We start from the raw sequence: 144,179 nt of genomic DNA, 5'->3' as shown, positions 1-144,179 counted from the left end.
CGGTAGAGTTAAAGGAGGTCCACAAAAAATGAGCTAAGGTATGGCTCTACTCTGAAATGTGATAATCATTTTTTCCTAAATACAAAAAAATCCACCAATGTCTTTATTTCTAGTAGAAGATCGAAGACGTAAAAAAGAAGTAAAGAGAATTGAGTTGATAAAACTTTTATATAATGGCAGATCAGAATGAAGATAGAAAAGACAGATAGTTAACCCCCACCAACTATATATGTGTGTGTATATCAGTATATGTTCTTAGTGTTTTGGATTTTTGAGGTTGGAATTTTTGAACATTCAATTTGGCTTTATTGACATGCAATATTATGTAGTTGAAAAAAGTTATAATCTGAAATCTGAAAAGTTATTAAACATGAGATGTTTCTGCCATTATTTGAATTCATGATATGGAATTTTTGTGATTGAGAGATAGAAAAATATGTACGTAACTATTTGTTTAAGAGATGACTTGTTTGTGTAATTTATGAGTCAACTTTTTACACTGCTTGTACGGCTGCTCTAAGTTTGAGGAGTCAAAACTCTAATCAATACAAATTCTCTTAATAAATTAACAAAATCGCTAAATGTAGCCGATGTGGATGGGAATTGCCAAGATGTTTTATAAAGGTATTTGCGTATTGTTTTGATGATTTTTGGGACAGTCTCAACTCTCAAGTAGTAGTATGCGACAACTTCTTGCTTCGATTGCAATGCGTAGAATTTAGTATTTCCTCCGCTTTGTCACTTGCAACTAGCTTTAGTGATTTATAGATAAATAAAAGGGTCATAATGTAGTACGCATCTTGTTATTTTAGTGTTTGCCTTGAACTCTTGATATATACTCTTTCATTATTAAATTTTATAATAATATTATATGCATATTGATAATTAACGATATTAACGATTAAAGTAATGCATCGACAAGCGTGAAAGAAAAGTGTTGCGAGTAAAAAAAACAAATGAAGTATTGAGTAATTATTTAATCGATTACCTAATGAACCTTACTAATTAATTCTAGAATATTGTACTTTGTATATAGAAGATCAATGAAATCATCACAAGATTGTCTCTCATGTTAGTATCATAGTATTAGCCAAAGAGGAATAATTGGGGCATGACTTCATAAGACATTGTGACTCATGTTTTTTTTATATATATTATGTATTTATGTATAATTTATATTTCCATTATGTTATACTCCCACCGTCCCTAAATTACATTCCTCCTTTCTATTTTTTGTATTCCAAAATTACATTCCTCATTTCTATTTTTGGTAAGTTTTTTTTAGTAAATCAACTCTCTTTTTCTGTTTTATATTTAATATTTTCACTCATCCTTACCTAACCTCACTCATAATCCTTGTGCCAAATTACAATGAATATGATTGGTTAAAAATTTTCAATTAGGAGCATGTGATTGGTCCTTTTTTTTGCAAAGGATTGATGACATGTCATGAGTTATAACTAATCTATCTTTGTACTTCTCATTGCATTATCTAATTATTGTTATTTGTCTTATTCTTCCCTCCTTAATTCCCGTGTAAATTTTCAAAGAGGAATGTAATTTAGGGACGGAGGGAGTATTATTTATAAATTCTAAAAATAAATCTTATGCTTTACAAATATCCAAAGTACAACATACATACACCCACCATGCATGACCGCCGTTCCAAGTGATAACTCAAAACTCCAAAAGTACATACTAGCATGAAATTCATTAAATTACAAAATTATTAAAGACCTTATCTTTCAAAATAAATCCAAAACTCCTTATATTTTATACATCACCACTTCAATAAGTTATTTGACTAATAATATATATGTACATTGAACAACACTTCAAACTAGTGCAAATATCAATTAATTGAGGCTTGAGCCATAAAGTAGTCATTCTCATATATTTTTCTAGTTGATCAATTATTTAGGTGCACTAATTTAACTACTTTTGGCTACAAATCATTCCTAGATTCGTAATATCCAACTTCACAAATCACAATTTAGTGCATGTAATCATAACTTCATGATACATCAAAAGATCAAATGTTAAATCATTGACTGATCAATTATTTCAGCTTACCTAAAAAGGTATTTAATTTCATGCATCATATGCACAAAGTAAATGACAAATAATGATATTCAATCTAGATTAGAAGAACTAAATCTATGAAAAGATCATAATTTTTGAGGAGAATATATATATATATGATATATAATATATGCAAAACATTATAATTTATTTAGGATTTGGATATCACCTAACCAATAATAGAGCTTTAAGCACGCCAAGATATGAAAAGGACGGTTTATGTGTCTAACAAACTATACAACTATCAAATTTATTAAAGTGATGATATTAGAATTATTGGCTGATAAGTGACCAATTATGCACTGATCTTCTTTTGGCAGATTGCCAATGATGAAAAAATGATGATTAGTATTTTATTATACTTTTATCTCATTATACTCAACTTATATTCTAAAATTCTAATTAAAGTCACCGGCATATAGTAAAGGCATAAAAAAATCCTTATTTAATTTGCATGAAACATACAATTGATTTACAATATCTAATACGAAGTAGATCGATACTTTTGAAAGTTATACGACTTATATGTAAATTGATAAGTTTTTTATTAGTTTTATGATAGATATAAATTTGACCCACTAATAATTAAAGGTAGCGACTTTATTTCCTCTAAAAACAAAAAAGTCTTTTAATTAATTTGTTTATTACCTAAGCAATGAGAAATTCAAATGAGATTGAATTTATTACCGCCTTTCTAATTAGGGTTGTTTTTTATGTGCACTTCTTAATAATCAAATACAAATTGTAATATGACAACATTTTATATCAATCAACAAGATGAACAATATTAGCAATCCAATGAGTTACCTAATAATTGATCATTGCAATGATCCTCTATGACTAACTATAGTTAGACACTAGACCAGACTTTAGGAGGTGTCGGGAGCTGGTGTTGGAACTTAACGGAACACTACAGCATGAATCCCGGGATCATATAATATTGTGAGGACCTATATATGATCGTTAAACGGCAATATATAGGCCCCGTGAGAGCTTATAGCCAATACAAAACGCATGTACGAAAACAGATAAAATTTCCTTAAAAAGCGTGGATTATATCCTTTAATTTTGTAATTTTTTGACCTTTTTTCGCCCGAAAATAAAAATTTCCGATATGTTTTCCATGGTCCCTAATACTCTCCAAGAGTCCAATTTGGTCGGTTGAACCATCCAATATGCCCTTAAACGGTCATTTTACCCGTTCACAACTTGAAGTGATTTCGTAAAATCAAGCCTACCACGGACGTTTAAGACAACAAATAATGATCATATATGATTTCAAACGGCATTATTTTACCCCGAGATGTATCCCTTAGGGTCTCAAGGCTTTTCGCCACCGTACCCCGAAACCTCAAAATTTCCTCAAAAAGCGTGGATTATAACCTTCAATTTTTGTAATTTTTTGACTAATTTTCGCCCAGAAATAAAATTTGTCGAGATGTTTACCATGGTCCCTAATACCCTCCAAGAGTCCAATTGGGTCGGTGGAACCATCCAATATGCCCTTAAATGGTCATTTTACCCGTTCACGTCTTAAAGTAATTTCGTAAAATCAAGCCTACCACGGATGTTTAAGACAACATATAATGATCATATGTGATTTCAAAAGGAATTATATCACCCCGAGATGTATCCCTTAGAGTCTCAAGGTTTTTCGCCACAGGGCCCGAAACCTCAAAATTTCTTCAAAAAGCGTGGATTATATCCTTTAATTTTGTAATTTTTTGACCTTTTTCTGCCTGGAAATAAAAATTGACGAGATTTTTACCATGGTCCCTAATATTCTCCGGGAGTCAAATTGGGTCGGTGGAACCATCCAATTTGCCGTTAAACGGTCATTTTACCTGTTCACAACTTGAAGTGATTTCGTAAAATCAAGCCTACCACGGACGTTTAAGACAATATATAATGATCATATGTGGTTTCAAACGGAATTATATGACCCCGAGATGTATTCCTTAGGGTCTCGAGACTATTCGCCACTGGGCCCTGAAACCTCAAAAATTCCTCAAAAAGCGTGGATTATAGCTTTCGATTTTGTAATTTTTGACATTTTTTCGCCCGGAAATAAAAATTGCTCAGATTTTTACCATGGTCCCTAATATTCTCTAGGCCCCGTTCACAACTTGAAGTGATTTTGTAAAATCAACCTTACCACGGACGTTACACACAACATATAATGATCATATAGGGTTTCAAACGAAATTATATGACCCCGAGATGTATCCCTTACTGTCTCAAGGTTTTTCGCCATCGGACCCCGAAATCTCAAAATTTCCTCGAAAAGCGTGGATTATGGCCTTCAATTTTGTAATTTTTTGACCTTTTTATCCCAGAAATAAAAATTGCCGAGATGTTTACCATGGTCCCTTATATCCTCCGCGAATCCAATTGGGCCGGTGGAATCATCCGATATTTTATTAAACGTTCATTTTACCCGTTCACAACTTGAAGTGATTTCATAAACTCATATAATGATCATATATGGGTTTCAAACGACATTATATGACCCTGAGATGTACCCTTAGGATCTCAAGGCTTTTCACCACCGAGCCCCGAAACCTCAAAATTTCATCCAAAAGCGTGGATTATAGCCTTCAATTTTGTAATTTTTTGACCTTTTTTCGCCCGGAAATTAAAATTGTGAGGATGTTTACCATGGTCCTTAATATCCTCCGGGAGTCCAATTGGGTCAGTGGAACCATCCAATATGCCCTTAAACGGTCATTTTACTTGTTCACAACTTGTAGTGATTTTGTAAACTCAAGCCTACCACGGACGTTTATGTCAACATATAATGATCATATATGGTTTCAAATGGCATTATATGACACCGAGATATATCCCCTAGGGTCTCAACACTTTTCGCCACCGGACCCGAAACTTCAAAATTTCCTCAAAAAGCGTGGACTATAGCCTTCAATTTTGTAATTTTTTGACCTTTTTTCGCCCGAAAATAAAAATTGCCGAGATGTTTACCATGGTCCCTAATATCCTTCGGGAGTCCAATTGGGTCGGTGGAACCATCCAATATGCCCTTAAACGGCCATTTTACTTGTTCACAACTTGTAGTGATTTCGTAAACTCAAGCCTACCACGGACGTTTATGTCAACATATAATGATCATATATGGTTTCAAACGGCATTATATGACACCGAGATATATCCCCTAGAGTCTCAACACTTTTCGCCACCGGACCCGAAACCTCAAAATTTCCTCAAAAAGCGTTGTCGATTTTGTAATTTTTTGACTTTTTTTCGCCCGAAAATAAAAATTACCGAGATGTTTACCATGGTCCCTAATATCCTCCGGGAGTCCAATTGGGTCGGTGGAACCATCTAATATGCCCTTAAACGGCCATTTTATTTGTTCACAACTTATAGTGATTTCGTAAACTCAAGCCTACCACGGACGTTTATGTCAGCATATAATGATCATATATGGTTTCAAACGGCATTATATGACACCGAGATATATCCCCTAGGGTCTCAACACTTTTCGCCACCGGACCTGAAACCTCAAAATTTCCTCAAAAAGCGTGGTCGATTTTGTAATTTTTTGACCTTTTTTCGCCCGAAAATAAAATTGCCGAGATGTTTACCATTAGGGGTGTTCAAAAAAACCCGACCCGATTGTCCCGACCCGATTTCCCGATGACCCGGGAAATACCCGATGGGAAATTTGGGGGAAAAAATTGTTTTTTCGGGACGGGTACCCGACCCAGGAAAATTGTTTGTTATCCGGGTCGGGACATGGGTCGCATTATTTAATTAGCGGGTACCCGAATACCCGCTATCTTTTAAAAAAAAAAACACTCTCTCTCAAATTAAGCCCAGCCCATTTATAGTTTAACCCTAGTTAGGGTTTTTCCTCTCAAACTCTCACGCCTCTCCCAGACTCCTCTCTCTCTCTCTCTCTCTCTTCTTACATCTCTCTCATTCCCTACCTCCTTTCTCTCTCCTCATGCCAATACCACTCCCACCAAAGCCGCTGATCACAAAATCCAGGCCAAATACTCCGCCGCCGCCATCCTCCTCGACCCCGCCAACCACATCATCAAAGCACTCGCGCTCGAACTCCAAGGGTTCATCAAGACCTCCGCCCTTGCCGTGCTCTCCTTCCTCGTGGTTGCGTCGCTTGAACTTCCCGTCGATTACTCCGGCTTCATCGTTGTATGCGTCGTCGGCGGCTTCTATTTATAATTCTTTTTCTCCTGTTTATTTTCCAATTGTATTAAATTTTGTCATCCACTTTTATTTGTTTATTTTTTGCATCAAAGATTCAATCTTTAAGTTGTTAATTCCATGATTTTTTTTTTCTACATTTTTCCCAGAAATTGTAAATTTAATTTTATATTCAACATTGTGTTTTTGTTTTTTTGATGATGATATGCTTGTGAATTGGGAAATAAATGGTTATAATTTGTGTTTACCTAACAAAAACTTTAAATTACAGCAAGTATAAATACCTAAAATTAATACAAGTTTTTTTTTTTAAAAAAAAAAAGAAATCCGGGTACCCTATGTCCCGACCCGAATAATTCGGGTACCCGGGAGATATTCGGGTCGGGACATGGGACAGATTCACAACTACCCATAACTCCGGGTACCCGGGTTTTCGGGTACCCGAAAACCCGGGTACCCGGATTTGAACACCCCTATTTACCATGGTCCCTAATATCCTTCGGGAGTCCAATTGGGTCGGTGGAACCATCCAATATGCCTGGAACAGTCATTTTACCCGTTTGCAACTTGCATCAACTTCGTAATCTCAAGCCTATTACGGACATTTATGACAACATATAATTAATATATATGGTTTCTAACGGCATTATATGACTCCGAGATGTATCCCTTAGGGTCTCAAGGCTTTTCGGTACAGGGCCCAAAACCCCAAAATTTCCTCAAAAAGCTTGGATTGTAGCCTTCAATTTTGTAATTTTTTGACCTTTTTTCACCCTGAAATAAAAATTGCTGAGATGTTTACCATGGTCCCTAATACCCTCCGGGAATCCAATTGGGTCGGTGGAACCATCCAATATGCCCTTAAACGGTCATTTTACCCGTTCACAACTTGCATTGATTTCGTAAACTCAAGCCTACCACGTACGTTTATGACAACATATAATAATGATCATATATGGTTTCAAACGGCATTATATAACTCCGAGATATGTCCCTAGGGTCTTAACACTTTTTGCCACCGGGCCCCAAAACCTCAAAATTTCCTCAAAAATTGTGGATGATTTGTACTCGTGTAAAATTATATTACTATGATTCTATTTTATTTTATTTTAAAGTAAAATTATTATGCTCCTGAAAAAGATTCATATAAGTCAATAGGTAAGATCGTGAGAGTTATACCATATGCATGATCTAATACTTCAGCCAACCTAACGTTTAAAATTGAAATTGAGAATTCGCATACGATAGGTTACAAGTTCAAATTTCATACCCTCGTATATAAGTTCTTGTAATTCATTTACTGATTTACACCTGTGTAATGTTTAAAAATGTAGGAAATAGTATTGAAAAACAACCGACCAACTACCCACGTCTAGCAGGTAAGTTATAAAAGAGTTGTCGCCGCCTTAGAGATATTCATAGATATGGAGAATATTACGATTTTCTCTTTACATTTCATAGAAACAAATTGTTTTTATTTTATGCTTCTATTGCAACTTTATACCCTTTGACTCTCTTTAACTAGAAAACCCCGCAGAAAGTCGAGCTTATTCACCCAAATAAAATTAATTAAAAAAATCCTTCAAAATAAGTTTAATAAAAAAAATTAAAGTAGAAGACCTTTGAGTCAACTCTAGCTGGAATATTATCAACACAACAATATGTTTCATCCACTGATAATATGTTGTTGCTCCCTTTCAGACACCATATTCGAATTTTGCTAAATTCCTAAGACCTTAATTTCTGCTGCCCCATGTTCCATTTCATTTAAATTTGATTCCAAAGTATTTGTGCCTTTATTTTCAATCAATTCCTCACCTTATTCCTTAGATTCTCCATTCATTGCTTAAAAATAAATCTACGAGTGTAACAGTTTTATAGAATGTATTCATGTTATACAAGTACTCGAACTATTTTGGGATGTATAGAAAAATCATCATATAACCTAATTATGTAGTATATAATTATTATGACGATTTTTTGAACATGATTCCATTTAATTAGAGTAAGAAAAAAATATATGATGAATTCTTTATAAAATCGTGGTAAATTCTTAATGACGTGGAAGTGTGGAACATAATAAGATTACGGATTTACGGATATGCAATGTAAATACAAGGATAATACGTTAATATAATAGGTCCTCCAAAATCAGTGATTCAATTATATAGATTTCAAAATTTAACAAGCAAGACCATGAACAAGTACTTAGGATCTAGTGTAACAAGCAAGACCATGAACAAACACTAACTCGTTTATTTATGATTTTGTACTGGACCCATGTTTCAAGTATTTTCAGAACAAGTCCTATACAAAATTTACATTGTTTGAGCTTACACAAAGTTGGGCTACTTTGTCATAAACAGGCCCATAATTTAAAGCATTTCTGGGCTGTAAGGTCATATTAAAGAACTCTCACAATAAAATTTTAGCCTTGTTACAAACACAACTAGTCAAGTAGGGAGTTCAACAAAATCAACATAACAAAAACTCACAAGTTTAAATGTCGAAATTGTGAAACTGTATCATTTTCAATGTCTCTGATCAATCCAACTTCACTATCATATCTCTAGCTTAAACATACATAATAGGGCTTTTTTTTTTTTCCGTAGTATATGAGTATATGACATTCATTAGTGAAATTTCCAACTTTTCCAAAGAATACAAAATATTCAATATAGATAGTTTTCAAATGAATACAATAAAAAATACTTTATTCATATATTATTTTATATATGAAGCAATTATATATATAGTCGCAATGTCGCATGTGTTGTTTGAAAAGACTACGTTAGTGTTTGCCATCATTATTCATCAATCCGAATCTCAAAAACTCAATTCAATCAACACGTACATAACATCCAACTTTGAGACTAAAAAACCTTCAAGAATTCTCTGCCAAATCCCATATGATATGTGTAACACTATATTAAAACTTTAATACAAAAAATTCACAATTCACAACAGAAAAGCACCGTTACCCAACAAGATAGACACTCACTATCCTTTTTCATGCATGCAAACCCTCACACTCTCTCATCTCACCACGTGTCCACCATATTCCACACGTCACACCACCTCTTCCTAATATAACCCTAACTTCTCCCTCATTATTTTCTCTCTCATTCATCCAAAAAAAAAACTAAACATTATTCTCAAAAAAAAAAAAAAGAAAAAATGGCAGATCAATCTTATCGCCAAGATATTTATCTAAGAGGTAGTCAAAGTCAAGGTCAAGGTCAAGATCTTCAACAAAGAGGTCAAGAAGCAGTTCAAAGCTTCAAACATTTCTTACATGAAAAAGCCCCTTCATCATCAAATGTTATTGCATTTGCTACAATTTTACCATTAGGTGGTTTTCTTTTGGGCCTTTCTGGGCTGGCTTTTGTTGGTTCTCTTATCGGGCTCGCGCTTACGACACCGTTGTTTATTCTCTTTAGCCCGGTTATTGTACCGGCTGTTTTGACTATTGGGCTTGTTGTTTTGGGCTTTTTGGTTGCTGGTGGGTTTGGGATTACGGCCCTTTCGGCTTTTTCGTGGATTATTAATTATTTTAGAGGGTACGACATGGGTCATGCGGCGGGTATGGATATGGATCATGTTTCGAGGTGGGCTCATGACAAGGCTGGTGATATGGGCCATAGAGTGAAAGAAATGGGCCAGGGTATCAAAGATAGAGTCCGCGGGGAATGAAAGAAGGTTGTAATATGGGCCTATTGGGCCTTGTAGGCCCAAGCATACTTTAGAGTCAATGAGGGTAAAATGGTCCATGTGTTATTTGTGTGTGTTGCCTTTTATGGGGCATTTTTAACTTTCTTTTTTGATTGATGTTTTGCATCTAATAATGCCATAATTATGCAATTTAGAATTTTGATACAAGTTTTATGTGACTTCTTATGTAATGAGGGCAATTGTTTTCTCTAGAGAAATGGTGTTTTGTGATTGTGCTCTTAGATTAATTTCATGGTCTAAATAATGTGTTTTTTCACACAATTTTTACTTATTTATCTTGTTTGACTCAAAGCCAGGAAATTATTAAACCCAAACTAATCTTATTAAAATTTATCATCCCTAAACTTATTGTATTCAAATTTATTAAATTTTATGTGTAGCTAGCTCCACTATGTGGACGATTATGATGTGATAAAAATAATCCCAACAACACTGATCGAGTAACCCATATAGTGCCGATCGGATAACTTTTAAGACACTGATGAAGTAATCCCTGTAACATTAACCAAATAACTCCTGTAACGCTAATGAAGGAATCCCTAATGGTGTGGCTACAGTGTGTATCCAACTATATACTTCCTCCGTTTTTTTTATTATTGCACCATAGGGGTTGGGTACAAATATTTTGGTAGTGGAAGAAAGTAACAGAGAGAAAGGTAAAAATACAAAATTGCCCATGTGACCTAATGATAAACTAAAAAGTAAGTGTGAAAAGCAAGGGTAAGTTGGGTATTTATATTGTGAACACAAATAATCTATTAACTATTACTAAAATAGAAGTTGCTGACGCCATCATTGCACACGTGTCTCTCTCTCAATAAAAATTTTCCCTCCTAAATGCAATGATGATGTCATTTTCTTTTTTTTTTTCTTTTTTTTGCTATCATATTTTACATTTTTGAAATTTAAATATTAAAAGCTTCTACATGACAACTAAAACCTATCAGTATATTGTTGGAAATAAACAATTTTAAATAGCACACTAATATATGACCTCCTACATAGAACTCTGAATAAGACAACGTTGATTACTATATCATAATTTTGATGAAAATAAAAAAATTTAAAATTACAAAATGTACATAATTCTTATTTATATTCATGTACAATAGTGATTTATTTTTAAGATATACTTCCTCCGTTTTCTTTTACTTGCAACACTTCCCTAAAAAGGAAATGTCATAATACTTGCAACACTCTATATAAAGGAAAGTTACATTATGGAAAAACTGTACTATATCCCTTATTTAAAGCACATGGCCCACTAAATTACACTTCTAACAACCACTCATCCTATTTTAAAGTTTATTATATCATGTAAACCCCAACTTTCTTAATTACCGCGCTAAAGGGTGTGTTGCATCAAAAAGAAAACGGAGAAAGTACAAATTAAAGATAACTTTTATATAAACCGTGCATCGTACGGTTTTTAACCTAATTTTCCTAAAGAGAAAATGGTGTAATATTTGTGAAACTTCCTTAAAAGGCAAGTGGTGCAATAATAAAAGAACGGAGGAAATATAGAAATTTGTGTATAACGATTATCAAACCATCTTCAATAAAAAAATACAGTAAATAAATAAATGAAAAGAATATTATCGAGCCAATTTAACATTTGGATCTTGTTAGATATGTCTTATATTAATGAATTTTCATAAAAGAAAATCATTTTTAATAAGTTTGACCAAAAATCCAAAATTAGCTTAGTATACTGATTTAAAAATATCAAAAATTAATATAGTGATAATACTAGGTTAGATTTAGTGCCATGTACGGTGACCTATAGCTATATATAGTTGTATATTGTTGATTGAGAAATATTATAATTATAAATTAGTCGAAGAATAAAAAATTATTAATTTGGTATTTGCAATTTTTAATTGTAGCTTCTAATACACAGGTAAACAAAAGTAGGTAAAAAAATCCTGAGCAATATTTTTCTTATTGGAAAACAAGTCACATTATTTTAAAATTTTACAAAATTTATTTAGAAGATTTGTGAAATCTTTTTTAGTTTAAATATAATTATTACTATGTGTTAATATGGAATATGTATAAAATATAATATTATTTTTATAAATGATTTGATTCCTTAGTTTATATTCAATAATTGTATCCGAATTCCGGTATCTATTTACGACTCCCAAGTCACATCATTATAGTCAAGTCACATCACTTTAATATACATATATGACATCATTATAAATATATAACATCATTATAGTCAAGTCACATCAAATTATTACACTTATGTGACATCACTATATTTCATGAATTTCAAAATAGAGTCATAACTCATTCATGGTACTTAATGCATATCTTTATCAGTGTCTTATGGTTTTAAACCTCCTTATAAGACTCAGGACTCATTCAACACATTTAGTTCAAATTTTGAAAAAAAGTCAAAAATTGATCCGAAACAGTGTATTATAGCCTTCAATTTTGGACAATTTTCCACTTATTTTGACCCGGAAATAAAAATTGCCGAGATGCTTACCATGGACCCTAATACACCCCAGGAGTCTATTTGGGTGGGTGCAACCATCCAATATTCCTTTAAACGGTCGATTTACCCGTTCGCAACTTGCACCGATTTCGTGAACTCAAGTCTACCACGGACAGTTATGACAACATATAATGGTCATATATGGTTCCAAACGGCATTATATGACCCTGAGATGTATCCCCAAGAGTCTCAAGAGTTTTCGCCACCGGGCCCGTAACCTCCAAATTAAAATTCCTCAAAAAGCGTGGATAATAGCCTTCAATTTTGGAATTTTTGACCCTTTTTTGTTCGTAAATAAAAATTGCCGAGATGCTTACCATGGTCCCTAATACAACCCGGAGTCTAATTGGGTGGGTGCAACCATCCAATTTGCCTTAAACTGCCAATTTATCAGTTCGTAACTTGCACCAATTTCGTGAACTCAAGCCTACCCCGGGCATTTGTGACAACATATAATAGTCATATATGGTTCCAAACGGCATTATATGACCCTAAGATATATCCCCTATGTTCTCAACACTTTTCACTACCGGGCCCCGTAACCTCAAAAATTCCTCAAAAAGCGTGGATAATAGCCTTTAATTTTGGAGTTTTCTTACCTATTTTTGCCCGGAAATAAAAATTGCTGAAATGTTTACCATGGTCCTTAATACCCTCCAGGAGTCCAATTGGCTGGGTGGAACCATCCAATCTGCCTTAAAAATGATCAATTTACCAGTTCGTAACTTGCACCGATTTCGTGAATTCAAGCCTACCACGGGCATTTATGACAACATATGATGGTGATATATGGTTCCAAATGGCATTATATGACCATAAGATATATCCCCTAGGGTCTCAACACTTTTCACCACCGAGCCCTGTAACCTCAAAAATTCCTCAAAAAGCGTGGATAATAGCCTTCAATTTTGGAAATTTTTGACCTTTTTTTCACCCGGAAATAAAAATTGCCGAGATGTTTACCATGGTCCTTAATACCCTCTGGAAATCCAATTGGGTGGGTGGAACCATCCAATTTGCCTTAAAACGGTCAATTTATCCGTTTTCGTACACGCCTCTTATATTGGCTATAAGATTTCATGGGGCCTCTACGTAACCGAATAATGGTCATTTATGGGTCGAAACAATATTAAATGACCCCGGGATGCATCCCTTAATGTTCTGTGAAATTCTGACACCGGGTCCCGACACCCGGGTCAAGATGCTCCGATTTCGTGTATTATAGCCTTTATATTTGGCTTCCGTATATCATTTTTTCACCCGGCAAGATTATGCATCCAAGTACTTCCATGGGTCCCCAAAGGGCCTTGGGAGTCGTAAATAGTGCCCCCGGAACCATCTAATTCATCCTTAATCATTATGCCTTAAGGGCATTGGGAGTCGTAAATAGTGCTCGGGACCCCATATGCCTACTTGCATAGTATAAAAAATAATATTATTTTTATAAATGATTTGTTTTCCTAGTTTGTATTGAATTGATAGGTTGTTTTAGTTGTAATGTAAAAGCTTCCAATATTTAAATTTCAAAAATGTTAAATATGATAGCTTTTCGAAAAAATATAACAATTAAAAATAAAAAAAATGATATCATCATTGTATTTAGGCGGAAAAATATTTATTAAAAAAGCAACACGTGGTCAGTGATGATGTCAAATTCATTTGTTTAATGATGACTTGAGTAAAATTTTCAATAACGTGCCACATAAATAATGCACGTTTCCGTTAGAAGAAACTACGAAAGTGGGAGAGCACAGCATAATCAAACCCACACACCCTCTCCATCTATCTTGACTTTTGTAAATTTCTTTATTAAAATTAGTGGTTCGAATTTTGTGATCATATTCAATCGATCTATCATTCATCCATTTCATACATTATATTGTAGGAGAAAAAAAAAATTAAGCGAAAATGGCAGGCGCAGCATCAGCATTGTTCTTGTTAGATGTGAAGGGACGAGTTCTAATATGGCACGATTTTCGTGGTGATGTTTCTTCCGTTGAGGCTGAACGCTTCTTCACCACCCTTGTCCAAAAACAGGTTTTCTGTTCTTGTGTGTTTAGATTATGATTTTTGTAACATATTGATCGTTTCAAATTATTGCGTGGTCTAGAACCGCCAAATGATCAATATATGCCTTAATTGTTTTACATTATTGTGTAAGATGGCGTTGGTACGTGTGACAGTGTGTGTGAGTTTATTACTAGGTGTTCGTGTCATAGCAACATTTTCTAAAGGGGACATGGGGGTAGATTACTATTTGTTTCGTTCTTTCTTAGATGATAGATTACGCCACTAGATTACAAGACCATGTGCTCTCGAATGCACCTAATAATTTGTCAACATATTTGTTCCTTGTGGGTATTGTAGTGCATTAATTTGTGAGAATAGTTTTTGGTTTTTGTGATTTTGTGACATAAACTGATTACAATTAAAAACACTTGTTACATTTGCTTAAAGTACATCAAAATGTTTTGATTTTTTCATGGTAAAGTCAATTATAAGTGTAACACCATTCATAATTGTTATCATGAATGATAAATAATTTATGTAGAAGAATGAACAAGGAAAAAAACTAAAGAATTTTTTTGATCAATGAATATAGGATGATGTGATCTCCCAAGGTCCAGTGGTACATGAGAAAGGGGTAACATACATGTTTGTGCAGCACAAAAATCTTTATTTAATGGCTGCTTCTCGCCAGAATTGCAATTCTGCTAGTCTTCTTCTTTTCCTCCATCGCGTTGTTCAGGTAAATTTTAACTAATTAATGAGTCCTTGATACCCTATTCGTATTTTGAAGCCTTCAAAGCAAAATGTGTAGTTTGTATGTAGCACTTTGCTAACATATATTCATTTTGGTTTAAACCATTATAGTAGTGGGACTGCAGTTTACTAGTGAAGTTGCAGATGATTCTTACTGTACCTCTGGATAATACTGAAGTTGGTGTATCCCAATTTCAGTTCTTCATTGATGCTGTTATATATGATAATAGACAATATATGATTCTGGATACAAACGTACATATGTATGGAAATTTTGTGATACTCATGGCTTGAGGATAACTGTTTAGGCTGCCTGTTCTGTATGCAGGTATTCAATCATTATTTCGAAGAATTTGAAGAGGAATCGCTGAGGGACAACTTTGTTGTTGTGGTAGGTACTGACAGCAAACTTTAAAAAACAGGATATTACTAACATTAATCGATTGAGAAAAACTTTGATAGAATTAGCTAGCATAGTAGCATTTATGAAATTTATCCTTTACTTTTCACTTCAGTATGAGCTTCTCGATGAAATGATGGACTTTGGTTATCCTCAATACACTGAAGCCTTAATCCTCAGTGAGTTCATCAAAACAAATGCTTATAAGATGGAAGTTGTGCAGCGGCCACCCATGGCTGTGACAAATGCTGTTTCTTGGCGCAGTGAAGGGATTAAATACAAGAGAAATGAGGTATCTTTTCTTGTTCTGCTTCTTACATATAGAGGCTATGATAATGACTGTGAAGTATGATGCTTTACTCTTGGCCTTTGTTTTTCATAATTCAGGTCTTCTTGGATGTGGTAGAAAGTGTAAACATACTAGTTAACAGCAATGGGCAGCTAATCCGTTCAGAAGTTATTGGAGCATTGAAGATGAGAGCATACTTGAGGTGAAATTACATCCTCTCTTCTCATTGTCAAGTCAATGTTACCAAAGCATACGTGTAACCTCTGTATCGTACTCTTGTTCCTTTCCATGAGGGAGCTGACCTGTTTATGCAATTATCCATTGCCCTTGTGTCTGCTGTTTTTTATTTGGCCTCTCTTTTCTCATAATATATTATAGAGCATATATATATATATACTTGGTAAAAATACTCTTTTGGCGCTTAGGATGTTGAAATGTTGCTTAATGTGATGTGGTTTAGTTTCAAAGATTTGGGTTGCTTAACTATTCTTAATTTCCTATAGACTAGTATATTGATTCTTGAACATTTGATGCAGTGGTATGCCTGAATGTAAACTTGGCCTGAATGATAGACTTCTATTGGAGGCTCAAGGTCAAACGACAAAGGGAAAGGCAATTGATATGGAGGACATCAAATTTCATCAGTATGTGCTCATGGCGTATCCCATTTTTACAGGGGTTTATGTTTGATTTTTTTCTTATGAATTTTATCACAAATCATTTCACCCTTGTCAAATGTACCTCATCTTGTGACCATGCATCCATCGATTTTCTGAGTCACGTTATTATGAGCTTCTGACAGCTACATTCCTCTTTAGGTGTGTGCGTTTGGCACGATTTGAGAATGACAGAACAATATCCTTCATACCTCCTGATGGGTCCTTCGACTTGATGACATACCGACTAAGCACTCAGGTTTTTTTCTTGCTTTCTGCTATATAGGTGTTTATGACTCAATTCCATAAGTGCTCACTCTTAAGTTCTCTTGCATGAGATGCAGTCTTGGACTTTTTGGAACTTTAAAGTTCCTGTTTGTGGTTTCTGTTCTGTCTGACAATAAGTATAAATTCTAAGATAAAAGCATTTGTCGTCTATTAGGTGAAACCACTTATTTGGATTGAAGCTCAAGTGGAAAGGTATTCAAAAAGTCGTGTTGAGATCATGATCAAAGCGAAAAGTCAGTTCAAGGACCGAAGGTACACCTCTGGAAATGTATTTTGCCATTTCCTTATACTGATCTAAACATGCGTGGGAAGCATCAGGACATATAGTCTATCAGCTGTTCAGCACAAATTTTAAGCTTCTCTTAAAAATTAAATTCACCAGAGTGAAATAATAATTTCTAAATTTCTTGGCATGTGGTACTTATTTCTTTTGAGCTAGTACATTATCATTGTAACAATGAAACATTTTATTTACAGGTTAGAATGAATTCAGGACAATTCTATTTCTTATGTACTGCTAGACAGAACCATGTTAAAGTTACTATATCTAACTATTGGACTTCTTGTTGTGTAACCTGTCATCAGCTACGCAAATAATGTTGAGATCGATTTGCCTATTCCACCTGATGCTACAAATCCAAAAATTCGGACATCAATGGGAACTGCAACATATAAACCTGAGAATGATGCAATTCAATGGAAAATCAGATCTTTTCCTGGAAATAAGGTAAGACTTTTTCTCTATTGATCGCGCCAGCATATGTGGGAGTGCCATTAAGACTTATGTATTATGTTCAACTTTCATAGGAGTATCTCTTGAGGGCAGAATTCACACTTCCTAGTATAAGTTCTGATGATGGGCTTCCTGAGAGAAAAGCACCCGTACGTGTCAAGTTTGAGATACCTTATTTTACCATCTCAGGAATCCAGGTTCTTTGTTCTATCTTCACTTATCTATTTATTACCAGACTCGCTACATTTTGGTGTCATCAGCTTAGTAAGAGTTTATTTATACGAATGTGTGATTGTTGGTTTTTCCAGGTGAGGTATCTAAAGGTTATTGAAAAAAGTGGATACCAGAGTTTACCATGGGTAAGATACATAACAGCAGCAGGCGAATATGAGGTACGATTGTTCTAAAAGCTACTGCCACCATGTGAATAGAAGCTAGGCTATCCATTAACAGCAGAAGTAAGTATTGTCTTTCTTCCTCAATATATTATTTAACAATTTCGCTATGCTTGGTCTTCTGTCTGCAACCCTCACAGTTTCTATGTTTGTTGTATGAAGGATGGCCAATCGTTGCAAGATTGCATATTAACTTGGTGCATCAACAGTTATAGCAGATGTTGCCGGCACCAGCAGTCAAATTGGTGAATTAGCCAGCTTTGAAAAAAGACATTAGGCCGTAAACAAGTTTTGATTGGTGAAATATTATCTATAGGAAACAATTTTGCCTTAATTGACGCACAAATTTGCTGTCATGAATGAACTTATTTTGTTACTATACACAAATGAACCACAGTAACTTGGATTTGTTTCCGAAAGGTTAATAATCGTACTTCCAAACATCAGAACTCTAGCTTATTCTTGAGCTTATATACATGCTGTATGTTTTTAGAAATGTGTATTTGTGAAAGAAAATTGATTATTGATACATGCTCTAACTGTAAAACTTTTTTGCAGACCTGTTTTTTGATGCATGCTCCTAAAATTCTGAAGTATAAGTAAAGAGAAACAGGAATGTCTAATATCTTATACTTTCACCTGAGATGGTTGAGCTTTCTTTTTTTGGCAACGAAACTAGATTGAGCATCAACCGAAATCATTGAACAATATAAACCCAGTCAGGAAAGACAGAGAACATGAAACCTTATTAACTGCAATTAAAAACACCCAACTACGAACCCAATATACTACAGTCTTAGCAGACGGCAGACAACTATGCTGCAATTAGAAACACTGAAAAGGCGAAACAGTAGCATCAGATCATCCCCCATATCAATGTCCTTATGGCTCCAAACATTTATTTTGAGGTTACATTATTGCTCAAATCCAAGCAAAGACTAATATCAATCTTAGCACTTAACTAGTTAATTGTGACTGATGTGCAATTTTATTGTACAATATGCTCATTTTTATACTGTGTTGGCCTGCTAAACATATAAAAGATTTTTGAAACTCGAAGCAAGAGTGAGAGCAACTTCATATTCAAACAGCCTCTACTGCGCGAGAGATGTGCTTGTGTCATGCAATATATGCCGCCTTATCTATGGCATGCAAATTATTTGTGTATATTCATCCTGCAGATTTCTGTTTCCTGCAGTTCAAAGGGTATAAACTCACAACCCAATCCAGTACACTCCTACAACCTACATTTACTCTTATCCCATGTACCTAAATAAATCTCGCTAGGAATATTATAACTTTACTAGAAGCTATATGAGTTTCAAGGCTTAAGAGCCCTAAAACAGAGATACATGTTAGAAAGTGTTCTTGAAGGTCAATTTTTGCTAATATACAAGTCTGGAGATTCTTCTCTTCCTCTCCCTGGAAATCATTCCTCAGATTCATAAGCGCATTTCTGACAACCTCTTAATAAATAGATCAAAATTTGAGTCTCGGTCCAACATGCTTATTCTCACATATTTGAGGCTCATGCCGAAATGTTTTCCACTTCTTGTCAAAATTTTGTGGCTTCGGAGGAAGTCTTCACAGTTTTCAATCTCATCTTTGCACTTCAACCATGCAAAGGCTGAAAAACCATTAAAATGATGATCAGAAAGTGCCATGAGTTTTTAGCAGCAACGGTCAGAAATTTTAACAAAGAGGATGGATTTACCAGGCTGGGTACTAAACAATCGACCAGTGTAATTGCAGAAAGCAGCAGGTAACTCAGGAGTACTGAAAAGCCTGCTATCATCCACTGCCTTTCTCAACTGCTGCCATCTATGTGCTACATGATGATAGCTGGTCTCAAAAAAGTTCCGCCTATCACCAGCAGGCTCACAGCTATCCGAGACAGCCTGCAAAATTTTTGCTGCTCGAAGCTGTGAATCCTTGGAAACTCCTATGCTGTTTAACTCTATGAACTTGGTCATTCTTTTAGCCACTTCTTTATCCTTGACAATAGCCCAGCTGCAGCATACCATTTGCAGTTTCATGAGAAATTGATAACATCTTTTTTTGGCAAGGAAAACTCAAAGATAGGGATCTTATATGTATGTTTTACTATAGCTTGTAGACAAGAAGTCAAGAAGTGATACATCTCAGTAATCAGAGTAATTGTCCCATATCAAGTAAGGAGTAAGGAGTATGAGAAAATTGGAGTATAAATTAAAGGGAGAACAAATTTCTTTGTCAGTGTTATACTTCAAAACATAATAATATAGAGCCTGAAGGTCTTACACAAAGACAGACTTTAGCTTCTTGAAGGTGGAGGTATCACTCCCGGTATTAGACGAGAGATTGAATAATTGACACCAAAAATTTTGGGATATGCATATGCATGCTTTTATTTGTACAAAATTAGATTTATGCCTTATGCAACAGTTTCATTTTCCAATGATTAACAATTATACACTATTTTAAAATCTAACTCAGTGCAAGAACATTTGTCACTTAAATTAAGTATGCAAAATCAATGTTTAGGTGGAATCTCAGGAGTTTAAGACAGCTGCTTACCCAATACGCATTCCAGCGTGTCCAGTGGTTTTAGAGACAGTGAACAACATAATTTCATGATCAGCTGGTGAAGTGATAGGAGTGTACTGTGGCCAGTAATATGCAAAGTCATGAATCAACATCCCTCCACTTCTATTGACAATAGGTTGTCTAATAATACCATCTGGATTGTTAGGAGAAGTGATCAGCTCAATGTAAGGCTCATCTTTATCGAAAATGGCTGCATCACCAGCCCATGTGTAGAGCCCAGACTTCAGATACTCGACCACTTGGCGGTAAAACTGAAAGTTAAAGGGATTATCAGCATCTGATTTACAAAATTTTCCTTATTCACGGTAACATGAACTTGCTATCTATTCTTGTCAAGACTCCACTAAGCAGATCTATCTTTGGTAATACTCAGCTTTATTGCTTTTCTGTGGTCATTAAACTTCAAACATTATTCTTAAGTGTCAAATATAGGTCCATTTATATGGGATCTATCCTGCATTTGAAGGGTCAAGAACTAAGTATCCATGTCCACTGAGGTATCAGATGCACGTCTTACACGGGTAGGAGATCATAACCGAAGAATAATTGGGGTAGAAACACAATAGCATTTAGTTTGTCAAAATCAAACTTTTCTATCATCCACTAGGCCTAGAAGTTTAGATACAAGTAATGCAACTTTGTTAAGTCCAAAATTCTCATGTTGTTCAAGTTGAGACATTCATGACCACATACAAAGGAAACAAGAAGCTAGAAAGGAACTCCAGAATATAGGGCTCATGATTATATAATGTAAATGTCAATCCTAAGAAATACACATAATGAACAATGAAAAGAACGGAAAAGAAAGAGACATCAATTTTGTCTTATGCATAATTTCATTATTAGTATAGTAGACAAGAAAATTTACTTTACTAAGATTCTTAACATCATGATAATGTTTCATTAAAACAAAAGTTGACTTCCATTTCCTCCACCTCTTTTTGACTTTTTTAATCAAGAAGCAGAAACATCACTAAAAGATTGTTGGTCACTAAATCTTAGTGTCAAATGTATTTAAAACTAGCTTTAAACTCGTGCAATGCATGAGGTAAAAGATTGGTTAAACAAATATTTGCATGGCATCTTAATTGATGTTAAGGTTAGATAAAATTTGAAGTCTTACACAACTTGTATCTATTTATTTCCTAAACTCTGCTGCTAAATATATGTACCAGATTTCGCAAAATCTTATTTATATCTAGGGAGGCTCACCTCAGATATTATTAGCATTCTCATTTTAAAGGCCTAGAGAAAAAGCTATATTATAACTTAAACCTTGTCACCTTAACAATGGTGGCTACATTGAATTTTTTTTATTCTTTTTCAAAGAAGGCAGCTAACACCCCAACTCATAAATAAGGTGAAGAGAGCGCTACCTTAATTCCTACTCATAGGCCATGTACTGGCAACTTGGCAAGCATGCTACCAGTTCAACAAATAATTTGAAATTGAAGGGGTGTAAATCAATTCAATTCATGTTTGCAAGTTCTGAATTTTGTCTTATGATAAATATGTTTATCCGGAGTGTAAAGATGGAGCTGAATTAAGCAGAGTTTATGGTCATTATAAGATAATAAGAATAACAGCAGCCAAATCACAACTCATGATTCTAAGAGAAAAAAAAAAAAAAGAACATGTAGTGGTTAACTCACAGAGTAGTATGGTGTAGAAGAAACCACACTTATTGGCTTTGTCCCTCCAGGTGATGAGAGAGCATACAATGCAGCCTGGAACAGCTGTGTTGAGCCAGTGCCAACCACAATGTGCCGGTCCTTTGTGACAGCATTTCCTACAATATCATGCAATCGTATAACCTCCTTTGCGAACTGTGGTTCTAGAAACCAACAAAGGTTCTTGACATCAGAAAAATAACTCATAGAATGCCATCCCGAGATCAAAACTGATGTTCTGTCTCCCGCTTGTTGCCAATACCTTTCATACATTGTCGGATCACCACTGTTATGCAACCAGACAAAAAAAAGGTTAAAATAATCCATGTTCTTTGATGAGTGAAAAATTATATTTTTTCCTAATGACTCGTGAACCTAATTGAGTAACAAGCCATAATATCTACACGCCGCATTTAATGACACCATGTTCTTTGATTAATTACCTAACTTTGATTTGAATATTGCTCACAATACTAGAGGCCAAATTGTCAGCCATTAAAAAGATATGCCTTTTTTTAATTCGGAACTCGGAGGGTGTGGCTTTATTAATCTAGACACACAACAATCATCTGTTACAATGCCATCACCGCTTCTAGACACCCATCCATCATTCCACCCAAACTCGAGTATAAAGTAAAATCAAAGGGGGATTAGTGATCCAAAAGATGAGTGATCCTAGTACCTTCCCCTAGAACATGACTCCATAAACATAAACATAAACTAAACAAGGACTTTAAAACTAACAATCTTACCTAAAACATTAAGGAAAAAAAAAATTAGATTTCAGAAACAAAAGTGCTAAACTTTAGAGAGTCAATAACTTGAAGGAAATCACTCTCCACAATTATCCCTCTCTCCATGTTAGAATACTAGATCATATTACTGATATTAGACTTTTATATGTCAAGTTTTTATAAATACTAGCATAGAATTACTTTTAACTTGTAGCTTCATAGAACATGGCGCTCAAATTTAATTGTATTGACAAAGTTTAACAGAAAAAATCAGTATTAAATTTCGTTGTGGTGACTGGTTCATTACAATTTTGCATACAGTGCTCTAGATGCAACTCTGAAATTATGTTCATAAACTATTATGTTTGTAACTTTCATAAAAACACAAAGATTGATGAGTGTCTTGCTTATACATTTACCACATACCTAATCCAAATGAAAATAGTTGACAAATAAGTAACAACTTGCACAGCTTCATTTAGTCGCAATAAAGTGATAATGTTATCAATTATTTGTACTTCATTAAAATCAATTTCCTAAAGAATCCTATGAACATTTTTTTTTTGACACAAAAACCGGATAAGATTTTATCAGGGATCCTATGAACATCAGTACTGTGTAGTAGTGAATTAAATTTTGTTATCGTTTTTGTCTCCCTTGTAGGTGACTCTGAGCTAGAAACTATTGTCATGGCTGATTTGCTATTTATAAAAGTGAGGAGCAAAAGAGAGAATGAAAATGAAGGGAGGAAATATTTGCTATAGAGATGTACAGAAGTACATTTATTTTAGTTGTAAGTTCACAAATTCTCCAAAAATATGCATCAACTCTAACAAGCTTAACATCAACTTTAGGTAAGTTTATCCGGTTTACCTTTTCTCAAAAGTTAGGACTCACCGACTCACATCCTCTCTTTATGTTTTCTCCCTTTTGAATCTTCATAAACTAAAAGCTAAGCTGACTTACAACTGGGACGGAGGGAGTATAAATGTTTTTGAAGTTTAATATCAGCAATGAGAGAATCAAGGTCAAGTTATACATTTAGTAGTTCATATCTGTTGAGCTAATTAATGAGTTCCTACTTCCTAGTGTTGGTCGATCCCACCAATAAAAGAAAATAATTCAAAACCTTGAGTGCTAAAGCTCCCACAAGAAAAAAGCACACACATACTTCTTACCAGTTTACTTTATAGATACCATTTAGTGATCATATTCCATGCATGGAGGGGTATGGAAGCCCAACAACAGGTGGACCCAAAGTACTCCATCAATTCAATGATTGAATATGTGCAAAATAAAAAAGTATGGCCACATGTTTGTTTTAAATCACTAAGTGCACAAGGGGGAGCCATACAAATAGTATTAGAAAGTGACTGGAATTCCAATTAGAACGACGTTTCGTACTACAAAGATGACTTTTTCCAAATGCTAGCACTTTGTAATGCATACATGAATCAAGCAGAAACATCACAACTACCACGACCATATTCAAAGCAAATCAACAATGAAATGACAGAGATATCGTCCTCTATGATTGGATACCTTAGACAGGACCCAAAATGTTATGCCCCATATACACAAAGGGGCTTAAGCTCACACATGAGCAAAGATGGGGTTTCTTTTTAAGTGGTGGTTCACGAGCTTAAGGCGGCGCGCTTTAATCTTTAGATTTTCCCAAGAGGCCAAAAGACAACAAAAGAAAGTGTTATCGGGTGTAAAGTCCCAGAAAAGGCAAGTTCATGCATATACCAACTCAATACTCTATATAACTAGCTAATATTATTGTAGTAGAAAGAATACAGGTAGAAATAACAAAAGTTTGCCTTTATTGACCTTACCATATTTTTAAGAGGTTATTATACAATTATTGTAATATTAAGTGTATGTAACATTAAAATCATTAATCATCTAATGGAACTTTGAAGAGTTTGAGGTCCAATGCTGAGATACACATGACTGAGTCACTGACACAATCATTGTAGCTTGTGCGGGTCAAATAGGCCACCACCCCCATGGCCCAACCCCAATGCACAAAAATGGGAGCATGTTTTAGAGAGAGAAAGTAGAGAGAGAAAAAGAGCAAAGATCAAAGATTTTTCAGAGGAAGGAGGCAAGCTCTAAGCACAAAGAAGGCTGCCAAATTCTAACATGCACCATGGGGAATCTAAACCTCAAAGAAAGGACTTGTCTTTGTCTATGGCAGCACAAAAGGCACTTGGAAATCGTAATTCCAACATCATGCTTATGCTTGGAATTTGGAAATACTTCTCCTACAAAGGATTTCCCAATGCAATTTCCTTTCTTTTCTTGTTAATAACCTATGCCAAAAGGTGTTTCATTGAAAGGCACCTATCACTATAACTTTTAAGGAAAATAAATTAAGAATTTTAATGATTGAAACAAGAGGTAAGTCAATGAGGTGAGATTTGCAAAGCCTAAATAAAGTTTTTTTTTTTTTTGCTTAACTAGTTAGACAAGTAAGTGTGGTGAGGGAATGGAAAGTCCTAAATGTAGCCTTAATGAGTAAGTATTAGTGATGGCTTTGTTTGCTCCCTATTAGTTGCCTAACTGTTACATAATTAACAAGACTTAGAAAACTTCAAAAAAAAATCATGTTTTCGACAACCTCATGTTCACGAGTTTTTGACAACCTCAAATTCAGATTTCCAATGTTGTTTGGATTGAGACCTAGGGCCGCTAAATAATACATTTAAGGAATTTAACCAAAAATATGAAATTGAAACTAGTGCATAACTTTACATGTATAGTAGTATGGTACTACATGTCTACGTATGTCGGATGTGTAAGAATTTTTTTATGGGATTTCTACGTACCTAAATACAATCAACATCGAGATATGGTGGATATAATGTAAACTAATGTAAATTACACATATTTTCAAGTGGAGAAGCATTACTTTGGACATCCATATGGAACATTCCATAACAAGCTACCAAAGTACTCACAAAATTCATTACTATTTCCACAAATTACTAACTTACACCAAATGAATCATAAGAGCATATCAAATAGATATACTTTCATATCCAATCCTAAACCATTAAGTACGAGAACCATGATAGGAGTTTGTTCAATTTTGAATGAAGTTAACTTATACTTATATAGATGTGCATGTGTATTTCATTTTAATACACATTTAGAGGAAGATTTGAGGGTGAATATCTTCTAGAAACTCCATCTCTTTTCAATCCATATTGGATTTGAATGATGTGGTATCAGATAAGTAAAGCCCAAATCCGAAGCGAGGACATTTGATTACTTCTAGTCCTTTTTCATGGAATATTTAATTAAACGCAACTTAATTGATAAGTTTTGATTAAAAAAGTATGACAAAAACACGCGTCAATCAGCAAAAAACTATTTTAATGCATTTTAAAAAAATTTAAGTAATACAAATAGGTTTGTTCATTATAAATCAGTGTCAATCAGCAAAAATCAGTTTTGAGCAATAAACATCATGAGTTCACCTAAAAATTAGTTGAAGAGAACGGGGCCGGATTAAAAGGTTGTCCACATCCAAATTGATGAGATTCCAACTTTCAACCTTAATTCTAATCACTAATGGAAGCATCATAAGTCAAGACTAAAACCAATCCAAGGATTCCAAAGAAATAGAAAAGAGACCAATCAATGAATAAAAAAAACCATGCACTCATCAACTAGCACCTTAAAACTAAGAACATTCATCTAGAAACCCCAAATAACTATGTAAAAGTAGAAACAAGCTTAGGAACTCGTGTTACTTAGCTTAATATGGTTGGAATCCATGGATGGACTTGGGGGGACAACCAAGAAAAAGTTTTTTTTCCTGCTTTTCTAAGTGAAAAAATTAAAAATAAGCAAACTATTAACAAATTAGGAAGCAACTTCCTCCATGCATTAATGTTCATTAACACCCCAAGTTAAAAATTAATCCTAAGTTGATACACTTAGAGTCTTAGATACATAAATTAATCAAATCTTACATCAAATAGTAGTACTCTATTTCAACTTAATTAGGTTGAAAATGTCAAATATACCCTTTATTTAATAATAACACAATCTTCTAATGATGTGTATACCCCTTTTCCTCCAACAATGTGCCCCTCCCCTTGAACATAGTCAATCAATTAACAGTAATCCCACCATGCAAATCCCATAAAAAGAAGTTAATTAGAAAAACTCCAAAATTAGAAGATTTCCCAAATAGTGCAATCAAAAATCATACAACCTAGGGACAGGACAATACGATACGAAAGACTAGCAATCAAATCCCGTCTACATCATTGCCCAAGTACGACTAATACTCGTAATAATGCATAGAAAAAGAAAAAATGGAATGGAGAACTTACTGATCAAGGTTAATAACTCTTCCATCATCAACAGTAATAGTTTTCTTCTCTCCTGCAGCAACCGCTAATGAAGAAGATGAAGAAGAAGTAAAAGGAGCTTGTTTATGAAGCTTTTCATGTGCACAAAATCCATTAAAGATCCTTTCAGTAGCAAAATTGGTATTTCCATCATAATACGCTAACTTTAGCACTAACCATACATTCAAAGCTACTGACACCATTAATAAATGCATCACTGACCATCCTTCTAATCCCTTCCCCATTATTATATGTATTTATTTATTTTATTATTAAAAAAGATTGAATCTTTGAGAGTTTGGAGCAATACCCAGTTAAAATTTAAGATTTTTGGCAATACCCAGATATCAAATTGACTAATTTCTGATTAATTAGTAATACCCAGATGATGAAATACACAATTTATTGAAAATAAAAGGGAGTAGATTTTATTTTAAAGAAAATTAATTATGAAAATGAAAAAAACGTGTAAATTGGGGACTAATGCTCCCAAAAAAATCAGGTTTAACTCCTTAATTTATAAGTGGAAGAAAAAGAAAAAGATATTTTTTTTAAAAGAAACAAATGAAGATTTTAAAGGGAAAAAAAAGAATTGAAATGGGGTGTTTGTGTTTCTTGTTTAAAAGGGTTGTCGATTTATCTCACATTGGAAGGAAAAACAGAGAGACTAGTAATATGAAGTGAGATTATAGATTTATAGAGCATGGTTTGTTTTTCGAGAGAAGAAAAACCAAAATAATAAAAAAGTGAAGTAAAATTTTGAAGGTATTTATAGCAAAAACACATTGAATGAAAGTCCACTAATTTGAAAAATGGTAGGATTAAAGAGAGATTTGCTCACAATTTTAATAAATGTACGAATGATAATTACATGGCTAATTATGGGGTTATATAAAGAAGAGAGGTGTGATTCTTTCTCTTTAACTAACGCGGCGTACGTTTAGGATGATAAGAGGTGAAACTATAGGATTTGTAATTCTAAAATTGTACTAGTATTGTCGTTCTTTGTTTAGGAGAAATAGGGAATATTTTGAGATTTTATTGGAGATTAATCCTCCTATATTATATGACTAAGGGGCATTCCTTGTATAGTCGTTTTTAGTGATTAATTGATTATATGGTGGGATGTAAAAGTTAATGATTTATAAAAAACGATAAAGTTAGGCACGCTGTCTAATCCATTTTGCAGTGCCTACTTTAAATATTTTTTGTCTCACAAAGATATTTTATATGAGACTATCAAAAATCAAAGGGAATAACACTTAAATCTTGTTTTGTTTTTTAAATTTAATATATGGGAAAAAGATCGATATAGAGTATTAAGAGTTTATAATATACAGAATTTTTAAGAAAATAATCAATAAGTTGAATTTATTTAATTGAATCACATCTTTGATATAATTTTAATGTATGTTTTAGGAAATTATATGAGGTAATCCATTTAGAGTAGTATATGGCTTAAATAAATGGAAATTTTGACAATTACCACCTTCTGTTATGAACATTTTAGCAATTACCACCTTCTATTTTTTTTTTTTTTGAAAATTACCACCTTCTATTTTCAAAAACATCAAAAGTTACCACCTTCTTGCCCCTCAACTATCACGTGACATCATTTTGGGCCCATTTTTTCCCTTTCCTCCCTATTTCCCTCACATTTCTCATTCCTATTTGGATTCTCATCTCCCCTTTCACTTTTTTTCCCCCAGACCACCAATAAGTGTTCGTCAATTTTGATTTGGAGGAGTGAATTGAAGTGTTTTTGATTGTTTGGGGGAAAAGAAGTGAAAGGGGGGATGAGAATCGAGTTAGGAATGATTAATGGGAGGGAAATAGGGAGGAAAGGGAAAGAATGAGCCCAAAATGACGTCACGTGGTAGTTGAGGGGCAAGAAGGTGGTAACTTTTGATGTTTTTGAAAATAGAAGGTGATAATTTTCAAAAAAAAAATACAAGGTGGTAATTGCTAAAATGGACATAACAGAAGGTGGTAATTGTCAAATTTCCCTAAATAAATTGAAAATAAATGATAAAAATATACTTTACATACCCTAGCCTACTCTCTTCTCCTTTTTCATCAATAGGGGTATACATGAAATGGTTTTTGTGAAAACTTATCCAAGTTCATAGACCGATGATGGTTTGGTGGGTGATGATCAAACAACAAATACACGGTTAATATTTGCACTCATTATAGATAATAGGGCGGATGTAGAAATTAGGTTATCTTGCCCAACGCCATTACCACCCGACTCGCCTCTTCCCTATCTCATACTTGTCCGACGTGCCCACCTACAAGGCCATATTAAATATGGATATCTTTTCTACAGTACAACGTATACCATAAATTTTAATGATAATTGTGTCAATTCTCACATGTATTCCCACACTAGGGTTAAACACAATAAAGAATAAAACATATTATTCTATGTAGTTAGGTAATTAAGTGTATTTTGTTTCATATATCCATTTTTTATACACGGTTGCTAAATACAACCCCTATTTACTTAACACACCCCCTTGAAATCCCCAAAATACCCTTCTCCCTATGTTGTTGTTTCAACTGCTCACTAATCCTCCCCTTAATTTTTACACGACTCTTTTGCAGCAAAAACTCAAACAATTGAAAACGATTCCATGGTTGCAAAGTTGGTGTTCTTTCGACGAAAAAGGGGCAATTAAAATCGAATTTTCGTCAATATCCCATTGTTGTTAAGGTATAATCTCACAATTATCATAATTTTTGTTCCTCTAAGTTTTTAATTAATATTAGGGTTTATTTATTGTGTTTTCTTCAGTCGAATTTGATGCGATTATTGATTTCGTGGGTGTTATCTGTTTAATTGTGGTCGTTTTTTTGTTTTTTTTTTCAATTGAATTTCATGATTATTGGTATTTTTTGTACTATGTATATAATTGGGGTTAGATGCAAGTGTATAATTGGGGTTATTTTTTGTCAATCAAATTGATGATTATTGGTTTTGTTTAGTACTCTGTATTCAATCTTTGTTATTCAATTGATTAAAAAAAAATCTAATTGGGTCCTTTAAAAAAAACAAATTGGGTAAATTGTTGGTTAAGAGCAGTATTTCATATATTTTGTATAATTTAATATCATCTAATTTGAGTATCTTGTGTGAAATAGATTGAGTATTTCATATAGTTGGGCTAAAATAGATGGAGATATTTCATGTAGCTGGGATATAATAGATGACTAGGTTTCATATAAGTGGGTTGTAATAGAGGCATCTAATTCATGCCTTAGTAATGAAATTTAGGGTACTGTCTCATATGGCTTGTCCGAAATTGCTATTTCAGTGATTGCTATTTGAATTGAAGATTTTGAATAGTATACTAGTTCTTGTAGAGTAGAGTAGTAGTAGTATTGACTAATGACCAAAAATTGGTGACTAATGACCCAAAATTAGTGACTTATGACCCAAAATTGTTGTTGTTTTGGTGACGATGCAGTCTGGTGTTGTGGTGTTGTCATGTTGCTGCTGTGATATTTTTTTTTACTCAGAAAACGAAGTAATTATATTACAGGCTTAAAGCCTTTAAAACCAAATCATCCAAATCATGTAAAACCCAAACCATCTTGCTGGAAGGGAAAATAACAATATGCTTTAGGGAAAAGTGAAAATTAAAAGTCCAGCAAACATAAACTAAGCTAGAAATATTAAGGCAATAACCAAGATCAGAGGACATGAGAACAGAACATTGGTCCTGAAAGGACTGGATGATAACAACAGTTTTTTTTCTTCTGCTGTGATATAGTATGTGTAGGGAATATTTCAAGCATTATGACAACCCCAAACTTGAACCCCACTGTGATCATACACTAAAGTATGGTGGCGTTCCAAAGGGAAGGACAAAGAGCAAAAAGAGTCGCCAACAAGTTTTAAGAACTTGTAAACCCAAAAGACAATCCAAAAGGACCATCAACTACTCCATAAGGTCTTGAACCAAACAGGGTCCGGGGATGAGGGTACGAATCCAATCTACAAAAGAAAGGACCCGCCCTATAAAATAGGTCTCTACTTTGTTCTGCTCGTATTCATGTGCGCTTTTCGAATAACATGCAAACATCATATTAAACCTACCCTGTTTATCTATGTTGGTTGAATATTAATGCACAAATAAACTATTATTGGCGATCACTTGAGTTAAAATCACATTAGCCTAAACCAAATTAATAATTATCTTATTAAGCGTGATTTCAAGTACAAATTCCCTTTAACAATCATAAAAGGTGTGATCAAGCAATAACAATAAAACATAAGTCATATCAAGCAACATAATAAATAAATCAATAAACATGATAACGATGATAATAACATGATAAGGCATAATAAAGCTCAATAATAATAGCAAGATCCTAGGCATGATACTAACAAGATTAATAACAAACCCTAGCATGTCACTAAACAATAAAGATCAAAGCTTTAAACCTAACATGGTACTAACATGATAACATGATATTAGAAAAGATTAAAGGCACCCTAAACATGATACTAGAAAGCATAAAATAACATCCTAACATGATACTAGGAATCATAAAACAATAATAAGCATGCTTTCTACATTGAAAGAGAGTAATAAGATTACAAACTTTGAAGCCTCGTACCTCTTTCTAATAACAAAATACACAAGTTAGTAAACTTTAATGAAAATCAATAAAGAATAATTAAAGAAAGTAAATTGAAATCAAATTAAATAAAGTTTTGACTAGTTTTGGACCAAACCCTCAGAAATTATCAACCTTTCACGTCTAGGGCGAAGGCAACTTCGAACTTGGCTAAGAGATTCTAAGTCTTGCAAATGCGGAATATCGTTTGTAAAAAGGTTGGTTTAGAAATAGGGAGAAAGAAAAGAATATATTGCTCAAGAGAAAATAGAGAGAATTAAGAAATAATTGATGATTGTGTATTCATCCTTGAAAACAGGAATTCGGACCCTATTTATAAGAAAAATAGTCCGGAAAAACATAGAATTTGATAAGGAGTAAAACTACACGCTGTCGCCAGGAATCGACTCTGTCGCGAGGCGACAGGGTCTGTCGCGCGGCGATAGATTTGTCGTTTGGCGACAGCCTGTATTAGCGCGTTTTTCTTCACGCGGAATCCGATCTTTAATCAACTTGATCTACGGAATCCGTACAGAAGATAAAAAATATATATTTAAGAAAATAAAAAACTATTAAAGATAATTAATTATTAAATCTAATAATATTATAATTAAAAAGAACTTTCTAGAAACTTCTAGAAAACTATAATTAATCCTAATGATTTTAGGAATAATAATTAACATTGGGCCCTCCTCTAGATCATTGGGCCGTATTTAAAATAATTAACCAGGCCTAGTTTAGTATTTTGGCCACAACTTCCTCAATATTCATCGGAATTGATCTTATAATATATCGTTGGAAAGGTCTCTTCGAGCCCCATCCATCTACACTATTATTGGACCTTAATTATGGACCAAACTAAACTGGTTCGGCTATTTTAAAATAAATAAAGTCATTTTCAAAAACAGAGAGAAAAACATTTAATTAAAACTAAACCGCAACACTCGACTTTCAAACCACTTTCACCCAATTCGATAATAACACAACGTGAAAGGCATTCATCACTGGGTTTGGTTTTGGGGAGACACAATTTGGTGTCTACAGTATGTAATTAATATCTTTCTCCATGGCCATTAGCCGACAGTGGGGTCCACTATATGCCATTAGTAGAGCCGACAATACTTGCCTCTCTTTCTCTCTTTTCTCTAATTTTTCACTTAAACTCACAAAATAAAATTATCATCTTTCTATTTTTGGAAACCTTAACCTTTCTTCTCTCCCTTTTCTTCTTCTAACCTTAACATAAGCATCTTGGACAACTACATTATTCCATGTTATAAGCTTGCTTAGTATATTGATGACCTCGTTTTGTCTAGTGTATGGTGCCTAATGCAAATTTATGATTCTTTTTAAGACCTCATTAATTAGATTTTATCGAAGTGATTTCAAGATTACTTGATAACTAAATACATACTCCCTAGAAGTGTATATTATGTTATTTGCATAGTACTCCATATAATAAAGTAAGTAGTATGTGACCCCTTTTATAATTTCTTTCTTGAAATGTAATAAGACAATGGAGTGGTAACTTGGAAGAGTTGGCATTGTTAAATAGTTACTCCGTAATTTTGTCATTATCTAATTTTTACTTGGATGTAGATGGTCGATGGAAAGAAAAATCGGCTACATAATAAGCAAATTACAATTTCTGCTCGAGCAAAACGTGCATTAGTGAGGGCATCTCAAGATCCATTACTTGATAACATTACTCAAGAGATTCCGGAGGAAGCCCAAGAGGAGCCTAAGGAAGTTGGAGGAAAACGGGCATGGAACAAAAGACCTCGCACTTTTGATTGGAAACTAACAATTCCAGCGCCGGGTGGTCCGATTTATCTCAGTCTGTGTTGAACTGTTGATGGTGTTCTCAGTTCTATAACTTATTGGGTTTTAGTGGTTCTTTATATAAGATGCACCTGTATGTATTCCATGTGGAGCGGAACGTTTGTGCCTGAGCTTTGAGTTAAACTCTGTTGCATGTACTAAATATGATGCTTTAGTAGCTCAATTATGATGCATCTATACTGTCATACAATTGGAATTTGTAAAATTATACAGAGTACTTTGTACTTATAATTCTTGAAATAGTCAGGGGCTGCGGATTTGGACTTGTTTAATTTTTCAATAATAATTGCTATCTTTTCCCTCATAAAAAAAATTATAATCACTTAGCACTTAAAATTTAAATTCCTAAATAGTGCAAAACATAATACTAAATGAAATCAATAGAATATAATTCCTTAAATTAATCTCTAATGTTGTAGTTGAAACACAAAACAAACTTTTTCAAACAAGCTAAGCTACTGTTTAACGTCCTCGAACGTTTGCAATTTTGTGCCACTGATTAATTCTTGATTGCAAAGGTATGTCCCATCCATTGACACTAGCATGATGATGGCGCCAATATGGATATATGGGTGGAAGCGGAGAATCCTCTTTCATCTCAATCTGTTCAATTAATAAAGTTAATTAGATGCAAAGTAACATTGAATTAAATTAAATATACTACCAACAGTACACATACCATTATAAAGTGCTCAGATGACTTTAAAAACCCAAGTGTTATAATCCGTTCTAGAGAGTTTTTTCCTTCTTCTACAACTAAGGGTAGAAAGGTTAAAGACTGGTCCACTGCCCAACTAACAACCACAACATTATATTTAGTGGCAATGACGAAACCCATATCAATCATACTCATCCAGTAAAATTTTGGTGCTGGTCCCACGTAATGTTGAACGGATTGCAAAGTCCTGTTACAGTCACGTTCCCCTAATACATCAAAATACAAGGTAGATCTATATTCAATTTCAATAGCTAGTTCATGCCTCACGGTTGGCCATCGATGTTCATCCTCGTACATCCATCGAGCAATGGCTCTATACCCACAATTTCCATCTCCAATAACATTATGGATATACTGAACAAAAGGCAGAATGGGCAAAGGTAGATCATCAGCAAATGGAGCAACATTCAAAGACAGACCTTGGAAACTATTTGAGGATTTAACACTTTTATTAGAAGAGACATGTGTAGGAGACTTTCCACGACCACAAGAAGAAGACCTACCACGTCCTGGAACAGAGGCAGATGAAGAAGATCGTCCACGACCACGACCACGACCTGTGACTGTCGTTTTAGAATATTTAGAGCACATTTGTTCAGTGTACTCCCAATTGCATGGGTCTCTTTTTGTAGAATTATTCTTTGTTGATGGACGACCTCTGTTATTTTCATTACACTCTGGCTCTCTCAAACTTGTGAATTTAGGATAAATCATTTTTTCTAATTCAGTTGCCAATTTTTTCTTCCTATCTTCAGGTTGATTCAAAATCTCCATAAAATATGAATGTAATACTTTATCAATATCATGTTGACACTCAAATTCAAATTTATTTGATGGCATATCTTGTGAAGAGGCATCATCTATATTAAGCAATTTCCAAAAAGGATGAATATCTGAAAGTTGAATACTCCTACCTTCACGTTCCATTGCCATCATCTCATGCGCGCACGGAAGACCATGTATCTTTCTCAAATAACACCAACAAATACTATCATCCACACCAACAGATTCCATCCGTTTATACTCATTGTCAAGTAAGCGTAAAGCTTTATGAGTAATTTTGCCTCTTAAAAACATGAAGAGTCGTAATACAGTGACATGGGGATCTCTGTTTTGCGACCTTTGAAAAGTTGCCTTGATTTCGTGTGTTTGTGACTCTAAAAATGAGTGAATTTTAGGCCATATGGTATCCAAACTCCCAGTCGAGGTCTTCAACCAACATTTTAATGATGAATGCCCACTTTTCGCCCAAGATAGTAAGAGAAAAATTATTAATCTACTTATTTTCATAAAAATATATATATATAAAAATATATATATATATATATATATATATATATATAAATATATATATATATAGATTTCTTATAAAATTAATTAAGTACCTGTTACTTGTCCTGTTTCCAAAATGTAGAACATTCATCGTATAAGATCGAACAAATCTGTTTCTATATGGAATAATCCATGATTTATTCACATATTTGAGGATACCAGGCATTTTAGCAAAAGCGGTAGTCATTTCTTTGAACCTTTTCTCATACATAGCAATAGTGTTAGCTTCTACTACTCTTTGCCACCTTTTCACATAAGCATTCACAATAAGTCGATTTTTTGTCAACTTGCACACATAATTCTCCACATTTTTATGAATATGCCTAGTACATAAAAGATGAAAAGAATTGGGAAATACAATGGCAATAGCATTCATAATAGCCAATTCCCTATCAGTTACAATTGCACCTGGTAATTTATCTGGATCAAATAATTGTTTCACACAACTAAGAGCCCATTCATAACTCCCTCTTTGTTCATCTTTTAACCAAGCAAATCCAATAGCAAAATTTTTACCTGTGGGAACCATGCCAACTATTTCTAGAAAAGGCATTTTATATTTATTTGTCTTGTAGGTGCAATCAACTATCAAAACGTAGTGAAATAAACGCAGCATACTAATTACATTAGGATGTGCAAAAAATATATCCCTTACCACATCCGTGCCTACTTCTTCCCGATGCCACTGGATGTAGCCATTATCAACAATTAGTTTCATAAGTTGTTGCATCACAGATCGACCTCCTAGTGACTCTGTTTTAAACTTTTGACGGGCATTGTATATGTGCTTCACTGTAACCAGAGTCTTTTTATTCACTGTTTTCAAAATATTCATAATTTGAAGTGGTTGTACATGAGACTTTGAAAGCTCTTGTACTAATGATAGGTCATCTTTACTCAACTTGCCGATAATTGCACGACCCTCATTATAGTCTGGAAGTTTATGATTGTGTATACCATGGCGGACAAACACAATCCATCCACCACCAACATGCTCTTTTGCTTGAAGTCTGAAAGGACACATCATTTTTTTTGTTCCTGTAAATTTTTCCACATCCACGGGAATTCCAGATTTGCTGAGCCTATATTTACCGGCTCTCTCACAACTTAAGGTAGCTTTTGCCGTACCTAGTCCATGACCTTCTCCATATTGTGAACGAGCAATGATAATGACCATATTGTGCATTTTACCAACTTCTATGACCCAATCAAGCATGGCTTTTCTAGAAGGAAATATAGTTGTGGTTGTAAAATATTCACTATAGTCAATTGCATTCTCACATACTTTTTCAATGTATGCATCATCCTATCAAAGTTAAACAACATTAAAAAAAAAAAATCATATAACATATCAAAATTATATTTTTCAAGCCTCGTAAAAAGCATATAACAATACTTTTTCAAGCCTTTTATTATTCATGTATGATATCAAAATTAAAGCGTATCATTTCATTAAAAGCATATAACATGCCACAACAGATAATCATGCAACTTGTGTTAAAAGAGTACTCATATCAATTGTTCGTCCATAATCTTGATATTTTGTACTCGGAAAAAAAATATAAGAAATAGATAAATTTACATTAATTCCAAGATCTTCCAGATCAAAATTATCATCCATTGTAATCCCAATGAGTATTACATTTATTCAGATTCTTTATCAAGTTGAAAGAGGAGGAGAAAAGATAATTTATATATTTCTATTAGGGTTAAAAAATAAGGGGAAAAGGGTGAGGAGAAAAGATAACTTTTATATTTCTATTAGGGTTAAAAACTAAGGGAAAAAGGGTTACGTCAAGTAAACTTAGGTTGCGTTTAGCACACCCCTTTTTATAAGCTCATATGAAGATTTTCAAATGAGCAAAAGATGGTCGTTGGACGGTAAAGTGGGTATGAGGTGGGTTTGGGTACCCACACAAGTGGGGATGTTCTGCTTATTGTTTGTAGGGTCAAGGATGAATTTAAGTTTGATGTATAACTACCGCAATTTTGTAGTGAATCGGGTATTTGTATGAAATTTTTAGATGGGTAAGGATGTGGAGAAACTATCCTACATACCTCCCTTGGCTCATTAATATCCCTAAATAGGAGTATGTATTGACATATGCTTGGGAGTTATGGATATTCCTTGAAATTATAAGGGGTATAATGAAAAGAAAAGGATCAATCAAGAGTACGTATCATAATTTTTCTTTCAAATTCATAATTTTTCTTCTTTCTTAACAGAGAGGATTGTTTTGGGGAGGAAAGAGAGCCAAACAAGACTAGTTTATATTAAATCTCATTTAAAGATGAAGAGATTTCTTTGTAATTTTTGAACAAATAAATTTTTGTAGGGCAAGATCTAGAATTAGATATCAAATTTTTTAGTTTTAATTTGAAAACATAGTAACTTGTAATATATAGCATTAGTAGATCTTCCCCCTCTTAACCCGTCGATAAAATTGACACTCTTTCCGTTTTCAAATTATTCCTCTGTAACTTCTACTTGTTCCATTATCGTAATCAAAGCATTAATATCCCATTCTCATTATCTTTGAACATCCAATAAATGTATTGAAGACTTTGAAGATTTAAATATCCAACAATCCAGATTTGATCTTGCGATCTCAAGGTTACTAGTTAGGTGGATTTTCAACCAACTACATCAAATCTTATTAGTTTCTCGAATTATCGGTTATATATACCTAATTACAATATATTTGTAAATAAATTGCATTTAATTAATTGATCTATCTCCAAATTATCAAAAGGCTTAGCACCCTATATTATATTATACTATATAGATGCATATACACTTAGATCTTTATAAGATGGTGCAAGTGTCATAATTATTCATGTCCTAACATGGGTTTCTGATTTGGATTGGAACAACTTAAATTATTTTGATATTAGAATTGAAGTGGGACTTCCAACCCAATAAGAATGTTAAATTATGGGACGGCTTTAAACAAAAGGTTTAGGTAAGTCAACATTTTCCTTGGTACATGGAAGATTTAGTGTGCGCAAATGCGCAATTTCGCAATTACTTTGCTAAGCTAATCTTTAACTAGGCACTTAATTTGTGGCATGCTCTTTTTCTTACTAATTTTTTTAGCTATTTTATTCATAGCTAGGAAGTAAGACTTGAAAAGACATTTGCGATTAATCATGTATGAAATTAAAAAAATCATTAAAATAATGTATGAAATAATGTTTCGAAATAAGTTGAAGAATACATAGCCTTAATCATTAAAATAGTCCCATCATTGAGATAATAAACTTTTGACGACCAATATACTATGATTTTTAACAATCGTTGAGAAATTAAGATGGATTAAGGGCCTGTTCACATTTACTTAATTTCAGTTCAGTACAGTGCAGTTCAGTTCCAATCAATTCAGTTCAGTTCAGTTCAGCTCCAATCAGTTCAATTCAGTTCAGTCCAGCTCCTAATTTCCCTCCCATAAAATATTCATTTCAGCTCAATTCACTTCAGTTCAGTCCAGTTCAGCTCCAATCAGTTCAGTTCAGTTCAGCTTCAATCAGTTCAGTTCAGTTCAGTTTAGCTCAATTCAGTAAATGTGAACATGTCCTAAATCGTAATAATTATCATTGGTAAATAGTTTAACATCAACCCCTTAAAAGAACTAGTATGGTTGATTTGAATAGTATTCATACATAATACTTTGTACATCCAGCATTAGACATTCTCTTCAAATTTAATAAGAAAAAAAATTACAAGTCAAAGGACTTAAGACAAAAGACTTTTATTTAGAAGAAATTTAAAAATTAATTGACATAAAAAGCTAATTACGTGACCAAGCATGAGCAATTAGTAAAATACTTAAAGGATTGACTTTGGTTGGTGGGATGAAATACCCTTTATTCGCACTAGACCAGTAATTAATGAGTTGACATGTGAAACACACCACCCCACTTTAATTTTCAGCTTTCGGAAAGAGTTGACATTGCATATTTGCATTGTTTTCTCTTAACAATCTCTTATTATATGCTTAATAAAGTAATATTAAAGGAAATTGAAACGGAGTAGTAAGAAATAAAATAAAGAGCTAATAACAATAGTGTATATATATGCCTCTATCAAATTCATAGCGGAGAATATATAGATTAATGTATCTAACAGGATCTCACACGATAATAAATAGTCATTAAAGGTAGTCAAAGTACATATATAAGATATGTGAATTGTGTTAAAGTTAAAGTGTTGCAAGTAAAAGAAAAAAGAAGAATATCCTTTCATTAATTTATGTTGCCTAACAATAATATTCCTTTCATATCTATTTAAATGCATTACTTTAACAGTTTAACTGACATACATGCCAATATATAATTTTGACTACTTGAGACTAAAGTCTAGAATGCAATCTTGATCTATGCATGCCTAGTTAAAGAGCAAGTTGATGATATGTCTCATGCTAGTATGACTCATTCCAAATAACCATAATCGCCGACTATTAATTTAGTGTGATGTGTTAAGTCATTTTAAAGTTGAGTTGAGTCTCATGTTAATATGACTCATTCCTTCCTAACTGTTTTAATCCTGATTAAAAATTCAAACGTATTAAATCACTATAAATGACATTATTAGTTAAGTACTTAAGTACGATAAGCTATAGTAGTATAGGGACATATCATGATATAAAAACATGAAATAATGATCAGTGGCTCAGAGGTGGATAGGGACTGTACTTGGCAGACAAAGAGCATGTTAGTTAAAACGATCTACTAAATTTACCAAAATCTTGTACCTAATAAACTCACTTATAATTAAGAATATACCATAACATATAAAACATGAAAGTGACTAAACCTTCTTGTATTCATCTTGTATAATTGTATTAATATATACTCCTTTGGATTTCAGATTGGTCATTATTTGGGTCCACAAAATCAGATTTTTTAAAAGGTAGTTAAATTATGTGGGCATTCCTTGTATGTTTGGGACCAAATGTTGAATCATCGATCTTAAATTCATTGAGAGTTAAGTCATATTGATCCTTTAACCATACAACACTATCAAATATACTTAGACGCATGCATTGATCTATTTTATGAGTCACGCGTTCATTACACAAAAATAATTATTTACTAGTAACGTAGTTCTTTTGACAATCTTCATTCAAATAAATCGATAAATACCCCCATTTTATTCTCTAAGGAGGCTCTTTCTTTTACTAACTCGAACTTCTGTGACATACACTACGTGGTCTCACAAGCCACAACCAGACAACCATGCCATATGGATGCTTACTCGTTAGCAAATAACATTAAACTAGTATGATATTCCACACCAATCATTGAGAACTAGCCATACATATCGAAGTAGACGTCAATATAGTAATAACAACACCAGGCCACAAGAACAAATAACAGGCCACAAGGTCCCAAGTTTCTACCTATCACTTAATTTGTGGGCATTGGTTGTAGGCTGGCCACTGCTTAAGCTTGCTTCAATTTAAGGTTAGTGGTCCAAAGTTGTGTGGTTACTCTTAGCCTTCTTCAACTGATTCATAAGTAAGAACTAATATTGGCTCACTTGAAGAAAGTATTTGATTGATAAGATTATCAATCTTTGTGACTTTAATTTAGAATGATACTCGTATAAGTCGTATTGTATACATATCGACTTACAAAGTACGAGTACAAAATATTACAATGCAAAGTAGTATATTATTACATACCGATATCTCAACATGACCTATTAGGCCATAACGATGTACTACTAATATAAAAAAATGTTAATATCGTTCCTCTGTTACATATTATGTGCAACTCTTATGTATTATTTGTGAGATATAAAAATAAAAAAAAATCAAAAGTTGCACATAATATGTAACGAAGGTAGGCAACTAGGCATAGGTAATTACACTCTTCGGAGAAGGAACAGTAACCAGTCACAAAAATGGTAAAACAAACAAGTTGCAACTATTATCCAATCATATGATGAACACATTAATTGACTGAAAATTAAGCATGCATTGATTGAAGCTGACATTTGTGAATGGCTATAAAACCATTAATATATATAGGTAAATTAGGTCCCCTACTGGGAAGTTGACACGTGTTTAGGCAAAGGCTAATATTCTCCAACTTCAGAGATGTTCATGCTTCGATCTAATAATTTACAGTATGTTGTATGTAAAATTCTGCATCACTCATTTTTACCTTCTTTGGCCTTTCCTTGTGCATATATTTGACTACTACAGTCACTAGAATTTGCCCTAAAGTGTACAAATTTGTTCTTGATATTGTTTTTAACTCATAATATCATGTCATATGTAAATTTCTTATATATTGGCTTTTGAATTCAAGTTTCTAAAATCATGATCATAATGGTTGTATCTTGAAGTTGCTTGCTCATATAGGTTATGTCATCATGCCAAGCACATACATCAATAAATGAACAGCGGTTATTTTAAATTCTTTCAACGTGTGCATGTTGGGTTGTATGTTGTGCTCAAGTCGCATTTTAGGCTTAAGAGACAAGATATGATATGAGGCACGATCGCTTGGACATATAAGGCACGGTCGCACGAGTAACATTTAGGGCACAGTCCCAACTTGGGCTGATCCACTTTACCAACTTCTTCTATTACTAAAACAAAATAGAGCAATTAACAAATTGACAATGTATGCATTAGACCATTAGCAGGAGAAACAATCTTGTTAGGTATTTCTGTAGTAGCCTAGTTGATGATTAGATTTCAATTTTATGTAATTTAATGTTTTATGTCCAGTAGGACTGTAGGATTCTATGTAACACATTTTAGCTATTGGGCCAAGGGTTCTTGGGTACGACATTATTCATATTAAGGATATAGCCCACTTTTTTATATTGGGCCGAAAACCTTTTGTTGGTTTTTTTTTTTTTTTTTTTTTTTTTTTTTTTTTTAGGGAATGGTAAACGATTCTAACGATTGGGATAGACCATTATTAAAGGTAGATAAGACAAATTTTCTTATTGGATTGAAACTTTTTATAGGTCAACCGAACGAGTTTGAAGGCTAAACATTTTGATAGTAGAAAGGAAGAGTAAGAGAATTATTCACCCTTAGGGCTGTTCTCATTGGCTGAACTCAGCTGAACTGAACTGAATCGAATTGAATATTTTATAAGAGAAGGAAATTAAGAGCTGAACTGAACTAAACTGAACTGAACTAAGCTGAACTGAACTGAACTGAATTTCAACGTATGAGAACAGGCCCTTAACGTACTGAAAATAGTCACCCAAGGACAAGGCATACGGTGTTCCGGACACTAATTACGACTCCAAAGGCCCTTAAGACATGATGATTAAGGATGAATTATATGTTTTCGGGCACTATTTATGACTCCCAAAGCACTTTGGGAACCCTTGGAAGTACTTGGATGCATAATCTCGCCGGGTGAAAAAATGATACAATAGATGAAATCGGAGCAATTGAGGGGGTGTCGGGACCCGGTGTCGAAATTTCACAGAACATTACAGGATGCATCCCAGGGTCAGATAATATTATTTCGACCCATATATGACCATTATCCGGCTACAGGGCACGTAAAAGCTTATAGCCAATACAAGAGGTGTGTACGAAAACGAGTAAATTGACAGTTTTAAGGCAAATTGGATGGTTCCACCCACCCTATTGGACTTCCGGAGGTTATTAGGGACCATGGTAAAATCTCGACAATTTTTATTTTCGGGTGAAAAAAGGTCAAAAAATTCCAAAATTGAAAGCTATTATCCACGTTTTTTGAAGAATTTTTGATGTTACGGGGCCCGGTGGCGAAAAGTCTTGAGACCCTTGGGGATACATCATAGTGTCATATAATGACGTTTGGAACCATATATGACCATTATATGTTGCCAAAAATATCCGTGGTAGGCTTCAGTTCACGAAATCGGTGCAAGTTAAATTGACCGTTTTAAGGCATATTGGATGGTTCCACCCACCCAATTAAACTCCCGAAAGATATTCGGGACCATGGTAAACATCTCGGCAATTTTTATTTCTGAGCGAAAAAAGTCAAAAAATTCCAAAATTGAAGGCTATTATCCACGTTTTTTAAGGAATTTTTGAGGTTACGGGGTCCGGTGGTGAAAAGTGTTGAGACCCTAGGAGATACATATTAGGGTCATATAATGACGTTTGGAACCATATATGACCATTATATGTTGCCAAAAATGTCCGTAGTAGGTTTCGGTTCACGTAATCGGTGCACGTTTCGAACGGGTAAATTGACCGTTTTAAGGCATATTGGAGGGTTCCACCCACCCAATTAGACTCCCAAAGGGTATTAGGGACCATGGTAAACATTTCGGATATTTTTATTTTTTGGCGAAAAAAGGTCAAAAAAATTCCAAAATTGAAGGCTATTATCCACGCTTTTTAAGGAATTTTTGAGGTTACGGGGCCCGGTGGCGAAAAGTCTTGAGACCCTAAGGGATACATCTTAGGGTCATACAATGACATTTGGAACCATATATGACCACTATATGTTGCCAAAAAATGTCCGTGGTCGGCTTCAGTTCACGAAATTAGCGCAAGTTTCGAACTAGTAAATTGACCGTTTTAAGGCATATTGGTTGGTTACACCCACCCAATTGGACTCCCGGAGGGTATTAGGGACCATGGTAAACATCTCGGCAATTTTTATTTCCGGACGAAAAAAGGTCAAAAAATTCCAAAATTGAAGGCTATTATCCACGCTTTTGAGGAATTTTTGAGGTTACAGGGCCCAATGGCGAAAAGTGTTGAGACCTTGTGAGATACATCTTAGGGTCATATAATGACGTTTGGAACCATATATGACCATTATATGTTGCAAAAGATATCCGTGGTAGGCTTCAGTTCACGAAATCAATGCAAGTTTCGAACGGGTAAATTGACCGTTTTACGGCATATTGGATGGTTCCATCCATCCAATTGGACTCTCGGAGGGTATTAGGGACCATGGTAAACATCTCGGCAATTTTTATTTTCGGGCGAAAAAGGTAAAAAATTTCCAAAATTGAAGGCTATAATCCACGTTTTTTGAGAAATTTTTGAGGTTATGGGGCCCAGTGGCGAAAAGTCTTGAGACTTCAGGGAATACATCTCAAGGTTATATATTATCGTTTATAACCATATATAACCATTATATGTTGTCATAAATGTCCGTGGTAGGCTTGAGTTCACGAAATCGGTGCAAGTTTGGAACGAGTAAATTGACTCTTTAAAGGCATATTGGACGGTTACACCCACCCAAATAGACTCCTGGGGTGTATTAGTGGAAAATTGTCCAAAATTGAAGGGTATAATTCACGATTTCGGATCAATTTTTGACATTTTTTCAAAAAATGAACTAAATGTGTTGGATGACTCCTGGGGTCATATAAGGATGTTTGAAACCATGGTAGAGGGTAGGGGTGAGCACGGATCGGATATCCGATCCGAATCAGGATTTCGGATCGGATATCTGTATCCGAAAATTGCCATATATGATATCCGTATTCGATCCGAAAATTTTCGGATATCCGATATCCGGATATTCGAAAATTTCGGATCGAATAGCTCGGATATCCGACCCGTTTATTTATTTATTTATTTATTTTTTTTGAGGTAAACGTTAGGCCGTTAGCGTGAATCTGACCCATTTAACAATATTATACTCGCATTATATAAATAAAAATTTAATGGTATCTTTTTTAAAAAGGTGAATTAAATTGATTCTGCATCAACTCTCTAAAAAAAAATATTCATTGCAACTGTTCTTAAAAAAAAAAATAACTGCAACTACTTGAACAACTAGAACAACAAGAAAAAAATCAAATAGACTAGAAATTCTAATAAAACAAATATTTTTTCAAATTACAAAACAAAGAAATTAAACACAAACCAATCACAAAACAATTTTTTTTTTACACAAATCAAAATACAAAACAAAGAATTACATTGAAATTAGTTTGAGAAGAGGCGTCGTCGTTGTGGGTTGGAAGCTTGAGGGAGCAAGGAGGGTGTTGCGTGGGTCGGCAGTAAAGCAGCCGTGAGGATCAGATCGAAGGAGAAATTGGAAGCTAGTGGTTGCTAAGATCGAAGGAGGAGGAGAAGATGAAAGAGAAGATCAGAAGAGATAGAGAGGAGTGGTGGGGTTGCAGTTCTTGATTCCTTGTTGAGATGAGTGAGATCTAAGAGGATGATGAAAAAGAAGAGAGTGGCGGTGAGGATGAAGTACAGAGAGAGGAGCTAAAGATTTGAGAGGAGAGATAGAGAGAGGGACGGTGGGATTCAAGGGTTTTGAGGGTTGGTAGGTTTGGGCCTTTGGGGTATGGGCCTTTTTAAGGTTTGCTGGTTTGAGTATTTTTCGGATATCAAATCGGATATCTGATACGATATCCGAAATTCAAAATTTTGATATCCGATATCTGATCCGATATCCGAAATTTCAGATCGGATATCCGATCCGAAAATGTTTTCGGATCGGTTATTCTAAATTTTCGGATCGGATTTTCGGATTATCAAATAGTTTTGCTCAGCCCTAGTAGAGGGGGGTGTCCATGTGCATGGTACACCCGAATGTACATTACATATAAATTAAAGAATATTGGGACAAATTAAATGATCTTTTTATTAATATTTAATGTTCTTTTTTATGAAGCTTCATTTATATGTAATGTTTTTTTATTTTATATGTAACGTTCCTTTCACCCATTCATTTACTCTCTCCTCGATACTCTCTCTCCTCTCCCTCTAACTTCTTCTTCTTTTTTAATTCTTCATTTTTATTTTTTTTATGTGCTTAATTCATCACTCTCAAACACATTTATACGGAGTACTAGATTTTACACTCCAAAATCTGAATTTCACAACCAAATTTTCGGATTTTTCACGATTTGTGAATTTTGGGTATTTTTGATTTTGGCTGAAAAACTTGATATTGAGTGTTTAACTTGCTTGATTTCCACTGTTAATTCACTTTACAAGAGTTTAATTTTCTACTTATTTGAGGTATGACTTTTCTTTCTTTGTTCATCTTTGTTCTACTTCATGAATATGAAACCCTAGGTTGTGCTTTAATAGTGAACTCTCTCTTTGCTTGTTATTTTTACCTATATTTTGTGTTTTATGATAATGTTTGTTGTTCATATAAAGCTTTATTATCATGAATTTACTTGATTGTTTGAATTTTTGGCACTACTATTGTTGTTCATCATCATAGACGGATCCAGGGGGGGCTACTCTGGCCTTGCCCCCCCCCCCCCCAATGCACAGATTTTGATATTATATAAATAAAAAATCTTGTATAAGTATTCAAGTTTTAATGTAAGCTTAGTTGTTTAGTTATTTGTTCCATAGATTTGGAAGTTTGCAAAAAAAATTTAGTGTGGGCTTCTTAAACTCATAATGCTTTATAACTTCTGCCCGGGCTATAAAAATTTTCTGTATCCCCCCTTGTTCATCATCTTCTTCCATGACTTTGGGTAGTATCGTAGCATTTTCCCATTCTTTATATGTAACGTACTTTTTCAAAAAGATAATGTTCTTTTATATATATATGTAATGTTATTTTATTCTTAAGTTACTCCCTCTATGTTTTAATAAGTGTTACACTTTCTATTTTGGCAAAATACTACATAAAACTATTATATCTCTTTTCTCTCATGGTCCCCACCCAAACTTACTACTACTTTTTTTTTTTTTTTTTTTAAATTATATCTTTCCTCTCACATTCATTACTTTTCAATAAACTATTAACTCCACTATCTTTTCTTTATAATTTTTTAATACTCCAACTATCCCACTTACCTCTTATCTTATTTAAGTCAATTAAATTGTCTAAAACTATGTGACGGTCAAATGTAACACTTAGGAGCCGTTTGGTTCGCACGGGGTAATCAGAATGGAATAAACAAAGGGAAAGACAATGAATGGAATGGAAATCCCCCAATTTTGTTGTGTTGTTTGTTTTGAATAAGAAAGAGAAACATTGCCACCAATCCAACCACCACACCACCACCACATTGCTTCACTTCTCACCATTTCCAGCCACCACCCCGCCACTCCACCACTCGCTGCACCTCCCTCGCCCCTCGCCGCCGCACGCCGCGCCTGCCCCGATCTCCCCTCCCCCGAAAAAACCACCCCTAGCCTCGCAAAACCCTAGAAACGATCTCCCTCTAGGGTTTCGAGGGTGATAGGAGGGCCAGGTGACGGTTTTTGGGAGAGAGGGAGATCGTTTCTAGGGTATAAATTTTCTTACCCAATTAGCTTTTATCCAAAACAAGTACGTTATTTTTTCTAATATATAAGTAAAAATAAAGTGAACTAAATACACAGAATACATCTAACGGGGAGGTGCTAACGGCTAAGTCATAAGGATGACTAGATCAATTCTTGGTTAACATATTGGTGAATTTATTCACCCCTTCCAAAACGGAAAAAAATAAAAGGAAAATGTTGTACATAGCCCTTAGGGCTACATATAAGCATTAAAAACGCACTAGAATATTGTGTAAAGTTAGGAAATCATAAAAATATAAACACTACTTACACTGATTTACGCATGTTTTTATCATGAATTCCTAATTTTATAGAATTTTCAAGAGTGTATTACATGCTTATATATAGCCCTCAGAGCTGCATATAGTAACCATTTTATCATCCGTTATTTTGAAAACAAAAAAAAAACAGAGAGATATCAGAGAACCTATGATTCTATGAACATTCAAACAAAGAATCACCAATCACATTCAGCCAATCTGTTTTTTTTTTTTTTTTTTTTTTTTTTTTTTTTTTTTTTTTTCTATTAAAGATGGAAGAAATTGAGGTTTGTACTCAAGAAGAAGAGGCGCAGCAATATACCCAGAATCAAGAGGACTCTTTTGTTTGGGACCAAAATTCCCAGCTTTACTATCATGCCAGGTTTTTTCTTCTTCCTATCTTCTCAAATTTTTAGTGGGATTTTTAGTATGTGTAATTTCCAAAAATCAATCTCCCATTTATCTTAAATTTCCAATTGATGCAAAGATGAAGAAGAACATATTGCAAGATTCAGAAATTGAAATCTGTTACTTTTTTGATTGATTAAATGATGTTATTGCCCCTTTTCCATAAATTGATACCATTAGTTAGTTGAGTAGTCGACGACAACTAGCTTAGTTGGTTAAAGTCTTTGCAAGGTTCGAAAAAATGTATTCGAATTTCGCTTACATCATTTCCCATATCCCTGCATCCAATACAAATATGAAAAAACTTGGCTGGTTAAGCTATTAATGGATAAACTAGGTTTTGAACAGATTGCATTTCCATAATATTATTAATGGAGAAATTGTTAAGCTTTTAATGGATAAATTTTGTGCATTTGTTGTTGCCTTATATGAGTATTTATGGGTGCAGAAGTGGGTTTTATCATGCCCCAAATGAAGGGTGGTATTACAATACTAGAGATGGATTTTACTACAAATTTGAGGATGGAAATTATATACTCTTTGATTCCTATAATAAGGTATTAGTGTTACATTCGTTTTTTGGTTGCCTCGATTTTCTTGGGAGATGGATAGTAGGATCACATCTTATTGTTATGCAATGTAATTGTAGGGTTATCAACCAGAAACTGAAAGCCAGGGTAAATCTCAGCTGCAAGCCGAATGTAAGCAAGTATATGATCAGAATTACCAAGAAAATGATGATGCACTTCAACAAATAGGTACTGTATAGTTGAATTAAATCTGTATGTTGATTGAATTCTGGTTCTGTTAGTTGCCAGTTTTTCAATGCTTCACAAAATGAAGTTGTAGCTTACTTTACGTTCCACCTTCGCCTTTGCAGCAGTCTTATTGCTTTAAAGTTTTCAACTACTGGTAGTTCTTCACCTCCTTGTGCCTTCCTGTGAACATTGGTGCACCACATTTCATCTGATAGTTGTATTAGAACATCAACTACAATCTCAAGCCAACTCCAATGTTAAAAAAAATTGACTATCTTTGAATGTCGCTAGTTTTCTTTTTTGTTTTTCATATTTTGTTGAAAGATAATATCTATTTAATCTCTCTAGCAGGCGAGTGCACTAGCAGCGAGCTGCATGGAAATCCTCCACCATCAGAATGGTAGGCAGCTACTTTGAGGTAAACCTAATCATTGCAGCTTATTCAGTACTTGTTAACCGTTGTCCTTTTCTCATTTTTTAAAGGTTAGAAGATACATTAATTGAACTATATTTGTCGGGCTATCAAAATACAGCACCTAATCCCACTGATTACCAGCAGTTTCCTGAGGAAACAGATGACAAGGATGGTTCTGTGTCCACAACTGATGGTCAGTTTACTCAGTTGACAGTTATATGTTAGTGAGTACGTATTGCGCAGTATTAGACATCAAGATTTCATATCTCTGATGACTTCTGATTATTCTAGGAAACAACAAATTGTATGGAGATGGAGATGGAGATGGAGATGGAGATGATGAGTTGAGTATGGACCATCACACTACAATTGATTCAAGTGATAGTTTCTGGAATGAAGGTTCTTATTTTTATTCAAATTTCTCTGAATACTCTTGTCAGTCCTTAACAAACATTTGCAGATTTATTTAGGTTCTTTTCAGTTTTTACTTTGTCAGATTATCTTATTGTGTGTCCATTCTTCCATTTGAGTTTGATGTTATAAAATCACATTGGACCTATTTTGAAGATCCAGTGTGATTTTTGCAGATTGATTTATATGGATGACTTGAAAACGTTTATCTGTATGTCTACAATGAACTGGCTTGTTTGTCGTCCTGATCCTGTGACTATCTTCTGCAGAAGCTTCTTGGGAAGAAGAAAGCTGGCAAGCTCAGTATGGTCAAGTTGTCCAACCGCAAAATGATTTCGGGACAGAGTTTCACAGTATAGATTTGTGGGATTGGTCAATGGTAAAAGAGATCCATAAGGAAGGAACCTTCCCAGTGGCTAAGCTGGTTGGGAGATTAGTGCAGCCTTCTTCCAAGCTTCATCCTTCCATGCCTTCTCATGGTTGTCGTTTGAAAACAGCTCCAATATGCAAGGCCTGTCTTGATTTGGTACAGGTTAGATCAGGTTTGCTGTCAACCTCATGTCCTCATTTTATTTAGGAATTTGACAATATGCTTTATATTCTATCATACTCTTCCTTCACCACTTACTTCCCGTTATGCAACCACTCCTAAAATTCTCAAAAGAAAAGAAAAGTGATTTCATGATAATTTGGCTGATGAAAGATATTGCTGGTGCCAACCTGCTGATACGTTCCTGCCCTTTGACATGACTGCCTTGCTGGAGAATTGGGGCTTTCCTGATCTTATTTTAGTTATTTTTACCCTAGCTGAAACCTGAAAGCTATTTACCATGTAACAACATCTGCTCTCAAATCTGGACAGCTTATCACTCTATGTTCCTCCCTACAGCTAGGTGAAATTCATTTACCTTTTTGATCATATTTACTTTATCCAAATCATCCAATGACTAATGAGCACTGAATTAGTGAATTCAGTTCAATAAGCATAACCTAAAGGTTCGTTAAAACAATCCTGTTGTCATAATATTGGCTTTCAGGCATTGATCAACTTGTGTGGGTTTTGATTCCGTCAGTTTGTCCTTGGATATAGCCTAGTTGCAAACTTTATCATGAAAAATAAGTGTGATGAATAATGATCAACTTCTTTAGACAAATTTTTTGTGATCAATATCTAAAGCATTTTTGTGTTGAATCTTTTTTGCTGCCAAGTGAAGTAAGTTTTTAATCTGTCACTTCCTTTCTTTCTTATCAAACATGTATCTGCAACCTTCTTATTGAAAGAGATCGTTATGCAGGGCAAGTGTATAAGCTGCGGACCCCTAGTGCAAGATATTTAGCCACATTGTTGAATTATGATGCTTCAAATCCAACCAGTGGCTGGGGATTTCCTGAGCTATCAACTGAAGGGACTAATAAAACATGTGGTTCCAAAACAGAAGTCAAAGTTCTCTCTCAGCAGTATACAAGTTCATGCCATGATAATCCCCCTGTTAATGAGAAGGTATGTTCCTGTCATGGCTTGTACCAACTGAAGTTTTGTACTACGTATTATTTATGATTTATTGAATTAACTAAGAAAACAATACTGTTATTTTAGAGTATGAAGAATATTGACCAATCTCATTGAGCATGTAAATGTGACTATATCATATTACAAGTACACTGCATACTTTGGATGGATTTGTAATCAAGTCTGCCAACGGTCAACCATCTTAGAAGCCAGACTTCTATTTAAAGTGCTCCTTGAGAATTGACAGAGATCGATAAAGGGAGACTATGGAAGACGGGAACTAGGAGGCATTAATTAGGGGGGAGGAGATAATGGAATCTAATAATGGAAAAGAGAGGGATTTTAGAAAAGGTGAAGAAAACATCATTGCGTTAGGGAAGAAAGATGTAGTGAGGCCGGTTTGGAGATATATATACCAATATAACCTGCCTGTTGTGATGATTAGGTCTAGATTTGGTTCATACTACTGATGACCTAGTCTTGCCTTTGTTGGATGAGAGCAAATGCAGATGAATCACTAGTGAAAAGTTTGGTATATGTCCCTGCTGAGAGAGTGTTTTATTAGGCGTTTGACTAATTTATCATCATTCTTGCAAGTTTACTCATCGCGTTATTTTAATGGATCCCTGCACCACTTGCCAAATATCATTTTTCCAAGAATTCTTTGACATATCGTTTCTTTTGTTTTTTTTGAAAGTTAAACAGCTCACGTCTAGAGCATTTTCGTTCTTGAAAGTGCATTGATCTCAAATTCTAAAGAACTGCTGATTGTGCTTCTGAACATTATTTCTTTTTCCCAGCACAAAACCAATGTATATAGAGACAGAGCTGCTGAAAGAAGAGCACTGCATGGCAGTTTTGGTGCAGCCCCTGGGCAAAAAAGGTCAGCTGATGATGCTAGTCCACCTCCAACTGAGGAAGCTGCAGCTGAAGCCTTGGAAATGTCACTTGGAGCTGGTAGTTATGCCCAAAAAATTCTAAAAAACATGGGCTGGAAAGAGGTACGTCTTTGTTCTGGATAATAAGGACAACACCTTTTGGTTCTTGTTTCAGTTAATTTATTTCCAACTCAGATCAGTCCTACAAAAACGAATTTGTTCATAGTTATTTGTTGAAATCAAATTACTTGTATTTCGCTTTCCTCTATTTCGATTTTCTCTTCAACGATTTCAGCAGTTATTTCTTGAATTTGCTACGGTGGAATCGTTGAAGTGGGAAAGCGAAATATAAGTAATTTGATTTCAACAAATAACTACTATGCAGTTTCTTCTAGCGTACTATGGATGTCATTTGTGCTAGTAGTTCCCTATTGCTAATAGAGTAATTCTGCGCTTTTGTGCACAGGGCGAAGGACTTGGCAAAACTCAGCATGGGCTGAAAGAACCTTTACAAGGCATTGGAAATAAAGGTACTGCTGGATTGGGGTGGAAATCTAGATGAAGTGAACAAGCAATGACTCAAATTGACAGACTTCTAGCATAAGTTTAGCAATGTATTTCTGGCACAGTTTGTGCTGCCGAATCCGACCAAAGCCCGGGTGCCTATAGTTTAGTGTTAGTTTACCTGGATGCAGTATTATTTGTATCATTGCTCTTATATACTCGTACTGTACTACGTAGGACATTTGACTAAGATTACTCGTGTACTCCGTAATAGATAAGAAAGTGGAGAGGAATGTTCTGTACATTTACTAATTGCTTAAAGGTAAGAGTGTTAGTAGATATTACAAGGGCATCTAACATTGTGCTGACTGCTGAGAAACATTTGCAAGCTTCAGCTCAGACTGCTGAATATCATCAACTGGTAATACCAACTAGAATTAGGGTTTGGTTTTGGGTTGACCCAATGGGTTTAAAGGATTTGAATTCGCTTTCTTTTTCAGATTTTGGATTATTTCATTGATAGAACTTGGGAGTTAAAAAGTCTGCATAATACGTAGTATATTGTTTGAGAATAAGTTCATCAAAAGCTAAAGAACTTCACGGAGTCTCGGCTAGACTAAGCCCATATTGCTGCTGCGCTTCTGCGCCCTTGTGTAGACCCATCAAAAACTAAACCATTACTACGTATTTTTCATGCCTTTAATCATCAAAGAGACAAAGACATTAAACTAAGGCTTGAGTGACGGAGTAAATGAGTGGTCGAACTTCTTAAGTGAACAAGCTCGGTCAAAGTTTGTATATTAAGCGATTGAAGTCCAAACAAATATATAAGCTAAAACTCGATTATTAAATGAGCTTTACTCTAACAACATAGGGTTCGGCTAGTTAGTGTTCGTAAACATCTTATTTACAACTTGGTAGTAGCTTGTTTAAGCGAATCAGATGAAAATCATCCTTACGACTACAACTAATCGTTACACCGACTTTCCAAAAAGCTTTATATTCCAGCGATGTGTGCGAGAAATGTACCACATTGCAAGATTTATTCAACAACTGTAGTTTTGATGAAGAAAATGCTACTTTGATTCAATTTTATGTATTTGTTAATGTAGATTTCAATTGTAGCTACCGGATGACTATTTATTAATGAATTGATTTTTTTTTTTTTAAATGGTTATTGTTCTCCTATTTACAAAACTTGGTAGTAGCTTGTACTCTTGTAGATAAGAATTTTCTTTGTCCCCAAAAAAATTTTATCCTTACCTTAACTCTTTTTCTTTCAATCTATATTCTATATAAAAAAAAATATATTGACCAGCTATAGTTACCAAAAAAAAAAAATCTAAATTTAGGGCTTGTTTGGCATCATTTTGGTTTTCAGTTTCCTGTTTTTTTTAAAACTAAAAACCAAAAACAGAAAACAAGAAAAAGGTGTTTCCACTTTTCTGTTGTCAGTTTTCAAAATTATCATAATTTTAATAAGTCTAAATAATTTTTGATTCATTATGTGACATATATAATATACTTTTAAAAAATAAAAAACCAAAAAACAGAAAACCACAGCGATGCCAAACGAACCCTAAATATACTTACTCTGTTTTTTTTTTTATAGTTGCAACACACCTTTTATTATGCTTTTTAAGGTTGTGATTACACTAGGTAAATGAAATAATTAAGCTATGAAAGTAGTTATTAATTTATTATAAATTTATGATTATAATTTAGGAAACCTTTAAACGAATTTCTAGAGTTTGTTTAGGAAAGTTTCCTAATATGCGTCAACATCACAAAAGTTATAAATTAAAGAAACAAGAAAAAGGGTAAATTCGTTCAAATTCACAAAGAATTATAAGTTGACTAAAACTAAAATACTTAATCCAAAGTGATTAGGAATAGGAAATAATTAAACCTCACTTTTCTTCAATTTCACTACTCTCTTTTTCATTGTACTAAACTCCAAGAACTCTAATAATACTCAGAATTCTTGGTAAAACAAAAACAATACCCAAATCTTTCAAAAAAAAAAAAAAAATACCCAAAAATCACAATGGTTAATCCTTCTTCTTCTGATCATGGCCAACCTTCTTCTTCGTATGATTTCTTTACTCTCGAAATTATTCTAATATTTACTTCAATTTTTTTCCAAGGGTTATTTTGTGCTAATTTGGTCTTATTTCAATTCAATTGACGAATATAATTTGTGGGTATTTCATTTTAATAATGTATAATTGACTTAAATTCTGGTTTTTTTACGTGGGATTTTTGTGTGTGAACTTATGCTTTGATTTTGTGTGTGAATTTATGCTTTGATTTTGTGTGATCATGATTATGAGATTTCTTATAATTATACAAAAAAAAAAAAGAAAAAAAAAATTCAACATTAAGTTGTGCAAGAGAATAATCTGATAATATTGGAAGTTTATTATACGAATTCATGTACATGTACATTACTAATTAAAGCACTACTCCGTATATTAGACTTTCAGTCTTTCCAAAATTGTTGACTTATTTTTGTACGGTACCAAAATTGTTGACTTACTTCAAAGTTGAATAATTTGTAAAATTTGTTATACTATTGTCAGTTTTATTGGTTCTTTATAGTTTAGGAAAATTTGTAAATTACCATCCAAAAAGGATCCTAATTTGAAATTACCACCCAATAAAAAATTTATTTTAAATTACCACCCATTAAAAATAATATTCTTTCAGATTACCACCTTTTTTTGTTTTCCGGTTGAGTTTCCGACTGTGGGTCCCACCTTATTAACTTACTTCCTTTTTTTTTCTTCTTTTCTTCGACTTGACGTTCTGACTATTGCATTAAACTCCATACTCTTCATCTCTCCTCAATTCCTTCTGTTAATCTAACCAAAAATCATCAATTTTTTCCCTCTTTCTTCCTTTAATTCTCAGTCAAGTTCTCAACTACCCATATAGGATTGAATCAAAACCCTAAGTCTACTTTTTTCTGGAAATTGAATGCTTTGGTTGTACTGAATTATTCATATCATTCAATCGCAAAACATAGGACATAAGACACAATTATTCAACATAATAAACAATCATTCAACAAATTTCAACAACATCAACTTCAATTAGCAGAATTCTAACAACATCGCACAATTAACTGCAAACAAATACCCTAATTGCAAAAAACCCCAAATTTAATTGGCTCAGGAACCCTAATTCCTAAATTAAGGAACAAACCTAAATTACAAAGTACTGGAATCATACCTTAGCTGCAAATTGAGAGTATGCACTTTAGTAGATAACTTCTTCTAATAGTAGCAGTTGAAATTTGAGGAATTTTGAATAAATTTTGAGGCAAAATTTTTTTAATTGAAGTTAGACAATTTATAATGAACAGAAATCGAGGAGAGAGATAGTCAAAAGAGTCAAATTAGCCGTTTATAGCCGTTATGTGGAGCCTCAAACAGAATTTCCACCGGAAAACAAAAAAAGGTGGTAATCTAAAAGAATTTTATTTTTTTTTTTTTTTTTTGAGGGTAAGCATCGGGAAATAGATTAAAGAAGATCAATTTCTGCCAAAGTCAATAAACTTTGAGGAAACGGACCCAAGGATACAAATTCGTCGCAATCTCTAGTCTCCCATCTAGCAACGTTATGAGCTAGAGTATTACCCGACCGCTTTACATGAGAAAATAAAAACGAACTAAAATTGGAAGAAAGCCTACAAATATCATCATAAAGAAGAAAAACAGGGGACAAGCCTTTGGCCTTGCTACGAACAGCATTCACCACATTTAACGCATCACTCTCAAGCTGGACCTTGGAGTAACCCATCCTCAACGCCAGCAACAGACCAAAACGACAGGCTGCAGCTTCAGCACACCCCACATCCCATCCAGCCTCCTCCTGTCTCACAGCAGCAGCAATGATAGACCCCTGCTCATTTCTGATTACAGCACCCAAACCAGTTTTAACACCCAGATGGGCATCGCAATTGATTTTAACCGTACCTTGGCTTGGGCAGCACCACGAGCTGACTGTTGGGCATGCATGGGAGGGTCTGCTAGCAGTCCTTACAGCATACACATTGCTCTCACGAACCATGTGCACAAAGCCCCTGGCAACCTCCACAGCATTAAAAGAATTTTGCTCGAATGTGGACATATTCCTGTAGTGCCATGAGGCCCAAGCTAGCGTGGCCATTGTAATCAAATCAGCCTTAGAAGCCTTCTTGGAAAGCCATAGCAGCCTATCCATAAAACTAGAAGTCGGGGCTTGCTGTAATAGCTCAACAAAGGGGCTTGCTGCCCAAATCTCACCTGCTGCTGAGCATTGTAACGTTGCGTGGATCACAGATTCTTCCTCAGCATCACATATAGAGCATGTTTTATCAGAGACAATATGGCGAAAAGCTAGTCGTTCTTTCACCGCAAGAAAACCTTTGCATGCCCTCCAGAGAAAGTGTTGCAATTTTGGAGGACATGAAAGAGACCATATGAGTTTCCAAGCCGCATCAGTGTCAGCATTCGTCACAGCATTCGTGGTATTCTTGCTCAGCCAATAACCAGACCTTACACAATACTTACCATCTTTCGAAGGCCACCAGTACATTTTATCCAAGGAGCAGTGATTGGAGAGGGGGATAGTGAGTATTAAGGCCCTGTCAGCAGCAGTAAAATTATTGCTGATAACATTGATATCCCAAGTGTTGCTATAATGGTCTATCAAATCAACGACCCTCAAATCCAAATTGCTGGAAGCCAAAGGGGTTGGCACAATGGCCGATGAATTCCCAGGCAGCCACGCATCCGACCATACTTTAATTTCGCTCCCATTCCCCACCCTCCATTTGAGACCCTCAAGAAGCAATTCTTTCGCACCCCACATACTCCTCCAAGCATAACTTGGGTCATATCCCCTACTAGCCTCCAATACATCACAATTTTTAAAATATTTCGCTTTAAGAATCGAATGGATAAACGTACCCGGATTGTGATGTAGTCGCCAAAGTTGCTTAGCAAGAAGGGCTTGATTGAAACATTTAAGATCACGGAATCCCATACCACCAAGAGCCTTAGGTCGACACAAAAGATCCCACCGTTGCCAATGCATTTTATTCGTAGTTTCCGTAGACCCCCACCAAAAACGGGCTAACATTGTATGGATCTCATCAATAAGGCCATCCGGAATCTTAAAAATGCTCATCATATATGTTGGGATAGCTTGAGCCACCGCTTTAATCATGACTTCCTTACCCGGCCTAGACAACAACTTCTCTTTCCACCCCTGTAATTTCTTCCACAACCTTTCTTTCAACCCTGCAAAAATTACTTTTTTCGATCTTCCAATAATAGTCGGCAAGCCAAGGTACTTCTCATGTCGCTCAACTTCGCGGACCCCCAAAATATCGATAATCTCACGCCTTCGATTGGTACTAACCTTTTTGCTAAAGAACACTTCAGTCTTGCTTAAATTGACTTTCTGACCCGATGCTCTCTCATATGTGCTAATAATATTAGCTATAGTTGAGCATTCTAGCGTACTAGCTCTGGCAAAAAGTAGACTATCGTCGGCGAAAAATAAATGTGAAACCCGGGGAGCACTCCTGCAAATTCTAGCCCCATGAATTAGCTTACGATTGGCAGCCAACGTAATAAGGGAAGAAAAAGAATCCGCACATAACAGGAATAAGTACGGAGAAATAGGGTCACCTTGCCGCAACCCCCTTGAAGGTAACACAGACCCTGAAATGCGACCATTTATCTTGAAAGCAAAGGAAACACTATTGATACAACACATAACCCGGTGAATCCAACTGGTCGAAAAGCCCAACTTCAACATAACTTGTTCCAAAAAACCCCATTCCACCCGATCATAGGCCTTGCTCATGTCAAGTTTCATTGCAATATTACCATCCTTACCCTCACCTCCCCTTTTCATGGCATGAAAAACCTCGAAAGCTATAAAGGCATTATCAGTTATCAACCTCTGCGGGACAAAAGTACTCTGATTTGGGGAGATAATATCCCCCAGAAAAATTTTCAACTTATTCGCAAGCACTTTTGAAACAATTTTGTAAATAACATTGCAGCAACTTATGGGTCGAAATTCCGAAATTAATTTAGGATCATTACATTTCGGAATAAGAACAATGCAAGTGTTATTTATACCCGCTAAATCAATTTCCCCCCTCCACCAATTCTGAACATAAGCAATAATATCAGGCCCCACAACATGCCAAAATTTTTGAAAAAACAAAGCGTGCATACCATCGGGCCCCGGGGCCTTGTTTGGGTGCATTTGGAACAAAGCATTTTTCACCTCATCACCCGTGGGCATACGATCAAGAACCTCATTCATCTCTGCTGTGACTTTCGAATCAAGACCCTCCATTGCCCCCTGGAATCCTGTAGGTGAACTAGTAGCGAACAAATTTGAGAAGTAGGCAGAAATGAGTCTCTCTAAATCCACTCTATCCGACTTCCACTCTCCACTATCGTCCATCAACCCTTTGATCCGATTCTTTGCTTTTCGTTGACTTGCTTTGTGGTGGAAGTACTTTGTGTTCCTATCACCATCTCGGAGCTCATTTGCCCGAGCACGGGCAAAGAATTTTATTTTTAAAAGGTGGTAATTTAAAATAAATTTTTTAATGGGTGGTAATTTCAAAACAAGACCCCTTTTTGGGTGGTAATTTACAAATTTTCCTATAGTTTATGCACATATTTTTGGTTTACTTATGTGAATTACTATGTTTTTGTTTTTTTATTTTTGGACTAGCATTAATTTGAGTTCCTCTAAGTTTATAGTTCAGTTGCTATTAAAAATCTTAAGTAAACATATTATGATCTCCAATGTTTTAATTTGCAATATATATTATAAAGTTGTGTATTTATTAGATTTCAAGTTTTATGACCATTGGATTTTGTTACAGCAAAAGTGACAAATACTCTACTGCAATCCTTGAGCGAAAAAAAGGCTCCGAATCGTTTGATCGTTGATGAAGCAAACGTTGATGATAACTCATTGGTTTTTGTTAACCCTGCTATCATGGATAAACTCAACTTGTTTCAAGGAGATACAGTGTTAATTAAGGTAATTTTCGGTTCATTATTTGTATGTTGGACTGTTAGTTTCTTGTTATAAAAGGCTAGTTCTGAATTTTTATATTTTTTTGGTGCATGGTAAGGTAAGGAAGAATACAGTACGCATTATACAGGGAGATGAAGGGTGTGAAAAATGCAAGATTAGGATGAATAAAGTTGTGAGGGCTAATCTTCGTGTTCGCCTTGGAGATGTTGTGTCTGTCCATGAGATTTCAGATGTAAAATATGGTGAAAAAGTTCATATTTTACCAGTTGATGATACTATTGAGGGTGTTACAGGCAACTTGTTTGATGCTTATTTGAAGCGTAAGTTTATGCAACATTATTGCATAGAAATCATAGTTATAGTTATCTCTATCTTATGCTGTGTTGTTATTCTGATAGATTTTGACCCCTTTTTTTTCTGTTTGTGGTTTAAACAGCTTATTTCATGAATGCTTATCGTCCTGTTAGGAAGGGAGATCTATTCTTAGTGAGGGGAGGAATGCGAAGTGTTGAGTTTAAAGTGGTTGAGACAGTTCCTGCAGAGTACTGTATTGTTTCCCCTGATACTGAGATATTTTGTGATGGTGAGCCTGTTAGGCGCGAGGATGAGGAGAGACTAAATGAAGTTGGTTATGATGATGTTGGTGGTGTAAGGAAACAGATGGCTCAGATCCGCGAGCTTGTTGAACTTCCTCTTAGACATCCTAAGCTCTTTTCTGCTATCGGTGTTAAACCACCTAAGGGAATTTTGTTGTATGGACCTCCTGGTACTGGTAAAACTCTTATTGCTAAAGCTGTTGCGAATGAAACTGGAGCATTCTTTTTCTTGATTAATGGACCGGAGATCATGTCAAAAATGGCTGGTGAGAGTGAGAGCAATCTAAGGAAGGCATTTGAAGAAGCTGAGAAGAATGCCCCTGCTATCATTTTTATTGATGAGATTGATTCCATTGCTCCTAAGAGAGATAAGACTAATGGTGAAGTTGAAAGGCGCATTGTTTCTCAACTGTTGACATTGATGGATGGTCTTAAGAGCCGTGCTCATGTTATTGTCATGGGTGCTACTAATCGTCCTAATAGTATTGATCTTGCTCTTAGAAGATTCGGAAGGTTTGATCGTGAGATTGACATTGGAGTTCCTGATCAAGTTGGGAGGCTGGAAGTTCTTCGCATCCATACTAAAAACATGAAACTTGCATAAGATGTAAGTTGTTTATTTTGATGTATTTGTGACATTGTATTAAGTTACTTTTGAGGTTTAAGTACCAGAGTAGTTAGTTCATCGTGTATCAGCTTATATGTGCTTAATTTTATTTCAGGTTGATCTTGAAAAAAATATCAAAGGAAACACATGGCTATGTTGGTGCAGACCTTGCTGCTCTTTGCATAGAAGGAGCTCTTCAGTGTATTAGGGAGAAAATGGATGTCATTGACTTAGAAGACGAGACAATTGATGTTGAGGTGCTGAATTCTATGGCTGTCACAAATGAACACTTTCAAACTGCTCTTCAAGTTTCTAACCCATCAGCCCTGCGCGAAACAGTAAGTTTTGCTTTACATTTCCTCAAATCATACTACTTGAATTGACCTTGGAAAACTGTATTGTGATATTGTTCTCATAAAATCTGATCGATTATTTTTGTTGGCACGGGTGGTGGAGGTTCCGAATGTTTCATGGGATGATATTGGAGGATTGGAAACTGTCAAACGAGAGCTTCAAGAGGTATTATACTCGTACAGTATGTTGGCTTATTGCAATGTCGAAGTTTTCAATTTCATATTGTGTATTTATACCTTCATGTTTCTGTCTGCAGACTGTGCAGTACCCAGTGGAGCACCCGGAAAAGTTTGAGAAGTTTGGCATGTCACCTTCCAAAGGTGTTCTTTTCTATGGTCCTCCTGGTTGTGGTAAAACATTGCTTGCAAAAGCGATTGCTAATGAATGTCAAGCCAATTTCATCAGTGTCAAGGGACCAGAGTTGCTGACCATGTGGTTTGGAGAAAGTGAAGCAAATGTTAGGGAAATTTTTGACAAGGCTCGTCAATCAGCACCTTGTGTTTTGTTCTTCGACGAGCTTGACTTCATTGCTACACAGGTGAGGGATTAATGTACATGGAATTGTTGTTTTGTTGCAGGCTTAATTATATATCAATGATCTCATCTAGCAAATTTATGTTTTTTGTTTGAAAATTTTTTAGCGTGGCAATTCATCAGGAGATGCCGAAGGAGCTGCTGATAGAGTGTTGAACCAATTGCTAACTGAGATGGATGGGATGAACGCAAAGAAAACAGTTTTTGTGATAGGAGCAACAAACAGGCCAGATATTATTGACTCCGCGTTACTTAGACCTGGAAGGCTTGATCAGTTTATCTACATCCCTCTTCCTGATCAAGATTCCCGCCTTCAGATTTTCAAGTCTTGTTTGAGGAAATCACCTGTTTCTAAGGATGTTGACCTTGCTACTCTCGCACAGTATACACATGGTTTCAGTGGTGCAGACATTACCGAAATCTGGCAACGTGCTTGCAAATACGCAATCAGGGAAAATATTGAGAAGGTATATATGTTGTTTTGTTGAATATATTGTTAAGTCACATTCTGTAAACTTTGTATTTGTATCTGTTACACAGAATGTGGTTAAATTTTTTGTCTAAGGCTGGCGTAATATGTACAAGTTTGTGAACTAAACTGTATTTTTTTTTTTTTTTGGCAAGACATTGAGAAGAAGAAGAGAACAGAGAGCCCTGACTCGATGGAAGAAGATGAAAGGGAAGAGTCGTTATCCGAGATCACGGCAGCACACTTCGAAGAGTCTATGAGGTACGCACGTAGAAGTGTTAGTGATGCTGATATTCGAAAATATCAGTCTTTTGCTCAAACCTTGCAGCAGTCTCGTGGATTTGGTTCTGAATTCCGCTTTGCTGCCAATCACACTTCTCGTAGTACTACCTCTTCTGCAGCCGTGAACGATGATGATGATGATTTATATGCTTAAATGTTACATTTTTTTATTAATGACTAATGGTTTTAGATATGTAGGAGTAGATTTAATTTTTTTTATTTGTTGATAATCACATTGTGACATTGAACTTTACTATCGTAATTTTATTGTACTTTTATTATTTGTATATCTATCTTAATTTTGATTGATTCATATACTACTACATTAGTATGTATTTTTTATTTTTTACTGATACTCTTGTGAGTCCCAATTTGGCAATGCAATATGTGCAATCAAGAACATACAAGGGGGTTTGATCACTTTGATGTGAATTGGTTTCTGATGTTTGAATACCTTTACAATGCAATGGGCTACTTTTAATGTAGATAGTTTGGTATAATAATGCTTGTTCTACTTTGGATAGTAACTGGGCCCATAAAACATTGTACTGTGTACTTTACGTTTAAATCTATGCCTTAGCTACTTCAAAGTCCTTAATGCTAACACAAATGCACATTACTAGTCGTATGTTACAACTAATTATCAAGGACAAAGTTGTACCAAATTATTATGTAGTATAGTAATTAACTAATTAGTAATGTAGAAATCAGAAAAGTATTTATGTTGCATAATTTGGAATTTTTAATAAAGCCAATGTACACCAGCCATAAGATTATCTTCTTCAATCAATATTCAATACCAAATGTATTGAGACTCATAGAATACATAATATACCTTAGATATAAGGAGAATTAATAGCTGCTTAAAGCCAAATCCAATCATATAAATGACATCTACATTCAACAAAAACCACCAGTTCCTCATAATTTCCTTCTTTTACTATAATGTTGTGCTTTTAAGTTTGGTAGGGCAATAAACATGTTTGGGTTCAGTTCAGACATAGGTACAGCCGTATAGCAGTATAGGTAACAAAAAGTTGTTCAACCCACGGGTTTTGGATCAGGTTTAAATTTTGACAGGTCTACATAGAATACTTCAACTCTGCATATTGCAAAGCAATTGATTCAGCACCATACCCATCAACTTGATACGCAATCTCCTGTAATGGGGAAAAAGAAATCCCATCTCCCATAACGAAACAAGCATAATATACAACATACAAGTGGAGCCAACAGACTTCACTTTCCTATTAAAGAGAATGTTTCTCTGCAAAATTATAGTAATAGTCTACACAGAACCAAAGATATAACAATAATGTACAGGGAACACATGATGAAGAAAATGCAAATGAAATCCTCAAAAATTGACTTCAGCATTGATCAAGCTCAGTTTGTGGTACATCCTCAGCTTCAGTCGACTGTGGCTCATCTGTAACCATTGGAGCTGAATCATTTATTTCTTCAGCTCCGTTTTTTTGTTGCAGCTCAAGCTTCAATCTCTTGATCTCAGCGTCTCGCTCTTCTAACTTCTCTTGTAAGATGACAACCTGCAAAGTTGGATGGCTTACTTGAGATCTTATAAAAAAAAAATTGGAGACAGTAATACACAGTCCATCAACTCAGATTACCCCATACATGCAATTATATATTATGAGCAAAGTAAAAAAAAATTAATAATAATAATAATAATAATAACTAAAAATAAAAAACTACTCAAGATCAAATAATGAAGGGGGATAAGGCACAAATACTCAATTTTCAACTAATTGAAAAATGAGAGTATTTCATTCATTGAAGACAAAATGTGAACTAAAAAATTGAGTCTTTGCTAGATGGTTTGCAATTCAACATCTGGTAAGACTTCAAGGAGAACTGCACGAGAACTTATAAAGATGAAGTGTTGGCAAAGACGTGAACTAAAAAATTCTGGATGTCAAGTTCCAAGTGTTCTCCCTCCGTCCCTATAATTTTGCCCCATTTGACTTTTACGGTCTCCTAAATGCGTCATAAACGTATATGTCTCTTATACTCCATCCCGTCCAATAATATTGCAACAATGAGACTTTTGCACTATTCATCACTCTTGTTTAACCAAATAATATGATTTAACGTTACACAAAATATAGTTATGTGGGATCTTGTTAGATTCATCTCATAAAATAATTTCAGTCAACTTTTTATAATTTTTACTCTTATACAATTATATTTATTTGACATATAAAATGTGCCTTAGAATGCTATAAGAGATAATGCGTAATTTCCTCCTTGCAATATTATTGGAACGGAGGAAGTATTAATGACGAATCTAACAAGATCCCCATGACTATATTTCCTCCTCTTATAGATTCATGAGAATATTAGCTATGGGGCAGAATTAAAGAAATTGGGCGGAGGGAGTAAAAGATAACAAGATATGCTTAAAACTAAAAATTCAAGAGGAGATGAAAAACATATACTGTAAGTTTGCAATAGGTAACATCAAAGATAACTCCATTAATAACCATATATCTGCAGTACAATGACAGCATTCCTACCTCACTATCATATTACAGTTCAACAAAGGTAACAGACTCATAGTTTGCATGAAAAACAAAGGATAAAATCAATATTCTGATTGACAGGCATCAAGTATATCAGAAGCTTTAAAACCACCAAATTGTAAATAAAAAATATAATTTACCATCTCATTTGATCTCTCAACATCATTCGTCAGCACCTCTACGCTTTTACAAAGTCCTGCCAAGTGCAACAGAAGCATTTCATCAGAAAAGTGGCAGCATATAACAACACATTACTTGCGTAGTTGAAACAAATAATTTGTCGTCCTACAATCTGAAGTAATAACCCAAAGACGCTAGCATTCCTTTTTGCGTGTGTGTGTGGGGGGGGGGGGGGGGGGGGGGATGGTGCAATTAATTCTAGAAACTAGTGCAGTTAACTCGTCAAGTTCATCTTTCATATCCACATCAGCATAAGATATGTCAGGCACCTCCACCCTTATCACAGATAAGACCTTTGGCCTGGCGTTGAGCACTCTAGAGCATCCGCATATAGATCAAAGCAGTCATACTGAGATCTCGTTAGTACACACGGGAGAAAAAGCACACAATTCATAAACAGAATAAGTTCCTTCCTCAAGTTTTCATAACATTGTCAAGGAAATGAGATGACATGCAGAGTTGAGAATGAAGTACACATGCACAATTTTCCTCCAAATCAACTTACAAGGTTACTGACAACAGCAGAATCATGAGCAGAGAAAAATCAATCAAAGTTATACTTCAGTCCTTTATATAATTTAGATGCAAACTGAAAAGAAAAAGAAATAAAAAAACAGTACAAACTTTAGGATAGAATAGTTTTAGATAAACCAGTTGAGGAATGAGATGATTTGGAAGATAGTAGGGGTTACATGAGAACAAGATGAGGTAGAATTACTTAAAATGGTTTTGCCGTGTAGGAAGGAGACATGAGTGCTTTAGGGATTTAGGAAAATATGGTGTTGGATAGGGCGGTGTGGAGGGAGAAAATTCACATCAACGACATGTTGTGATTATATATATACTTTCTTAATTTATTTTCGTATTAAGGGGGCGTTTGGTTCGCGGATTATAGGTATGAGGTATGGGTTTAGAATGACCAAAACCCATACCATATGTTTGGTTGTAAAAAATATGATTTTTAAACCCATACCTCAAACCCATGAGGTATGGGGTTTAGAAACCTTTGGGGGAAGGTGGGTTTGGCTCATTCCATTCCCTTAGGTATCAAATACATGAAATTAAGAGGATGATATTCCATTCCAGAATTAAACCAAACACATGGTATTAAGTATCAAGTTCCAACCCGATACCACCTTAACCCTATTCCTGATTGCAAACCTATACCAATTTGCGAACCAAACGCCCCCTAAATTTTATATTTTTATCCCACTAATATTTTATGAACTGTATTGTTTTCCTTTGCTTAAGTTTTCTCAAACCTTTATGTTTTTTACTCCAACGTTTTAATCACTCCTTCAAAACTTTCTTGAATTTTACTCTTGGCTCTCTTCAAAAACTCCCTTAATTTTTCATGGATGCTCTTTCGTTTGCTCACTCTACTCACCTTTTTTCAAACTCTTTCAAATGATTATCTTGTTATGTCCCTTTCTTTATATCGTACGGTTCCTTATGATGACTTATGTACCCCAACTCATTTTGGGACTAAGGCTTTGTTGTTGTTATATAAACCCAAGTAAACTAAAATGTGTCACAACCAAACAAATAATAACAGGCAAATCACACAAAAATAGCAAAACTGAGCCTATCTAAACAAAAAGATTTATAATTAACAGAACTAAATCCACTAAGAGAAAATGGTTATCATTCTAAATGCAGAGAGATGCTGGAGATCCAGCCAAATCACTGACCTTCAAATTGATTTCTAAGCTCTGCATTCCGAGACTTCTGCAAAGCAAGTTTCATCGACAACTCATGCATCTGTGGAGTTAAAACATAAATTAGCAAATACCAAAAGGGTTTTATCCATGTAAAAAAGGAAGACAAGAATCATATATATCTTGTCCTCGAGTTATCATATAACATGTTATCAACCAACTCAACAAATTTTCAGTGCCAGTTGGAATGTTACACTTGAATCCAGCTATACAACAGCCGTAGTAAAGAAACTCGAATCTATGAAATGGGCAACCTTCATCATACAAAAAGCACCAATTTCCTCCTTACCAAGTAAACTACCAGATTGTCACAAAATCATCTTCCACACTCAAAAGATCCCAATGTTCTATATCCTTCTTTCCCATCCACACTGAAAAAGTTGGGACTCACGACATCATAACTCAAGCCAATGGCCTTAAATGGCTTCTTTCATGGTACTAAGATCCTAGTTCAAAGAACTTCATTTCTCTTGGGGTAACAGCAATCTAACAAACAAGTACCCATACCAATTTCATCTTAACATATAGGCTTACAAAAATGTCAATCATAGTTCTAATAAATATCTTTTATAGGGTAGGTCCACTATAAATAAAGTTCAGTGTAACCTACATGCCCCAGAAAGCAAGATTATTTAAAAGCATGATGCCAATCCAGTTCACATAGCATATGAAAGAAGGAGCAAAAAGCTTTTCATGCAATATGCCAATTCACTTAGGTCGATTCACTTATCCTCTTCCCTTCCAGTATTAGATCTTAAGGGAAATTTATTAGAAAAATAAAGCTAAGGATGATAGCATACCTTCCCCTCAGAAGCTTGATTGCCTATCTCTTCATTTTCCTCCTGCAAAGTCTTGCACTTCGCCATCAGCATCTTCCCCATCTTGCTATTTGGTGTAAAATTTATAGCATTAATATTGTCCTGCAACTCCTTCACTTTTTTCTCCTTTTCTTCAACAAGGTTCTGAATTCATAACAAAACAATCTCAGATAAACCAAAATAAATAAAATCAAAAAGTTACAAAAAAAATAAAATCAAATCAAATCAAACCCCTAAACTACACCATCAAACCACTAGTCCTGGATATGGAATGAAAATACTTCAAAGTTCAAACTTTTGGATAACAATAAATACATAATTAATGAAATCAAGTAAATAGCAGACAATGTGTTATTGCTGAAATCTTAGCATTTTCAATTTTTAAAAGTGGAAACAATAACTAAGAGAGATGGTACAAACTACAAAAAAGTATCCACCTTTTAATAAGCAAAAAGTGATAAGAGAGAGAAGATTTCCAAAGAAATCAGAAAACAAACAAGCAGGGATGCAATTTCACTAATAACTCTTTTTATTCATATTGCTTTAGCATTATGAAGCCTATCATAAAATACAAGAATGAAGTCAACATGATCATGGTGGCAAATAACGCATTAGCAAGGAGGTTTCACAAAATAACCAGAAAAGTTGTACACGAGCGGCAAGCTTTCATAAATTTAAGTATAAAGGGTGACAAGGACACACCTTCAGACGTGTAAACTCTTCATGTATTGCAGGATCCAACAATAACCTCCTCGTCTGCCAAGTAAGCACAGCCAGAAGTTAGGCCAGTGGTAACAATATCATCAAAAGTAGAGAGCTTTCTAGGAAAACAGTTACACCCAAAAAATCAAACATATTGAATCCATACTGCATAGTTAAACACAATGATTCATATAACATAACTAATAAGCAACTGAAGACTATGAAGTTTGGCAAACAGTCCCATAGGATGTCTCTTCAGCAAAATAGTCCACCTTGGACCAAGATCAAATCATCAATTATACATCACACTTTGAGATAAAATAAAAACAACATTAGAAACCTCAACAAATAAATCATTGGCCAAACCAAATATGGTGTACCAGATGTCCACTTGTCAACGTATAACATATGATGAACAAGAATATGTTCCAACTGAAAAATGTTTAAGAGATAGCACCTCTCAAATCTGAGAATTTATCCATAAAGAGTTCAAAGGGGGAGAGATAGAAAGGGTATGAAAAAATATCTCAACAAGCATTAAAAATATCCAACACAGCACGGCAGCACATGACATGAGAACGTGTAGCCCAATATTTTAGTATTACTTAACTTCCTACCGTCCCCCCCCCCCCCCCTCTACTAGTGATGCCAATAACCCTCAACCCTATACAAACAATAAGGTATGTTTTATATATTTTTTTAAAAAAATGTCTCAAACACTTGATTTCCCAAAACCACAAAAACATAATGCTAAAAATTTCAAGTCCTCCATCCATAAAATCATGTCTGATCTCGTCCGAAAATTAAGGAGCAATAACTAGTCTCATGTTGATGTGATTGACTCCATAATTCAAGAACCTCAAAAAATTGAACATAAAACGCCTGACATTATGGCTTTCACCTATAATCCATCAATTTCTTCTTCCTTTTCTTACAAAGAACACTTAAAATAGCCAAAGGATCATTCAGATAATTGCATTCTATGTTTCTTTTTAAACTCTCCACGGCCAAATACTAAACATCTTCACTTTACTAGGCTGAACCAACTGATTCCAAACAAATATACACTCACACTCAAGTACCATAAGGAAGAAGCAAAGAACAGAAAAGTAACAGATGTATGAGCTGATTCTTCATCAAATTTGCAGAGACTACATGTGCTGGCAAGGCTAAAATTTCTCCATTCTATTTTTTTTTTTTGGTACTGATCATGGAGAGAAGTAATAAGCCAAACTCATAGATACCTGCAAAGATGGAGGCTTTAGTTGTGCTCTTAATTCTCGAATTGCAGCCTGAAATTAGATAATAGCAGGAATTGTAATCACCAGTAGATAAGAAGCATGAAGATAAATACTCCAGATTATTGTTAACCAATAAAATAATACAGACACAAACATACAAAAAATATAAAGAATAAATGATGTCAAGAAAGAGGGACCAACATAGACAGCCACACATCATTTCCATGAGAAAATTTATAGAATTATAAGTTACTTTTCTCTCAATCAGATATAATTATGTATCCATGGCATCAACAACAAATATTTGACAAGAAATGTAAAATGGGAGTATCTCTATAAACCTCATAAACCTATTTCTCATACTATGACATAATCCATTGAAGGTCTACTTTTGCATACCAAATCATCCCTGCCAAAAGTGTTTTTCTTTTTTTTTTTAAAAAAATACCAAAATACTACCTTGGCAACGTTGCTCTAATGAAGCACATTCAGAATGTCAGAAATATCCACATAACACCCTTAATGAAAGTTCAAAGCAGGCAATCCTATAGTCCTACTGGACATTGATTAGTCTACTCTGCTACTTACAGGCTTACAGCAAAAAGAATGTGAAAGATAATTCACTAAGAGAATTGGCCAAATTCCTTAGAATCCAGAGCTGGATGAATTGCTTATTAGAGGCTCATTCAACTTTCAAGTTTCACATTTGTTTAACATGTAGAACAATCTCAATAGGATTTAAATATTAGATTATCAAAGAGATTACTATCATAAACAGTCAAGGTAGGTCACTATATTCATTGTGCATATTAGATTTTTAAAGACAATACTATCACAAACAGTCAAGCTAGATCTATATATTGATTGAGTTCCAATTTTACAATCGCTTGCATGCCCATATCATTATTGCACAGGAATTTGAGAAACCTCGCAGCATGGTAAGTGTTTATAAGTTAACCAACCGACATATCAAGCAGCAATAGCAGTCAATCATTAACATTGACTGCAAAAGTAGTTCCGCGATTGTGCCCCCATCCAAGATTTAAAGCATAGGAGAGGGGTAATGATCAACTTCTTAGCTCCATGGAAGGGAAAGCAAGTAAAAATCTTTATAGACATTTTCAATTATCAATATGAAACCAAATAGAGAGGGTTATTGCCTTTCTAACCTAACAAGGAGTAACTACGCTCAGGATTCTCGAGGTGAAACAAATGGGAATATAAACTGACCTTTAATTCTGCCACTTCTTGCTCTCGTTTGGCAAATGTCACAATAAAGGCAGCTTCTTTCTTCTTTGCTTTTTCTAGCTGGTAAGAACATATAACAAATTATTCACCATCCAAAACTAATAATATCATAAAGATAGGGAAGGGAAAAGCACAAACCTGCTCTTTCAGTGACTTGTCTGATGACCTTAAGGTCCTAATATAGTTAACCACCAATTTAGGTTCTGCAGAAACAATAACGAAGATTTTCAACCAGAAATAAAAGCTCCAAGACAGTTAGATGGAAATAAAAATAAAACATTAGAAATATAAAATATAAGCTAAAAATTATAAGACTGACCTGGAGTAGTAGCTGGGGATATAAAAGACTCATCCTGAAATGAAGAATGCCATTTCTGAATTTCTGACTTTGCAGATTCCAGCTCAATCTAAGACAAAGCAGCCAAAACTAAGTACCCCTTAACTAACTGTCAATAGTCAACTAGCAAAACTTAAGCAGATAATAATCAAATTTAGTTACTGATTCAAAGTTTTTATTTAGGTCATCCTTTGCAGATGGAAAAACAATGACAGATAGATGACGGGAAGAAAGATGCAATAACACACTCCTAGACAAGCATTCCACTAAATAGGTCAAATATTCTATTTCTAGAGATCACTTATGAGTATAAAACTCGGCTTTGCTAATGCACTTTGACAATCCAATTCTGATCAAAGCCACAAATTAAAAGTATATAATTCTCATCTTCAATATATTGTACTAAGTAAATCACTAGAATTATCATTATATATAATTAATTAACCAGATCTTTACATATTAGTGAAACTTCATCTCATTAATCACTTAAGTGAACTGCAGAATTCTAAAATTTGTTATATACAGCCGGGTGTACCATACACCCAAGTGTATTTTGCTCATTTGACAAATTTTTTGCTCATTTTAAAACTAAAATTAGCAAAATTATATCAAATGAGCAAAAAAAAAACACCTTTGGGTGCACCTACCTCTATGTGCACCTAGGTGTATATAAAAGGTTCTCATGGAGTCCAGAGATCCCTCAAAATTTCTCTGCCCACAGATGCAATCTATCATTGTTACTTTGTATATTTATGATACCATATCTAACAATGAAGTCAATGATCATGGTCATATCAAATAAGAACAAATTCCATACCCTATACAACTGAGAAATGATACACTTGAAAACTACCAAAAAAATCAAAAAACCAAAAAGAATCTCACAATTTTAACATCAGCCTCTAAAAAGTCACAAATACTCTTGATCAGTGATCCTAATTGGAATTTGTGAAAAAGGTATGAAAAGTGTGCCAATAATCCTTTACATTCAAAGAACCAACTTAATCCTCTTAATGCACCTCAAAAAGCTTCCCCCATACCACATGGTTCACATCACTTTAAAAAAGATTAGAACACCTAGCGGCTGCCTACCCCCTCTTCTCTCATACAGAATGCCAAATAGCATATAGGAGTATACTGTATAGGTAACTGTCAAGTGTCAACATTCAAAACAAAATATAGTTTAGAAAGAAAAGGGAGATGAAGAAAAGTAATAAGAATGCATACTTCATATTTCGCGAGATCGTCTTTACACTTCTGAAGACTGGGAACAAGAAAGAATACTGAGTAAAAGTAATAAAGTATTCAAATCAACTAAGACTTTGTCAAAACTGAAACATACAGATGAACAACAGTTACAGCTTCTACGGCTAAAATACCTCTCGCGAAGGGACAGTATCATTCCTGTTGCTACACCAGGAGCCGTCTCTTCCAATTTATTGTTTGCCTAAGCCATCAACAAAGAAAACGAAATGACATGACAAACAAGAACCAAATAATCAAAATTAACCTTGAAGGTCAAGATAAATAGGGAAAACACTGGCAATATTGTTCGATAGAATGTGCTTCCACTTGTATTCTCCCCCTCCACCCCCATTCCCACCCCAAACATAAAAGAGTCCCACATTGCCAACCCATTGACCAAGACCTTCACCATTAATTCCAAAGCTACTTTCTATATCATTGTTCTCATAAAAGTACATTACAGATAAAACATTACCGACGACATGAAATCATATCCTTCCCCTTTAAAACAATATTAGGCTGGACTGAAGTTGCAATGTACATAACTTTAATCACCCTAATCATCAAATTGTGCTCAACCCAATAAAATTCCAAAAAAAAATCAATAAAGCTTAATAACATAGACAAGTAGAAATACCTTTTTCGACCCGAAGATATCATCTTCATCATCATCAAGCTCCCCGAAACCCCGCTTACCCCCTAAAATTCAAGAAAAACAATCAACATTACTAATATCAACAACTTAATATCCGCAAATAAAATCAATCAAAAAAATGAATTAATTCCACCCATTAATCCCAATTGAAAAGTGCAGAAATGAAAATAAAAATCAATTACCTGGACGTTGATTAGCGGCAAATTCTCCCCCGAAATCATCATCCTACCAAAATAAAATTCACTAAAATCAAAATCAAGCAATTCAATCAATGATTGAGTAATTGACAGAAGAAATAACAAAAGAAATGAATTGAAGAAAAGGGGATGGAAATTACATCGTCGAGATGTGAAGTAGCCATTAAAACCCTAGTTCGGGAGTGAAGTAGAGGGAGATTTGAAGTTTGTGCAGAAATTTGGAGAGAGAGAAAAAAAAAAAAGAGGGGTTTTAGAGTTATGTTCTGGTGCGGGTGAGACTACGCCGTTAACTATGCTATGAGCTTGTGATGAAGTTAGCGTGGATCTGACGGTGCTCATGAAAGGGTTGCGTTGCGTAATTGCTTACTACCTCCGTCCCTAAAAGTTCGACCATTTTGACCTAATTTTAGTCCCAAAATTATCGACCCATTTGCAATAAAACACCCACCAATTTGCAACAATATTTGTGCAAAATTAGCTTCCCCATGTAAAATTTTGATTTTCCATGTAATTTTATTACTTTCTCTCTCTATTTTTTTACAAATCTCATGTAAATTTTGATGTCAGCATGTTTTGTTTTAGTAATAGTTAATAGATTAGGATGAGTTATTAATAAGCGGATATTAAGTATTTAAGTTTTTTTAGAACAACTATTAAGTATTTAAGTTGTCCTAAAAAAAAAATACAAAATCACTTGTAGAATAGGCAAAATTATACTTGTATAAATTGATTTACACAATGTTTTTAAAAAAATATCTAAGCAGTGACTCAATTCAAACACCGATATGACCTTCTCTACATAATTATATTGAGTTTATTGACATAAATTTGTATATCAAAGACATTTACTGACATGAATTTAACAATTAAACCTAATAACATCTGCATAATGGTTTTCGATTTTTCAATGACATTGTACTCGTTTTATATTAGCAAGTACTTTGCTTTTTTTTTTTTTTACCAAGTTAACTCAAGTTCATGACAATAGTTGTAGTGAGGTCTTAATTCATGCTAATGATGTAAATCTATACGTATTAAAAAGCGTTCCTAAAAATATCAATGTGTCACGTGTATCTCATTCTTACACCAGCATAATGCCAACCAAAAATGCATACAATAAGGTTTGAATACAACACCTCATTGAATGAAAACCAACTTATTACCATCCAAGTTATAAGCTTCTATTGTTCTCTCTATGCACATAAATATATAAATACATATTGGAAATAAAAGGAAAAATTATTCAAAACTATTTATTATTGTTATTGTAATACGAGTGTTATAATTTCCGAGAATAAAAAAATTCTTTCAAGCTTTTTGATAATAAATATGATAAAAATACTTAAAGTAACACTCGGAGCAACGCCCGGGCCGAACACTAGTTTTCCTATTAAGAGGTATTTTGACGTTTGCTTGATGTGTAAAGATTTAGGAACGGAAGAAGTAAAATACGGGTTGGTACATTGAGTTGACATTGATCACAAACTATAACAATTTGAGTTGATGGGTTGGCACATTTTAACACCAAGCAACATGGGTTGTTGGGGCTTATTTGGAAATATAAGTTCATTTGAAATTTTGAAATTGGGCCAAATGGCTTGTTTGGCTAACCCATGAATTTAGATTTGCATTTGGCACATATTCACAAAACCAAATCTTCCATATATAAGCTAGAGAGTAAAGAGTTTGCAAATTCAACGTGAATATTGAATAATGCCTGTTATAATTTACTAAACTGAGCTGATCTGAACTGAATTGAATATAGCCGAAATGAATTTGTTATGAGAGAAGGAAATTAGGAACTGAACTGAACTGAAATTAAGCTGAAGAGATTAGGCCGTAAGTCATTTCAAATTTCGATTTTTTAATTACTCGTAAGTTTTCATCTCTTTTATTTCTCTTTCTTATGCTGTCATTTTGAAAGAATAAATTTAGTCAAGGGTGATTAAATTACTTAATTATACAAGTACAAAACAGTGGTGACTTTAAGTAAAACCCCGTTCTCTTCACTTTAATTTTGCTGAACTGAAATTATTTTACCTGAACTGAAATTATTTTTGCTGACCTTAAATTATTTTTACTGAACTTAAACTAATTTTGTTGAACTGAAATTATTTTTGCTGAACTGAAATTATTTTTATTGAACTGAAATTATTTTTGCTGAACTGAAATTATTTTTACTGATTTTCAATATAATTCTTCTTTAAGAAAACTGAATATTACTGAACTGAACTTATTTTTACTGAAATGAAATATATTTACTGAAATGAAGTTAATTTTACTGAACTGAACTTATTTTAACTAAATATTAATTTTTAAGGTGAAGAGAACAGGGCTTAAAACTTTATTTGAAAAAAAATTTCTTTACTGAACTAAAGTTAATTTTACTAAACTGAACTTATTTTTACTGAATATTATTTTATAAAGTGAAGAGAACAGGGCTTAAAACTTTATTTGAAAAAAAAAATACTATATATGGCCAAAATATTTCTCATAAGCCTGATAGTGATTTATTTTGTCCAATTGCCTTTATTGGCCATCCGATGATTTCATACCATCAACAAACACCATCACAATTGATTTGGACATTTATTTTTATGGATTCATGCATTCACTAATTCTATATTACATTAGTAGGTTAAACACAAAGACCAAAAGAAAACCCACCAAAAGACATCACTAGTTATCGTTAAGGATCACATCAAATCGTGGTAATTCTATATTACATTAGTAGGTTAAACACAAAGACCAAAAGAAAACCCACCAAAAGACATCACTAGTTATCGTTAAGGATCACATCAAATCGTGGTCACCATTGATAATGTTGGGTTGAATATACTCCTTAGGGCCTAGAGGCATATGCTTGCCTCATATCTCAAACATCTTCCATTAATCAAACATTAAACATGTTGCCAAAAACAACATAACAATAAATTCGTCATTCAATAGTCTTATCTTCTCTAAAAGTATGCAAGTATCATAGTTTTGAATCAAATTTAAAGTTTGTTTATACTTTATACTACTATTGGTACGTACCATAAGCCCATAATAGTTATGTAGTGCATATGATATTTAATTAAATATGTGGTGATGTTAATTTTTTCTCTAATCAATCATTCTTACTATAAGTGATTATTTAAGTATAAAAAAGATTGCTAATTATACTGTGTAATTGTGTATGTATACACACGTACTGCTGGTGTTTTTTCCCTGATATTTTGGTCACGATGAACTTAAGACAATACACATTGCGTATTTTTTTTTTTCATTCCTTATCATGATTAGCGTGGATTGATCCTAAGCCACATCCGATCTCCATTTCCAAATAATTGGATTCAAATTAATTAATGTATGGTTAGCTTTTTTTAATACACACTACAAAACAAGATTTGCTCCACCAATTACTCAATTAGGATATATGTGACATACCAATATCCAATATGCCAAGGATATTCATATTATGCATGCTAATTTATAGTATCATGAAGATCCTCTTCACCAGCCCACTACTCAATTTATTAGGGTTTATATAAACAATAATCACATCTTTCTAGATATATCATATATGTTTAGCTGAAATTAATCTTATTATAAGATATGCTGGCGTGTAGGTGGTATAATCTAAACCCTAGGCAAGGAACAAATCCATTTTTCTACGTCGTAGGGCACCCCCACAACCATTTAATTATCTTTTTGCTCCTTTTCCATGAACTTAGGAATTTCTTTATTTATTAAAAGTTCTTATCATCAATTTACTTTATTCTTAATTTTTAATTCAATGTAGTTAGGTGCACATAAATTTATTTAATTGTATACCATAGTTTATGATGATTAGATGGTTAATGACTTCAAATAGAAATCATATAGTTTAAATTATATGATAAGTATAGGTTATTTTAGTCTTACAATGTGAATAATGTGATTACATAGCAAACTTTGGTTTGGCAACCTAGCTATTGGTCAATTTGCATTAAGATTAAATTTGATTAATTAAGACTATATCATAAGATTGATATTATATTATTGGTCCGTGGGTTGCATTTCTATAAAAGAAAGTAATTAAATTTAGTTAGTGCATTGTTAAAATGTACCTAAACACAAAATAAAAGATGTTATAGGTGGAGGAGGTATGTGTCTTTGTAATATAATTCACTTAATTATGTTATGATTCTAGGAAGATACGTAATTAAACAATGGGGTTAGTTGCTCCAAATCGTGGGAGAATGGAATGTTTTGTTGGATTAAAGTTGGTATATATGGTATATTCTTCATCATGATCCAAATCTATCCACGTATTATACCTAAAGGTTCATTATATATATAAATAAACTATGTTAAAGTTTAATAAGGCTATCCAGGCCAAGAAGCTCAAATATGATTAGCATTAAATTCTACCTCCGGACCAAATTACTCGTAACTTTGGAATATTATATATCTCACAAATGATACCCCAAAGTTGCGAGTAATTTGGACCGGAGGTAGTAAGTTTAGATTATTTTATTTTATTTTTTCATAATTTTTATAACTATACAAGTTACATTAATTAATGACTAATAAGTCCACTTTTAGGTTAAGTAAAGATATGTTCAAAGTTTAAATTGGTGAAAGATAGGTGTCAAGGTATATACAGTCATATATTATGTTAAAACATATTCTTCAAGTACAAGTACTTATTAAAAGGATTGGAAAGAAGGAAAAAAAAAAAAAAAACTCGTATGCATGCGCACTCTATATCTTTAATCGATTGTTTCTATTTAATTAGATTCTTATTGCATGGAGTAGTAACTCATATCATTAACAAATAACAACCTCATACTCTGCATAGTTTATAATTTAATATCTCGTATTAGACTATATATTTAATTTACACAATATGGTGAGAAAAGTTTAGATAAGTTCAAAATGCAAATAGACATTATTATTGATTGATTATCAATTGTTAAACAATAACTATTTTCATCCCCATGATGAAACCTTGCTATTTTTTTAGTGAGTCACTAATACATTCATGTTTTTTTTTTTTTTTTTTTTTTTTTTTTTTTTTTTTTTTTTTAATATGATAAGAAGAAAGATATTACAAAAACAGAGCTTTTTCAGTGCGGCAGGCCACATGGTGCGGCAAGGGTTACTTGTATTCTGGGTTACTTGTTTCTGGAGTTACTTGTATGTGTTACTTGTAGAATGTTACTTGTAGTTTGGGGTTACTTGTATGGATTACTTGAATGGGTTGAGTAACACCTACAAGTAACCCCAGACCAAAACCTCGTACCAAACCAATAACACGCTACAAGTAACTCTTGACCAAAACCAGTAACACCCATACAAGTAACACCTACAAGTAACCCTAGACAAAACCAGTAACACCCATACAAGTAACCCTAGAATACAAGTTACCCCAGACAAAACCAGTAACACCTATACAAGTAACACCAGAATACAAGTAACACCTATAGTAACACCATACAAGTAACCCCTGCCGCACCATGTGGCCAGCCGCATACAAAATTTTGTATTACAAGAATCATGTCAGACACCTTTATATTAAGATAAATCCGACCAACATTATACGTTGGTTAAGTCTTTATTATTTGTTATTCAAAAATAAAAGTCCTTATTTTTATTATTACCTCCGATTCATATTATTTGCCACGATTAGACATTTTTTTCTCTCTATTTATGTCAAATCGTTGCAAATAATATGAAACGGAGTTAGTTTTAAGGCTGAGTAAAGATCAAATTTTCAAAGTGCACCTCTATAAACCACAACGTCAATTGGTAGGAATCTAACCTTTGAGACCAAAGAGGTAAAACCCCTATTAATTTGTCTTCTTCACCATATATTGCTTGGTAAATCGGTTAAGAATATGTCTAATGATAATTAATAATGGCATATAATGATAGAAGAATAAATCATAATGGATTATGCTCCACTCTCCCCGTGATTAGCTCCATGAGCACGTGCCATGAAGGGTCCAATTTCTTTTCAATAGCCACTTGTCACCCCACAATTCGTAGATAACACGTGAGGCTAAGCATCAATAATAACAATTATAAAAAGGTTTTTAACTTGGCTAAGCATTTTTAATAATTATATGAAGAGCTAACTATTCTTTGTGGAAATTGGAAAAGCATAAATTAAAAAGGTGAAAAAAGTTGGAATGATTAAGATGAGAAATATTTAGAAATTGTCGGAATAAAAGGTAATTTTTTTACTTTAATCGGTTGAATTACATCAATTAAGAGAAACAAAAATAATTCAAAATAAAAATTAAAAAAAGAGGGAACAAAATGTATAGTATACACCACTGACTTCGGTAAAAGTTTAAGAGACATTTTCTTGTGGTTAAAGTCCCATAATGTTTCCTAATTGTTTACGTTATCCACCAATATTAGTTGTTGGGGGTGAAATAAAAAGATTTAAATTAAATATTTATTTTATTTTACGTATTTTTGAAATTGTTAAATCAATAAATTCTATGTTGAGGATTAGGTAAAAAATAGACATAAAATTTCGTTTTCATATAGTACTAGTTGTTGTTGTTGGAAACAACTAACAACAAAAGACATGAAAATATTGCTAATTTTCGATCACTTGTATTAAAGTAGTGATTATAATTAGTCAACTCAAAATATAAACAAGACATAAGATATTGTGGGCTTGAAATATATGACTTCTTTCACGAATGTGTTAGCTATTTATATTTCTGTCACTTCCAAATGTTTTTCCATGTCTCCTTCATATTATATCAACAAATATTTCATATTATAATTAATTTCATCTACATCATTATGCTTAATTAGAAAAAGTTTTTTATACCTTTTTTTTTTTTTTTTTTTTTTTTGAACTCGTAATTTATTAGGTTCATATATATGCATGTCATCTATCTAATAATTTAACTTGCTTTAAATTCTGATAGTAAAATTCTTTAGTACCAATTGAAGAATTTGTTCAAGTTGATAATTTAAAACAAATACGAAGTACCTTATTTCTAGTTTTATGATGCATGTAATATATTTTGACTTTTTGTGAATAATGAGACATTTAAACCATGAATAATCCAGTGTTGTATGTGAAAGTAGTTCCACACAGGAAAATAGGAAATATTGCTTTTGATGTAAGCTGATGTATGAGAAATAGTTTGAAATATCTAGAATAATAAAAGGTTTAAAGCACCAAATACAAGTTTTGAAATTAAGTGATATGGAAAAGAATTGGATGCGTGTACTGTATGAGAATTATGGTATATTGGTATGCTCCATCAACTTTTTCATATGTGTTTTTTTTCATATGTTCTTATTATAGTACATAACTATTTATATTAATGGTATAATTTTGGAATGAGTTATACGAAATGAGCGAGAAGATTTGGTGTGGACTAAAATTTTGTGACCAAAGAATTCGATCTTAACTACATACAATAAGGAGCAATCATGCATAAATGTATCAAGACATAATACATAGATCAAGACCCTGTCTTTTCACCTTATTTATTTTTCTTAAATATTGTTAAATTTGTTTTTTAAAAATACATGCATTACTGATGAGTTTTAATGAAAAGTAGTATTGTTTTTTATGGATTGAGTTATTTTTACAACATCAATTTTATCTCATTAACATTATTACGAAGTATAGATAATAAGGATATATATATTTTTAAAAATAAGTTTATGTTTCATGTCATTTAATTCCAATAAATTAATGAATCTATCTCACTAATCTATACCAAAATTCAAATTCATTGCAAGAAAATGTGCTTTTTCCCAATCAAATCCAAGCTTGTTTTTATTCCTTCCACTTTATATTCTTGTAGGCATATATAACAATCAATGAATACCTAAATTGAATCTAAGAAAAGGGATCATCACATGTGAAACTACAAGTAAAAGTGCCTCAAAAATTAGAAGCATGCTTATGAAAGTTGTATTAAAGTTAGGGGACCAATAGGGTCCCTCCATTTCTTTAGCTAGGTCCCACCTTAATTTTTACACCTTAACACACTAAGCTCCATTTTTATTGATGAGTCAACTTCATCAATATCTCTCTAACAACAATTCATTATTTGTCAAAGCTAAGAAAATCACATTAAAAAAAAATATATTAAAATAAATAAATAAATTGCTATAAATTGGCCCAAAAATATAAGGACAAATTAGACGTGAGTGACACGGTTGCAAGTAGAAAAAATAACCCTACTTGTCCCCCATAAATAAAAATTCACCACCCCTTTTTTTCATAATTTTGAATCATATGATAAAAATTGCATTCATGCATGTTATTTTTGTAATATAAGAATTATATTATTACACTTTATTTACTTTCTTTTTTCAATTTTACAGCTATTTATAAATATGTACACGTGTGATGAAAAATAATACTTGAAAGTGTTAAAAATGGGGTGTGTTTGATGAAGGCAATATGTAGTTATTGCGTTGGTCATAATAAGTAGCAACCAAGCATGTCTCCTTGGCCTATACTTTTTAAGACTTGCTTTTACATTGTATGAAAATGAAACCGTGTTTCATGTCTTATCATAATACTTAGCTTGTAGTAAAAATTTTGATTATGTTTATATACATATGATTATTATTATTAATCAAAGATTAGATTGATAGATTCTAATTAGTTTTAATTTGTAGTTTAAGTGTAATCGATCCTTGTGTGTGTTGATTTGTTAGCAACGTAGTTGCAGCTTCCTAATTAATATAACAATGAAATTTATTTTACCACATTTTTGAATCCATGTTTTGACAGCAATAAATTGTGGTAATACATAAATCGGCAATATACATAGACTTAATCGCAAAGTGTTCGATGTGGGACGTACGATTTGCCATTTGGTTAGCATAGATGGACTTGAAATGAAACTATAAATGCAAGTTCATATCTATGTCAACTTATTAATAAGTAGACATACATATGAACTTGCATTTATAGTTTAATTTGCATGAGAAATCCATCTTAATTAATACAATCAATGACTATTTTAGTTTATGATGTTTTCTCCTATGTGATGTATGGCCTGTACTAATTTATTGAACTAAGCTAAAGTGAATTGAATATTTTATGAGAGGAGGAAATTAGAAACTGGACTGAACTTAAGTTTAAGAGAACAGACCCGTATATATTACACTTCTCCTATATTTTAATTAACCATGGTGTAATACATAGGATCGAAATGCATCATAGAGAATAATATTGAACGATAGTTATAATAAGCGAAAACCTAGTCGAAATTTTTATATGTCATGAGCTCGTGACTAGAGTAGACGTACATTATATTTATGTAACCAAATGAAACTTATAGGGTAAAAATTCAATGATTAAGCTGGAGAAAGGCAGTATTATTATAGTTATAGGCAAGGAAATTGTGGTTGGTTTGGTTTGTTTGAAACAGGTGCTATAAATTGTTGTTAGGCCTAATCTTTTTGTCGCAACCTAGATAGATTACTATAGATTAGGGGAACAAAAATCTACAATGCTAAATTATGTTGTTCACTTTGTGATGATCAATCTACATCTAACTGATTGGAGTACTATATATGTAGAGTGTAGACTACTGTGATTTAATTTGTAGAGTTTTCCTACTAGTGTAGGAAAAAAGGAAACAATAAAAGGGTACGGATAGTTTACCAATTAATTAAATTAGCAAAAGAAATGATTAGTGATTTATTGGATTATATTAACTTGCACCTATATGAAGAAGGGTTAATAATCTCTTTCTTAAAACAATTAATTTAGTTGGTTAGATATTTGGGCGACGACTTCTATTTCCTTGTCTCAATTAATCGACAAATTAAGTTTTGTACAAAGTTTTTATGCGATAAGTATGTTGTTGTTGGGACTGACCTAGGGTTATTAATTAAGTTGGTGGAGCACCTATAAATCAGTAATTGTCAATTCAATACATATTCATTTTATCTTCTACTGTTTTGGACAAACATATATCACCCATGACCCTTGCTAAATTCCTGCCGATTTGTTGACTAGTCTATTACAGAATAATATTTTAATAGAAAAGTAAATATGATTGGAGATCGATCTTGAAGGAATTTTGATTTAATGAGAGAGCGAGGTAAATTTGGGTGAAGCCGTGAAGTCATCTAGTTTATTTACATGCAATTCGTTGATTAGAGACCCTTACATAAAGGTGTTTAGAATTATTAGCCATTAATTTCAACTACCTTTTTGACAAATTAAAACCCTAAGCAAAACTCGGTCTCTAAACGTGACAACAATAATACCTTTAGCATTAGTGGTAATTAAAGACTCTTTAAGTTATTAAGCTTGTCCTGTGGATTAATTAATTAGGTAAACAAATTAAAGATGAAGCTTCCCTTAAGACAGCATTAGCATTTGGTTTTCAGCGTGTCGTTAGATGGTTAAGGGAAATTGAAATTTGATGGTGACAACTTTGACGATTATTGCTAGCCAGGTCACCCTCTACCATGTCTTATTCTTCAACCTTTCTGTTGTATGTTTTTGTTATAATTAACATTATCCATGAGTGGAGTTAATTTATTAATTAATTGATAGCTAAACATTCGAAGGATCCTCGAAAAATTATCTATCCAGTATTAAGAGCTCAGGACACACATCTATTTATACTCGAGTACATACATACCATACAAGTATAAAATATCTTTGCCTCTGTTAATTTGTTGAATCAGGTCGGTTACTGTTGGTTTACCTTACAGTATCGACCATAAACAATATGTTGTAATTACTTTGATTCACAATTGTAGAAGCATAAACATTATTCATGATGAGAGATTAATCACAAAGTATAAGTACTCCTTAAACACTTGTAACTTCACCCTCACTTATGTCTAGAATAGCTTTTAGACAAAGTAAATGTAAATAATAATCTGTTCTAGAAGTCTTCAGTAAGATTTTCCACAAGCATAAAATATTTTAATTTGGAAATGCACACTTTATTTTACCACTCTAAGTAAAAACATCTTTATGTCATGTCATATTTTTTTCTCTCTTTAATCTCATTAAACTCCAATAGCAAATAATTAATACTCCCAAAAGAAAGCCTGGAAAGTAACAAGTAATCTCAATTGCCTCAAAGAAAAAAAGAGAGGAAAACAAATGAAACCCAATAAGTATGAACAGTTTAACCACCAAAGAAAAAAAAAATTAAAGGAGATTGATCGACAACTTATTGTGGAGATTACCAATTGCACCTCCATCACTCTTATTAGCTTCCTTCCAAAATTTCAATTTATTTTTTTACTATAAATTCTTATGAAAATCTCACATATTACGTGTATCTTACATAGACCGATGAAAGTAGGTGTTTCAGAATGCACCGAACTAGTAACATGCACACTCCATCCATTATTTTTCTTACAAATAATTTAACTTAAGAAAACACGATAAGATAAAACGCCCTATTGAACCAAAATGTAGCGCAGATTGGCTACTACGTGTGACTTTTACGTAGGATTCCCTAATATACTAGAATACATACTAGTTACAGACATATGAGGGCCAATATCATTGGGGATGGACCACCCCGGTATCTTATGGTCTATGAGGCAACATAAAATAATGTTTGCTCCTTTGGACCACCAACAAAATAAATAATTTACAAAATATTATTATAAATTATACTATATATATATATTGCTTTATATATAAATATATCTCACAATAACTTGAAACTACATACACAAATATAGTAAGAACATAGGCTATTTTCACAGCACTATTATCATGAAGGCAGCATTGAAATACTTGGCTGGAATTGCTGGTCCAAGTGGTTATGGCTCTAATTCTACTGCTGATCAAGTTACCGATCATTGCTTTTGCCCACCTCATCTTCTCACCGCTATCATCACCGGTAATTCGATCCGCTAGCTTCTTGTATCTTTCGTAAATGATTTCATGTAATTTTTCATTTGTATCTCATCTGTTCTGGCTCGTGATCTAAAACACGGGCATGATCAGCTTGAGAAACATTTATGTTGCTAATATTATTTATTATCGATACATTAATTAAGGAAAGGTACACAGAAGTTACAACAGTCTTCTATCAAGACTAACATTTATTATCGATATATAGCATGAATGAGGGTAGCTAGTGTAACATATACTACGTATTGTTCGTGTAACATACACATGCATATTTACTTTCCTGATAAAATTTTATAATAATCTAATTATTCAGTATTAAATATTGTTTGTTTGATCCAAAGGTTGTAGTAGGAAGATTAGTTTTTTGTGTTTATATGAATTCAAATCTTTTATTGGATCAAAGCATATCACAACTTTTATGGAAACTTCTGACTAGTATTAAAAATTCATAACCACTTTTAGCAAATTTAATTAATTTAATTAAGTAAAATCACAGCTTTTTCCATGAGTGAGTATTTTTATATTTTTGATAATTTTTCAGTCATTGACATTATACAATAATATTAGTCAATTCCATGCAAATTATTTAATTACATGTTAATGGTGCTAATTGTAATTAATTTTGAAATTGATTAGGCGCGACGTCCGGTATTGGGGCAGAAACAGCAAGAGTTCTAGCAAAGAAAGGAGTAAGGATTGTAATTGCAGCAAGAAATTTGAGCAAAGGAGCAGAAGTTAAGGAAGCAATCTTAAAAGAAGCACCTCATGCTCAAATTATAGTTTTGGAGATTGATCTTAGTTCCATGGCATCTGTTAGCAGATTTTGTTCAGAATTCTTGTCTCTTGATTTACCTCTAAATATTCTCATGTAAGTGTTATTGCATGATTTCATATATATGTTCGTATTATATCATACTTCCTCTGTCTTTTAAAGTTCGGATTTCACTTAATGATTTCATATGTGTAGAAACAATGCTGGAGTATTTTCTCAAAAGCTGGAATTTTCTGAAGACAAGATTGAGCTTACAATGGCAACAAATTATTTAGGTAAGATTTTTGTTTCACTTTTATTGAAAAATAAAATCTTTTGTGATCTATTTTCATTATAAAGCTAAGGTGGTGTCCCCATGCATTTCCCTCCCTATGAAAACCTACCAACCTTTTTTTTTCATGGTAAAATTGCTTAGGTTTTCTTTTTTCGTTGGAGTAAATTGCCCAAATTTATCTTTGTTTATAATTTCATATTAAAATCACCAAATATTTTAGTTAAATTGGCATATTTTATTGAATAACAACTAAAGTTTTAATTTTGGATATTTTAGTGTGATTCTAGAGTATTACTTTGGATTTAGAAACAACTAGAAACGATAGCAACGTACATGAGTTTGAGACACCAAAAAGGCCAAATCTTAGATGCTATATTTGATAAAGGTACTAATTTAACTAGTCGACATCTACCAACAACGCACATTATTGTTTTAGCTAGTAGTCTTGCATTGTGCAAGTTACTATTCTACCAAAAGCTTAACAACTAAATTTTTACTACAATTTATTCAAATTTTATTAGGTTACTTTGAAGAGACGCAAATGATTTTCATGTCAAAACATATAATTACCCTTTTGAACGAAGGAGCAAAATCCACGATGACATTAATAAATACTGCTTGTATTATTATGCAGTATCGAATGAGTTTATTTATGTCTATAAATCAGAGCGATCATGTTTAGCTTTTGTGGTCAAACTTTACGTCAAAATTGATCATTGATGTTTAATGTCTATCATTATATCATACTCCGTATTAATGTATTAATCCAAGCTAAAGAGAGATAATTTAATTAAATATTATCTCCGAATTTTTTTTTAACTGTGATAAAAAAAAGTCAAAAAAGAAAGAACGTTAAAAAACGAATTATGCATAATACTGTAGGAGTAGTGATGGAAAATTTACCTCCACCTTATTTTGTTGGCAGGGCATTTTTTACTAACAGAATTACTGTTAGAAAAGATGGTGGAGACAGCATCACAATCAGGGATTGAAGGAAGAATAATAAATGTTTCCTCTTTAACTCACAGTTGGGTGAAGAAAGATCACTTCTCTCTTTCTAAAATGCTGAATCCAAAGAAGTAAATTTTCCCACTCATTTTTTTGTTTCTCAATATTATTTTTTATAATTTTAGTCCACCTACTTCCTTGTTTGACAAATATTGCAAAGTTTGGACTCTTATGCTACGAGTATTCATTTATTATCCTTTAACCTTCTGTCATGATTTATATGAAAAAACTTGTTCATTTGAAATCTTATTAGATTCGTCTGTTATGATATACGTACTTTATATTTCAAAATTATAACATTTTTTTTTACTCTTTCCCCTTTAAATATATTGATTATTGGGTGAATTTCAATAAGTAAAATTTATAGTTTTTGTATGTAAATTATCCAATTCTTTTTTCTTTTATGTTTTTCTGAACTTTATGCTTTTGGTTCACAATTGTAGTTATAATGGCACACGTGCATACGCGCAATCAAAACTGGCTAACATTATGCATGCCAGAGAAATGGCAAGGCAATTAAAGGTACCACTTCATACTCTTTTCTGTTTCAAATATATATTGGTTAAATTTTTTTTTACAGAGGAAATAGTAAGTAGAGTGTTCGTTAACTAAATTCCAATATTTTTTATACTTGTATTTTGTCATAATAAGGCCCTAATATATGTGTAGAGCAATTGAGATTGGTTTAAAGTCTTTTAACCCTAATTATCATCGAAATAGGTATTTCTCATAATTAATCTATCACTTGTGATTAAACGAACGGACATAAGTCACCGAGTTAATAGTTTAATACTATTATCGTTAATCCCTATAAGCCTATACTACCTGTTAGTGGACCAACTCAACCAAAAGCTTAAGCTGATGGTTGAAGCCCAGGAATATGTTACCAGCGCTTAATATTCCACTTGAAAGTGGGGGGTGGATGAGATTCGAACCCGTGACCTTTGTGTCACGCTGGCTCTTGATACCAAGTTAGTGGACCAACTCAACCAAAAACTGAAGCTGATGGTTGAAGCCCAGGAATATGTTTTATACTCTATCACTACCAACATTTATATATAAATGCGGAGATAGTAATATATAATTAATTTAGATACAAATTAGTGAACTTTGTGAAATTAGATTAGCTCATAATGATGTACGAATAATTAATCACTAGGTTATTAGCTAAGACATGACATTAGATTAGCCTAGCTAATGATCTAATTAATATAGCCATAACATTGATCAAAATAAAATTTATAAAACTAAGAAAAGAACAAAAAGAAAAGTCAAAAAGATAAGAAAAGGTGGCATTAAAAAACAAAAGAGAAGCTATGATTATAAGAGCACTGGTGTTCTAAAATTGACTATTTTTCTAATTAAAATTTTATCCTTTTGTCGTTAAAAATGCAGGAAAGAAATGCAAGAGTAACAATCAACGCAGTACATCCAGGGATAGTGAAGACAGGAATTATAAGGGCTCATAAAGGCTTTATCACAGGCATGCTTTGTCACCCCTTTTAATTTATATTTTATCATATAATATATGATTAATTATTATTAATCACATTCATAATCCCATTATCCGTCCAAAATCATTCATATAGTTTATAATTTACTATGTATTATGCATGATTAAATTATTAATCACTTTCATTATCCTTCTAAATATATTTAATGTATTTAGATAAATGGGAAACCTTCACAACCGCAAAATGTTAATCATCATGGTTTATATTGCTTTCTTGCAGATTCTTTGTATTTCCTAGCAGCCAAGTTGCTCAAGTCCACATCGCAGGTTTGTCTCATTTTTCTTAATTTTTTTTGCTTTATTATAAGTCAATATTCATATATTTAGTGCATTTTCGACAAAAATCAATCTTCTGCTAAATGTATGTATTACTCCGTACTATAGATAGACAACACATGAAAATAACTAAATAAGTATTGTTACACATGTTTAAAAATCCATCTATACATTAATTGATAGTTTTCATCTTCTTACGAGTATATTGGGTTTGAGATGTGAACAATCATTGATTGAAGTGGTTTTCATTGATCAATAAGTTAAATCTATTCTGAAAATATTCTGCATATATTTTCTATCAGTGAAGCGTTAGTTTCACTAAAAATGAAACCCATCATCCTCCAATATCATGTTTAATTAGCGAAATCGTGTTTCACAAAAACTCAACCTTTCAACTAAACCTCTTTTCGAACTTTTTTAATTTTTTTTTTTTAAAAAAAAAATCATTCCCATATCCATCAAAATCTCCCTTTTTACACCTCATTCATTCCTCATGCACTGCGAAGTCTCATCAAAGATGCTTACTTTCACTTGCACACGTACTGACATATATTGCATGGTAAAAACAAAATGACCTTAGCAATAAGAGTTATGATATGACTTTATACTTTATATTGTCTTTATACACTATACAATATCAAATAATTACTGTAAAAATAAAAATCAGACATGCCACAAATATTATACTAGTAATATAAAGTTGATTCTTTTAATGAAATGTATGAATGTATAAATTTATTTTTGTAGGGTGCAGCAACAACATGTTATGTAGCACTAAGCCCAGAAACAGAAGGTGTAAGTGGAAAATACTTTGCAGATTGTAATCAAACTTGTTGTTCAGCTTTAGCTGCTGATCATTCTCAAGCTTTGAGACTTTGGAAGCATACTCGTACTCTCATATGCAGGAGATTACAACACCCTTCACTCTCTTAATTAATGTTTACAAGTTTTTAAATTACATTAATTAGCAGAAAAATTATAGATGTAAATTTTCTTTTTTTGTTTTTTCTTTGGTTATTGGTTTTTTCTCAAGGAAAATCATAAAAAGAATCAGTCTATTAGTCAGTTTGTACACCGTACCACCAATTGGTCCGTAGTTAGTTTGAAAATAAGTCTTATGTATATATACATAGTTACTATATTACGATAAATGGATCAATAAAAATACTTCGCATTATTGATGCGAATAATGTATATGATTATGTTGAGTATCTTCAACAAATATGCACAAGGTTAAAGTTTTATTAATAGTTGTAACTTTGGTTTACATTGTGACTATATAATCCTCCACAAACCCTAGGGGAAAACATTATATTACAAATTTACAACAAGGTGTACAATATTGTATAACCTTTTAACTTTAAGAGGTGTGGAAACATGGAGTTTTTCGACACAAGAAACAGGCGCCGGGGGGATGGGGTGGTTGCTAAAGCAAGAAAGGTAGAACATAAGGAGCTAAGGAGGGAGGATATTGATTGATTGATTGTAGCAAGTTATATCTAACTGATATAAACTTTTTTGGAACAGAGGCTACAGAGCAGTGTTCTGATTTTGATTTTGAGGGAGCATTCTTGACAATCTTTTGTCGAAATTAGCATAGTACAAAGTACATCAACTCGCTATAAGAGAGATGAACGAATAATCAGTGACATTACCTACATCAAGATAGCATCAATCTACAATATTGCATATTAATTGCCTAAGTTAATAAAATGATGCCATCACAAAAACAGGTAGCATACAGTATTATCAAGCTAATAAAGATTTTGGGATCATGAGATCATATGTTACTGACCTACGACAGGGTTAAGAACGGTTCTAGTAAAATATGAAGAATCGTATGGTACTAGTAGAATGTGATTTTAGTTTTTATATACTACTTTCTTTTACTTCTATTGAAAGTTCTTTAACATTTTTGTAGAGCAACTCATACCATATTTTGTTCATCGCAATCAGTTATTCACCATCTTAGGCTTGAAAAAGATTGCTGGTTTAATTACCTCCAAAAGTTAATAACTCCTAACACAATAGATATTACCGTAAAAACCTGCCAAAATAAAAGAATATTACAGTATGTCTTAGTGTATCTGAAGTTCTGAACCAACCATGCCTAAACTTATTTTGTTATGTCCATCGAGTGTAAGACTCAAAGTGCCCAAACTAAGGGCAGGACCGCAGAAAAGTAGAAGTAACAGAAAGCACATCATACGACAAATATTTACACATAATGGAACTCAACTTACAACCCTCAGCACAAAAGGAGTAGGACTTGAAGCATCTTGGCAGCAGCTGCAGTCTCCACAGCTGCAGACTAAACTTCACACAACCTGTCAGCCAAATCTGCCCGATCTTACCACGTAACTAGCAGTTAATATTACTTCCCATAAAATACGTTTCCCCAGTTTCTGGGGATAGCATACGTGTTCATCCTTCTCTAGGTTTTTTACCCTGCAATGTGCAAGTGCAACACTGAATTAATTATCCACATCATAGTCCATAGCATTCTATTATCACAATTTCAAACAGAGACAGGAAATGTATAACCAACCCTCACCCTCAATTCTTTCAGAATACACTTCGAGAAATTGAAACAGTCCTAATACTTCTTGGTAAATTAAAATGGATATACAGTCATATGAACCCACAGAAGAACATCAAATGAGGTAAAAATAGAATTGTTGTTCGCTGAATTAATCAAGAATGAAGCCAAGCAACACAGGCTTATGTGGTGTTTCCAGAAACTACCATACTACCAGAAACGAGGAGATGATCAGAGTGATGATGCAGGTGTAGGGGGGGGGGGGGAGGAGATGTAAAATCTCCATGATTTTCAAGGAATATCGGTGATGGCCTTTTCAACCAAATCAAGTGATTTAATTCTACTATCATAATTTAATGCTGTTTGGCCCTAATTTAAAGCGAGAAAAGTTCCAAAATCCTGAAATATTCATATTCTCAGATGATCAGAAATTTGGACAATCACAAATAATTGACCATTTCACCACCACCAAACCCGTTTCCAATAAAAACCCAAGTTTCTTCAGCCAAACAGCTATCCAAAAACAGCCACCAACAGTATAGGCACAACCAATTGGTCCTTGCCAAAGTATCATATATCATGAACTTACCTTATACTCGTACGTAAAATTTAGCAACTAAAAGATGCTGATCACAGGTTTTTGGCCTATCATAAGGTAAAGCTTTTTTTCTGTCTGCATGTTACTTGACTATATCATAATGCAACATTGTAATAAATCTCATGTGAAACATCAAATTGTACTCCATTCCTTTCATAAGGTTAACACAGTTATAATTTACCTAATAATGTACCTCCATACTACCTTTTTCCAAAACCATAAGTCACTTTTTACTAAAGAACACAATAAGAAGCTCAAAACTAATTTGAAAATTCGTTATAATACATTGATATAGAGTGTACAAAATATCTTACTAGGTTTACCCTTGAATATGTTTTTCAAAGGACACTTAACAATATATAGTAAATCAAAAAAATGTGGACAAAATTTTGTTTAAGAAAGTCATATACTCATACATACTAGGACCTATAATACTTTGATGCTAGGGTCATTCTAATGTCTTTCAATAGATACACAGGCAAAGGTTAGGTTTCAACAAGTCACCTATGAGTCCGCTGCCCGAAAAGAAGATGAGTTCATCCTTAAACCAGTTCTCTTTTCCTAGCCAAAGGGCCCAAAACATCATACACAATCAATAAGAACCCATTTTGTTCGTCTAAGAGGCAATTATGATTAGTGATGATTGTTTATGTATGCACTTCATTGTGCAAGCTTCATTGTGCAAGCACACTGCCACAGGCAAACCTCAATGGAAAAGAAAGGAACAGCAAAAACAACAGATAAAAAAATGAGTAAAAGGTGTTCTCAAGTACTACCAAAAGACGAGGTGAGCGTCGAGGAGATAGGAAGCGATGAGGTGATTTGGTGCCTTTTCCATGCTCAAGTTTTTTAGTATCTCCGTTAACTTCTCTAAGTGGGAGCGGTGATTTACTTCTGCTATCAATTGAACCTGAGGAAACTGGAGCAGATAAAGAGATACTGGTACAATCTTGATCTTGATATATGAAGTGAGACATTGGCCCTGAGAAACAAAATAGAAAACTATATATTAGAATAGCCAACCAAATAATTTGTCAAGCTAACTGATGCAGGAGTATTTGTATTATCATTTTAAATCAAGCAAAAAGTGAACAGCTCCAAAAAAAAAAATGTAGCAACAGGACAACAATAAGTTTGTAAATTAACCATAGAATTATGTGACAATTATACACAACTTCAACACAGGATAAAAAAAATAAATAAAAAATTGTCATGTTTACCATCTGTGCTTTAAAAGAGTAATAACATTATGGGTTTGAGAGTACCTGATAATGTAGCCTGGAATTTTTCTCTCATAATTCTAACAAATTTGAATAGGCCATTGCTCTTGTTTAACTGAAGGACCAGCTCTTCTATATCTTTTAAGTGTGGCTTAGAAACAAGCACTGCAACGACATGTTCATCACAGATAAAGAAAATAATCAATGAACAATATTATTAGCTATCCCAATTATGTGTTTTACATTCTTTACACCACAGCACTTACAAGTATACTTTCCATTCGCATGGCGAACAGTGAAAGAATACTCCTCAGCTGGACATTTTTTGTTGATGTTAGTAAAAGTGAATGTAACACCTGCCCCAAAAGACAATAATGAGAGTTATAATTACAGCATAGCAACAAGAACACATGCTCCACAAACAATCAAAATCTTAAAATTACCATGTCCTCCATCAATACGGAAACCAAGTACCCTGTTGTACCATTTAAATGCCTCTTGTATTTCTTCTCTGTTCTTATAAGCTTCCCGACTATTTTCTTCAGATTCAGCAATTGCTATTGGAAACAAAAAAAAACAAAAAAAAAAACAAAGAATAAGATATAGAAATCTCAAGAATTAAAACAAAAACAATACAAAAGAAAACCCGTAAAACAGTAAAACAACAAATATTGTTATTGAGATCCATGAGTTCAAAATATATCTGTATTCTACTAGATAAGAAATGATCTCACTATAATGATCAAATTCACTTCACTCTTCTTGCTTTGTCAGTTTTTCCCCATTCAAGTGTGATAATGACACTCTTTGTTTGTCAGGGACTCTGGGTATATATGCTCACTAATCTTATACAAGGAGTCAAGGAGGGAAACCCTAGTAGGAAAAGACATTTTACTTTCTAAGTTCCTATAGAATTTCAATTTCAGCACAGCACATATAGAAGAGTATAAACATTGACATTTGATTAGCTATTATGTGTGGTTTAATAAGCAAGAATCAATAGGAGCTTGATCATCTAACATTAAAATACACCATAACACTGCTATAACAAGAGACAAATGAGCATTGGATACAAACTATTACGAGTACTACCTATGAACCTAAATGTTGTTCCTATTTGGTATCTATATAATATTTACAACTTAAGAGAATCATCTAAATTCTCTTCAATATATAAGAAAAACATGGTCAAGTGGAGTTTTGTTTGATTCGTATCGATGAGTACTTTTAGAATTTCAAACTTTTATAATTTTTAATAAAATGTACTTAGAGATATTAATGATTTCAAATATCATTGGCAAATGTGTAAAAATAAAATTGGAAGAACTTTAAAGATCAGAGTGACGGAGGGAGTATAACCTAGTCTATAGTGAAGCAATTACTTAACATACCATGGTGTGTACTTTGTTTCTAGTATTTCTTTTGTATGAAATCCACTCGCACTTCAACAACAATTATATATTCTTGCAAAGGCAACTGACCACTGAGGGGGGGGGGGGGGGGGGGAATCCCCCCTATATTAACCTGAGGGATGTGGATAATTATTTTGGAAGAGGAAGTATGTGATATACTTACGCCACTTAGTACAAACAAATTTATATAATCATTAACCAACTAGCATAATCATTTGCAGCCACATGATTGTTTAATAACTCACATTTCCATGGATTCAAAAACCTAATACACTAACTCTGCAAATAAATATATTTGGCAAGCATAAATTAGTTCAACTACAGTAAGGTATTTACCTTTTGACTGTTCAGACAGGATGGAAGCATATTCATCTTTTCTAGCTGCTTGATCTTGTACAATTTTTTGAAGCTCATCCACTTTTACAATTGTTTCGGAAAGGGAGTCTGTTATTGTAATCCGCTTGGCCTCATTCCGTGTCTTAACTGTGAGCAAACATAACATCAATACAAAGAAAATTGCATCAAAATGCTTGCTACTTAAATAGCAACAATGATGAAGCATGTAAACAATAATAATACACGAGGTCAAATAAAAGCATGTGTATGCCCCATTCAATATATACTCCTATGACACAGAACCACCCCAACCATGCATTGCAAATTGCAATACAATTATATAAGGCATACATCATCCAGCAGCTATGGTATGGATCTGGAATTTATCCCTCATAACAACTGCTAGAATATAAGTAAATACAAATATTACACTTATTAGCTTCCGAAGTCCAAAGCAATTCGGATACTTATGAAGGAAGCAATATTAGCTTAGACGTATGACATGTATCACCCCACAATTGTAACTCGGGTACAAACAAAGGATATACCACTTGAGAAGAAGCTCACATTAACCATGTGCCACAGTCCACAATCATCAGACAAAGTGTTATTGATGTGTTGCAACCAACATAAGCTACAAACCAGAATCGAATCGCAAGGTTTATGGATGTCATGTATGTACAAGTATTAAGACATACAGTAAACCCTACAAAACATATCAATCCACAGGAAATTGCGAAAGATAGATTTTTGACAGATACTCGTACCATAACATCAAGTTATAAGTGAATGGCAATTGAAAATCTTCACTATCCAATAAACAAACGCAATAATGTCGAATTATAAGCGAAAAAGCCGCCACAACATGATTAAAGAGGCATACCTGCCAAAGCTCTGACCAATTCATCCTCCAATTCTCTTAATTCAACTTTGAATTTCCCTAATTTCACTGCAATTCAAATCATTTCATCACTATTATTTACCCAAAAATCATCATATTAAGCATAAAATATCTCCAAGAATTCTTCAACTCATAATAAAGCCAAAGTTATTTCGACAAACCCTAATCAAACACACATAATCACACACAAAAGCGTAAACCCTAAAATCACAACAGAAAATCAAATTCAAGCATAAATCAACAAAATTAGAGTGAAAATAAAGAAGAATACCTTGATTATGAACAGTTAATTCAGCTTTGGATCGGTATGATTGTAGAAAATTCCCAAAAGAGGCAAAAACTGATTCAGTATTTTGGTGATGAATTTCGATACCTTTGTCGCAAACTGTTCGAAGCTCGGATAACATTGAGAGTACAGTTACTTCTGCTCTGGTATGGAAGGAAGCCATGGGAGGTAGGAAGAGAGAGGAGAGAGGAGAGAGAAAGTGAGAAATATTAGCCCGCCATTTTCAACTTCGAAATTGAGTTCAAATACGACTCCGTTTTTTTGGAGAGGGCGAGTGTGAAATAGTGATTGAGAGTTTAAGTTTGTGGGCTTGTTGAATTGATAATTTTTTCTTGTTACACGCGGTTCACCCTTTGAGCTAATTCGTATTTAGAGATCAGTTTTTGGTGGTTAGGTTCCAATTCCTTTCCAATTGTTGTTGTGGGGATCGAACACGAGTTGTCCTTAGTCTCTACCAAGTGTCCAAATGTAGTCTAAATCACCGCTACACCAACAACCAATTGGTTCGTCTTTGCCAAAATAATGGTTTTCTATTTTATGGATTAATGGGAGACCGTCATTTTCACTTTTTTCAAATAGAGTTAGACATGAGTCGAGTTTGTTTAAACTATGTGTCAATCATCATGCCTCATGCTAAATTGTTAAAGCAAACTTTGCCTGAATCTTTCATGTTTGAATTAGGTCAATCTTTCATGAGTAGAGACTACTAATGCATGATGCGACGCACATATTGTACCATATTTTTTTGGTCATTAAATCTGTGCATCGCATATTCGCATGGACACTAACCTAGTTTAACTCTATTTCATCAGCTGTTTGATATTTCATATTTTCATTCACTAGCTCTCCATTAAAGTTGATTTTATTCACCCATCAAAAAAAAAAAAAAAAAAAAAAAAAAAAAAAAAAATCTACTGAATAATAGGTGGACTAGAGGGGTCAAATGTGGACTATGTGGTCGATGTAAGCAAATAATCACGTATGTAGGCGACAGTGCACAAACAAATATTGCAAATATCATAATTTTAAGATTTGGGCCCAAAAATTCTCACAAAACCCAGTAGAGATTAAATCAGGCCGAACTTGAAATTTCATTAGGCCCAATCAGAACACCACTAGTTCAAGTGTTCAACCCACTAACTAGTACGAAGTATATTGAATTTGCTTGAACCCTCATGAGTCATGAGCCTGGCCACTGAGTAAATTAGTGTTGAAATCTCACAATCAATTCAATGATTTATTAGAGTAAAATCGTAAAGCCATTGGTTGGCTATGAGGAGAGAGTGTTAAATAATAACTTCATTAAAAAACATAAGAGGGGTGATCTAGGAGAGACAGTGGAGAATGCTGGTCATTCTCATGACCAAAATAGCAACTTTGACGGTTTGGTTCTCTATAATTCAACAGTAGCAGAAGTCATCATCAGAGATACAAGAGGAGCACTTATCAAGACTTTTACGTTCAACCTCGGCAAAACAAAGTATTCAAAGTAAAAGTTACAACTCTTCATAAAGGAGTCCAACTAGTTCTTCAATATGACATTGAAAGTGAAGGTGATAATTTATGAATAAAAGAAGACGTTTGAGCAGTATCTTGGCAGATTGAACATTATCAAAGACATGTGTTCTCTTCTCACTCGGTATCCAATCACACACATCTACTCAAAAGGCAATCCGTGCAGCAGATAGGATAGCTAACATAGGTCATTTTGTACTAATCTGGTAGTTTGAGTATTTATATTTATAATAATTCTAGTTTGCTTATAATTTTTTCTTCTAATACATTAGGAATTCTTCTTGCGAATAGGGCTTTCTAATGATTAAATGTCTCACCTTTTCCAAAAAAAAAGGGCATTACTTGGTAATTTGGCATCATGCCCATGTACCAAAAGTTGAATGTTTTTAATTATTATATATTTCCCTTTAGCAAAATCACATTTTAAAGAGGAATTCGTGTGTGAAGTGTGGTATGATAGAAGTTTTAAGAAAAACCATGACTAAAAAGTTATTAGTAACCATTGGGAGGTTAAGGGTAAGAGCTAGGGCATAATATATAGTTGGTCATGGGTGAGGTTTAAGAGATAGACATAAATAAAGAACTTAAACATCAAAAATTGAGAGGGCATCTATTGGCTTTGCTCTTAGGTCAACATGTTTACATGTACGAATGTATCATCCACTTATTAAGTAATTAAACATGTTTAGTTATTGTTTGCAGTTACAAAAATATATATTAGTATACTTGTATAGGCACATCGTACACACTAAATTCATATTCCATAGAGGTACAATTAGATGTATAGCAGACATGTTGAAATTCTCACCTCCTTTATTAATGTTACACAAATTCAATCATAGGAAGTAGTGGTCAACTCTACGAGGTATATACCATATCAATTCGAGTCAAAATAAATGGACACTCATCCCAAATTCAAATTTTCACTTGATGCACGATGGATTATTTCAAATCTATAATGTTGATACCATGCATAATACTTCGCATATGCTAAGAGCTAAGTAACCTTTAATATGTATACCATATTAGCAACATTCAAACATACTATGTAGTGTTCAATTCTTCTGTGGAATCACATGTCAAAGGCTTTCTATCTAGCCGAAAGGAGAAAGATTTAATCCACCAAAGGAATAAAAGAGAGACTTTTAATTAAACTAGGGCAGCCAACGCGCGCGTTGCGCGCGGTATGTCCAACTCTTTCGACTTAATTTTTCTTGGCTTGTGTTTGCACTTCACATTGATGATGGACTGGTAAGGAATATATGTCTCTTTATTGCTTAAGAGGGCTTGTGTTTGCACTTCACATGGAGAGCACAAGATTTTTGACACGGAAATACCAAATACTATAGTATGGAGGAAGAGAAAGCATCCATTAGCTTTACATAAAGATTATATAGGAATTTACAAAACTAATATATCTTTTGCACTCATTGACCTAATTGGAAACAACAAAGTACAACATATAGCTGTATAAGGTACATCACAATACATAGTAGTGGCATTAATATATAATACTCAGTATATATTCAGATATACATGCATGATTTATAATGCTTAAAAGTTGACATAGAATTAGAAAATAAACTTGGACAAAATGCTTCTAAGAATTTATTTTTTCAGTAAAATTAGCCCTATGCAGCTCCACTTGTAGCCTCTTTGTTCACCCATGCTAATTTCCTTGAATCCGTTCTTGCTTTCTTTCCCTTTTCATTGTAGTCAGTTTGGTTTTCTAGCTTCCTAATACATTCAACACAATCATAGATTAATTTTTATTATTCTCTATGTCCTTTAAATACAATTATGGGTAAGTCGTTAATTTTGACCTTCACAAAATAAAGGGGAAAAAAATGCCCACATAAAACAACAACTTTAATTTGCTTTGTCCAGTGACTAATGTTGTCATGTAATTAAACTATAAAACCTTGCAAACCAGTCGACGAATCTTGGTACCGTTTTATTGGAGGACTTACGTGGCATGGCTATTCCTAGGATGATTCCGAAGATTAGCTAAGTTGGTTCTTGAGTATGGGAGTAGTTGTTAGTTTGTTTTTCTTTGTGTTTCTTTTGTTTTCTAGCTCGTAGTTTCTTTGCTTTTCCTTTGGGCCTTGCCCCTTGGCTTCACCAATTAAAAACCATAACCCCAATTAAATATGAAGAATTTTAAACTTTATTATTTCATATTCCATCCATTTAATTTCTAATTAATTGATGGGTCTTTCAAATTCATTCATTTAATGAACCAATGAAGTCACCAAGCTCTACTTCATCATATGGGGGTAATAAAGTAAATAAACATTTTGAAGGGTATTATGGTCCGTGCACTATTCATAAGAACAATTTCCTACTTTTTATAAGGTAGGGAAATTGTTAAGTGCACAATTTTATCTCCAATATACCGTTGAAAGTTCAATCAATATTTGCTCATCAGTGTAACGTTAAAGAGAAAAGGGGAGAATTAATGAATTATACATACATCAAAAAAAAAGTGTTACTTCATAGTAATAAACATATAATAAAATATCATAGTGGTTTTGATTTTTTAATGTGCATTGACGCAATCATACTAATTATAAATAGTGTTAGTTTTTTTCCTAAAAAAAAAAAAATAAAATAAAAAGTGTTAGTTTCGACCGTGAACCTTCCATTTTTGTACTATTCATATGAATTATTTTTGGTTCATCTTTTGAGCATGGATAATGAAAAGTTATGGGTGATGAAAAAAAAGTGAGTCAAAAGTTCCAAATTAAAGGGTGATATAACATTGTTCTTTGAGCTTGTCTAAATCATATACTAAAGAGTAAAGACCAAACCATTAGTTGAATGTAGCAATAGTTGATAAAAGATAGTGTATGGGAAGTATGATTATTGCGAGTATGATTCATACAATTTCTTTCTACTTTATGTATTGTTCACATACTAAAAAAAATATATCTATTTGTTCATTCAATACAATTCTTAATCAGATGAAAATGTTAATTATTTATCTATAGAGTAAATAGTATTCCGTATGATGGAGACGTGGTAAAACAAAGAGGAGACATAGATGTTGGTCAATAAAATTAAGGTCTTGGTAAATGTCTTCTTTTTGAATGACATTGTCATTAATTTATGTATAATTATATACCCCAATAATCCATGTTCAAAAATCACTTTGAAAGTACATCCAATCATCAAGAAAAGGAGGGGGCAGCAAAAATTGTTTAGTTAAACTTGAACTTGACTGGTCTAAGGTCCTATTTAGGTTTATAATCATTAATCCACTTTGTAAATCAGTCATTTTATATTGGTCATTATTTAGCTGCATGATATGAACACTTAATCGTCCCCATGTACATACAAATTTTATATTAACACTTTATCAAGTCATCTTAGTAATTAATACAAGTAATAAATGTTATCTTGATTGAAGTTGCATATTGTCTTCATTTAACTTTGTAACCTGTCTTTTGACTAATAGCACTCCACTATATATTGTACTTAATTTAATTCATAGTAGAAGAATCTTTAACCAAAGAGATAATCCTTTGATTGAAGTGGTTTGAATGTAATGATTGGAATGTGCTAGCTAGGGTAGTAATATAAGGAGCTTTCTATTGTCATTGCATCTATCCCCACAATCAATGTAATGGATTACCTCCTTGGGTTCTAATAATAGATCGGGTTCATCTACTTTGATCCCATCATAAATTCTTTTATTAGCTAGGTTATCGGAGGAGAGTTTGACCACATATAAATTGAGCTGCATATTTCATCATAGAAATCCACTCTATTTCTTCATTTTAAGACATCTAGTCTTAATTCACGTGTGAATTATTCACTACAAGCTCTTTGTACGATGGGTTGTCATGGTGATGAGAACGACAATACTTTATCCAACCACAAATCGAGAACATAAATCTCATAGCTCAGACAAGAAGCCCAAAAAAGAACATTCACACTACTTGAAACGATAAATATTCATACAATACCAAATGGATTATACATTTATATCCATTATTCAAGTTGTGATAATTGAGAAGAGAAACAAATAAGTGAAAGATAGATGAAATTGAGAAACAATACCATTGTAATGCGTTGCCCCATGTGGATTGTGGACAGGTTAAAGGTAATAGGTTGTCTTGGCCTCATTTGTTGGCTAAGTAGCCTTTATATAGGGGCCACTTAATTAGTAGCGTTGTTATACTTAACCCATTCTTCTTTACTTCCTATAATCTTTACTTTGGAGTGCATTTTACGCATTGCCATTGGACATTGCTACATTAGAGATTTAGAGTATTAGACACAATTTTTTTTCAATTTGAATTAGCTTGTTTTGGCTTATTTCTTACTCCGTAGTAAATAATCTTATATAAGTTCAAACTATGCAAACTTTTGCTACATGGAAAATATAAAATGACACTCACAAATTAGTTTGTGGTAGCAAAACATTATTAAGATAATTTTAAATAATATTCTTTACAAGATGTTTTCTTCGTGTTAAATTTTGCTAAAATTAAATATATGATGTTGAAATTAAAGAGCAATGCATTATTACTTGTTAGTGCAACCTTTTACATGAGAGACTAAGTTTATATTAGTTCTCAAAAGAATTCTGTCTTTATAAAAAAACAATAAAAATCCCGTTGCAAATAACGAGTCTTTTGCCTTTTTTCTTTTTCATTTTGCTTTGAATAAAAATGTAAGAGCTAAAATCTAATTCAAGATGCATATACAGTAGATATGAAACAACTTAGAAATGATCTTTACCTAAAATTACATATGTTTTTATCATGGAGTAGAAAAGAGAACTCTTTAATCAATTAAACTAGTTTAGTTGGTATTCAAATATCACTTGAATCAGCACAAACCATATAATACATGGTCTCTATTAAAAAAAATATATATAATACATGGTCTATATCATCATTATTAGATTTTCAAACCTTTGAGCCCCTTGATCGGAGTTTGAAAGGTGAGGGTTTTACCACCTCGACCAACCATTACCCCGGTCCACATATGTACACCACATATAGTGTACACTAACGTAACATATATATACATACCTGCCCCAAAGAAGTTCCGCCCCAAGTAAAGGAGGCATGCAGGTCCAAGCTAAGTTAAACCACAATATACAATCAACCTTATCACTACCTCAACTATAATTTAGAAGTTGTTGTCAAAAAAAAAAAAAAAAAAAACTATAATTTAGAAGTCATAAAACTGTACTAATTGTTAACATCATTTTGTATGATGTATGTGTTGCACATACATTATGATATATTTCTAAGGCCTAAAAACACAATCATTTTTTGTTACAGAAAACAACACATAGGGCCATGATACACATGATCTGCTTGAAGATGACATTAAAAATTAGGACCAACATAAAAAAAAATGGGAGGAAATTGGAGAGAAAAAAGGGGCAATTTATGTTTCAATATGAACAAAAAATAACCATATAATTAAACTTTGTAGTAATGTATCATCATATTGGATGAACATGTTTTTATTAGCAAAATGCACTTCATTGTACCATAGACTCTTCTTTTCATGTGGGACCCTAGTAATTTTCATGCTAGATCTTGTGTGTTTTTTAGTACCATATTGTGATGAATAGCTAATGATTTGTACCATTTGCAATCAGCAGTCTTTTCTATGGGTTGTTCATTTTCTAAATTTTTTTTTATAATTTGGAACCAATTAATCTTTTTGTCTATTTTATAATGATAGGCATTAGGGCATTGGGGCTATATAATGACAATATTGATATTTTTCTAAATTAATCTTATCATATATTATAGCCCTTCATGAACAATTTGTTACAATTATTTGCAATAATATTCGGCATGTTATATCAGTGTTGAAATTCTTAATTATATTATCATTTTATTTAAGAAATTAAGTGGATTGTATGCTTGTATTTACAAGTGGTGATCCCTTTCGGTGGTTCGGGTACCCTATTTGTCTTAAAATGATCGAGCATTCATGCAAGCTAAGTAATATCGTTACATTTATTAAAGTTTGTCACATGCGTAGTACTTGTATCTGTATGTATCAATGATTATCTTTCATAGTAGTGTTTTATGTACGTATTAGTGAAGTTACATTGCCAAATATAAGGGTCATTGATACTACTTAAATTTGTAAAATTGTGAATTTACATTACAATAACTTTTTTTAGGAAAACATTAATTTTTAGTTTTTTTTGGAGAACTTTAATATAAAAATTGTTCATTTAACACAGTAAAACTTTATCAATTTTATTTTGAACCCATTATTATTATTATTATTATTATTATTATTATTATTATTATTATTATTATTATTATTATTATTATTATTATTATTATTATTATTATTATTATTATTATTTTCTCTAAATCCAGCCACCATGGACTTACTTTTATGCTAATTATATTAGGCACTAAAAAGGTACTCATAAGAAATTGCAATAATATTACTTTGCTATAATATAAACAATACTTTATAAAATTTAATATGCATTGTTTTTCTTAATTCAAAAAAATTAAAAAAAAAAAGTAAAAAACAAAAATAAAATAAAAGAGGAGAGGTGACAATGCTGATGCATGGTGGAAGTAATGAGAAGGGTATATGTGTATGTTTTTAGTGATTGGAGTGCAAAACTTATTGTCTAAGTTAGTTGGCACTAATTTATAATTTTAAGAGTTAATTTAAAAATTAATTCAAGATATAATATAGTAAGTACGTAGTGGGAAGCTTAATTACCAAACTTTCGTCAGCTTTTGATGCAGTGGGTGCTTCATTGCTTTGTCTTTTATACACTCTTTGTTGTCGATACTTCTATTTTATACATAGGAGGTCCAATTATTTAAATATCTTCCACTTAATTAATCATTAAACTTTCCCCCACAATTCTCCCCTTTTCCTTAGGTCATGTGCCAACTGCTAAGATTCCTGCTCCTAATTATTATTTTTAATTTGTTTAATTAAGAAAATGCTAATCTAAGTTTGGAATATCTTTTATGTGAGCTCTTACTCCATTCCTTAATTTTATTCACTCCCCCTTGTTGAATTGGTATATATATGTATGGAGTAAAATTTTGAAGTTATTTTTACTTTTTTAAGCACTATTTTACACTGATCACTCAATATATTGTTAGTGTATTACTCCCTAGTTATTTCGTGATGATTTTTTCAACTATTAGAATAATTTTAACACAAAGTTTCATACATAGCTGGTCACATCATTTGACTGGGGTTACTTGGTCAGGGATTAAGTTATTCGATCACTTAGAGGTTACTCAGTCGATTAGGGCAGAATTACTTGGTCGGTCAGGGGTTACTCGTTCGGTGTTTAAAAAATATATCAAGCCCGTCATTCTTGTCTTAGACAGTTAGACATGCATGCACACAATTGCATATAACATTATTGTAGTTGTATTAGTTCGAAGGGCCAATGATAGAGAGGTTGAATTGAAGTGATTTTACGTACACAATTGCTAAATAAGCATACACACATCAAGAAATAGTGTAACAAATTGGAATTTATAGAAAGGCCAAAACATATGATAAATACATGAATACGTGACCACTTTGATAGTTACGTACACAGCTTAGCTCCCATTTGCTGCAGTTTACTCAACTTCACATGGACTGGATCTTTAAAGTATAACGATACAAATCTATTTTAACTCTACTTTTGTTGCATTGCAAAATATTCGTACTAGTTGATTAATTTGTTCATACTTGAATATTTTATGTGTGATAGTCGTAGTTATTAGTTATGTTACTTATATACTAAGTATATAACATGCGCTGCATGCAACTCGCCTTTCGTGTGATGTTGTATGAATAATTGGTGGAAAAGATGGTGCAAAATTAATTTTATGATGTAATTATTATTAATCCCACATCATTAATGTATTTGTGTTAAGAGTAAAACTCCACTTTAATCCTATTAATGATTATCAATGACCTTATTTATGCATAGTTTGGTACTAAGTACATAGCAATATATGTTACAATGTCTCTGTCTCATGTGTGAATTTGTGTTTTAATTGTGTCGCATCTCATATATGATAATATGAATGTGTGTTTTTATTCACTTGTTAGGAGGTAACAAAATAACACTGAATAATCAATATTATCAATTTATCATATATAGTCACGTGAGAGGGAGGGAGAGGCCTCATACAAAATGAAGATCCAGATGGTCAATTTATATTATGTTTCATTCATAAAATGATTGTTTTCTCCTAAGCTAATATATAAATATATATTCGATATACATAAGTCGGATTTTGGCTCAATTATGAAGCCTGAATTTTTTTGTCTCGCATGCAAATCATCTGATCCATCTAAGTGCATGAATGTCTAGATTACCAGTGATTATATACCAAGAACATTATAATAATTTTTCCATATACATAGTACGGAATACTTCAATTCGTATGAAACTAACATAAAAAATACATTAAATAAACAATTTAATATGAATACTTTCAATGATTATTAATCAAATGAAGTGTTATTGAATCAGACTATATCGGAATTCAAATCAAGTCAAATTAGATCTAAATGAAGTCAGATATTCTACAAAAATGCTAAAATAACATACCTAATAATTAAGAACTCGTTTTAACTTGATTTTTTTGTAAACAATTTTATTTTTAATAAATTACAAGTATGTAGTCTCAATTTCTCAGTAGTCACACGGTCACACCAAGATAAAACAAAAAGGTCAATTAGTCATAAATCTCATAATACTTGGATCCCATGATGACACAAATCAGGGGAACCAAATACAAATCTGGATAACAAATCTATAAATTTCTTCCTTTTTTTTTTCTTTTTTTTTTCTTTTTTTTGAAAAAACAAATCTATAAATTTCAATCAAACTATTTATATATAATTTTTGTCATTAATAGGATATATTCATATAAATTCACATTTTATTGAACATTAATAATTCACACTCTTTTATTCTCTACAGTATGATCAGATCTTAGATTGACTATTATCTTGAATTTTTCACTTACGTTTTTTTAATTAATGTTCAAGATCTGTTACACTCTTTTCTAATTGTTATTTGGTAGTACAATGACTACAATCTACTGCATAATTACAAAAATCCTATGGTATTATTATAATAATAAACTTGTTTTAGGGGAAATGAAATCAGGGACATTGAGATGTTGTGATTAAATTAAAGTATTTATAATTGAAAGATGGATCTGATACTGTATGTAGCAGCTGCTAGTCTTCTGACCAACCTTTTAGTGGTAACTTAGTGCTTGTTAATATTAAACTCTGCATTTTCTACCAGACTACCACTATTGTTATATCAGAAATTTTTTAAGAAATTAGTCACTTTAGACTGTCTCATTAAATTGTTGAAGCTTTTCTTCAATTTCAGATCTTGATTTCTGATGTATGTGTACTAAAACTACTAGTGTTATGTACTTTATGGAGGATTGGAGTGCTATTAAGCCAAATACAAATTTCCAAATGAGACTGTCTCACACAAATTTATTAATTCCACCACAGTATTTTCTCAATTCGAAAATGAATAATCAAGTACAGAGCATACTGTTGTAAAATTTTCGGAAAAAAAAAAAAAAAAAAAACCCTTCTGTATTATAGCAATCTAATAATGTTTCACTTATGATATCTAAAAGCAGCAAATTTAATAGTAGGCCCCAAAATATAAATAAATTTGAACCATATGATATGATTTGTTGAAAAAGGTAATATATTTAGCAGGATCCTTAAGGATTAAATCATACCAAAAAGCTTGATCAAGTAAATAAATTGTACTTAGTTGCCAAATTACAATCAAATAAGACAATCAAACAAGGGAATGGGTTGTCCCATCACATAGTGATTAACCTATTTACAACCAAAACTGTGTGACTTTTTTATTTCTTTTTGGGAGGATAAGAAATCATTTTCTTTCAATTGAATACACAAAAATAACCAAGTATGAGAAATAAATATGAGCCTAAATTGTAAATATAAGAAGTACACATGACAAGGATGACTCAGATCCCTCTTTTGCTAAAACAGAGCATATGCCATGCAACTGACAATACTCCATCACTCTATCTATTCATATGAAATCATCATATTGTTGTACATTAATTTAAATAAAATTTAGAATAATAAAGAGAAGTACAAAGCAGCAGAAAGCATCAATTATCAAGGCTGAATGAATGAAAAAGGTATTTGTACAATATTAATATCCACAAATCATTCAGAAAAGTTTTGTTTTCATCTGTTCTCGAAGTAACTTCATCATTCATTTGTCCCTATCGTTTGGTGGAACATAAAAAGTAACATTAAACAACAATGTCCAATATAATTCTTACTACAGTAAAACGAGATTAACCAAGATTAGAAATACACAATCTTATTCCTTTCGGCAAAATCAAACAAAAAAAAAAAAAAACTCGGAAAAGGATTTTATAATCCTACAGACTTATATTGAGAAATAAAACATAAAACAATGTTTAAAGTGAACAAAAAAATAAAACAAGACAGCTCACCCTGCTCTCACTTTCAACATATATTTTTTATAGAAAAAACACTGCAATCTCCCCCCTTTTCCACCCCACATCTCAGACATGAACAAATAAAAATTCCAATTATCTTTGCCTAAACTAAAACCAAATATAATGGAGTTAGCTGTTCTTGGATCCGGAGATTCTGGGTCTAATTCCATTTTATTAATCCATTTGTATTTAACTATTTATATAATATAGTTTAATATTCACACTCACATATAACTAGTTAGCATTATTATTATTATCATGGGATTTTCCAAACTCAAGTTTCTCACTCCTTCCTAAACTCCTCCACCTGCAAAAAAAAAAAAAAAAAAAAACAAAAAAAAAACACAAACAACAACATTAACAACTACACTTAGTTACCTTAGTTACCTCGATCTCTCTTCCTTTTTTGGTGTGTGTTGTTCTTTTTCATTGGACTTTGTAGCTTCTTCTAGGGAGGAGTACAAGCTATATTCTTTTTACTTAGCTTGTTAAATCATTTTTCTTGTTCTTGTTTCCTTGGTTGAATTATTGTAATGTTTGTTAAACATCACCCATGGCATCACCACCACCACCACCACATCCTCCTCGATCTACTACGCGTTGTTGTTGTCATTTCGACGTGTTTTGGAGCAGCCCTCGCCGTGAATCCACAAGGCGAGGCGCTCCTTTGGTGGAAAGGGAGCTTAAATGGATCAGTTGAGGTGTTGAATGATTGGAATCCAAGTGATCAAACACCATGTAAGTGGTTTGGGATTACTTGTAACATGAAGAATGAAGTGAGTGAGTTGAACTTGAGGTATGTTGATTTATATGGCAATGTCCCTTCAAATTTCACCTCTTTATTGACCTTAACAAAACTTTCCCTAGTAGGAACAAATCTTACTGGTACTATCCCAAAAGAGTTAGGGTCACTCCAAGAGCTTAGGTCCTTAGACTTAAGTGATAATGCCTTAAATGGTGAAATCCCAAGTGAAATATGCCACTTACCTAAGCTAGAACAACTCATACTAAACACAAATCACCTTGAAGGTTCGATACCAACCGATCTCGGAAACTTGACAAGCCTATCTTGGTTGATCATCTATGATAATCAACTAAGTGGTACAATCCCAAGTACAATAGGTAACCTAAAGAATCTAGCAGTAATAAGAGCAGGTGGAAACAAGAACCTTGAAGGTTCATTGCCCTTGGAGATAGGCAATTGTACTAATTTAGTCATGCTTGGGTTAGCTGAAACAAGCCTCTCAGGCTCCCTTCCTTCAACCATAGGCAACCTCAAGAAACTCGAAACCCTGGCCGTATACACCGCCCTTCTCTCAGGCAAAATCCCACCTGAGATTGGTGATTGTACTAATCTCGAAAGCATTTACCTTTACGAAAACTCGCTCTCAGGCTCGATCCCACCCCATTTGGGGAACCTTAAGAAGCTTCAGAACTTGCTACTATGGCAGAACTCATTGGTGGGCACAATCCCTCCTGAGTTAGGAAGATGCAGTAATCTTGTTATTGTTGATATGTCATTGAACTCATTAACAGGCAGCATTCCTGCATCATTTGGAAACCTGACAAATTTACAAGAACTTCAGCTGAGTGTGAACCAGATTTCAGGGCCTATCCCATCAAATTTGGGATCATGTACAAGCCTCACACACATCGAGATTGACAACAATCAAATAACTGGTGTAATCCCAACTGAGTTGGGACAGTTAACCAATCTTTCTCTCCTCTTTTTGTGGCAGAACAAATTAGAAGGCAACATCCCAGCAAGTTTGGGTAACTGCAAGAACTTGGAAGCCATTGATTTTTCATCAAACAGCTTAACTGGGGTCATACCAAAAGGGATTTTCCAGCTTCAAAAACTCAACAAATTGCTGCTACTATCCAATAATTTGTCGGGTCCTATCCCAAATGAGTTGGGACAATGTTCTTCATTGATAAGATTCAGGGCAAATAACAACAAACTCACTGGGGCAATTCCTCGAACAGTTGGTGGGCTCCAAAATTTGAACTTTTTCGATCTTGGAGATAACCGGATTACCGGAGAAATACCGGAAGAAATCGCCAGTTGCCGGAATCTCACCTTCCTTGACCTGCATTCCAACTCCATTTCTGGGGTTTTGCCGGTAAATTTCAGCACCCTTTCTTCTCTTCAATTTGTTGATTTTTCTGATAATAAAATTGAAGGGGAATTACCCAGAAAAATTGGGTCACTTAATTCACTCACGAAGCTCGATTTGAGTAGAAATAGACTCAATGGGTCGATTCCGAGTGAAATTGGGTCTTGTTCGAAGCTTCAAATGATTGATCTTAGCAATAATCAGTTTTCCGGCGAGATTCCGGCGACCGTTGGGAATATTCCGGGGCTTGAGATTGCGGTTAATCTGAGCTGGAATCAACTTTCCGGTGAAATTCCGTCGGAGTTCTCGGCTCTCACTAAGCTTGGGGTGTTGGACCTTTCTCACAATATGTTGTCCGGGGACTTGTATTCTCTTGGTGCCCTTCAAAATCTTGTGGTGTTGAATGTCTCCAATAATGAGTTTTCGGGGAATGTGCCCAATACGCCGCTCTTTACGAAGCTTCCGCCCGCAATGATCGCAGGAAATTCCGCTCTTTGCGTTGCTGGTGACTCGCGGTGTGCCGCCGCCGGGAAGGGTGGTGCCAGTAGGAGGGCTAGGGTGGTGATGGCGGTGCTTCTTTCCGTGGGAGGTGTACTTTTCTTGGTTGCCCTCTATGTTATATTCGGTGGGGCACGGTACTTACGTAGGGCCCACACCGATGACATGGAGTGTGCCGATGAGGACGTGGAGATGTTTTCGCCTTGGGAGGTGACATTGTACCAAAAGCTTGATCTCTCGATAGCTGATGTGGCAAGGTGCATGACAAATGGCAATATCATTGGCCGAGGGCGGTCCGGTGTTGTCTACCGGGTATCCCTACCGTCGAACTTGAATATCGCTGTCAAGAAGTTTCGGTCATCAGATAAGACCTCGGCTGAGTTTTTCTCATCGGAGATAGCCACACTAGCCAGGATTAGACATCGGAACATTGTTAGGCTATTGGGATGGGCAGCTAATAGGAAGACTAAGCTTTTGTTTTATGATTACATGATCAATGGTACCCTTGGTGCATTGTTACACGAGAGTGGAAATGGCACAGACGCTGTGGTGGAGTGGGAGACGCGATTCAAGATAGCATTGGGTGTGGCGGAAGGACTTGCCTATTTGCATCATGATTGTGTGCCAGCAATTGTTCATCGAGATGTTAAGGCACACAACATATTGTTAGGTGACCGGTATGAGGCTTGCTTAGCTGATTTTGGCCTTGCTAGGCTTGTGGAAGATCAAAGCGGGTCATTGTTCGAAACTCCCCAATTTGCCGGATCATATGGGTACTTTGCTCCTGGTATGTTTCAAAAATTCTATCCTAGTTCTTTTTTCTAGTATAGAACTTATATTTGTTAAATTCTTATTTGTATTAGTTACAATGTCTTTAGTGTAGTTCCTTGAGTCACTATGATTGAAATTGTTATTTGTGTATTCTTTGTGGTTTGTAGAGTATGCATGCCCTGTGAAGATCACGGAGAAGAGCGATGTGTATAGTTATGGTGTAGTTTTGCTAGAGATTATCACCGGAAAGAAGCCTGTTGATCCATCCTTTCCGGAAGAGCAACATGTTATTCAATGGGTTCGAGACCACTTGAAGAGTAAAAAAGACCCTGTTGATATAATTGACTCAAAGCTCCAAGGCCATCATGATACACAAATTCAAGAGATGCTCCAAGCATTAGGAATTGCATTGCTATGCACGAGTAATCGAGCAGAGGATCGACCTACAATGAAAGATGTAGCCGTGTTGTTGAAGGAGATTAAACATGAACCTACAACAGGTAATGATCTCTACAAGCCAACTAGCAACACCTCAAAAAAGCAAGAAAATTCTTCGAATTCCTCAACGAAATCAGTAACCCCATCCCAATTGTTGCTTCGGCAAGGATCATCTAATAGTTCGTCACTTGCTTACTCATCTTCCTCCCCAACTTATTCCTCACATAATCAATCAACAATGTCGTGATTATTATGTGGTAAATTTGATTTTGATTAAAAATTTCTACTAGTAGATAGATAGGATTATAGGGTGCAGTGCTTGATAAGAAAGTGTAAAGTGTTAGCTAGTAACATTTATCCAATGTAAGATAAACATGGAGATGAGCAATACGAGTGTACAAAGAATTCATATGATTAGCTTTGTGATGATATAAGATTATCAATATAACTCACATTTTTTCGAGTTAGTTCAGGTTAATATAAGAGTGTATTATTTTGATTGAGAATATGCATGTAGATTTTCTTTGAATATTCTACTACAGAATATAAGATAATGGCATTGTGTTTTCGGCCATGTTCAATTCTTTAAAGCTCAAGTGGCTACATTAGAAACTGAACAATTTCGGATTGAATTGAAATGAACTAAAATAAGTTGAAGTGAAAGTAAATCCAAAAGGACATGACCTAATTATCTATAGATAGATATCCTGTTATTGTTATAATACGAGACTTGAGAAATTGTATACCTATATATATTGATCAACGAGAATATTTCAAATAAAGGAGAACTCCGCCCTTCTACGATATCCATCAAAACAAAACAAACCCCCATCCAAATGACAATAGATCATATCTCTACACAAATTAAAGGTGTGACTATACCCTATAATAGAAAGATGAGCAACATTTCGTTGTTAAATTGTCAAGTCGTGATATTTCTTATCTTCAAAAATCAAAAGAGGGTTTAGGGGGCCGGGGGATGTGTCGGATGTGTGTGTTTTGTGCGTGTAATGTTTGGCCTTTAGGCCATGTTAATGTTGTCTCCCTATTCCTAGAGGATCTTACAAAAGGAGGTGGATATATATATTTGTGTGGTTTTTAGAGTTTATATTAATGATTAGATGTGTGACCACTTGCTCTTACTTTTCCAAATCGTAATTTGTTACTTAAGATAAGAACCCCATTAAATAGGAATTTTCTTTATTATAAAGTTTAATGATTTCATCTTTTTGTGTGATTATTACGTATTCTTTCTTATATGTTGTCTAGTCCATATATTATTTAAAGCTATTTTTATGATACGTAGTATATAAAATTTAAATTTAATTTTTTTTTTTATGTCTTTTACAGGTAATTTCTTGTATGAGACATTCTCACAATAATTTTTTTTCTTCTAAAACCTCTTTTCAATGAGTATAAGGGCCTGTTCTCTTACGTTGAAATTCAGTTCAGTTCAGCTCAGTTCAGTTCAGTTCAGTTCAGCTCAATTCAGTTCAGTTCAGCTCAGTTCAGCTCCTAATTTCCTTCTCTTATAAAATATTCATTTCAGTTCAGTTCAGTTCAGTTCATCTGAGTTCAGTTCAATTCACTTCAGTTCAGCTGAGTTCAGTCAATGAGAACATGCCCTAATTACCAATTGGCACTCACTTTATATTAATTTATAAGACAAATGTACATTAAACTGATAAAATAAGATGAAATAGCAACATTTATTTTTTATTTTTAGTTATTTTTTTTAGTTATTTTTATTTTTATTTTATTTTTATTTTTTAAAAGTAGGGGCACCATATTGGCCCCTACCATGTGCAATATATACAGTAGAAAACATAGAAGAATATGTCCATATGTGATGGCTTAATTTACATGCTAAATTGTAGGCACTTGTAAGTAAGGAGATAGCTTAGGGATGTGCTACATGTAACTCATCAGAAACCATTTATGAACAAAAATATTCATCTATCTTTTCTTTTGGGTCCCCATATGTGAATCAGAATTATTGCTGGCTTTTTAGCCGGCACTAGTTTGTTAATGGTTGATTCTAGTAGAATCTATTGTACATTTGTACTGTGTGAGAATTGAGATACGGATTACGAATAGTATTGATTTCAGGAATCAAAATTGTTTTTTTTTGTAGTGTGAATTTAGAAGCAAACTAGAAAGCTACTCAATAAGTACAAATTTCTAGGTCGAAATCTATTTCCTATGTATTAGATATTACGAGTAACTCGTAAAGTCTGAGATGATACTAAGAGTTTGAAATTAAATACGCATATAATCATGTCCTTAGCACTCTTTATTAAAATTAAAAAGAATAGCTTTAACTCACTTTATTAGAATATACTATCAGGGGCGGATCTATTAAGGTGCACAGTGAGTCACGTGACTGACCAGCACAAAAAAAAAAAAAAAAAAAAAAAAAAAAAAAAAAAAAAAAACTAAGAGACCCCCTATTACAGATAGGCGATCTCTTTGCTGCTTCTATTTGAGATTAGCCCACTGTCAGTTTTTTAAAATATCAAAAAGATCTCCTATTAAAATATCAGATAGGAGGTCTCTTTGTTGCTGCTATTGCCATCACGTCATTAGAGACCTGTTATCTAGATAACAGGTCTCTTTTTGTCAGATTAATTTTTGGTGGTGCTTTCATATTTCATTAAAGAGACCTGTTATATAAAATAACCGGATCTAACTTTTTTTTTATATATATAATTCTTGTTTTTAAGTGAAAAATTATAAAGTTAGTTTAATGTAATAGTTTTATAGTATGTATTTTTAGATCCTATTTTTGGATTGAAATCATTTCGGTGAAATATAATTTTTTTATATAATTTTTGGATTGAAACAAGTGATCAATTATTGATGGTGACTCATAAGTTCGAAAATCCTGGATCCGCCACTGTATACTATCACCAAAATATTCTCACACGCGATAAATGTATATATTCACGCACATCCGTATTATAAAGTTAGATTTGAATTAATTAGTTTATTGTATAATTAATATATTTAGATCAATTCAGATGTTACTCAGACCAATCATATGGGAACTAATTGAATTTACCATATTTCATTGCTTTGTTAAGATATAGCTCACATGTGATTGATCTGAGTCAAGAACGATTGCCCCAATTAAAGAAGAGGAGTTTGAGTTAATAATCGAACCATACACGACTTGTAATCTTAAGCTCATTTAACTATTAAGGATTTTTCAACTTGACTACTTCTATACCTCCAAATCATCCTCAATGATATATATGTGAAACCTAATGCTAATTTGTTCTTACTAATATGAAACAAAATTTATGGAAGTTCTGTTATGAATTTATGCGCCTCAATTTTAACCAAAGACATTAAATGAACACTATCCAAATCCAATATCATCATCTCAATCATAACTATAGTGCTCTAACATGTGAGAAACTTTAATTTCAGCAAGTATCTTTCACTGGTGAAATTGTCTACTAGTAATAAACAAGTGGAGATTGGACAATTATACCTTATTAGCAAATGGGAATTCATCTTTTACAAAGCCTTTTCTTTATCTAGCTAGGGCCTCACTCAATTCACTCGATTATTTAGGAAAAAGGAGTATTGTAATCTAGTGCACTAAATTTCAGAGGACCAGAAGTAGAGTAGCTTTCGTTTAATGAGTTAGCAAAATCAGTGTCCATTATTATGGGACCCTTTATAAAGACACCTAATATTTAGTGCCATGTTTTGGATTTTTTTTTTTTTTTTTCTTTTATAAATCTTAAAAATTTATTTCTGCCATCTTCAGCTTCAACTACAAAACATAGCCCTAAAGGTCTGTTTTGATTTACTGAACTGGGCTGAACTGAACTGAATATTTTATGAGATGAAGAAATTAGAAACTGAACTGAACTTAAGCTGAAGAGAATAGACCCTAAATATATTGACTTTAAACTTTTAGAGTATTCTTCTTTCTTTGTATTCTATTTCTTAAAATTTAACACTTATACTCTCGGCCACTTTTATTTTCACAATATATTGACTTTAGTTTTAATTTATAATATTCACATAGTAGTACATGTTTTACTTTGATCATATTTTCTTCTGACGTATCAAAAACAAATGTTATTACATAATACAGGTGTCTTATCTTATTCGATTATCTCAATGTATATTTTCAAAATATTATATTAACTTTCCTTTATGAATATTATTATATCTATAAGTGGAGAAGACACAAACAGGTGTATTTAATTCATTATTTATATATTTTAATTTTCCCAGAGAACAAGTTATAAGGAGTATTTGGTAAAATTAGGGTTTGGAGAACATAGTTGTAGTCTACTTTACTCTCTAGCTACTAATGACACTTGAGGAATTTAAATTACGAAGATTATTGCGCGCATAGGACTTGAGTCACTTGACTCGATATAAAATTATGATGAACAGATGACTAATTGAGCATTGACCCTTTAAGCCTTTCTAATTACCTTAATTAACATAGTTAATTGATGTCAACTAGGATATCAAGTACTTAATTAAAGAGTAGCAATGCAATATCTGCCACTCAACTATAAATGGTTTATGGTTTAGCTCATCAGTCCTCACGTGCCTGCACATGCAAGTGACCCCAAGGCCCAAACTACACTCTAGGACCCACATGAGATATCTTTAGATCTATAGATAATCATAATTAAACGACTAAAATCCCTAATTATAGTAATTAATCCATTCTAATTAAGAGATTTAACAAAATAAAAGGAAACATAATAGATTCCAAATTTAGATCACAAGGTCAGGGACTTACAAGTTTACAAGTGATATCACATGCATGGTAGTCAAGTCACGTGATTAGGAATAAATTAAAAAGTTAAGGTCTTTATTATACTTCTTCGTATATGATAAGAGTTAAAAAAAGATAGAATGATTATGAAGTTTATACAAGCTTTACAAACTAGAAGTTTTAATTTGGATGCTTTTTAGCTTACCTTTTGTTAAATTTGACAGCTAGGATTGGAACTTTTAATTAAAAGCTGTTGCCATGCAATTTCATACATGACCAAAAGAAAAAGAAAAAAATTGACCTTAAAGTACATACTGAAATTATTTCATGCAAGTAAAAAAGGGCCGAGAAATTTGATCTCTTTTGAGTTTTTTATAGCCTAGTGTCCAAATATTGTTAAACCTAATGAAGTAATGAGCATAATTTTGAATTTGAGTGGCGGACACAAGTATTGGACGTTTATTCGGCTTTTTGGTTCATATAGTTATAACTTATAAGTAACATTCATTTTATAAACAATAATATGCATCGTTTAAAGAGAGTGAGGGATAGCTCAAGTGGTTAGAGCTCCCCTCCCGGTTCTAAGAGATCTTGGGGTCGATCACCCGCCCTTGTGGCTCTCTAAACACCAAAAAAAATATGCGTCGTTTAAACTCTAAAAAAGGGGGAAAAAACACCAAGAAGTATTATTTACAATGTCACCACTTGAATTATTCCATGTATGCCCATATATGGGTGCCATCATCTAAAGCAAAAACATATCTAGTGATTTATATAAATATATAAATCATAAAAAAAAAAAAAGATCCATAGCTTTGCTACCATACATACATGAATGCCATTTTCTTTCTTTCTTTTCTTTTTTTTTCTAATCCAAAAAAAAAGGAAGAGGGATTATATAAAGGGAAAAAAAAGCTCCAAAAATAAATTTATCTAGATTTTCAGAACATCCACATGCAGTTAAATTGTCTCTTTTCTCTTGTAACATAGTACGAGTAGTAATGTGCATTTCAGCATTTGTGTTAGCATTAAGGACTTTGAAGTAGCATTGATTTAAAAGTGAAGTACACATGGTATAATGCTTTATGGGCCCAGTTACCATCCAAAGTAGAACAAGCATTATTATACCAAACTATCTACATTGAAAGTAGCCCATTGCATTGTAAAGGTATTGAAACATCAGAAACCAATTCACATCAAACCCCCCCTCTATGTTGAGCTTGAAGCGGATGAGCAGTGAATTAGTGGTATCGTTCTCCACCTTATATTTTTGGGATACAGAGATCGAAACTTATTCGGGCTAATAAAACTATCTTTTTATGGTTTACAATGTCAACAAACCTAACACTAAAATTGTACAATACTACCCTCTTTTTCAAAGGAAATCATTACATGAAATCGTCCATTCTCATAAATATGCCAATAGCATTTTTTTTTCTTATTTTTTTTTCTCATTGATAATACTATGGTTTTAATTTATAACTACCTTTTAATAATTTGATTAAATAAAAAAAAACCTAACTTTCAATCTAAGGTTCTAGTATGAATTTTCGTCAAAAGGAAAAAAATAGTACAAGTAATGATATTATGGGCCTTCCAACAAACAATTGAGTAGTGAGTAGTACATATTGCATTGCGAAATTGGGACTCACAAGAGTATCAGTCAAAAATAAAAATACATACTAGTGTAGTAGTATATGAATCAATCAAAATTAAGATGGACAAAACAAATAATAAAAGTACAATAAAATTACGGGAAACAACAAATAAAAAAAATTAAATCTACTTCTACATGTCTAAAACCTTGCATTAGTCATTGATAAAAAATCTAACGTTTAAGAATATAAATCATCGTCGTCGTTGACGGCAGCAGCAGAGGTAGTACTACCGGAATTCTGATTGGCAGCAAAGCGGAATTCAGAACCAATTCCGCGAGACTGCTGCAAAGTTTGAGCAAAAGACTGATATTTTCGAATATCAGCATTACTAACACTTCGGCGTGCATACTTCATTGACTCTTCGAAGTGTGCTGCCTTGATCTCGGATACCGACTCTTCACTCTTATCTTCTTCCATCGAGTTATGGCTCTCTGTTCTCTTCTTCTCCTTCTCAATGTCCTGCCAAAAAATACAATTTAGTTCACAAACTTGTACATGTTACGCCTCGACAAAAAATTTAACCACGTTATATGTGACAGATACAAATACAAAGTTTACATAATGTGACTTAACAATATATTCAATAAAACAACATATATACCTTCTCAATATTTTCCCTGATTGCGTATTTGCAAGCACGTTGGCAGATTTCGGTAATGTCTGCACCACTAAAACCATGTGTATACTGTGCGAGAGCAGCAAGGTCAACATCCTTGGAAACAGGTGATTTCCTCAAACAAGACTTGAAAATCTGAAGGCGGGAATCTTGATCAGGAAGAGGGATGTAGATCAACTGATCAAGCCTTCCAGGTCTAAGTAACGCGGAGTCAATAATATCTGGCCTATTTGTTGCTCCTATCACAAAAACTGTTTTCTTTGCGTTCATCCCATCCATCTCAGTTAGCAATTGGTTCAACACTCTATCAGCAGCTCCTCCGGCATCTCCAGATGAATTGCCGCGCTGAAAATTTTTCAAACAAAAAAATTAGCAAGAGGCAATCGACATATAAGCCTGCAACGAAACAACAATTCCATGGACATTAATCCCTCACCTGTGTAGCAATGGAATCAAGCTCGTCGAAGAATAGAACACAAGGTGCTGATTGACGAGCCTTGTCAAAAATTTCCCTAACATTTGCCTCACTTTCTCCAAACCACATGGTCAGCAACTCTGGTCCCTTGACACTGATGAAATTGGCTTGACATTCATTAGCAATCGCCTTTGCAAGCAATGTTTTACCACAACCAGGAGGACCATAGAAGAGAACACCTTTGGAAGGTGACATTCCAAACTTCTCAAACTTTTCCGGGTGCTCCACTGGGTACTGCACAGTCTGCAAACAGAAACATGAAGGTGTAAATACCCAATAATAAGAAAATGAAAACATCGACATTGCAATATGCCAATATCCTGTATGAGTAAAATACCTCTTGAAGCTCTCTTTTGACAGTTTCCAATCCTCCAATATCGTCCCATGAAACATTTGGAACCTCCACAACCTGCAAACCAAAGTAATCAATCATATTTTACGATTTCATAAATGTCGAACAAGTAGTATGATTTCAGGAAATTTAAAGTGAAACTTACTGTTTCGCGCAGGGCTGATGGGTTAGAAACTTGAAGAGCAGTTTGAAAGTGTTCATTTGTGACAGCCATAGAATTCAGCACCTCAGCATCAATTGTCTCGTCTTCTAAGTCAATGACATCCATTTTCTCCCTAATACACTGAAGAGCTCCTTCTGTGCAAAGAGCAGCAAGGTCTGCACCAACATAGCCATGTGTTTCCTTTGATATTTTTTCAAGATCAACCTGAAATAAAATTAAGCATATATAAGCTGATACACGATGAACTAACTACTCTGGTACTTAAACCTCAAAAGTAACTTAATACAATGTCACAAATACATCAAAATAAACAACTTACATCTTCTGCAAGTTTCATGTTTTTAGTATGGATGCGAAGAACTTCCAGCCTCCCAACTTGATCAGGAACTCCAATGTCAATCTCACGATCAAACCTTCCGAATCTTCTAAGAGCAGGATCAATACTATTAGGACGATTAGTAGCACCCATGACAATAACATGAGCACGGCTCTTAAGACCATCCATTAATGTCAACAGTTGAGAAACAATGCGCCTTTCAACTTCACCATTAGTCTTATCTCTCTTAGGAGCAATGGAATCAATCTCATCAATAAAAATGATAGCAGGGGCATTCTTCTCAGCTTCTTCAAATGCCTTCCTTAGATTGCTCTCACTCTCACCAGCCATCTTTGACATGATCTCCGGTCCATTAATCAAGAAAAAGAATGCTCCAGTTTCATTAGCAACAGCCTTGGCAATAAGGGTTTTACCAGTACCAGGAGGTCCATACAGCAAAATTCCCTTAGGTGGTTTAACACCGATAGCAGAAAAGAGCTTAGGATGTCTAAGAGGAAGTTCAACAAGCTCGCGGATCTGAGCCATCTGTTTCCTTACACCACCAACATCATCATAACCAACTTCATTCAGTCTCTCCTCATCCTCGCGCCTAACAGGCTCACCATCACAAAAGATCTCAGTATCAGGGGAAACAATACAGTACTCTGCAGGAACCGTCTCAACCACTTTAAACTCAACACTTCGCATTCCTCCCCTCACTAAGAATAGATCACCCTTCCTAAGAGGACGATAAGCATTCATGAAATAAGCTGTTTAAACCACAAACAAAAAAAAAAAAAAAGGGTCAAAATCCATTAGAATAACAACACAACATAAGATAGAGATAACTATAACTATGATTTCTATGAAATAATGTTGCATAAACTTACGCTTCAAATACACATCAAACAGGTTGCCTGTAACACCCTCAATAGTATCATCAACTGGTAAAATATGAACTTTTTCACCATATTTTACATCTGAAATCTCATGGACAGAAACAACATCTCCAAGGCGAACACGAAGATTAACCCTCACAACTTTATTCATCCTAATCTTGCATTCTTCACACCCTTCATCTCCCTGTATAATGCATATTGTATTCTTCCTTACCTTACCCTGCACCAAAAAAATATAAAAATTCAGATTTCAGAACTAGCCTTTTATAACAAGAAACTAACAGTCCAACATATAAATAATCAACCGAAAATTACCTTAATTAACACTGTATCTCCTTGAAACAAATTGAGTATATCCATGACAGCAGGGTTAATAAAAACCAATGAGTTATCATCAACTGTTGCTTCATCAACGATTAAACGATTCGGAGCTTTTTTTCGCTCAAGGATTGCAGTAGAGTATTTGTCATTTTTCCTGTAACAAAATCAAATGCTCATAAATTAAATACACTAGTTTATAATATATATTGCAAACTAAAGCATATATTGGAGATCATTATATGTTTACTCACAGCAACTGAATTATGTTTAGCATAGAAACTCAAATTAAAGCTAGTCTATAAAAAACATACCCCGTACCATATACTCCGTAATTGGTAATGTATCTTTTTTTTTTGACGAGACGTAATTGGTAATGTATCAGTAAGTCATAAGCAGTAAATTCACATAATTATGCCAAAATTATATGTATAAAGAAGAAAAAAACAATAAAACTGACCATAGTATACCAAATTTTAGAAATTATTTGACTTTAAAGTCCTAAAGTCACTCGCAAAAAAAAGTCCCAAAGTCTCGTAAAAAAAAAAAAAAAAATCTAAAGTCAACAATTTTGGAAAGTCTAACCAATGTATAGGTACGTGAATTAATTCAATTAATATCAGATTATTCTGAAGCAAAATCTAATGCTGAAAATTATTTGCATAATTCTAAAAAATCTAATAATCATCATCACACAAAATCAAAGCATAAATTCAGATTTTTATTTTTTTAATTTTTTGGCAAAAATCCAACATAAAAACCCCACAACTTTAGCAAATCATACATCAATATTACTCCGTAAAATATAGCACCCACAAATTACATTCATCAATTGAATTGAATTAAGATCAAATTAACACAAAACAACCCCAGAGAAAATAATTTTAGTAAAAAAAAAAAAAAAATAGTAAAAATTAGAATAATTTAGAGAGTAAGAAATCGTACGAAGAAGAAGGTTGGGCATGATCAGAAGAAGTATGATTAGCCATTGAGATTCCGAGTATCATTGTTTTACCAAGAATTGAGAGAAATATTGGAGTTTTTAGAATTTAGTACAAGAAGTTGAATGAAAAAAAAGAGTAGTGAAATTGAGGAAAAGTGAGGAGTATATATAGGTTATTAACGTCGGTTGGTTATTTCCTATTCGGCTATTCCTGATTACTTTGGATTAACTATTCTAGTTTAACACAACTTACAATTCTTTGTAATCAACTTCAACATATTTAATTTACCCTTTTAAATTTATCTTATGTGATGTTGACGCATATTAGGAAACTTTTCTAAACCAAATTCTATAAAGGTTTCATGATTATACTTTCTCCTTTAAATATTAACTAAATGTAAGCCCGTGCGATGCACGGTTTTTAAATATTTCATTTTTGTATATTTATTTTTTTTTTATGTAATTTCTTAATATTTTTTGTTTTTATTTTCTATTCTATTATTTTAACATTAATTTAAGATAAAATATTTTGTTAAGTTTTAAATTATTCTTATTCAAATTTCACGTATATAGAACTTGAATATATAAATTGAAATAAATATTATCTCATTCATCGGATAGTTAGATAAAATCATTAAATCAAAATATATTTTTTTAATTTCTAAATATTTGTTAAAATAATATAAATCCTAATGTAAAAGATAATATAATAGATAATTTTTGTTTTTTTTTTCATTATTTAAATCTTAAATTACGATTTTTTGTTTTCAATTCTCAAATTTCATTTGTTAATTTTTTCTTAAATGGCGACTGAAAATATAAATTCTAAATTAATATATAAATCTAATTTTTCATTGGTCGAAATATTACTTTTGCATATGTGGCGTGCAATGCACGAATTTTCATATACATTTTGTATATAAATATTTTTTTGGTGACATCTTAATTGTTTTCTTGCATTATAAGTTTTAAAAAGTTTGTATGAAAATATCATATCGTCAGATATTTACATAAAACCATTAACATCAAATGATAATTTCAATTTTTTAAATATCAAAATATAATTTTTAGTTTTTTAAATAATATAAATCCTAATATCTAAAGATAATTTTTAGTTTTGTAACAAATAAAAATGATAAAATTTAGTGTTCATAAATAATTAAAATCCTAATAAATTACTATTCGTCGTTTTTACCTACGTGACAAAAATTTAAAATTTCATTCGACACTTTGGTTTAGGTGGCGAGTGATTTTTTTAATTCTAAAATAAAATTGAAATCTAATTTTTAATTGGTCGAAAATATACTTTTTCTTATGTGGCGCTCCCAATACTCTCCAAAAATGCCTAATTTATTTATATATATTAGATATATTAGATTAGATTGTAACAAAGGTATATATTTTATCCCTCACAAAAAATATCCCTTTATTGCAATTAATCATTAAAAAAGGAAGTAATATAACTATATTTGAATTAATATTTTTTTTCTCCGTTCACTTCACCTTATTTATGAAGAATATAAATTATTTTTACTGATCTAATTTAATTTTTACTGAACAACAATTATTTTTACTTAAAAAACTTATTTTAACTGAATAAAAATTGTACTTCCTCCGTTTCTCTATAGTTGCAATACACGCTTTATCACGGTATTTAAGAAAAGTGGACCTCATGTAATAAAATACACTTAAATTGGGGGTTGAGTCTTGAGAGGTTGTTAGAAGTAGTGGGCCATGTAGTTTAAATAAAGGTTATACTACAATTTTCACCATAAAAACCTTCCTTTTATGGTGTGTTGCAACTATCAGGTAAGTGTTGCAACTATAAAAAAAAAATAGAGGAAGTAATTACTAAAAAATTTTAAAGGTGAAGTGAACAGGACCTAAATCTAACTAATGCTATTTGTTATTTAAAAAAAAAAAAAAATTATTTTTTGGTGTTTAGAGATCCATAAGAGTGGCGGTGAGAATTGATCTCAGGAGGCTAGGATCAAGCTATTCCTCACTCTCAATACATTTGGTATTGAATATTGATTGGAGAAGATTGATAATCTTATGGCTAGTGTAGATTGGCTTTATTAAAAATTCCAAATTATGCAACATAAGTACTTTTCTACCTTACTAATTAATTACTGTACTACGTAATAATTTGGTACAACTTTGTCCTTAAATGCATCACTTTTATATTTGGTAATTTTATACTAAACTTTATTATTTCTAACCCTACTTTAAACCTCATTCAAATTATTTTATCATTTTTCTCCTTCTATGCTCTATGCTTAAATAATAAACATATTCACGTTCTCTAACACACTTTGTCTTTTATGGCCCCATCTTATTATAATAATTTATTCATATGCTCACAATATTATATTACTCTCCTAAAACTCACAAAATGATGCATAAAAAAAAAAAAAAAAAACGAAGAGAGTATAGATTGCAATTACAAGCTATTACCAAGTTGTAAATGAGATGTTTACGAACACTAACTAGTCGAATCCGATGTTTTTGAGTAAAACTCATTTAATAATCGAGCCTTACTTCCTCCGTTTTCTTTTACTTGCAACACTTCCCTAAAAAGGAAATGTCACAATACTTGGAACACACTATAAAAGGAAAGTTACTTTAGGGAAAAACTATAATATTTTCCTTATTTAAAGCACATGGCCCACTAAATTACACTTCTAACAACCACTCATCCTATTTTAAAGTGTATTATATCATGTAAATCCCACCTTTCTTAATTACGCGCTAAATAGTGTGTTGCATCTAGAAGAAAACGGAGGAAGTATATGTTTGGATTTCAATTGTTTAATACACAAGTTTTGATCAAGCTTGTTCACTAAAGAAGGACACTCATTTACTCCTTTACTGAAGCCTTAATTTAATGTCTTTGCTGATTAAAGACATGGGTTAGATCAATTTGAAGTATGAAATGTTGGGTAATTGTGGCCCAAATTTAATGGCCCAATCCTCTACAATGACGGTGCATGTAGGGATGTCAGTGGGGCGAGGATGAATTTTGGTTTGACAAATGGTGGGGCGAGGATGGGATAAAAACCATACCTCCATGTATGGGTGATGGGGCGGGGTAGATTTTAGGTTGTACCCGCCCTGCCTCACTCACCCACTTCGTACCCGTCCCATCCCCACCCGTCCCACTTCGTACCCGTCTGATCATTCCCACCCAATACCCACATCTGTATATTTTTATAAACAAAATTATGTACATTTTGGAAAATTTGCAAATTGCAGCCATTTAAATTTACTATTTTGCAAATTGCAGTCACTTAAAAAAAATTGCAAATTGCAGGCCAAAAGTTCGTTTAAATTGTAAATTGTAGCTCGATTCAACTTTTTCTTTGTTGTACATGTCGAAAAATCTTCGGTTATGGTTTTAAGGGCCATTTTAGTTCTTAAGGATCCTAATTTAGCTCGGAATTAGCAAAAAAAAAAAAATGAAAATAAAATAATCGTAAGTGTCTCGTTTTTACAGCAAAAAATAGTTTCCCACAAATCGATACGTTTTTGTTACGCAGTTCCTTAAGACCTAAAATGACCCCTGAAACCTTAACCGAAAATTTTTCAAAATGTAAATTGATGAAAAAGTTGAACCAGGTTGCAATTTACAATGTATACGAACTTTTGGGCTGCAATTAGCAATTTTTTTTAAATGACTGCAATTTGCAAAACACTAACTTTAAATAGCTGCAATGTACAAATTTTCTATGCTTTTAATATGCTTATACTATAAACAAAGAAGTGTGTAATATTGACATTTTTTTTTTTGTAATGCATATTAATTACGAAGTATGTAGTATTGTGTATTGAAAGGTGGGGATTAGGCGGGGCTAGCTTGAATTGGGATTAGGTGGGGGTGGATATCCAAGTGGGGGGATGGACCGGGATAACTCTAGTATTAAAGGATCAAGAATAATCTTCTAGAATAGTACACATTACTCAAGTAACGTCGGTTAACTCAAGGAAAACAAGCTAGACAATTCTAGTACTGCGTATTAAAGGATCAAGAATAATCTTGAAGGTTTTATTTACTACTCATGCACCACTATAAATATAAGGGAGTTTGGCATATACAAAAACAACAAGAAGCCAAATACACAAAGAGCCACACACAAATACATAAACCTTCACTGTAATAGATAAATAATGTATTGGTTTAGTTGGGAAAAAAAAAACCAAAAAACAAAAAACCAAAAAAAAACCTCAAAGAGTTGTTCTTTAGCTTTTGATGAATCGATTCTCAAACATTATTATGCAGACTTTGTAACACCAACTTAAAGCCAACTATTGTATAAATGAGTCAATATGATAAATAACGAAAATAATACTCCGTAATAGAATATTGACTTGTTATCTTCAACTTATTTCAGATCATAACTAACCAGATCAGATCAGAAAATTTAAACAATAATAAGAAGAATAAAACCAAATCAAATCAAACCAGATCAGACTATAAAATATTAAGACTAAAATACTTTATTTTAATAGAAGAGAGCAAATACATAAATTTCGGTAATAAAGCTCAATGTTACAATGTGATACTCTCCAAATAAAATTATAACTACTCCTACATGTCTAAAACCTTTAATTTTACAAAGTGCAACAAAATATAGTATTTTGACCAATCCAACGTTTGCATATAAATCATCATTATCGTCATTCACGGTTGCAGCAAATGTAGTAGCACTAGAATCTGCAAGGTTTGAGCAAAGGACTGATATTTTCGTATATCAGCATCACTAACACTTCTGCGTGCATATTTCATCGATTCTTCGAAATGTGCTGGCTTGATAAGGGATCTCTCTGCACTTTCATCTTCTTCAATTGAGTCAGGGTTCTCTATTCTCTTTTTCTCCTTCTAAATGTTGCATAAACTTACGCTTCAAATAAGCATCAAACAGGTTGCCTGTAACACCCTCAATAGTATCATCAACTGGTAAAATATGAACTTTTTCACCATATTTTACATCTGAAATCTCATGGACAGACACAACATCTCCAAGGCGAACACGGAGATTAGCCCTCACAACTATATTCATCCTAATCTTGCATTCTTCACACCCTTCATCTCCCTGTATAATGCATATTGTATTCTTCCTTACCTTACCCTGCACCAAAAAAATAATATTCAGAACTAAAACTTATATAACAAAACAGTCCAATTCAAATACAAATTAATCAAAAATTACCTTAATTAACACTGTACCTCCTTGAAACAAGTTTAGTATATCCATGACAGCAGGGTTAATAAAAACCAATGAGTTATCATCAATGTTTGCTTCATCAACGATCAAATGATTCGGAGCCTTTTTTCGTTCAAAGATTGCAGTAGAGTATTTGTCACTTTTGCTGTAACAAAATCCAATGGTCATAAAACTTGAAATCTAATAAATACACAACTTTGTAATATATATTGCAAATTAAAACATTAAAGATCATAATATGTTTACTTAAGATTTTTATAGCAACTGAACTATAAACTTAGGCCCTGTTCTCTTCACCTTAAAAAAATAATATTAAGTAAAAATAATTTCAGTTCAGTAAAAATAAGTTCAGTTCAGTAAAAATAATTTCAGTTCAGTAAAAATAAGTTCAGTTCAGTAAAATTCAGTTTTCTTAAAGAAGAATTATAATAGAAAATCAGTAAAAACAATTTCAGTTCAGTAAAAATAATTTCAGTTCAGTAAAATTAAATTCAGTTCAGTAAAAATAAGTTCAGTTCAGTAAAAATAATTTCAGTTCAGCAAAATTAAGGTGAATCAAATAGGGCCTTAGAGGAACTCAAATTAATGCTAGTCCAAAAATAGAAACATAGTAATTCACACAACAGTATACCAAAAATATGTGTATTGAGAACCAATAAAATTGACGATAGTATAACAAATTCTACCATTTATTCAACTTTGAAGTTAGTCAACAATTTTGGTTCTGTCAAAAAAATAAGTCAACAATTTTGGAAAGACTAACACAGTACAGTCTAATATAGTCCAAATAGTATCAGATAATTCTCTTGCAAAATTTAATGTTGAATTTTTTTTTTATATATAATTCTCATAATCATGGTCACACAAAATCAAAGCATAAATTCACATAAGTTTTTGTTTTTAACAAAAAAATCCGAACTAGTATTATATACTCCTGGAGTACTATGGATTATCGTACTCCTTACACAATATATGAGTTATTTTGCGTAAACTTTATGTTATTTTATTTAAATGTCGTGTTATTTTGTTACAACAATATGTTATTTACTTATTTATTACTTCAGCTTCAACTCATGCTATTTTTAGTTTATATTAAATAACATGTACTCATTTAAAAATAACATATATATAAATTGAAATAATAATAAATTCATATCAAAATAACATTAGCAGTGTTGAGTTTCAATGCATCGTGAAGAAAATTAAACACGTTTGGACATAAACACGTTTAAACCCTTAAATTACCTTCAAATCAATTGATTTTTAAGAAACCCGGAAAATTAGAAGAAGAAAAGAGGAGAGAGAAAGTGTGTTTGATTTGAGTTGGAGTAGTGAGAGGAAGAGAGGGTGAGTGAGGGTGTCGTTGATTCCTAAAAAACCCAGAAAATTGGAAGAAGAAAGGAGAGAGAAAGTGTATGATTTTGAGTTGAAGTAGCTGAGAGGAAGAGAGAGTGAGTGTGGGAGGAAGATGAATGAGAAAAAGGGCGAATAACATAGATGTATTTAAAAATAACATACATACAATTTGAAATAATAAAAAATTAACATCAAAATAACATGAGTTTTATAAAATCTGGAGTACCGTGTACATGGTACTCCAGGAGTATGATAGAAATTGCGAAAAATCCCACGTAGAAAACCCAGAAATTTAGTTAACTATACATTACTAAAATTAAATACTCACAAATTACATTCGTGAATCGAATTGAATTAATTAAAATCAAATTAACACAGAATAACCCAAAAAAAAAAAAAAAATTTGAAGCAAAAGTAGAGTAAAAATTAAAATAATTTCGAAAGTAAGAATCATACGAAGAAGAAGGTTGGGCATGATCAGAAGTAGGATTAGCCATTGAGGTTTCTGGGTATTGTTGTTTAACCAAGAATTTTGAGAAAGATAAGATTTCGAGTTTAGTACAAGAACTTAATTGAATGAGAAAAAGAGTTGTGAAATTGAGGAAAAGTGAGGTTTAAAGGAGTATATATAGGTTATCAAAGTCGGTTTCCTATTCCTAATCATTTTAAATTAAGTATTTACAAGTAGTTTAAGGGTCTGTTCACATTTACCGAACTGAGCTGAACTGAACTGAACTAACTGATTGGAGCTGAACTGAACTGAACTAAATTGAGCTGAAATGAAAACTCCGTATTTTATGTGAGAGGTAAATTAAGAGCTGAACTGAACTGAACTGATTGGAACTGAACTGAACTGAACTGATTGAAGCTGAACTGAACTGAACTGAACTAAAATTAAGTAAATATGAACAGGCCCTAAGTCAACTTATAATTCTTTGTAATTCAACTTGAACTTGAACTTGAACTTGAACTTGAACGTCGTATAGAGCCAATATAGGTTTCCTAAATTACTATACTATACTACCTCTGGTTCAATTTACTCGCAATAAAGGATTATTTTATGTCTAATAAATAATACTAGTTTATTACGAGTAAATTGGATCAAAGGTAGTATTTAAATTTAGTTTTTTTATTTATTTATTTTATTTAAATTTAGCTTACAAATACTAAAAATCTTAAGCTAATAGTTATCCCATTTTTGCACATCTTGTTAATGCATTGGTTTAGTTAAAAAAGTTTTTGATGGGCCTATACATGGGCGTAGAAGTGCAGAAGCAATATGGGCTTGGTTCAAGACTCCGTGAAGTTCTTTAGCATTTGATGAACTGATTCTCAAACATCATTAATTTGTTATGTAGACATTTTAACACCCAGCTTAAAGTCAACTATCAATCAATTAACCTATACTAAAAGTGAACCTAAAATGACACTTGTCACAATGTCATTAACAATTTTCCCGCCTATTTTACTTTCTGTTTTTAAGAAGATTCTTTAAGGAAATTATTTTATAATAATGAATAATATCTTTTTTCCAGTTAAAATTCTTAACAATAATAACTCTCCATATAAACCCAACTAATATATTTTTATATTTACTTTTGAATTAATATTATGTGTATAATTTTTTTATAAAATTCAATATAATAATATCTCTTTAAAAAATTAATAACAACCGTGCATTGCACGGGATTTAAACTAGTTGTATAAATGAGCAAATACTGTATGATATTCCGTAATATGGATAACTCGAATAACTTTTGGCGCATAGTATCTACTGTATTTGTTTAGAAACAAATTGTATGTCTAAGTTGTACTCCCTCCGTTTTTAAATACTTGTTTTATTTCTCCATACGTGGAGTTTTATGAGAAATGAGACAAGTATTTAAATACGGAAGGAATAAATATTTAATTGAGTATAAAGTACCACCAAATAGGTAAATAATACTAATAAATATTGTAGTGGTATAAATATTTTTCTAATGGTACAAATTATAAGTATTTAAATTGTTCATCAAATATTATACTACCGTGAGATATAATAGTACTATTAAGACAATCTATAATCTAATGGTATAATATACATGCATAATAGTACACAAAAACTAACACTGTAATCGAATTTATGGGCGTCAAATGACTAATTCACCCTCATATTTGCAAATAAAAAAATATAGGCACTAAATTTCTTTTTCTCTCGCCTCTTCCTCTCTCCCTCTCTAAAAAACCCTAAAATCTCCGGCAGCCGCTAGGGGCTACCATCATCATCTCTTTGATGATGGTAAGCCCCAATTCTTTTTTTATTTCCTTTGTTTTCTGTTTTCTAGTCATTAATAATCCTCCTTGCTCTCTCTTTATGAGAGTTTTCTTCCCAATTTTTGGGTTTGTTCTCTCCTTTTGTGAGAGTTTGGTGTTTGTCTTTCTTATCTTCCCTTATGGAAGATTGGAATTTATTTTTAGGGTTAAATATGAAATATTGGATTATTCATGGGTTGTTATTCGTACAAATTTGCAATTGGCGTTGGAATTGAGGATGCGATCGACATGGTCAAGTAATGAATTTTCCCGAAACTATGTCAAGAAGATGGACTCCCTCATAGAAGGCTGCATATTTCAGCGAACAATCGAGGACTGTGCTTCATCGTCAGATCTAGTTTCTCATCATCATAGTTTCTTTAAAGAGGATTTTTACTTGATTAATTTAGATTGTATTTTACTTTTCTATATTGCTTATTGTAGATGCCGTATGGCTTTCAATTAATGATATTTTATCTTACCCTTCAAAAAAAAAAAAAAAAAAAATATAGGCACTATACGCCGATGTACTCCTAATTTGCACAAGTAAAATTGCCAAAGTCGAAAAAGAAAAAGATTATAAATAAAGATAAAAGGAGAGGAGGACACCTAAGTACGTGTCAAATTTAGTTTTATTTTATTTTATAAAATTTAGTTTGTTTTTTTAATTTTTATATACAAGTATAGATATAGATTGAAAGAATTGTAGCCAATGTTTTATTGTTTGCATTTTAACCAAATCTATTTCTATTAATCCTAACCATTTCTTTTTTAAAAAACTATCGTTTGCACCGGGTGTTTAACAATTTTTTTTAGATGTTTAGAGAGCTACAAAAGCGAGTGATGAGAATCGATTCTAGGATACCTAGAATCGGGAGGGGAACTCTAACCACTTGAGCTATCCCTCACTCTCAGGTGTATAACAATCTAAGTGTACGGGTGTACAAATAAAGGGTAAGTTCTAACCAATTTTGGATAATAACTTTCAATCTACTTCGATCTATCAAGATAATTTTTCAACCGAATTATGATATTTATTGTACACTGATTTATTTAAAATTTTGGGTATACTATTTTGTTTCAATTTTACATAAATCAGAAACATATTACGGAGTACAAGACAAAGTTTTTGAAATATTGATAAAACAAGTATATTCAAAGCATGTTTATAAATAATGCAAATATCAAATTGTTGCGATTACTGTGAAATCAAGTATTCGTAGTATGTACCATTCTTATATGGACAAGTATGGTATTGGTCGTATTGCAGGCTTTGTAGCACTGAGGAAGTTCCAGTTTATCTTTCTAATAAACAAATCTTGTTAATCAAATGACAAACAGTTAGTACTAGGTTAAATCCCGTGCCATGCACGGTAATTTTTAATACTTAATACTTATCATTAGTTTAACACTATTATTTAATAAATAAAATATTATTCTACCTAATTGCAAAATACGATAAAAGTTCTTACAAAAAAATTTTAAAAAATTTATCACACTAAAAAAAATAGAGTGAATAATATATGCACGACTAATAAAAATAACTATGAATTACATTACAAAGTTAAAGATAGAAAACTATTATTGCATAATATTGTATAAAAAGAATAATATCTTTGCTTGAATGTGTACAAATGGGATATATTTATTAAATCGGAAGTGAAATATTATTGTAAAGTTTGTATTTAAAACTTCTATAAGAAGCTTTGGCCAAAAAATTAAAATAAAAATAAAATAAATAAAAAAAAAACTTTTGGAGGGAAAATTTATAACTTGGAGATGACATGTGTCATTCCTGGTTTCGCCTTTAGTATAAAGTTATAGATAGATGGAATATATTTATTAAATCGGAAGTGAAATATTATTGTAAAGTTTGTATTTAAAACTTCTATAAGAAGCTTTGGCCAAAAAATTAAAATAAAAATAAAATAAATAAAAAAAAACTTTTGGAGGGAAAATTTATAACCTGGAGATGACATGTGTCATTCCTGGTTTCGCCTTTAGTATAAAGTTATAGATAGATGACAGATTATAAATAAATCAACAATTTTAAAGCATATTTTTAATAAAAAGTTTTTGATTTATTTACCGTTATGTCATTAATTAAGGGTTCGTTTGGCATTGTTGTGGTTTTCTGTTTTTTGGTTTTTTATTGTATAAAAGTATATGATATATGTCACATAATTTATAAAAAATTATTTAAACTTATTAAAATCATAATACTTTTGAAAACTGACAACAAAAAAGTGGAAACACCTTTTTCTTGTTTCCTGTTTTTGGTTTTTAGTTTTCAAAAAAACAGGAAACTGAAAACAAAAAATGATGCCAAACAAGCACTAAGCTTTTATTTTCTAGAGTGAGGGATAGCTCAAGTGATAGAGCTTCCTTGTTGCAAAAAAAAAAAAAAAAAAAAAGTGATAGAGCTTCCTTACTTTGCAAGCCAAAAAAAAAAAAAGTGATAAAGTTTCTTTCCCGATTCTCATCATCCGTCCTGTAAACACCAAAAAATAAAATAAAAAATAAAAAGGCCCCGTGCCTAAAACACAATGAAGAGAAAGAAAGAGGTTTTCAACAACAAAAAAAATAAAGAGAAAGAGACATTATTTTAAGGGACGGAGGGAGTACTAAACAAGTTCCAAAATTGCGGTTTAATTTGGTGCTCCAGAGTCCAGAGTCCAGAGTCCAGACAACGCTACAAACAATCCTAATTCTAACTTTTTATGTACTCGTTTCAAGTCACTGAAATATCCAAAATATGACTTTTATGATGTTATTTTCCCCTTTTTCCATTTTCTCCACAAAAAGTGGGGAAAGGGGTTTCTGTTGTGGAGTGTGGAACTTTTTAATTTCAAAATCAAGTCGTAGAGAAGGGGATGTAAACTCATACTCATGAAATACGTTAAATTTGACGATGACTACCACATGTTCGATGAAATGCCTGAATGGTATGCATTGATCATAATTTTGTCCATTTATTTTGCTTTGAATTTTGCTATATTTGTTGCTTTTAAGGTAATGTTTGAATTTTAATTGACGCAGACGTATCAGTGCAAAGGTTAATTCACTGGTAATTTCGATTACAAATTCATTGTTCTTATTGATGGTAAAAGGTATTATCAATTTCATTGAATAGATAATATTTTGATTAATAATATAATTTTCATTTGGTGTTTATATTGTGGTTGATTTTAGAATTTAAATTATTGTAAATCTTTGAAAGGAGTGTGGATCAATCAAGAGGGGGTAATACAAAGATATAATTTTGCTAAAGGTTCTCTTGCGTTTAAAATTAGGTACATCCGGATGTATGATGGATTACTTAAAGAGTCTTTACTCTTTAGTTATTTTTAGCTTAGTTTCGATACCACTAATTGATGGGAAAATGAGAGCGGTCTTGAGCAAGTATTGTGCTACGTAGTATGAGAAATTGATATTAGGAATTGGAAGATATAAATTAATTAACTAAAGAAGGGAATGAGGGCTTGAGATTACATGATGTGTGTTTTTTTTGGACTTTAGATTACATGGTTGCATGTACAGAGTAGTATATGCATGAAGAATACTTGAATTAGAATTTCTGTTTTAGAAACATGTATCAATACAATATAATAATACTTTTGATCCAAAATATATTGTTTCTAGTGAATTTTTCATGTCACAATATTATTAATAAGAACTTACTTGTATAAGTTAATTTATACTTGTACTTTACAACAAATGTTAATGCAATATCACTAACTTCTTAATAGTAGTAAACTTGGCTAAAAGGCTGGATATTTTAGATCAATAATAAGTTTGAATTAGTAATCTATAAAATCATGCATGAACTAGCATAATCTTTAACTACTTTTACTGGATTGAGTTGATTTGTACTCATGGGATACATTTTTTTATTTTGAAATTGTTAATCAATACAAAATTTACTCCTAATACTCAAAAAATGATATTTGCCTTTTCAGGAGTATATTATTTATCAGTCAGAGTTGCTGATTTTTACGTATGATAAGTACTGATTATAAATGATTTTTACGAATCAAATTTTGTTTTTACCAAAATCGATTTGAAAATTCTATAATAGTCATTTGAAATATGACTGCCATAATATTTTCATGATTATATGGTTTATAATTAACATATTTTTTGTCAAAAAGATATTATATTATATTACTTTTGATATAAAATAGTTGTATCAACATTTTGTTTATTTATTAAATTTTTAGTTTCATTTATTTTATATTTATTATTATTTTATAGTTTCTCGAAAAATAATTATTTTTTATGGGGATTAAACTTTTCAAAAATTATTTTTGCATGGTACATATTAGGAGACTAATAATGTCCAATTTACAATTAAAAAAATGAACTGATCATATTGTTTATCATTAAAATAATATGGTAGTCATATTTCAAACGACTACTATAGAATTATCCAAATCGATTAGGTCCTAGCTAAAAGGTCCATAGTTTTATGGGAATGTACCTTTCATTGGTGTGGTAAGTCTTAGGACATATTGGCCTATTTTGGTACATTTTTAACATATGTGCTCAGAAACTAAAACCCACCACAAGCCGTGTGGAATTGTGGATGGTTTTCCTTTTCCTTCCGTAATTCTGGGTTCCCATTATTCTATATTGAATACCCCTTTGTTTAGGCAATTACTTTGTATGTTGCTCGTATATTATGCTAATTGACAAATGACAATGCATGTAAAACTTGTTTAATTGGTGTAAATGAGCTTTGCCATTTTATAACCCCACCAGCTACTAGTGGTTTATCTTCTTTAATAGTTCTTTTGACTTGTTGGCTTGTTTCTCAAGTCATGATTAATGTGGAAAAAAGTTTCACACAGTAGATTACATATACTTGTATGCAGTATTCCATCCATTTGTCTTCCAAAGATTATCCTAAACGTGTTTTATTCCACTAATTAAAATGTTTGGACACATAAAAGCAAGTAGGTCGGGACTCAGTTGGTTTTTTCCATGTGATTGTCACATTTTACATACCAACATCGGTATGGGGTAAACTCAACGGTTAAAAAACGAAATTTGAATAACCTTTGAAGGATGGAAGGAGCATGTGAAATATGATACCTATTTGTCTTTAAGAGTACGGGAACATATTTGAATAAAAATGACTCTAAGTAACAATGGTGATACATTTAAATATATAATTATAGATACCATTAAGAAGATTTCTATAATGTTACTGATAACGCCCCCAATCTAAGGGATCAGAACCTCCTGTTTGTTGTTACTCGAATGACTTCCTCATGTTTTACTACGTAATTACTTGAACTTCAGACTATTCTTCTTGAATGCAGCTGGCTCAGCTTTGACAATGATCTCTTAGTCATTGAAGAGAAAAGAATTGAATTGACAAGAATCGATATGAACAAAAGAAGAAAAAAGGACAGCTTTTCTTTCTTCCTGTTAAGTATTAAAGTCTTGTTTTGTACAGTGCATGTTTTCTAGTTCCATTGAACAATTCAGCAATCAGCATTATAAATGACTTTTTGGGAGCATTAATTTGAATAAGAATTAGGCGGCATATTGACTGGGCATTTTGCGGGGCAGGGTGCTTTTGAGGTTACTCCATAGCATTTTGCAGGGCAGCCATTGTATGTGTATCAGCTTCCAGATTAATACTCGTACATCGTATGCTAGGATTACTGTGCACATGATGCTTGAAATGAGTAATTTTTGTTGAAAATTGACTGCTCTGATTCTTTTTCAAATAAATGGTTGAATTTGGATTTTAAAAAATGTTATATGTAACAAGTACCACTAAAATATTCATCATAGATTCATAGATAAAGGTCATGTTAATTTCAAAAAATTCTAATAAGTGTTAGTTTATTAAGATTACTATGCATATTTGCGTATTGCCTTAATGTTGTAGACTTGTAGCCACCTTTTTTTCCCTCCCTTTTATGGATTTTATGATTGGTGTTAAATAAAATTTCAACAGGATCTACTTTATAGACAGTTTTAGTAAGTGGGACAAATGAAGGGTCCATATTTTTTTTTACATTGGTAAAAATCCTACCGTAGAATTGTCTTCCTGTCCAAATCTTGGCATTAATAACGTGGCTGTTAATTTGTTGAATAATTCAGCAATACTGAAAGCTTTGGTTGTTCTGACTTCTGAGTTTGTAGCATCAATATTGCAGTATAAGCAACGGAGTAAAATTGTGTTGTCTACTTGTCTAGTACTCGTAAGAGATAATATCTGTGTCTTATCTTACATATAAAACCAAAAAAAAACCATGTAGCTTACCTTGTAAATGGCTGCCTTCTGATTTCTTACTGAAACCCACGTAGCTGCTTAAAATACCTTCACAACAGCTTCAAATGGTTGCTTTTTACCTATTGAAGTGATTTAATCAGAAGTACATCTCTTTATTCATCATGTCTCTGAGTTGTCCTAGGTTGTTCTTATATATGCTGCTCTTTTCCTTTCTTATACCTCATTGTAGCGCGAGTTATTGTTTAGCAGATGGCTCTAAAATCAGTGATAGTAGCCAAAGCACCTTACTATCTCCAAGCAAAGTTTTTGAACTTGGATTCTTTACTCCTGATGAGAGGCTCAACAGAAACAGGTATGTGGGTATATGGTATTACCGCTCCAATCCTAGGATAGTTGTATGGGTTGCTAATAGAGAAAATCCTGTTTTGGGTAACAATGGCTATGTTATAGTAAAAGGTGGTAAGGTTGAGGTATTGGATAATGATGATTTGACTTACTGGTCAATTGATTCTGTTGCGTCTGTAAATTTAACAAAATTGTGTTTGAATGATAATGGGAACTTAATATTATCAAGTGGTCTAGGAGAATCAATCTTGTGGCAAAGCTTTGATAACCTGACTGACACGATTCTTCCTGGTAAGATTTTAAATGGAACCTTAAATATGAGATCGTGGAAAAATCGCAGTGACCCAAAACCAGGGAGCTCTCTATTGCTGCTACAACCAGGAAATGATCCTGAAATCAAAATTCAGGAAGATGGATATCCAGAGTATTGGGACAACAGAGCTGACCCTTCTGTTAAGATTCCATCCTCGCTGTCTGAATTATTAAGTAATAGGGATGGCAAAACCTCTCTTCCTAACAATACAAGATTAGTGATGAACTTCACTGGACAGATTCAGCTGTGGAAGTGGGAAAGCGAAAGCGAAAGCGAAAGCGGCTGGTCTCTTGATTGGCAAGAGCCAAAAGATAGGTGTAGCTTTAATGATGTATGTGGAAACTTTGGCAGTTGCAATAGTAATAGTGGGTTGCCTTGCAAATGCTTGCCAGGATTTAAACCTAGTTTGTTGCCTGAATGGAATAAAGGATGCTTTTCTGGTGGGTGTGTGCCAAATTCTGGAGCTCCTAGTCAGCGGACTGATAGTTTCAATGATACATTTTTGAGATTGCCTATGGTGAAAGTGAGAGAAACAGGTTGTAGTGCATCTACTGTAACAGACTGTGAGGCATATTGCCTTCAGGACTGTAATTGTGTGGCTTATGCTATTGGTGTTGCAAATTGCTCAGGAACGGCCACTCTTACTGAGAAGAGTTGCTTAACATGGTCTCAACGTCCTCACTTACAAGAGGAGTATCCTCAGGGGCTTACTCTCTTTGTCCGCACTCCTTCTGCAGACCTAGGTTTGTTTACTTTCTGCTGCTAATTGAATATTGTTGCAAATTATAACGTCATTAGTTGTGACAAACTGACAACTCATTTAATGTTGAGCTAGTTCGTTAAAACAACACAGGGTTTTCTATATATGCTATTCTATAATTGTGGTACGTAAAATATGTTTTCAAGTATAGAAATACTCGAAATTGTTACTTGTATTTGATATTTTGATTTTAAAACCCTTTGCTTAGAACATTAGAAGAGACTAATTATACAGGGGCATAATTTGTACTCTTGTGGCAGGATCTATTTCAAGAGCCTGCAAACCTTGTGGAGCATATGTAATCCCTTATCCCCTTAGTACTGATGGAGCGAGTTGCGGAGATTCCTCATACTCCCATCTTCAATGCAATTCAAAGACAGGGCAGGTTAACTTCTCAACTTTCACAGGCACCTTCAGAGTCTCCTTAATTGATCCAACTGCAGCACAATTTTCCATCCAAGTCATGCATGCAAATAGTTGTGACAGTGTATATATAAACTCATTCGTTCTGTCACCCAAGCTTTCATTGCCTTTCTTTGTTAGAAATTGCACCATTTTTAAAGATAAACCTTTGATTCAACTCGAACAGCCTTTTATTGAAGTTGACATAGGCTGGAAACCACCATCAGAGCCCACTTGTAATATACCCTCTGATTGTGCTGCCTGGACTCATACTACTTGTAAAGCCGGAAAAGGGAATACAAAGAGGTGTATGTGTAAATCAAATTTTCATTGGGATGGTTCAAAGCTGAAATGTACTAGAGGTGAGCTGCGGATTTTCTTCTCACATATTTCATTCCTAAAATTCTCTTTCAATGACTTTTCACCTAAAACAAATGTAAGTTTGAGCATTTCTGTTTCATTTTTAGAGATGATCATTGTTAATACTAACAATGTTTTGATTTTGTCCAAAAAGTGCCTTTTCCTCTCAAGGTTGTGGTTTCTTGCGTAGCTGTTGCGTTGGCAATCACTGTTCTCTGTGGTGTATTCTTTGTTTATCGTAAGCGTGAAAGAAGGATCGCTGAAAAGCAAGGTCAGAAAGTCATATAGTTCACCCTAATTGTTGCACTCATTATAAACATGCAAATTTTAAGGATAGGCAATGCAGTCAGTAATTCAGTAGATATTTTAAAAATGCATGCCTTCTGAACTGAATTCCTGCATACCATTAAGTTATTAAAACTGAGTATTGATAACAAACAGAATCATTTAAGCTCAAGGGAGATGATACTGAAGACATAGATGTCCCATTTTTCGTTTGGGGAAGCATAGTATCTGCTACAAACGATTTTGCTGATGCAAATAAGCTTGGAACAGGAGGATTTGGTTCTGTTTACAGGGTACTTTATTTTTTGATTTTGTGTATTGAACTTTTGTTGTTGATGTGTGGAAATCAGCCAAGTGAAACCTTATGATTTTATCTTCGTATGGAGTTTGCTAATGCACTGTACTGTTGCTAACGTATGAATTCAGGGTAAGCTTCCAGATGGAAAGGAAATTGCTGTCAAGAGGCTATCAAGTGTGTCAATGCAAGGCGTTGCAGAATTTAGGACTGAGGTTGTGCTGATTGCCAAACTCCAGCATCGGAACCTTGTAAGACTTCTGGGATATTGTGTGAAAGAAGAAGAGCATAATTTAGTTTATGAATACATGCCTAATGGAAGCCTAGACTCATACTTATTTGGTTAGTCTCCTCCTCGTGAAATTATTGCCTGCCAATATACACAACTTTTAAGCACATTCCTCTAACATAGCAAGTTGTGTATATTGTTTTTGCAAGACCAAACCTTTTCTGTTTACTTGGACTGGAAGAAGCGTTATGATATCATCCTCGGAATAGCTAGAGGCCTTGTTTATCTCCACCAAGACTCGAGGCTTAGAATTATCCATCGAGACCTAAAACCAAGCAACATTTTGCTCGATGAGGAGCTCAATCCAAAAATTTCAGACTTTGGTGTAGCAAGGATTGTTGGAGGGAAAACAACAGAGGCAAACACTAACAAAATTGTTGGAACATAGTAAGTTGGAAAATTGCACCCTTATATAACCTTTTTACTCAAAGTGTATGTAGGTTGATGCGATTGTTGTTGTTGCAGTGGCTACATGTCTCCTGAGTATGCATGTGAAGGATACTTTTCAATCAAATCAGATGTTTTCAGTTTTGGCGTGGTTGTTTTGGAGGCTATTAGTGGCAGAAGAAATTCAAGAGCAACTGTGTTCGAGGAAGGTCTGAATCTGCTTGGACATGTATGTATCGATCTTCCTTTGCCTAAATTCTTTAGATTTGAAGTGACTGATATATTTATGAAATATTCGCCTAAGATCAACATTTAGTAATGCCAATTTGCTCAACTTCATATCATCAACAGTTTCTTTTTGTCACCCTATTTAGTGTTTTTACTCACTCTAATCCTTTTGTTCTGTAAGAGTGTAAGACAAAGTTACCTCTATTTCAAAATTTTACAAGACACTAATGTAGTGTATGGTGTGGTGTAGGCATGGAGATTATGGTCCGAAGATAGAGGACTGGAATTCATAGACCCAACACTTAAAGAATCATGTAATCCAACCGAAGTGTTGAAGTGTATTTATCTCGGGTTATTATGTGTACAAGATGACCCTGTTGATCGTCCCACCATGCCAAACGTGGTCCTTATGCTTAGCAGCAGCAATGAAAGCGCTTCGAGCCAGTTACTTCCGAAAAAACCATCTTTCTTTAGTAGTTCATCATCATGTGAGACTGCCTCATTGTCCAGTCAAGGAGGTTTCAGCTCCATTGATATGATCACTGTGTCAACTGTTGGCCGATAAATGACAGTTCAGGCATCAGCTAAATATACTTGAAGATTTGTAAAGATTTTGCTACTAGGCGCCTAGGCCATTCACAACATCACAATTTGTTACTGAAGTTTCTTAAAAAGTCTATGCCATAGTGTGATGGTTTAGTAATTGATTGGTTTACTTTAAAGCCCAATTCATTTTTCCCGATTTGTATTGATTTTAGATATTTAACTAGCCTTTTCACCCGTTCGATGCACGGGTTGTTGCTTAGGTTATTTTTCTTGAAAAGTGTCGGTGTTGTTGTGAAATTTAATAAAGTATATATACATAGATATTGTAGGGAATGAAATGATACATTGGTTTAAGTTATACTTAAATTTAAGAGATGAAAAGACTATATCATTAATGTAATGAACACTGATTAGTTTAACTTTAATTTATTATAAATGGGAATTTAAAAAGAAAGGATTAAGAGAGGTAACATGTGGCATATGAGTGATTAGGGTGACATGTGGCTTAGTATAGGTTGTGGTTTGTGTTTTTAAATACTAAATAAAGTATAGAAGTATAGATTACAGGAAAATAATTTTATTTAAGGAAAATTGTAAGAAATCACCTTTTACATAACCATTTTTTTTAAAAATAAACACCTTATAAAAATTTACTTGTGAAAACACGCCAAAAACCACTTCAAAGTAACAGTTGATCTCAATTTCCGATGTTTGATTTGGTTTTCAGGTATTAACCTGCACATGAGACACACGTGATCCGGTAAATCCCCCTTTCTTAATTATTTCCCTCCCATTGACCCCCCTTCCATTTAACTTTCTCTCTACAGCCGGTAACCTAGGCCCTCTCTTCTAACAGTGCTAAAAATGGCTGTTTAATTGCTATCCTATGTTGGATGCCACGAATCGTACAAATCACGCTATCATAACCAACAATGGTTTTTCTGGTGACAGCTTTTCAGGCTTCCAAATGGCGCTTAAGTGCTCATTTATCCATTTTGGCCCGAGCAGAAACGCTTACGACTATGAAGTATGAACCCCACCTGTTCGATGAAATGTCTGAGAGAGATGACTATGTTGAATGTCATTCACTCGTTCAGTTTGTCTTACTTTGTCTCTAAAATGTGACATACCAGCAGAAGCAGCACTGCAGCACATAATGTTTTTAGTAAGTGCTTTAAATCAGATATACACTGTTTATACTTGCATCACTTTTATATTCAGTTTTTATTTTATTATTTTTTTATATTTTATATTTTATTTTAAGGAAACTGCTATATTCATGTCTGACATTACATAATCTCTAAAATGTACCTTAAGGAAATCTAATAAGATCATGATTATTTTTTTTGATGAGTATATATATATATATATATATATATATATATATTTTTTTTTTTTTTTTGAGTAAAAATAAATATCCGTATATATGG

At 33.2% G+C, this 144,179-nt stretch overlaps 10 protein-coding genes and 2 pseudogenes across 11 annotated transcripts; 7 read left to right on the top strand and 5 right to left on the bottom strand.

Moving 5' to 3' along the window:
- Positions 1 to 9,444: 9,444 nt before the first annotated feature.
- On the top strand, positions 9,445 to 9,993 carry LOC145599409 (oleosin H2-like). The gene has a single exon (XM_081655798.1). It carries the CDS (start codon positions 9,445 to 9,447, stop codon positions 9,958 to 9,960), a length of 516 nt encoding a protein of 171 aa, XP_081511924.1. The 3' UTR covers positions 9,961 to 9,993.
- A 4,420-nt stretch (positions 9,994 to 14,413) lies between these two features.
- On the top strand, positions 14,414 to 18,041 carry LOC145598876 (AP-1 complex subunit mu-2-like). Its single transcript, XM_081655276.1, has 11 exons — positions 14,414 to 14,542; positions 15,108 to 15,254; positions 15,597 to 15,659; positions 15,784 to 15,960; positions 16,056 to 16,159; positions 16,494 to 16,601; positions 16,776 to 16,872; positions 17,056 to 17,153; positions 17,487 to 17,628; positions 17,709 to 17,831; positions 17,943 to 18,041. The coding sequence occupies exons 1-11, from the start codon at positions 14,414 to 14,416 to the stop codon at positions 18,039 to 18,041; spliced, it is 1,287 nt and encodes a 428-aa protein (XP_081511402.1).
- A 966-nt stretch (positions 18,042 to 19,007) lies between these two features.
- Positions 19,008 to 28,418, bottom strand: LOC145598696 (tryptophan aminotransferase-related protein 2-like). Its single transcript, XM_081655076.1, has 5 exons — positions 27,372 to 28,418; positions 22,268 to 22,571; positions 20,586 to 20,866; positions 19,744 to 20,039; positions 19,008 to 19,656 (listed from the first exon to the last, which is right to left on the bottom strand). Exons 1-5 carry the CDS (start codon positions 27,632 to 27,634, stop codon positions 19,472 to 19,474), a joined length of 1,329 nt encoding a protein of 442 aa, XP_081511202.1. The 5' UTR covers positions 27,635 to 28,418; the 3' UTR covers positions 19,008 to 19,471.
- Positions 28,419 to 34,319: 5,901 nt separating this feature from the next.
- LOC145597180 (PKS-NRPS hybrid synthetase cheA-like) lies at positions 34,320 to 37,528 on the bottom strand. Its single transcript, XM_081653335.1, has 4 exons — positions 37,490 to 37,528; positions 35,961 to 37,213; positions 34,537 to 35,815; positions 34,320 to 34,460 (listed from the first exon to the last, which is right to left on the bottom strand). The coding sequence occupies exons 1-4, from the start codon at positions 37,526 to 37,528 to the stop codon at positions 34,320 to 34,322; spliced, it is 2,712 nt and encodes a 903-aa protein (XP_081509461.1).
- Positions 37,529 to 48,672: 11,144 nt separating this feature from the next.
- Positions 48,673 to 53,624, top strand: LOC145598780 (uncharacterized). The gene is made up of 10 exons (XM_081655170.1): positions 48,673 to 48,788; positions 49,263 to 49,371; positions 49,464 to 49,572; positions 49,924 to 49,972; positions 50,056 to 50,180; positions 50,279 to 50,386; positions 50,668 to 50,940; positions 51,694 to 51,899; positions 52,709 to 52,909; positions 53,253 to 53,624. The coding sequence occupies exons 1-10, from the start codon at positions 48,679 to 48,681 to the stop codon at positions 53,346 to 53,348; spliced, it is 1,386 nt and encodes a 461-aa protein (XP_081511296.1). The 5' UTR covers positions 48,673 to 48,678; the 3' UTR covers positions 53,349 to 53,624.
- Positions 53,625 to 60,050: 6,426 nt separating this feature from the next.
- LOC145597917 (cell division control protein 48 homolog E-like) lies at positions 60,051 to 63,348 on the top strand (annotated as a pseudogene).
- A 1,055-nt stretch (positions 63,349 to 64,403) lies between these two features.
- On the bottom strand, positions 64,404 to 74,313 carry LOC145598238 (FKBP12-interacting protein of 37 kDa-like). Its single transcript, XM_081654569.1, has 14 exons — positions 74,216 to 74,313; positions 74,061 to 74,103; positions 73,861 to 73,922; positions 73,358 to 73,425; positions 73,206 to 73,242; positions 71,961 to 72,048; positions 71,780 to 71,844; positions 71,624 to 71,701; positions 70,397 to 70,444; positions 69,153 to 69,206; positions 68,433 to 68,594; positions 67,606 to 67,675; positions 65,875 to 65,930; positions 64,404 to 64,741 (listed from the first exon to the last, which is right to left on the bottom strand). Exons 1-14 carry the CDS (start codon positions 74,237 to 74,239, stop codon positions 64,565 to 64,567), a joined length of 1,032 nt encoding a protein of 343 aa, XP_081510695.1. The 5' UTR covers positions 74,240 to 74,313; the 3' UTR covers positions 64,404 to 64,564.
- An 11,445-nt stretch (positions 74,314 to 85,758) lies between these two features.
- On the top strand, positions 85,759 to 90,855 carry LOC145598279 (short-chain dehydrogenase TIC 32 B, chloroplastic-like). Its single transcript, XM_081654609.1, has 8 exons — positions 85,759 to 85,924; positions 86,575 to 86,806; positions 86,906 to 86,985; positions 87,910 to 88,063; positions 88,436 to 88,514; positions 89,388 to 89,475; positions 89,726 to 89,772; positions 90,529 to 90,855. The coding sequence occupies exons 1-8, from the start codon at positions 85,798 to 85,800 to the stop codon at positions 90,712 to 90,714; spliced, it is 993 nt and encodes a 330-aa protein (XP_081510735.1). The 5' UTR covers positions 85,759 to 85,797; the 3' UTR covers positions 90,715 to 90,855.
- A 950-nt stretch (positions 90,856 to 91,805) lies between these two features.
- Positions 91,806 to 97,327, bottom strand: LOC145599074 (kinetochore protein SPC25 homolog). The gene is made up of 8 exons (XM_081655485.1): positions 97,059 to 97,327; positions 96,770 to 96,835; positions 95,887 to 96,033; positions 94,582 to 94,695; positions 94,405 to 94,494; positions 94,184 to 94,303; positions 93,695 to 93,900; positions 91,806 to 92,229 (listed from the first exon to the last, which is right to left on the bottom strand). Exons 1-8 carry the CDS (start codon positions 97,234 to 97,236, stop codon positions 92,206 to 92,208), a joined length of 945 nt encoding a protein of 314 aa, XP_081511611.1. The 5' UTR covers positions 97,237 to 97,327; the 3' UTR covers positions 91,806 to 92,205.
- An 11,789-nt stretch (positions 97,328 to 109,116) lies between these two features.
- Positions 109,117 to 113,423, top strand: LOC145597513 (uncharacterized). The gene is made up of 2 exons (XM_081653701.1): positions 109,117 to 112,501; positions 112,653 to 113,423. Exons 1-2 carry the CDS (start codon positions 109,633 to 109,635, stop codon positions 113,168 to 113,170), a joined length of 3,387 nt encoding a protein of 1,128 aa, XP_081509827.1. The 5' UTR covers positions 109,117 to 109,632; the 3' UTR covers positions 113,171 to 113,423.
- Positions 113,424 to 119,152: 5,729 nt separating this feature from the next.
- Positions 119,153 to 123,550, bottom strand: LOC145597514 (cell division control protein 48 homolog E-like; annotated as a pseudogene). The gene is made up of 8 exons (XR_014103366.1): positions 123,419 to 123,550; positions 122,471 to 122,630; positions 121,260 to 122,375; positions 120,923 to 121,144; positions 120,763 to 120,834; positions 120,387 to 120,668; positions 119,936 to 120,295; positions 119,153 to 119,793 (listed from the first exon to the last, which is right to left on the bottom strand). The product of XR_014103366.1 is annotated as a cell division control protein 48 homolog E-like (transcript).
- Positions 123,551 to 138,700: 15,150 nt separating this feature from the next.
- LOC145597179 (G-type lectin S-receptor-like serine/threonine-protein kinase At4g03230) lies at positions 138,701 to 143,025 on the top strand. Its single transcript, XM_081653333.1, has 8 exons — positions 138,701 to 139,940; positions 140,218 to 140,718; positions 140,868 to 140,990; positions 141,161 to 141,297; positions 141,431 to 141,641; positions 141,738 to 141,975; positions 142,054 to 142,204; positions 142,454 to 143,025. Exons 1-8 carry the CDS (start codon positions 138,701 to 138,703, stop codon positions 142,766 to 142,768), a joined length of 2,916 nt encoding a protein of 971 aa, XP_081509459.1. The 3' UTR covers positions 142,769 to 143,025.
- Positions 143,026 to 144,179: the final 1,154 nt, after the last annotated feature.

The sequence above is a fragment of the Chenopodium album genome, chromosome 20 (assembly GCF_948465745.1).
Source record: "Chenopodium album chromosome 20, dcCheAlbu1.1, whole genome shotgun sequence".
NCBI classification, from domain to species: domain Eukaryota; kingdom Viridiplantae; phylum Streptophyta; class Magnoliopsida; order Caryophyllales; family Amaranthaceae; genus Chenopodium; species Chenopodium album.
Note: the sequence above shows the minus strand (reverse complement) of the source record. Positions and strands in the feature narration are given on the sequence as shown.

What these genes read in the sequence shown, in the direction of transcription:
- LOC145599409 (XM_081655798.1), top strand. Translation starts at nt 9,445, where the DNA reads ATGGCAGATCAATCTTATCGCCAAGATATTTATCTAAGAGGTAGTCAA.
- LOC145598876 (XM_081655276.1), top strand. Translation starts at nt 14,414, where the DNA reads ATGGCAGGCGCAGCATCAGCATTGTTCTTGTTAGATGTGAAGGGACGA. An exon ending in TCCTCCATCGCGTTGTTCAG is followed by an intron (nt 15,255 to 15,596) that starts GTAAATTTTAAC and finishes TTCTGTATGCAG; the next exon opens with GTATTCAATCATTATTTCGA. An exon ending in TTACCATCTCAGGAATCCAG is followed by an intron (nt 17,832 to 17,942) that starts GTTCTTTGTTCT and finishes TGGTTTTTCCAG; the next exon opens with GTGAGGTATCTAAAGGTTAT.
- LOC145598696 (XM_081655076.1), bottom strand. Translation starts at nt 27,634, where the DNA reads ATGGGGAAGGGATTAGAAGGATGGTCAGTGATGCATTTATTAATGGTG. An exon ending in AGAGTTATTAACCTTGATCA is followed by an intron (nt 22,572 to 27,371) that starts GTAAGTTCTCCA and finishes GTTGCATAACAG; the next exon opens with TGGTGATCCGACAATGTATG. An exon ending in CTTCTACACCATACTACTCT is followed by an intron (nt 20,867 to 22,267) that starts GTGAGTTAACCA and finishes TTTAACTTTCAG; the next exon opens with TTTTACCGCCAAGTGGTCGA.
- LOC145597180 (XM_081653335.1), bottom strand. Translation starts at nt 37,528, where the DNA reads ATGGATGATAATTTTGATCTGGAAGATCTTGGAATTAAT. An exon ending in TGGAAGATCTTGGAATTAAT is followed by an intron (nt 37,214 to 37,489) that starts GTAAATTTATCT and finishes TAACTTTGATAG; the next exon opens with GATGATGCATACATTGAAAA. An exon ending in GGAAACAGGACAAGTAACAG is followed by an intron (nt 35,816 to 35,960) that starts GTACTTAATTAA and finishes TTGGGCGAAAAG; the next exon opens with TGGGCATTCATCATTAAAAT.
- LOC145598780 (XM_081655170.1), top strand. Translation starts at nt 48,679, where the DNA reads ATGGAAGAAATTGAGGTTTGTACTCAAGAAGAAGAGGCGCAGCAATAT. An exon ending in CAGCTTTACTATCATGCCAG is followed by an intron (nt 48,789 to 49,262) that starts GTTTTTTCTTCT and finishes TTATGGGTGCAG; the next exon opens with AAGTGGGTTTTATCATGCCC. An exon ending in TGATGCACTTCAACAAATAG is followed by an intron (nt 49,573 to 49,923) that starts GTACTGTATAGT and finishes TCTCTCTAGCAG; the next exon opens with GCGAGTGCACTAGCAGCGAG.
- LOC145598238 (XM_081654569.1), bottom strand. Translation starts at nt 74,239, where the DNA reads ATGGCTACTTCACATCTCGACGAT. An exon ending in ATACTGTCCCTTCGCGAGAG is followed by an intron (nt 73,243 to 73,357) that starts GTATTTTAGCCG and finishes TCTTGTTCCCAG; the next exon opens with TCTTCAGAAGTGTAAAGACG. An exon ending in TAAAGCCTCCATCTTTGCAG is followed by an intron (nt 69,207 to 70,396) that starts GTATCTATGAGT and finishes CTTACTTGGCAG; the next exon opens with ACGAGGAGGTTATTGTTGGA.
- LOC145598279 (XM_081654609.1), top strand. Translation starts at nt 85,798, where the DNA reads ATGAAGGCAGCATTGAAATACTTGGCTGGAATTGCTGGTCCAAGTGGT. An exon ending in TCTCACCGCTATCATCACCG is followed by an intron (nt 85,925 to 86,574) that starts GTAATTCGATCC and finishes GAAATTGATTAG; the next exon opens with GCGCGACGTCCGGTATTGGG. An exon ending in AATGGCAACAAATTATTTAG is followed by an intron (nt 86,986 to 87,909) that starts GTAAGATTTTTG and finishes TTTTGTTGGCAG; the next exon opens with GGCATTTTTTACTAACAGAA.
- LOC145599074 (XM_081655485.1), bottom strand. Translation starts at nt 97,236, where the DNA reads ATGGCTTCCTTCCATACCAGAGCAGAAGTAACTGTACTCTCAATGTTA. An exon ending in CCTGTCTGAACAGTCAAAAG is followed by an intron (nt 94,696 to 95,886) that starts GTAAATACCTTA and finishes TGTTTCCAATAG; the next exon opens with CAATTGCTGAATCTGAAGAA. An exon ending in TGCGAATGGAAAGTATACTT is followed by an intron (nt 94,304 to 94,404) that starts GTAAGTGCTGTG and finishes ATGTCGTTGCAG; the next exon opens with TGCTTGTTTCTAAGCCACAC.
- LOC145597513 (XM_081653701.1), top strand. Translation starts at nt 109,633, where the DNA reads ATGTTTGTTAAACATCACCCATGGCATCACCACCACCACCACCACATC. An exon ending in ATATGGGTACTTTGCTCCTG is followed by an intron (nt 112,502 to 112,652) that starts GTATGTTTCAAA and finishes TGTGGTTTGTAG; the next exon opens with AGTATGCATGCCCTGTGAAG.
- LOC145597179 (XM_081653333.1), top strand. Translation starts at nt 138,701, where the DNA reads ATGTCTCTGAGTTGTCCTAGGTTGTTCTTATATATGCTGCTCTTTTCC. An exon ending in GATTTGGTTCTGTTTACAGG is followed by an intron (nt 141,298 to 141,430) that starts GTACTTTATTTT and finishes GTATGAATTCAG; the next exon opens with GGTAAGCTTCCAGATGGAAA. An exon ending in AACAAAATTGTTGGAACATA is followed by an intron (nt 141,976 to 142,053) that starts GTAAGTTGGAAA and finishes TTGTTGTTGCAG; the next exon opens with TGGCTACATGTCTCCTGAGT.